Below are 144,179 nucleotides of genomic sequence, written 5' to 3'. Positions count from 1 at the left end.
CGCCGGAACCACCTGCCGGGTCCAGCGGAAGCACTTGCCGAGCGCGCCGGAGCCACCTGCTCGCCTCGCCGGAACCACCTGCCGGGCGCAGCGGAAGCAGCTGCCGGGCGCGCCGGAGCCACCTGTTCGGCTCGCCGGAATCACCTGCCGGGCCCTAACCCTAACCCTAACCCTAACCCTATCCCCAAACCCTAACCCTAACCCTAACCCCTAACCCTAAGCCTAACCCTAAACCCTAACCCAACCGTAACCCTAACCCGAACCCTACCCCTAACCCTAACCCCTAACCCCAAACCCTAAACCCTAACCCTAACCGTAACCCTAACCCTATCCCTAACCCTAACCTGACGGACAGGCTGGAACCAGCTGCTCAACTCGCCGGAACCACCTGCCAGACATGCCAGAACCACCTGCCGAGCACGCCGGAGCCACCTGCTGGACTCACCAGAACCACCTGCCTGACAGGCCAAAATCAACAGCTGGCTATGAGAGAACCACCTGGCAGACAATCCGCAATAACCTGCCAGGCATGCAGGAACCACCTCTCAGACGTAAGAGAACCACGTGCCGGACACGCTGGAACCACGTCCTGGACAGACTGGAACCACCTGCCGGACATGCCTGGACCACCTGCCGAGCACGCCGGAACCACCTGCTCGACTCGCAGGACCCATGTGCCAGACACACCAAAATGAACTGCCGGCTACACCAGAACCACTTACCGGACACTCCGGAATAACCTGCCCGGCATGCCAGAACCACCTCTCAGAAGTGCCAGAAGCACGTGCTGGACATGCCGGAACAACCTATCGGACAGAACGGAACAACCTGCCGGACACACCAAAATCACCTGCGGGCTACGCCAGAACCACTTGGAGGACTCTCCGGGAAAACCTGCCGGGCATGCTGGAACCACCTCTCAGACGTGCCTGAACCACGTGGCGGACACTCCGGAAACGCATGTCGGGCCGGCCGGAACCACATCTCAGACGTGCCAGAACCTCATGCCGGACACCCCAGAACCACCTGCTGGACAGACCGGAAACACCTGCCGGACACGCCGGAACCACATGTTCGACTCGCTGGAACCACATTCTGGACATGGCAAAATCACCTGCCGCCTATGCCAGAACCTCTTGGCGAACACTCCGGAATCACCTGTCAGGCATGCCGGAACCACCTCTCAGACATGCCAGAACCACATGCCAATGACACCGGAAGCACCTGCCGAGCATGCCGGAAGCACCTGCTCGACTCGCCAGAACCACCTGTCGGACACGCCAAAATCACCTGCCGGCTACGCCACAGCCAGTTGGTGAACACTCCGGAAACACCTGCCGGGCTGGCTGGAACCACCTGCCAGTCACGCCAACATCACCTGCCAGCTACGCCAGAACCACTTGCCGGAGACTCCAGAAACACCTGTTGGGCCAGCCGGAACCACCTCTCAGACGTGCCAGAACCATGTGCCTGAGATGCTGGAACCACACCCCGAACAGACCGAAACCACCTGCCAGACCCAACTGAACCACCTGCCGAGCACGCAGGAACAACCTGCTCGCCTCGCCGGAACCACCTGCCTGGAACGCCGGAGCCACCTGCTCGCCTCGCCGGAACCACCTGCCGGGCCCAGCGGAAGCACCTGCCGAGCGCGCCGGAGCCACCTGCTCGCCTCGCCGGAACCACCTGCCGCGCCCAGCGGAAGCACCTGCCGAGCGCGCCGGAGCCACCTGCTCGCCTCGCCGGAACCACCTGCCGGGCGCAGCGGAAGCAGCTGCCGGGCGCGCCGGAGCCACCTGCTCGGCTCGCCGGAATCACCTGCCGGGCCCTAACCCTAACCCTAACCCTAACCCTATCCCCAAACCCTAACCCTAACCCTAACCCCTAACCCTAAGCCTAACCCTAAACCCTAACCCAACCGTAACCCTAACCCTAACCCTACCCCTAACCCTAACCCCTAACCCCAAACCCTAAACCCTAACAATAACCGTAACCCTAACCCTATCCCTAACCCTAACCTGACGGACAGGCTGGAACCAGCTGCTCAACTCGCCGGAACCAACTGCCAGACATGCCAGAACCACCTGCCCAGCACGCCGGAGCCACCTGCTGGACTCACCAGAACCACCTGCCTGACAGGCCAAAATCAACAGCTGGCTATGAGAGAACCACCTGGCAGACAATCCGCAATAACCTGCCAGGCATGCAGGAACCACCTCTCAGACGTAAGAGAACCACGTGCCGGACACGCTGGAACCACGTCCTGGACAGACTGGAACCACCTGCCGGACATGCCTGGACCACCTGCCGAGCACGCCGGAACCACCTGCTCGACTCGCAGGACCCATGTGCCAGACACGCCAAAATGAACTGCCGGCTACACCAGAACCACTTACCGGACACTCCGGAATAACCTGCCCGGCATGCCAGAACCACCTCTCAGAAGTGCCAGAAGCACGTGCTGGACATGCCGGAACAACCTATCGGACAGAACGGAACAACCTGCCGGACACACCAAAATCACCTGCGGGCTACGCCAGAACCACTTGGAGGACTCTCCGGGAAAACCTGCCGGGCATGCTGGAACCACCTCTCAGACGTGCCTGAACCACGTGGCGGACACTCCGGAAACGCATGTCGGGCCGGCCGGAACCACCTCTCAGACGTGCCAGAACCTCATGCCGGACACCCCAGAACCACCTGCTGGACAGACCGGAAACACCTGCCGGACACGCCGGAACCACATGTTCGACTCGCTGGAACCACATTCTGGACATGGCAAAATCACCTGCCGCCTATGCCAGAACCGCTTGGCGAACACTCCGGAATCACCTGTCAGGCATGCCGGAACCACCTCTCAGACATGCCAGAACCACATGCCAATGAGACCGGAAGCACCTGCCGAGCATGCCGGAAGCACCTGCTCGACTCGCCAGAACCACCTGTCGGACACGCCAAAATCACCTGCCGGCTACGCCACAGCCAGTTGGTGAACACTCCGGAAACACCTGCCGGGCTGGCTGGAACCACCTGCCAGTCACGCCAACATCACCTGCCAGCTACGCCAGAACCACTTGGCGGAGACTCCAGAAACACCTGTTGGGCCAGCCGGAACCTCGTCTCAGACGTGCGAGAACCATGTGCCTGAGATGCTGGAACCACACCCCGAACAGACCGACACCACCTGCCAGACCCAACTGAACCACCTGCCGAGCACGCAGGAACAACCTGCTCGCCTCGCCGGAACCACCTGCCTGGCACGCCGGAGCCACCTGCTCGCCTCGCCGGAACCACATGCCGGGCCCAGCGGAAGCACCTGCCGAGCGCGCCGGAGCCACCTGCTCGCCTCGCCGGAACCATCTGCCGGGCCCAGCGGAAGCACTTGCCGAGCGCGCCGGAGCCACCTGCTCGCCTCGCCGGAACCACCTGTTGGGTCCAGCGGAAGCACTTGCCGAGCGCGCCGGAGCCACCTGATCGCCTCGCCGGAACCACCTGCCGGGCGCAGCGGAAGCAGCTGCCGGGCGCGCCGGAGCCACCTGCTCGGCTCGCCGAAATCACCTGCCGGGCCCTAACCCTAACCCTAACCCTAACCCTATCCCCAAACCCTAACCCTAACCCTAACCCCTAACCCTAAGCCTAACCCTAAACCCTAACCCAACCGTAACCCTAACCCTAACCCTACCCCTAACCCTAACCCCTAACCCCAAACCCTAAACCCTAACCCTAACCGTAACCCTAACCCTATCCCTAACCCTAACCTGACGGACAGGCTGGAACCAGCTGCTCAACTCGCCGGAACCACCTGCCAGACATGCCAGAACCACCTGCCGAGCACGCCGGAGCCACCTGCTGGACTCACCAGAACCACCTGCCTGACAGGCCAAAATCAACAGCTGGCTATGAGAGAACCACCTGGCAGACAATCCGCAATAACCTGCCAGGCATGCAGGAACCACCTCTCAGACGTAAGAGAACCACGTGCCGGACACGCTGGAACCACGTCCTGGACAGACTGGAACCACCTGCCGGACATGCCTGGACCACCTGCCGAGCACGCCGGAACCACCTGCTCGACTCGCAGGACCCATGTGCCAGACACGCCAAAATGAACTGCCGGCTACACCAGAACCACTTACCGGACACTCCGGAATAACCTGCCCGGCATGCCAGAACCACCTCTCAGAAGTGCCAGAAGCACGTGCTGGACATGCCGGAACAACCTATCGGACAGAACGGAACAACCTGCCGGACACACCAAAATCACCTGCGGGCTACGCCAGAACCACTTGGAGGACTCTCCGGGAAAACCTGCCGGGCATGCTGGAACCACCTCTCAGACGTGCCTGAACCACGTGGCGGACACTCCGGAAACGCATGTCGGGCCGGCCGGAACCACCTCTCAGACGTGCCAGAACCTCATGCCGGACACCCCAGAACCACCTGCTGGACAGACCGGAAACACCTGCCGGACACGCCGGAACCACATGTTTGACTCGCTGGAACCACATTCTGGACATGGCAAAATCACCTGCCGCCTATGCCAGAACCGCTTGGCGAACACTCCGGAATCACCTGTCAGGCATGCCGGAACCACCTCTCAGACATGCCAGAACCACATGCCAATGAGACCGGAAGCACCTGCCGAGCATGCCGGAAGCACCTGCTCGACTCGCCAGAACCACCTGTCTGACACGCCAAAATCACCTGCCGGCTACGGCACAGCCAGTTGGTGAACACTCCGGAAACACCTGCCGGGCTGGCTGGAACCACCTGCCAATCACGCCAACATCACCTGCCAGCTACGCCAGAACCACTTGGCGGAGACTCCAGAAACACCTGTTGGGCCAGCCGGAACCACCTCTCAGACGTGCCAGAACCATGTGCCTGAGATGCTGGAACCACACCCCGAACAGACCGAAACCACCTGCCAGACCCAACTGAACCACCTGCCAAGCACGCAGGAACAACCTGCTCGCCTCGTCGGAACCACCTGCCGGGCGCAGGGGAAGCACCTGCCGAGCGCGCCGGAGCCAGCTGCTCGCCTCGCCGGAACCACCTGCCCGGCGCGCCGGAGCCACCTGCTCGCCTCGCCGGAACCACCTGCCGGGCGCAGCGGAAGCACCTGCCGGGCGCGCCGGAGCCACCTGCTCGGCTCGCCGGAACCACCTGCCGGGCCCTAACCCTAACCCTAACCCTAACCCCTAACCCCAAACCCTAAACCCTAACCCTAACCGTAACCCTAACCCTATCCCTAACCCTAACCTGACGGACAGGCTGGAACCAGCTGCTCAACTCGCCGGAACCACCTGCCGGGCGCAGCGGAAGCAGCTGCCGGGCGCGCCGGAGCCACCTGCTCGGCTCGCCGGAATCACCTGCCGGGCCCTAACCCTAACCCTAACCCTAACCCTATCCCCAAACCCTAACCCTAACCCTAACCCCTAACCCTAAGCCTAACCCTAAGCCCTAACCCAACCGTAACCCTAACCCGAACCCTACCCCTAACCCTAACCCCTAACCCCAAACCCTAAACCCTAACCCTAACCGTAACCCTAACCCTATCCCTAACCCTAACCTGACGGACAGGCTGGAACCAGCTGCTCAACTCGCCGGAACCACCTGCCAGACATGCCAGAACCACCTGCCGAGCACGCCGGAGCCACCTGCTGGACTCACCAGAACCACCTGCCTGACAGGCCAAAATCAACAGCTGGCTATGAGAGAACCACCTGGCAGACAATCCGCAATAACCTGCCAGGCATGCAGGAACCACCTCTCAGACGTAAGAGAACCACGTGCCGGACACGCTGGAACCACGTCCTGGACAGACTGGAACCACCTGCCGGACATGCCTGGACCACCTGCCGAGCACGCCGGAACCACCTGCTCGACTCGCAGGACCCATGTGCCAGACACGCCAAAATGAACTGCCGGCTACACCAGAACCACTTACCGGACACTCCGGAATAACCTGCCCGGCATGCCAGAACCACCTCTCAGAAGTGCCAGAAGCACGTGCTGGACATGCCGGAACAACCTATCGGACAGAACGGAACAACCTGCCAGACACACCAAAATCACCTGCGGGCTACGCCAGAACCACTTGGAGGACTCTCCGGGAAAACCTGCCGGGCATGCTGGAACCACCTCTCAGACGTGCCTGAACCACGTGGCGGACACTCCGGAAACGCATGTCGGGCCGGCCGGAACCACCTCTCAGACGTGCCAGAACCTCATGCCGGACACCCCAGAACCACCTGCTGGACAGACCGGAAACACCTGCCGGACACGCCGGAACCACATGTTCGACTCGCTGGAACCACATTCTGGACATGGCAAAATCACCTGCCGCCTATGCCAGAACCGCTTGGCGAACACTCCGGAATCACCTGTCAGGCATGCCGGAACCACCTCTCAGACATGCCAGAACCACATGCCAATGAGACCGGAAGCACCTGCCGAGCATGCCGGAAGCACCTGCTCGACTCGCCAGAACCACCTGTCTGACACGCCAAAATCACCTGCCGGCTACGCCACAGTCAGTTGGTGAACACTCCGGAAACACCCGCCCGGCTGGCTGGAACCACCTGCCAGTCACGCCAACATCACCTGCCAGCTACGCCAGAACCACTTGGCGGAGACTCCAGAAACACCTGTTGGGCCAGCCGGAACCACGTCTCAGACGTGCCAGAACCATGTGCCTGAGATGCTGGAACCACACCCCGAACAGACCGAAACCACCTGACAGACCCAACTGAACCACCTGCCGAGCACGCAGGAACAACCTGCTCGCCTCGTCGGAACCACCTGCCCGGCGCGCCGGAGCCACCTGCTCGCCTCGCCGGAACCACCTGCCGGGCGCAGCGGAAGCACCTGCCGGGCGCGCCGGAGCCACCTGCTCGGCTCGCCGGAACCACCTGCCGGGCCCTAACCCTACCCCTAACCCTAACCCTAACCCCAAACCCTAAACCCTAACCCTAACCGTAACCCTAACCCTATCCCTAACCCTAACCTGACGGACAGGCTGGAACCAGCTGCTCAACTCGCCGGAACCACCTGCCGGGCGCAGCGGAAGCAGCTGCCGGGCGCGCCGGAGCCACCTGCTCGGTTCGCCGGAATCACCTGCCGGGCCCTAACCCTAACCCTAACCCTAACCCTATCCCCAAACCCTAACCCTAACCCTAACCCCTAACCCTAAGCCTAACCCTAAGCCCTAACCCAACCGTAACCCTAACCCGAACCCTACCCCTAACCCTAACCCCTAACCCCAAACCCTAAACCCTAACCCTAACCGTAACCCTAACCCTATCCCTAACCCTAACCTGACGGACAGGCTGGAACCAGCTGCTCAACTCGCCGGAACCACCTGCCAGACATGCCAGAACCACCTGCCGAGCACGCCGGAGCCACCTGCTGGACTCACCAGAACCACCTGCCTGACAGGCCAAAATCAACAGCTGGCTATGAGAGAACCACCTGGCAGACAATCCGCAATAACCTGCCAGGCATGCAGGAACCACCTCTCAGACGTAAGGGAACCACGTGCCGGACACGCTGGAACCACGTCCTGGACAGACTGGAACCACCTGCCGGACATGCCTGGACCACCTGCCGAGCACGCCGGAACCACCTGCTCGACTCGCAGGACCCATGTGCCAGACACGCCAAAATGAACTGCCGGCTACACCAGAACCACTTACCGGACACTCCGGAATAACCTGCCCGGCATGCCAGAACCACCTCTCAGAAGTGCCAGAAGCACGTGCTGGACATGCCGGAACAACCTATCGGACAGAACGGAACAACCTGCCGGACACACCAAAATCACCTGCGGGCTACGCCAGAACCACTTGGAGGACTCTCCGGGAAAACCTGCCGGGCATGCTGGAACCACCTCTCAGACGTGCCTGAACCACGTGGCGGACACTCCGGAAACGCATGTCGGGCCGGCCGGAACCACCTCTCAGACGTGCCAGAACCTCATGCCGGACACCCCAGAACCACCTGCTGGACAGACCGGAAACACCTGCCGGACACGCCGGAACCACATGTTCGACTCGCTGGAACCACATTCTGGACATGGCAAAATCACCTGCCGCCTATGCCAGAACCGCTTGGCGAACACTCCGGAATCACCTGTCAGGCATGCCGGAACCACCTCTCAGACATGCCAGAACCACATGCCAATGACACCGGAAGCACCTGCCGAGCATGCCGGAAGCACCTGCTCGACTCGCCAGAACCACCTGTCTGACACGCCAAAATCACCTGCCGGCTACGGCACAGCCAGTTGGTGAACACTCCGGAAACACCTGCCGGGCTGGCTGGAACCACCTGCCAGTCACGCCAACATCACCTGCCAGCTACGCCAGAACCACTTGGCGGAGACTCCAGAAACACCTGTTGGGCCAGCCGGAACCACCTCTCAGACGTGCCAGAACCATGTGCCTGAGATGCTGGAACCACACCCCGAACAGACCGAAACCACCTGCCAGACCCAACTGAACCACCTACCGAGCACGCAGGAACAACCTGCTCGCCTCGTCGGAACCACCTGCCGGGCGCAGCGGAAGCACCTGCCGAGCGCGCCGGAGCCAGCTGCTCGCCTCGCCGGAACCACCTGCCGGGCGCAGCGGAAGCACCTGCCGGGCGCGCCGGAGCCACCTGCTCGGCTCGCCGGAACCACCTGCCGGGCCCTAACCCTAACCCTAACCCTAACCCCTAACCCCAAACCCTAAACCCTAACCCTAACCGTAACCCTAACCCTATCCCTAACCCTAACCTGACGGACAGGCTGGAACCAGCTGCTCAACTCGCCGGAACCACATGCCGGGCGCAGCGGAAGCAGCTGCCGGGCGCGCCGGAGCCACCTGCTCGGCTCGCCGGAATCACCTGCCGGGCCCTAACCCTAACCCTAACCCTAACCCTATCCCCAAACCCTAACCCTAACCCTAACCCCTAACCCTAAGCCTAACCCTAAGCCCTAACCCAACCGTAACCCTAACCCGAACCCTACCCCTAACCCTAACCCCTAACCCCAAACCCTAAACCCTAACCCTAACCGTAACCCTAACCCTATCCCTAACCCTAACCTGACGGACAGGCTGGAACCAGCTGCTCAACTCGCCGGAACCACCTGCCAGACATGCCAGAACCACCTGCCGAGCACGCCGGAGCCACCTGCTGGACTCACCAGAACCACCTGCCTGACAGGCCAAAATCAACAGCTGGCTATGAGACAACCACCTGGCAGACAATCCGCAATAACCTGCCAGGCATGCAGGAACCACCTCTCAGACGTAAGAGAACCACGTGCCGGACACGCTGGAACCACGTCCTGGACAGACTGGAACCACCTGCCGGACATGCCTGGACCACCTGCCGAGCACGCCGGAACCACCTGCTCGACTCGCAGGACCCATGTGCCAGACACGCCAAAATGAACTGCCGGCTACACCAGAACCACTTACCGGACACTCCTGAATAACCTGCCCGGCATGCCAGAACCACCTCTCAGAAGTGCCAGAAGCACGTGCTGGACATGCCGGAACAACCTATTGGACAGAACGGAACAACCTGCCGGACACACCAAAATCACCTGCGGGCTACGCCAGAACCACTTGGAGGACTCTCCGGGAAAACCTGCCGGGCATGCTGGAACCACCTCTCAGACGTGCCTGAACCACGTGGCGGACACTCCGGAAACACATGTCGGGCCGGCCGGAACCACCTCTCAGACGTGCCAGAACCTCATGCCGGACACCCCAGAACCACCTGCTGGACAGACCGGAAACACCTGCCGGACACGCCGGAACCACATGTTCGACTCGCTGGAACCACATTCTGGACATGGCAAAATCACCTGCCGCCTATGCCAGAACCGCTTGGCGAACACTCCGGAATCACCTGTCAGGCATGCCGGAACCACCTCTCAGACATGCCAGAACCACATGCCAATGACACCGGAAGCACCTGCCGAGGATGCCGGAAGCACCTGCTTGACTCGCCAGAACCACCTGTCTGACACGCCAAAATCACCTGCCGGCTACGCCACAGTCAGTTGGTGAACACTCCGGAAACACCCGCCCGGCTGGCTGGAACCACCTGCCAGTCACGCCAACATCACCTGCCAGCTACGCCAGAACCACTTGGCGGAGACTCCAGAAACACCTGTTGGGCCAGCCAGAACCACCTCTCAGACGTGCCAGAACCATGTGCCTGAGATGCTGGAACCACACCCCGAACAGACCGAAACCACCTGACAGACCCAACTGAACCACCTGCCGAGCACGCAGGAACAACCTGCTCGCCTCGTCGGAACCACCTGCCGGGCGCAGCGGAAGCACCTGCCGAGCGCGCCGGAGCCACCTGCTCGCCTCGCCGGAACCACCAACCGGGCCCAGCGTAAGCACCTGCCGAGCGCGCCGGAGCCAGCTGCTCGCCTCGCCGGAACCACCTGCCCGGCGCGCCGGAGCCACCTGCTCGCCTCGCCGGAACCACCTGCCGGGCCCTAACCATAAACCTAACCCTAACCCCTAACCCCAAACCCTAAACCCTAACCCTAACCGTAACCCTAACCCTATCCCTAACCCTAACCTGACGGACAGGCTGGAACCAGCTGCTCAACTCGCCGGAACCACATGCCGGGCGCAGCGGAAGCAGCTGCCGGGCGCGCCGGAGCCACCTGCTCGGCTCGCCGGAATCACCTGCCGGGCCCTAACCCTAACCCTAACCCTAACCCTATCCCCAAACCCTAACCCTAACCCTAACCCCTAACCCTAAGCCTAACCCTAAGCCCTAACCCAACCGTAACCCTAACCCGAACCCTACCCCTAACCCTAACCCCTAACCCCAAACCCTAAACCCTAACAATAACCGTAACCCTAACCCTATCCCTAACCCTAACCTGACGGACAGGCTGGAACCAGCTGCTCAACTCGCCGGAACCACCTGCCAGACATGCCAGAACCACCTGCCGAGCACGCCGGAGCCACCTGCTGGACTCACCAGAACCACCTGCCTGACAGGCCAAAATCAACAGCTGGCTATGAGAGAACCACCTGGCAGACAATCCGCAATAACCTGCCAGGCATGCAGGAACCACCTCTCAGACGTAAGAGAACCACGTGCCGGACACGCTGGAACCACGTCCTGGACAGACTGGAACCACCTGCCGGACATGCCTGGACCACCTGCCGAGCACGCCGGAACCACCTGCTCGACTCGCAGGACCCATGTGCCAGACACGCCAAAATGAACTGCCGGCTACACCAGAACCACTTACCGGACACTCCGGAATAACCTGCCCGGCATGCCAGAACCACCTCTCAGAAGTGCCAGAAGCACGTGCTGGACATGCCGGAACAACCTATTGGACAGAACGGAACAACCTGCCGGACACACCAAAATCACCTGCGGGCTACGCCAGAACCACTTGGAGGACTCTCCGGGAAAACCTGCCGGGCATGCTGGAACCACCTCTCAGACGTGCCTGAACCACGTGGCGGACACTCCGGAAACGCATGTCGGGCCGGCCGGAACCACCTCTCAGACGTGCCAGAGCCTCATGCCGGACACCCCAGAACCACCTGCTGGACAGACCGGAAACACCTGCCGGACACGCCGGAACCACATGTTCGACTCGCTGGAACCACATTCTGGACATGGCAAAATCACCTGCCGCCTATGCCAGAACCGCTTGGCGAACACTCCGGAATCACCTGTCAGGCATGCCGGAACCACCTCTCAGAAATGCCAGAACCACATGCCAATGACACCGGAAGCACCTGCCGAGCATGCCGGAAGCACCTGCTCGACTCGCCAGAACCACCTGTCGGACACGCCAAAATCACCTGCCGGCTACGCCACAGCCAGTTGGTGAACACTCCGGAAACACCTGCCGGGCTGGCTGGAACCACCTGCCAGTCACGCCAACATCACCTGCCAGCTACGCCAGAACCACTTGGCGGAGACTCCAGAAACACCTGTTGGGCCAGCCGGAACCACCTCTCAGACGTGCCAGAACCATGTGCCTGAGATGCTGGAACCACACCCCGAACAGACCAAAACCACCTGCCAGACCCAACTGAACCACCTGCCGAGCACGCAGGAACAACCTGCTCGCCTCGCCGGAACCACCTGCCGGGCGCAGCGGAAGCACCTGCAGAGCGCGCCGGAGCCACCTGCTCGCCTCGCCGGAACCACCAGCCGGGCACAGCGGAAGCACCTGCCGAGCGCGCCGGAGCCACCTGCTCGCCTCGCCGGAACCACCTGCCCGGCGCGCCGGAGCCACCTGCTCGCCTCGCCGGAACCACCTGCCCGGCGCGCCGGAGCCACCTGCTCGCCTCGCCGGAACCACCAGCCGGGCCCAGCGGAAGCACCTGCCGAGCGCGCCGGAGCCACCTGCTCGCCTCGCCGGAACCACCTGCCCGGCGCGCCGGAGCCACCTGCTCGGCTCGCCGGAATCACCTGCCGGGCCCTAACCCTAACCCTAACCCTAACCCTATCCCCAAACCCTAACCCTAACCCTAACCCCTAACCCTAAGCCTAACCCTAAGCCCTAACCCAACCGTAACCCTAACCCGAACCCTACCCCTAACCCTAACCCCTAACCCCAAACCCTAAACCCTAACCCTAACCGTAACCCTAACCCTATCCCTAACCCTAACCTGACAGACAGGCTGGAACCAGCTGCTCAACTCGCCGGAACCACCTGCCAGACATGCCAGAACCACCTGCCGAGCACGCCGGAGCCACCTGCTGGACTCACCAGAACCACCTGCCTGACAGGCCAAAATCAACAGCTGGCTATGAGAGAACCACCTGGCAGACAATCCGCAATAACCTGCCAGGCATGCAGGAACCACCTCTCAGACGTAAGAGAACCACGTGCCGGACACGCTGGAACCACGTCCTGGACAGACTGGAACCACCTGCCGGACATGCCTGGACCACCTGCCGAGCACGCCGGAACCACCTGCTCGACTCGCAGGACCCATGTGCCAGACACGCCAAAATGAACTGCCGGCTACACCAGAACCACTTACCGGACACTCCGGAATAACCTGCCCGGCATGCCAGAACCACCTCTCAGAAGTGCCAGAAGCACGTGCTGGACATGCCGGAACAACCTATCGGACAGAACGGAACAACCTGCCGGACACACCAAAATCACCTGCGGGCTACGCCAGAACCACTTGGAGGACTCTCCGGGAAAACCTGCCGGGCATGCTGGAACCACCTCTCAGACGTGCCTGAACCACGTGGCGGACACTCCGGAAACGCATGTCGGGCCGGCCGGAACCACCTCTCAGACGTGCCAGAACCTCATGCCGGACACCCCAGAACCACCTGCTGGACAGACCGGAAACACCTGCCGGACACGCCGGAACCACATGTTCGACTCGCTGGAACCACATTCTGGACATGGCAAAATCACCTGCCGCCTATGCCAGAACCGCTTGGCGAACACTCCGGAATCACCTGTCAGGCATGCCGGAACCACCTCTCAGAAATGCCAGAATCACATGCCAATGACACCGGAAGCACCTGCCGAGCATGCCGGAAGCACCTGCTCGACTCGCCAGAACCACCTGTCGGACACGCCAAAATCACCTGCCGGCTATGCCACAGCCAGTTGGTGAACACTCCGGAAACACCTGCCGGGCTGGCTGGAACCACCTGCCAGTCACGCCAACATCACCTGCCAGCTACGCCAGAACCACTTGGCGGAGACTCCAGAAACACCTGTTGGGCCAGCCGGAACCACCTCTCAGACGTGCCAGAACCATGTGCCTGAGATGCTGGAACCACACCCCGAACAGACCAAAACCACCTGCCAGACCCAACTGAACCACCTGCCGAGCACGCAGGAACAACCTGCTCGCCTCGCCGGAACCACCTGCCGGGCGCAGCGGAAGCACCTGCAGAGCGCGCCGGAGCCACCTGCTCGCCTCGCCGGAACCACCAGCCGGGCACAGCGGAAGCACCTGCCGAGCGCGCCGGAGCCACCTGCTCGCCTCGCCGGAACCACCTGCCCGGCGCGCCGGAGCCACCTGCTCGCCTCGCCGGAACCACCTGCCCGGCGCGCCGGAGCCACCTGCTCGCCTCGCCGGAACCACCAGCCGGGCCCAGCGGAAGCACCTGCCGAGCGCGCCGGAGCCACCTGCTCGCCTCGCCGGAACCACCTGCCCGGCGCGCCGGAGCCACCTGCTCGGCTCGCCGGAATCACCTGCCGGGCCCTAACCCTAACCCTAACCCTAACCCTATCCCCAAACCCTAACCCTAACCCTAACCCCTAACCCTAAGCCTAACCCTAAACCCTAACCCAACCGTAACCCTAACCCTAACCCTACCCCTAACCCTAACCCCTAACCCCAAACCCTAAACCCTAACCCTAACCGTAACCCTAACCCTATCCCTAACCCTAACCTGACGGACAGGCTGGAACCAGCTGCTCAACTCGCCGGAACCACCTGCCAGACATGCCAGAACCACCTGCCGAGCACGCCGGAGCCACCTGCTGGACTCACCAGAACCACCTGCCTGACAGGCCAAAATCAACAGCTGGCTATGAGAGAACCACCTGGCAGACAATCCGCAATAACCTGCCAGGCATGCAGGAACCACCTCTCAGACGTAAGAGAACCACGTGCCGGACACGCTGGAACCACGTCCTGGACAGACTGGAACCACCTGCCGGACATGCCTGGACCACCTGCCGAGCACGCCGGAACCACCTGCTCGACTCGCAGGACCCATGTGCCAGACACGCCAAAATGAACTGCCGGCTACACCAGAACCACTTACCGGACACTCCGGAATAACCTGCCCGGCATGCCAGAACCACCTCTCAGAAGTGCCAGAAGCACGTGCTGGACATGCCGGAACAACCTATCGGACAGAACGGAACAACCTGCCGGACACACCAAAATCACCTGCGGGCTACGCCAGAACCACTTGGAGGACTCTCCGGGAAAACCTGCCGGGCATGCTGGAACCACCTCTCAGACGTGCCTGAACCACGTGGCGGACACTCCGGAAACGCATGTCGGGCCGGCCGGAACCACCTCTCAGACGTGCCAGAACCTCATGCCGGACACCCCAGAACCACCTGCTGGACAGACCGGAAACACCTGCCGGACACGCCGGAACCACATGTTCGACTCGCTGGAACCACATTCTGGACATGGCAAAATCACCTGCCGCCTATGCCAGAACCGCTTGGCGAACACTCCGGAATCACCTGTCAGGCATGCCGGAACCACCTCTCAGACCTGCCAGAACCACATGCCAATGACACCGGAAGCACCTGCCGAGCATGCCGGAAGCACCTGCTTGACTCGCCAGAACCACCTGTCTGACACGCCAAAATCACCTGCCGGTTACGCCACAGTCAGTTGGTGAACACTCCGGAAACACCCGCCCGGCTGGCTGGAACCACCTGCCAGTCACGCCAACATCACCTGCCAGCTACGCCAGAACCACTTGGCGGAGACTCCAGAAACACCTGTTGGGCCAGCCGGAACCACCTCTCAGACGTGCCAGAACCATGTGCCTGAGATGCTGGAACCACACCCCGAACAGACCGAAACCACCTGACAGACCCAACTGAACCACCTGCCGAGCACGCAGGAACAACCTGCTCGCCTCGTCGGAACCACCTGCCGGGCGCAGCGGAAGCACCGGCCGAGCGCGCCGGAGCCACCAGCTCGCCTCGCCGGAACCACCAACCGGGCCCAGCGTAAGCACCTGCCGAGCGCGCCGGAGCCAGCTGCTCGCCTCGCCGGAACCACCTGCCCGGCGCGCCGGAGCCACCTGCTCGCCTCGCCGGAACCACCTGCCGGGCGCAGCGGAAGCACCTGCCGGGCGCGCCGGAGCCACCTGCTCGTCTCGCCGGAACCAACTGCCGGGCCCTAACCCTAACCCTAACCCTAACCCTATCCCCAAACCCTAACCCTAACCCTATCCCCTAACCCTAAGCCTAACCCTAAACCCTAACCCAACCGTAACCCTAACCCTAACCCTACCCCTAACCCTAACCCCTAACCCCAAACCCTAAACCCTAACCCTAACCGTAACCCTAACCCTATCCCTAACCCTAACCTGACGGACAGGCTGGAACCAGCTGCTCAACTCGCCGGAACCACCTGCCAGACATGCCAGAACCACCTGCCGAGCACGCCGGAGCCACCTGCTGGACTCACCAGAACCACCTGCCTGACAGGCCAAAATCAAAAGCTGGCTATGAGAGAACCACCTGGCAGACAATCCGCAATAACCTGCCAGGCATGCAGGAACCACCTCTCAGACGTAAGGGAACCACGTGCCGGACACGCTGGAACCACGTCCTGGACAGACTGGAACCACCTGCCGGACATGCCTGGACCACCTGCCGAGCACGCCGGAACCACCTGCTCGACTCGCAGGACCCATGTGCCAGACACGCCAAAATGAACTGCCGGCTACACCAGAACCACTTACCGGACACTCCGGAATAACCTGCCCGGCATGCCAGAACCACCTCTCAGAAGTGCCAGAAGCACGTGCTGGACATGCCGGAACAACCTATCGGACAGAACGGAACAACCTGCCGGACACACCAAAATCACCTGCGGGCTACGCCAGAACCACTTGGAGGACTCTCTGGGAAAACCTGCCGGGCATGCTGGAACCACCTCTCAGACGTGCCTGAACCACGTGGCGGACACTCCGGAAACGCATGTCGGGCCGGCCGGAACCACCTCTCAGACGTGCCAGAACCTCATGCCGGACACCCCAGAACCACCTGCTGGACAGACCGGAAACACCTGCCGGACACGCCGGAACCACATGTTCGACTCGCTGGAACCACATTCTGGACATGGCAAAATCACCTGCCGCCTATGCCAGAACCGCTTGGCGAACACTCCGGAATCACCTGTCAGGCATGCCGGAACCACCTCTCAGACATGCCAGAACCACATGCCAATGACACCGGAAGCACCTGCCGAGCATGCCGGAAGCACCTGCTCGACTCGCCAGAACCACCTGTCGGACACGCCAAAATCACCTGCCGGCTACGCCACAGCCAGTTGGTGAACACTCCGGAAACACCTGCCGGGCTGGCTGGAACCACCTGCCAGTCACGCCAACATCACCTGCCAGCTACGCCAGAACCACTTGACGGAGACTCCAGAAACACCTGTTGGGCCAGCCGGAACCACCTCTCAGACGTGCCAGAACCATGTGCCTGAGATGCTGGAACCACACCCCGAACAGACCGAAACCACCTGCCAGACCCAACTGAACCACCTGCCGAGCACGCAGGAACAACCTGCTCGCCTCGCCGGAACCACCTGCCGGGCGCAGCGGAAGCACCTGCCGAGCGCGCCGGAGCCACCTGCTCGGCTCGCCGGAACCACCTGCCGGGCCCTAACCCTAACCCTAACCCTAACCCTATCCCCAAACCCTAACCGTAACCTTAACCCCTAACCCTAAGCCTAACCCTAAACCCTAACCCAACCGTAACCCTAACCCTAACCCTATCCCTAACCCTAACCTGACGGACAGGCTGGAACCAGCTGCTCAACTCGCCGGAACCACCTGCCAGACATGCCAGAACCACCTGCCGAGCACGCCGGAGCCACCTGCTGGACTCACCACAACCACCTGCCTGACAGGCCAAAATCAACAGCTGGCTATGAGAGAACCACCTGGCAGACAATCCGCAATAACCTGCCAGGCATGCAGGAACCACCTCTCAGACGTAAGAGAACCACATGCCGGACACGCTGGAACCACGTCCTGGACAGACTGGAACCACCTGCCGGACATGCCTGGACCACCTGCCTAGCATGCCGGAACCACCTGCTCGACTCGCAGGACCCATGTGCCAGACACGCCAAAATGAACTGCCGGCTACACCAGAACCACTTACCGGACACTCCGGAATAACCTGCCCGGCATGCCAGAACCACCTCTCAGAAGTGCCAGAAGCACGTGCTGGACATGCCGGAACAACCTATCGGACAGAACGGAACAACCTGCCGGACACACCAAAATCACCTGCGGGCTACGCCAGAACCACTTGGAGGACTCTCCGGGAAAACCTGCCGGGCATGCTGGAACCACCTCTCAGACGTGCCTGAACCACGTGGCGGACACTCCGGAAACGCATGTCGGGCCGGCCGGAACCACCTCTCAGACGTGCCAGAACCTCATGCCGGACACCCCAGAACCACCTGCTGGACAGACCGGAAACACCTGCCGGACACGCCGGAACCACATGTTCAACTCGCTGGAACCACATTCTGGACATGGCAAAATCACCTGCCACCTATGCCAGAACCGCTTGGCGAACACTCCGGAATCACCTGTCAGGCATGCCGGAACCACCTCTCAGACATGCCAGAACCACATGCCAATGACACCGGAAGCACCTGCCGAGCATGCCGGAAGCACCTGCTCGAATCGCCAGAACCACCTGTCGGACATGCCAAAATCACCTGCCGGCTACGCCACAGCCAGTTGGTGAACACTCCGGAGACACCTGCCGGGCTGGCTGGAACCACCTGCCAGTCACGCCAACATCACCTGCCAGCTACGCCAGAACCACTTGGCGGAGACTCCAGAAACACCTGTTGGGCCAGCCGGAACCACCTCTCAGACGTGCCAGAACCATGTGCCTGAGATGCTGGAACCACACCCCGAACAGACCGAAACCACCTGCCAGACCCAACTGAACCACCTGCCGAGCACGCAGGAACAACCTGCTCGCCTCGCTGGAACCGCCTGCCGGGCCCAGCGGAAGCACTTGCCGAGCGCGCCGGAGCCACCTGCTCGCCTAGCCGGAACCACCTGCCGGGCTCAGCGGAAGCACCTGCCGGGCGCGTCGGAGCCACCTGCTCGGCTCGCCGGAACCACCTGCCGGGCCCTAACCCTAACCCTAACCCTAACCCTATCCCCAAACCCTAACCCTAACCCTAACCCTAACCCCTAACCCTAAGCCTAACCCTAAACCCTAACCCAACCGTAACCCTAACCCTAACCCTACCCCTAACCCTAACCCCTAACCCCAAACCCTAAACCCTAACCCTAACCGTAACCCTAACCCTATCCCTAACCCTAACCTGACGGACAGGCTGGAACCAGCTGCTCAACTCGCCGGAACCACCTGCCAGACATGCCAGAACCACCTGCCGAGCACGCCGGAGCCACCTGCTGGACTCACCAGAACCACCTGCCTGACAGGCCAAAATCAACAGCTGGCTATGAGAGAACCACCTGGCAGACAATCCGAAATAACCTGCCAGGCATGCAGGCACCACCTCTCAGACGTAAGGGAACCACGTGCCGGACACGCTGGAACCACGTCCTGGACAGACTGGAACCACCTGCCGGACATGCCTGGACCACCTGCCGAGCACGCCGGAACCACCTGCTCGACTCGCAGGACCCATGTGCCAGACACGCCAAAATGAACTGCCGGCTACACCAGAACCACTTACCGGACACTCCGGAATAACCTGCCCGGCATGCCAGAACCACCTCTCAGAAGTGCCAGAAGCACGTGCTGGACATGCCGGAACAACCTATCGGACAGAACGGAACAACCTGCCGGACACACCAAAATCACCTGCGGGCTACGCCAGAACCACTTGGAGGACTCTCCGGGAAAACCTGCCGGGCATGCTGGAACCACCTCTCAGACGTGCCTGAACCACGTGGCGGACACTCCGGAAACGCATGTCGGGCCGGCCGGAACCACCTCTCAGACGTGCCAGAACCTCATGCCGGACACCCCAGAACCACCTGCTGGACAGACCGGAAACACCTGCCGGACACGCCGGAACCACATGTTCAACTCGCTGGAACCACATTCTGGACATGGCAAAATCACCTGCCACCTATGCCAGAACCGCTTGGCGAACACTCCGGAATCACCTGTCAGGCATGCCGGAACCACCTCTCAGACATGCCAGAACCACATGCCAATGACACCGGAAGCACCTGCCGAGCATGCCGGAAGCACCTGCTCGAATCGCCAGAACCACCTGTCGGACATGCCAAAATCACCTGCCGGCTACGCCACAGCCAGTTGGTGAACACTCCGGAGACACCTGCCGGGCTGGCTGGAACCACCTGCCAGTCACGCCAACATCACCTGCCAGCTACGCCAGAACCACTTGGCGGAGACTCCAGAAACACCTGTTGGGCCAGCCGGAACCACCTCTCAGACGTGCCAGAACCATGTGCCTGAGATGCTGGAACCACACCCCGAACAGACCGAAACCACCTGCCAGACCCAACTGAACCACCTGCCGAGCACGCAGGAACAACCTGCTCGCCTCGCTGGAACCGCCTGCCGGGCCCAGCGGAAGCACTTGCCGAGCGCGCCGGAGCCACCTGCTCGCCTAGCCGGAACCACCTGCCGGGCTCAGCGGAAGCACCTGCCGGGCGCGTCGGAGCCACCTGCTCGGCTCGCCGGAACCACCTGCCGGGCCCTAACCCTAACCCTAACCCTAACCCTATCCCCAAACCCTAACCCTAACCCTAACCCTAACCCCTAACCCTAAGCCTAACCCTAAACCCTAACCCAACCGTAACCCTAACCCTAACCCTACCCCTAACCCTAACCCCTAACCCCAAACCCTAAACCCTAACCCTAACCGTAACCCTAACCCTATCCCTAACCCTAACCTGACGGACAGGCTGGAACCAGCTGCTCAACTCGCCGGAACCACCTGCCAGACATGCCAGAACCACCTGCCGAGCACGCCGGAGCCACCTGCTGGACTCACCAGAACCACCTGCCTGACAGGCCAAAATCAACAGCTGGCTATGAGAGAACCACCTGGCAGACAATCCGAAATAACCTGCCAGGCATGCAGGCACCACCTCTCAGACGTAAGGGAACCACGTGCCGGACACGCTGGAACCACGTCCTGGACAGACTGGAACCACCTGCCGGACATGCCTGGACCACCTGCCGAGCACGCCGGAACCACCTGCTCGACTCGCAGGACCCATGTGCCAGACACGCCAAAATGAACTGCCGGCTACACCAGAACCACTTACCGGACACTCCGGAATAACCTGCCCGGCATGCCAGAACCACCTCTCAGAAGTGCCAGAAGCACGTGCTGGACATGCCGGAACAACCTATCGGACAGAACGGAACAACCTGCCGGACACACCAAAATCACCTGCGGGCTACGCCAGAACCACTTGGAGGACTCTCCGGGAAAACCTGCCGGGCATGCTGGAACCACCTCTCAGACGTGCCTGAACCACGTGGCGGACACTCCGGAAACGCATGTCGGGCCGGCCGGAACCACCTCTCAGACGTGCCAGAACCTCATGCCGGACACCCCAGAACCACCTGCTGGACAGACCGGAAACACCTGCCGGACACGCCGGAACCACATGTTCGACTCGCTGGAACCACATTCTGGACATGGCAAAATCACCTGCCGCCAATGCCAGAACCGCTTGGCGAACACTCCGGAATCACCTGTCAGGCATGCCGGAACCACCTCTCAGACATGCCAGAACCACATGCCAATGACACCGGAAGCACCTGCCGAGCATGCCGGAAGCACCTGCTCGACTCGCCAGAACCACCTGTCGGACATGCCAAAATCACCTGCCGGCTACGCCACAGCCAGTTGGTGAACACTCCGGAAACACCTGCCGGGCTGGCTGGAACCACCTGCCAGTCACGCCAACATCACCTGCCAGCTACGCCAGAACCACTTGGCGGAGACTCCAGAAACACCTGTTGGGCCAGCCGGAACCACCTCTCAGACGTGCCAGAACCATGTGCCTGAGATGCTGGAACCACACCCCGAACAGACCGAAACCACCTGCCAGACCCAACTGAACCACCTGCCGAGCACGCAGGAACAACCTGCTCGCCTCGCCGGAACCACCTGCCGGGCGCAGCGGAAGCACCTGCCGAGCGCGCCGGAGCCACCTGCTCGGCTCGCCGGAACCACCTGCCGGGCCCTAACCCTAACCCTAACCCTAACCCTATCCCCAAACCCTAACCGTAACCTTAACCCCTAACCCTAAGCCTAACCCTAAACCCTAACCCAACCGTAACCCTAACCCTAACCCTATCCCTAACCCTAACCTGACGGACAGGCTGGAACCAGCTGCTCAACTCGCCGGAACCACCTGCCAGACATGCCAGAACCACCTGCCGAGCACGCCGGAGCCACCTGCTGGACTCACCAGAACCACCTGCCTGACAGGCCAAAATCAACAGCTGGCTATGAGAGAACCACCTGGCAGACAATCCGCAATAACCTGCCAGGCATGCAGGAACCACCTCTCAGACGTAAGAGAACCACGTGCCGGACACGCTGGAACCACGTCCTGGACAGACTGGAACCACCTGCCGGACATGCCTGGACCACCTGCCGAGCACGCCGGAACCACCTGCTCGACTCGCAGGACCCATGTGCCAGACACGCCAAAATGAACTGCCGGCTACACCAGAACCACTTACCGGACACTCCGGAATAACCTGCCCGGCATGCCAGAACCACCTCTCAGAAGTGCCAGAAGCACGTGCTGGACATGCCGGAACAACCTATCGGACAGAACGGAACAACCTGCCGGACACACCAAAATCACCTGCGGGCTACGCCAGAACCACTTGGAGGACTCTCCGGGAAAACCTGCCGGGCATGCTGGAACCACCTCTCAGACGTGCCTGAACCACGTGGCGGACACTCCGGAAACGCATGTCGGGCCGGCCGGAACCACCTCTCAGACGTGCCAGAACCTCATGCCGGACACCCCAGAACCACCTGCTGGACAGACCGGAAACACCTGCCGGACACGCCGGAACCACATGTTCAACTCGCTGGAACCACATTCTGGACATGGCAAAATCACCTGCCACCTATGCCAGAACCGCTTGGCGAACACTCCGGAATCACCTGTCAGGCATGCCGGAACCACCTCTCAGACATGCCAGAACCACATGCCAATGACACCGGAAGCACCTGCCGAGCATGCCGGAAGCACCTGCTCGAATCGCCAGAACCACCTGTCGGACATGCCAAAATCACCTGCCGGCTACACCACAGCCAGTTGGTGAACACTCCGGAGACACCTGCCGGGCTGGCTGGAACCACCTGCCAGTCACGCCAACATCACCTGCCAGCTACGCCAGAACCACTTGGCGGAGACTCCAGAAACACCTGTTGGGCCAGCCGGAACCACCTCTCAGACGTGCCAGAACCATGTGCCTGAGATGCTGGAACCACACCCCGAACAGACCGAAACCACCTGCCAGACCCAACTGAACCACCTGCCGAGCACGCAGGAACAACCTGCTCGACTCGCAGGAACCACCTGCCGGGCGCAGCGGAAGCACCTGCCGAGCGCGCCGGAGCCACCTGCTCGCCTCGCTGGAACCACCTGCCGGGCCCAGCGGAAGCACCTGCCGAGCGCGCCGGAGCCACCTGCTCGCCTCGCCGGAACCACCTGCCGGGCGCAGCGGAAGCACCTGCCGGGCGCGCCGGAGCCACCTGCTCGCCTCGCCGGAACCGCCTGCCGGGCCCAGCGGAAGCAATTGCCGAGCGCGCCGGAGCCACCTGCTCGCCTCGCCGGAACCACCTGCCGGGCTCAGCGGAAGCACCTGCCGGGCGCGCCGGAGCCACCTGCTCGGCTCGCCGGAACCACCTGCCGGGCCCTAACCCTAACCCTAACCCTAACCCTATCCCCAAACCCTAACCCTAACCCTAACCCCTAACCCTAAGCCTAACCCTAAACCCTAACCCAACCGTAACCCTAACCCTAACCCTACCCCTAACCCTAACCCCTAACCCCAAACCCTAAACCCTAACCCTAACCGTAACCCTAACCCTATCCCTAACCCTAACCTGACGGACAGGCTGGAACCAGCTGCTCAACTCGCCGGAACCACCTGCCAGACATGCCATAACCACCTGCCGAGCACGCCGGAGCCACCTGCTGGACTCACCAGAACCACCTGCCTGACAGGCCAAAATCAACAGCTGGCTATGAGAGAACCACCTGGCAGACAATCCGAAATAACCTGCCAGGCATGCAGGCACCACCTCTCAGACGTAAGGGAACCACGTGCCGGACACGCTGGAACCACGTCCTGGACAGACTGGAACCACCTGCCGGACATGCCTGGACCACCTGCCGAGCACGCCGGAACCACCTGCTCGACTCGCAGGACCCATGTGCCAGACACGCCAAAATGAACTGCCGGCTACACCAGAACCACTTACCGGACACTCCGGAATAACCTGCCCGGCATGCCAGAACCACCTCTCAGAAGTGCCAGAAGCACGTGCTGGACATGCCGGAACAACCTATCGGACAGAACGGAACAACCTGCCGGACACACCAAAATCACCTGCGGGCTACGCCAGAACCACTTGGAGGACTCTCCGGGAAAACCTGCCGGGCATGCTGGAACCACCTCTCAGACGTGCCTGAACCACGTGGCGGACACTCCGGAAACGCATGTCGGGCCGGCCGGAACCACCTCTCAGACGTGCCAGAACCTCATGCCGGACACCCCAGAACCACCTGCTGGACAGACCGGAAACACCTGCCGGACACGCCGGAACCACATGTTCGACTCGCTGGAACCACATTCTGGACATGGCAAAATCACCTGCCGCCTATGCCAGAACCGCTTGGCGAACACTCCGGAATCACCTGTCAGGCATGCCGGAACCACCTCTCAGACATGCCAGAACCACATGCCAATGACACCGGAAGCACCTGCCGAGCATGCCGGAAGCACCTGCTCGACTCGCCAGAACCACCTGTCGGACACGCCAAAATCACCTGCCGTCTATGCCACAGCCAGTTGGTGAACACTCCGGAAACACCTGCCGGGCCGGCCGGAACCACCTCTCAGACGTGCCAGAACCATGTGCCTGAGATGCTGGAACCACACCCCGAACAGACCGAAACCACCTGACAGACCCAACTGAACCACCTGCCGAGCACGCAGGAACAACCTGCTCGCCTCGTCGGAACCACCTGCCGGGCGCAGCGGAAGCACCTGCCGAGCGCGCCAGAGCCACCTGCTCGCCTCGCCGGAACCACCTGCCAGGCCCAGCGGAAGCACCTGCCGGGCGCGCCGGAGCCACCTGCTCGCCTCACCGGAACCACCTGCTGGGCGCAGCGGAAGCACCTGCCGAGCGCGCCGGAGCCACCTGCTCGGCTCGCCGGAACCACCTGCCGGGCCCTAACCCTAACCCTAACCCCTAACCCCAAACCCTAAACCCTAACCCTAACCGTAACCCTAACCCTATCCCTATCCCTAACCTGACGGACAGGCTGGAACCAGCTGCTCAACTCGCCGGAACCACCTGCCAGACATGCCAGAACCACCTGCCGAGCACGCCGGAGCCACCTGCTGGACTCACCAGAACCACCTGCCTGACAGGCCAAAATCAACAGCTGGCTATGAGAGAACCACCTGGCAGACAATCCGCAATAACCTGCCAGGCATGCAGGAACCACCTCTCAGACGTAAGAGAACCACGTGCCGGACACGCTGGAACCACGTCCTGGACAGACTGGAACCACCTGCCGGACATGCCTGGACCACCTGCCGAGCACGCCGGAACCACCTGCTCGACTCGCAGGACCCATGTGCCAGACACGCCAAAATGAACTGCCGGCTACACCAGAACCACTTACCGGACACTCCGGAATAACCTGCCCGGCATGCCAGAACCACCTCTCAGAAGTGCCAGAAGCACGTGCTGGACATGCCGGAACAACCTATCGGACAGAACGGAACAACCTGCCGGACACACCAAAATCACCTGCGGGCTACGCCAGAACCACTTGGAGGACTCTCCGGGAAAACCTGCCGGGCATGCTGGAACCACCTCTCAGACGTGCCTGAACCACGTGGCGGACACTCCGGAAACGCATGTCGGGCCGGCCGGAACCACCTCTCAGACGTGCCAGAACCTCATGCCGGACACCCCAGAACCACCTGCTGGACAGACCGGAAACACCTGCCGGACACGCCGGAACCACATGTTCGACTCGCTGGAACCACATTCTGGACATGGCAAAATCACCTGCCGCCTATGCCAGAACCGCTTGGCGAACACTCCGGAATCACCTGTCAGGCATGCCGGAACCACCTCTCAGACATGCCAGAACCACATGCCAATGACACCGGAAGCACCTGCCGAGCATGAGGGAAGCACCTGCTCGACTCGCCAGAACCACCTGTCAGACACGCCAAAATCACCTGCCGGCTACGCCACAGCCAGTTGGTGAACACTCCGGAAACACCTGCCGGGCTGGCTGGAGCCACCTGCCAGTCACGCCAACATCACCTGCCAGCTACGCCAGAACCACTTGGCGGAGACTCCAGAAACACCTGTTGGGCCAGCCGGAACCACCTCTCAGACGTGCCAAAACCATGTGCCTGAGATGCTGGAACCACACCCCGAACAGACCGAAACCACCTGCCAGACCCAACTGAACCACCTGCCGAGCACGCAGGAACAACCTGCTCGACTCGCTGGAACAACCTGCCGGGCGCAGCGGAAGCACCTGCCGAGCGCGCCGGAGCCACCTGCTCGCCTCGCCGGAACCACCAGCCGGGCACAGCGGAAGCACCTGCCGAGCGCGCCGGAGCCACCTGCTCGCCTCGCCGGAACCACCTGCCCGGCGCACCGGAGCCACCTGCTCGCCTCGCCGGAACCACCTGCCCGGCGCGCCGGAGCCACCTGCTCGCCTCGCCGGAACCACCAGCCGGGCCCAGCGGAAGCACCTGCCGAGCGCGCCGGAGCCACCTGCTCGCCTCGCCGGAACCACCTGCCCGGCGCGCCGGAGCCACCTGCTCGGCTCGCCGGAATCACCTGCCGGGCCCTAACCCTAACCCTAACCCTAACCCTATCCCCAAACCCTAACCCTAACCCTAACCCCTAACCCTAAGCCTAACCCTAAGCCCTAACCCAACCGTAACCCTAACCCGAACCCTACCCCTAACCCTAACCCCTAACCCCAAACCCTAAACCCTAACCCTAACCGTAACCCTAACCCTATCCCTAACCCTAACCTGACGGACAGGCTGGAACCAGCTGCTCAACTCGCCGGAACCACCTGCCAGACATGCCAGAACCACCTGCCGAGCACGCCGGAGCCACCTGCTGGACTCACCAGAACCACCTGCCTGACAGGCCAAAATCAACAGCTGGCTATGAGAGAACCACCTGGCAGACAATCCGCAATAACCTGCCAGGCATGCAGGAACCACCTCTCAGACGTAAGAGAACCACGTGCCGGACACGCTGGAACCACGTCCTGGACAGACTGGAACCACCTGCCGGACATGCCTGGACCACCTGCCGAGCACGCCGGAACCACCTGCTCGACTCGCAGGACCCATGTGCCAGACACGCCAAAATGAACTGCCGGCTACACCAGAACCACTTACCGGACACTCCGGAATAACCTGCCCGGCATGCCAGAACCACCTCTCAGAAGTGCCAGAAGCACGTGCTGGACATGCCGGAACAACCTATCGGACAGAACGGAACAACCTGCCGGACACACCAAAATCACCTGCGGGCTACGCCAGAACCACTTGGAGGACTCTCCGGGAAAACCTGCCGGGCATGCTGGAACCACCTCTCAGACGTGCCTGAACCACGTGGCGGACACTCCGGAAACGCATGTCGGGCCGGCCGGAACCACCTCTCAGACGTGCCAGAACCTCATGCCGGACACCCCAGAACCACCTGCTGGACAGACCGGAAACACCTGCCGGACACGCCGGAACCACATGTTCGACTCGCTGGAACCACATTCTGGACATGGCAAAATCACCTGCCGCCTATGCCAGAACCGCTTGGCGAACACTCCGGAATCACCTGTCAGGCATGCCGGAACCACCTCTCAGACATGCCAGAACCACATGCCAATGACACCGGAAGCACCTGCCGAGCATGCCGGAAGCACCTGCTTGACTCGCCAGAACCACCTGTCTGACACGCCAAAATCACCTGCCGGCTACGCCACAGTCAGTTGGTGAACACTCCGGAAACACCCGCCCGGCTGGCTGGAACCACCTGCCAGTCACGCCAACATCACCTGCCAGCTACGCCAGAACCACTTGGCGGAGACTCCAGAAACACCTGTTGGGCCAGCCGGAACCACCTCTCAGACGTGCCAGAACCATGTGCCTGAGATGCTGGAACCACACCCCGAACAGACCGAAACCACCTGACAGACCCAACTGAACCACCTGCCGAGCACGCAGGAACAACCTGCTCGCCTCGTCGGAACCACCTGCCGGGCGCAGCGGAAGCACCTGCCGAGCGCGCCGGAGCCACCTGCTCGCCTCGCCGGAACCACCAACCGGGCCCAGCGTAAGCACCTGCCGAGCGCGCCGCAGCCAGCTGCTCGCCTCGCCGGAACCACCTGCCCGGCGCGCCGGAGCCACCTGCTCGCCTCGCCGGAACCACCTGCCGGGCGCAGCGGAAGCACCTGCCGGGCGCGCCGGAGCCACCTGCTCGGCTCGCCGGAACCACCTGCCGGGCCCTAACCATAACCCTAACCCTAACCCCTAACCCCAAACCCTAAACCCTAACCCTAACCGTAACCCTAACCCTATCCCTAACTCTAACCTGACGGACAGGCGGGAACCAGCTGCTCAACTCGCCGGAACCACCTGCCGGGCCCAGCGGAAGCAGCTGCCGGGCGCGCCGGAGCCACCTGCTCGGCTCGCCGGAATCACCTGCCGGGCCCTAACCCTAACCCTAACCCTAACCCTATCCCCAAACCCTAACCCTAACCCTAACCCCTAACCCTAAGCCTAACCCTAAGCCCTAACCCAACCGTAACCCTAACCCGAACCCTACCCCTAACCCTAACCCCTAACCCCAAACCCTAAACCCTAACCCTAACCGTAACCCTAACCCTATCCCTAACCCTAACCTGACGGACAGGCTGGAACCAGCTGCTCAACTCGCCGGAACCACCTGCCAGACATGCCAGAACCACCTGCCGAGCACGCCGGAGCCACCTGCTGGACTCACCAGAACCACCTGCCTGACAGTCCAAAATCAACAGCTGGCTATGAGAGAACCACCTGGCAGACAATCCGCAATAACCTGCCAGGCATGCAGGAACCACCTCTCAGACGTAAGAGAACCACGTGCCGGACACGCTGGAACCACGTCCTGGACAGACTGGAACCACCTGCCGGACATGCCTGGACCACCTGCCGAGCACGCCGGAACCACCTGCTCGACTCGCAGGACCCATGTGCCAGACACGCCAAAATGAACTGCCGGCTACACCAGAACCACTTACCGGACACTCCGGAATAACCTGCCCGGCATGCCAGAACCACCTCTCAGAAGTGCCAGAAGCACGTGCTGGACATGCCGGAACAACCTATCGGACAGAACGGAACAACCTGCCGGACACACCAAAATCACCTGCGGGCTACGCCAGAACCACTTGGAGGACTCTCCGGGAAAACCTGCCGGGCATGCTGGAACCACCTCTCAGACGTGCCTGAACCACGTGGCGGACACTCCGGAAACGCATGTCGGGCCGGCCGGAACCACCTCTCAGACGTGCCAGAACCTCATGCCGGACACCCCAGAACCACCTGCTGGACAGACCGGAAACACCTGCCGGACACGCCGGAACCACATGTTCGACTCGCTGGAACCACATTCTGGACATGGCAAAATCACCTGCCGCCTATGCCAGAACCGCTTGGCGAACACTCCGGAATCACCTGTCAGGCATGCCGGAACCACCTCTCAGACATGCCAGAACCACATGCCAATGACACCGGAAGCACCTGCCGAGCATGAGGGAAGCACCTGCTCGACTCGCCAGAACCACCTGTCGGACATGCCAAAATCACCTGCCGGCTACGCCACAGCCAGTTGGTGAACACTCCGGAAACACCTGCCGGGCTGGCTGGAGCCACCTGCCAGTCACGCCAACATCACCTGCCAGCTACGCCAGAACCACTTGGCGGAGACTCCAGAAACACCTGTTGGGCCAGCCGGAACCACCTCTCAGACGTGCCAAAACCATGTGCCTGAGATGCTGGAACCACACCCCGAACAGACCGAAACCACCTGCCAGACCCAACTGAACCACCTGCCGAGCACGCAGGAACAACCTGCTCGACTCGCTGGAACAACCTGCCGGGCGCAGCGGAAGCACCTGCCGAGCGCGCCGGAGCCACCTGCTCGCCTCGCCGGAACCACCAGACGGGCACAGCGGAAGCACCTGCCGAGCGCGCCGGAGCCACCTGCTCGCCTCGCCGGAACCACCTGCCCGGCGCACCGGAGCCACCTGCTCGCCTCGCCGGAACCACCTGCCCGGCGCGCCGGAGCCACCTGCTCGCCTCGCCGGAACCACCAGCCGGGCCCAGCGGAAGCACCAGCCGAGCGCGCCGGAGCCACCTGCTCGCCTCGCCGGAACCACCTGCCCGGCGCGCCGGAGCCACCTGCTCGGCTCGCCGGAATCACCTGCCGGGCCCTAACCCTAACCCTAACCCTAACCCTATCCCCAAACCCTAACCCTAACCCTAACCCCTAACCCTAAGCCTAACCCTAAGCCCTAACCCAACCGTAACCCTAACCCGAACCCTACCCCTAACCCTAACCCCTAACCCCAAACCCTAAACCCTAACCCTAACCGTAACCCTAACCCTATCCCTAACCCTAACCTGACGGACAGGCTGGAACCAGCTGCTCAACTCGCCGGAACCACCTGCCAGACATGCCAGAACCACCTGCCGAGCACGCCGGAGCCACCTGCTGGACTCACCAGAACCACCTGCCTGACAGGCCAAAATCAACAGCTGGCTATGAGAGAACCACCTGGCAGACAATCCGCAATAACCTGCCAGGCATGCAGGAACCACCTCTCAGACGTAAGAGAACCACGTGCCGGACACGCTGGAACCACGTCCTGGACAGACTGGAACCACCTGCCGGACATGCCTGGACCACCTGCCGAGCACGCCGGAACCACCTGCTCGACTCGCAGGACCCATGTGCCAGACACGCCAAAATGAACTGCCGGCTACACCAGAACCACTTACCGGACACTCCGGAATAACCTGCCCGGCATGCCAGAACCACCTCTCAGAAGTGCCAGAAGCACGTGCTGGACATGCCGGAACAACCTATCGGACAGAACGGAACAACCTGCCGGACACACCAAAATCACCTGCGGGCTACGCCAGAACCACTTGGAGGACTCTCCGGGAAAACCTGCCGGGCATGCTGGAACCACCTCTCAGACGTGCCTGAACCACGTGGCGGACACTCCGGAAACGCATGTCGGGCCGGCCGGAACCACCTCTCAGACGTGCCAGAACCTCATGCCGGACACCCCAGAACCACCTGCTGGACAGACCGGAAACACCTGCCGGACACGCCGGAACCACATGTTCGACTCGCTGGAACCACATTCTGGACATGGCAAAATCACCTGCCGCCTATGCCAGAACCGCTTGGCGAACACTCCGGAATCACCTGTCAGGCATGCCGGAACCACCTCTCAGACATGCCAGAACCACATGCCAATGACACCGGAAGCACCTGCCGAGCATGCCGGAAGCACCTGCTTGACTCGCCAGAACCACCTGTCTGACACGCCAAAATCACCTGCCGGCTACGCCACAGTCAGTTGGTGAACACTCCGGAAACACCCGCCCGGCTGGCTGGAACCACCTGCCAGTCACGCCAACATCACCTGCCAGCTACGCCAGAACCACTTGGCGGAGACTCCAGAAACACCTGTTGGGCCAGCCGGAACCACCTCTCAGACGTGCCAGAACCATGTGCCTGAGATGCTGGAACCACACCCCGAACAGACCGAAACCACCTGACAGACCCAACTGAACCACCTGCCGAGCACGCAGGAACAACCTGCTCGACTCGCTGGAACAACCTGCCGGGCGCAGCGGAAGCACCTGCCGAGCGCGCCGGAGCCACCTGCTCGCCTCGCCGGAACCACCAGCCGGGCACAGCGGAAGCACCTGCCGAGCGCGCCGGAGCCACCTGCTCGCCTCGCCGGAACCACCTGCCCGGCGCACCGGAGCCACCTGCTCGCCTCGCCGGAACCACCTGCCCGGCGCGCCGGAGCCACCTGCTCGCCTCGCCGGAACCACCAGCCGGGCCCAGCGGAAGCACCTGCCGAGCGCGCCGGAGCCACCTGCTCGCCTCGCCGGAACCACCTGCCCGGCGCGCCGGAGCCACCTGCTCGGCTCGCCGGAATCACCTGCCGGGCCCTAACCCTAACCCTAACCCTAACCCTATCCCCAAACCCTAACCCTAACCCTAACCCCTAACCCTAAGCCTAACCCTAAGCCCTAACCCAACCGTAACCCTAACCCGAACCCTACCCCTAACCCTAACCCCTAACCCCAAACCCTAAACCCTAACCCTAACCGTAACCCTAACCCTATCCCTAACCCTAACCTGACGGACAGGCTGGAACCAGCTGCTCAACTCGCCGGAACCACCTGCCAGACATGCCAGAACCACCTGCCGAGCACGCCGGAGCCACCTGCTGGACTCACCAGAACCACCTGCCTGACAGGCCAAAATCAACAGCTGGCTATGAGAGAACCACCTGGCAGACAATCCGCAATAACCTGCCAGGCATGCAGGAACCACCTCTCAGACGTAAGAGAACCACGTGCCGGACACGCTGGAACCACGTCCTGGACAGACTGGAACCACCTGCCGGACATGCCTGGACCACCTGCCGAGCACGCCGGAACCACCTGCTCGACTCGCAGGACCCATGTGCCAGACACGCCAAAATGAACTGCCGGCTACACCAGAACCACTTACCGGACACTCCGGAATAACCTGCCCGGCATGCCAGAACCACCTCTCAGAAGTGCCAGAAGCACGTGCTGGACATGCCGGAACAACCTATCGGACAGAACGGAACAACCTGCCGGACACACCAAAATCACCTGCGGGCTACGCCAGAACCACTTGGAGGACTCTCCGGGAAAACCTGCCGGGCATGCTGGAACCACCTCTCAGACGTGCCTGAACCACGTGGCGGACACTCCGGAAACGCATGTCGGGCCGGCCGGAACCACCTCTCAGACGTGCCAGAACCTCATGCCGGACACCCCAGAACCACCTGCTGGACAGACCGGAAACACCTGCCGGACACGCCGGAACCACATGTTCGACTCGCTGGAACCACATTCTGGACATGGCAAAATCACCTGCCGCCTATGCCAGAACCGCTTGGCGAACACTCCGGAATCACCTGTCAGGCATGCCGGAACCACCTCTCAGACATGCCAGAACCACATGCCAATGACACCGGAAGCACCTGCCGAGCATGCCGGAAGCACCTGCTTGACTCGCCAGAACCACCTGTCTGACACGCCAAAATCACCTGCCGGCTACGCCACAGTCAGTTGGTGAACACTCCGGAAACACCCGCCCGGCTGGCTGGAACCACCTGCCAGTCACGCCAACATCACCTGCCAGCTACGCCAGAACCACTTGGCGGAGACTCCAGAAACACCTGTTGGGCCAGCCGGAACCACCTCTCAGACGTGCCAGAACCATGTGCCTGAGATGCTGGAACCACACCCCGAACAGACCGAAACCACCTGACAGACCCAACTGAACCACCTGCCGAGCACGCAGGAACAACCTGCTCGCCTCGTCGGAACCACCTGCCGGGCGCAGCGGAAGCACCTGCCGAGCGCGCCGGAGCCACCTGCTCGCCTCGCCGGAACCACCAACCGGGCCCAGCGTAAGCACCTGCCGAGCGCGCCGCAGCCAGCTGCTCGCCTCGCCGGAACCACCTGCCCGGCGCGCCGGAGCCACCTGCTCGCCTCGCCGGAACCACCTGCCGGGCGCAGCGGAAGCACCTGCCGGGCGCGCCGGAGCCACCTGCTCGGCTCGCCGGAACCACCTGCCGGGCCCTAACCATAACCCTAACCCTAACCCCTAACCCCAAACCCTAAACCCTAACCCTAACCGTAACCCTAACCCTATCCCTAACTCTAACCTGACGGACAGGCGGGAACCAGCTGCTCAACTCGCCGGAACCACCTGCCGGGCCCAGCGGAAGCAGCTGCCGGGCGCGCCGGAGCCACCTGCTCGGCTCGCCGGAATCACCTGCCGGGCCCTAACCCTAACCCTAACCCTAACCCTATCCCCAAACCCTAACCCTAACCCTAACCCCTAACCCTAAGCCTAACCCTAAGCCCTAACCCAACCGTAACCCTAACCCGAACCCTACCCCTAACCCTAACCCCTAACCCCAAACCCTAAACCCTAACCCTAACCGTAACCCTAACCCTATCCCTAACCCTAACCTGACGGACAGGCTGGAACCAGCTGCTCAACTCGCCGGAACCACCTGCCAGACATGCCAGAACCACCTGCCGAGCACGCCGGAGCCACCTGCTGGACTCACCAGAACCACCTGCCTGACAGGCCAAAATCAACAGCTGGCTATGAGAGAACCACCTGGCAGACAATCCGCAATAACCTGCCAGGCATGCAGGAACCACCTCTCAGACGTAAGAGAACCACGTGCCGGACACGCTGGAACCACGTCCTGGACAGACTGGAACCACCTGCCGGACATGCCTGGACCACCTGCCGAGCACGCCGGAACCACCTGCTCGACTCGCAGGACCCATGTGCCAGACACGCCAAAATGAACTGCCGGCTACACCAGAACCACTTACCGGACACTCCGGAATAACCTGCCCGGCATGCCAGAACCACCTCTCAGAAGTGCCAGAAGCACGTGCTGGACATGCCGGAACAACCTATCGGACAGAACGGAACAACCTGCTGGACACACCAAAATCACCTGCGGGCTACGCCAGAACCACTTGGAGGACTCTCCGGGAAAACCTGCCGGGCATGCTGGAACCACCTCTCAGACGTGCCTGAACCACGTGGCGGACACTCCGGAAACGCATGTCGGGCCGGCTGGAACCACCTCTCAGACGTGCCAGAACCTCATGCCGGACACCCCAGAACCACCTGCTGGACAGACCGGAAACACCTGCCGGACACGCCGGAACCACATGTTCGACTCGCTGGAACCACATTCTGGACATGGCAAAATCACCTGCCGCCTATGCCAGAACCGCTTGGCGAACACTCCGGAATCACCTGTCAGGCATGCCGGAACCACCTCTCAGACATGCCAGAACCACATGCCAATGACACCGGAAGCACCTGCCGAGCATGCCGGAAGCACCTGCTCGACTCGCCAGAACCACCTGTCGGACATGCCAAAATCACCTGCCGGCTACGCCACAGCCAGTTGGTGAACACTCCGGAAACACCTGCCGGGCTGGCTGGAACCACCTGCCAGTCACGCCAACATCACCTGCCAGCTACGCCAGAACCACTTGGCGGAGACTCCAGAAACACCTGTTGGGCCAGCCGGAACCACCTCTCAGACGTGCCAGAACCATGTGCCTGAGATGCTGGAACCACACCCCGAACAGACCGAAACCACCTGCCAGACCCAACTGAATCACCTGCCGAGCACGCAGGAACAACCTGCTCGCCTCGCCGGAACCACCTGCCGGGCGCAGCGGAAGCACCTGCCGAGCGCGCCGGAGCCACCTGCTCGCCTCGCCGGAACCACCTGCCGGGCGCAGCGGAAGCACCTGCCGGGCGCGCCGGAGCCACCTGCTCGCCTCGCCGGAACCGCCTGCCGGGCCCAGCGGAAGCACTTGCCGAGCGCGCCGGAGCCACCTGCTCGCCTAGCCGGAACCACCTGCCGGGCTCAGCGGAAGCACCTGCCGGGCGCGCCGGAGCCACCTGCTCGGCTCGCCGGAACCACCTGCCGGGCCCTAACCCTAACCCTAACCCTAACCCTATCCCCAAACCCTAACCCTAACCCTAACCCCTAACCCTAAGCCTAACCCTAAACCCTAACCCAACCGTAACCCTAACCCTAACCCTACCCCTAACCCTAACCCCTAACCCCAAACCCTAAACCCTAACCCTAACCGTAACCCTAACCCTATCCCTAACCCTAACCTGACGGACAGGCTGGAACCAGCTGCTCAACTCGCCGGAACCACCTGCCAGACATGCCAGAACCACCTGCCGAGCACGCCGGAGCCACCTGCTGGACTCACCAGAACCACCTGCCTGACAGGCCAAAATCAACAGCTGGCTATGAGAGAACCACCTGGCAGACAATCCGAAATAACCTGCCAGGCATGCAGGCACCACCTCTCAGACGTAAGGGAACCACGTGCCGGACACGCTGGAACCACGTCCTGGACAGACTTGAACCACCTGCCGGACATGCCTGGACCACCTGCCGAGCACGCCGGAACCACCTGCTCGACTCGCAGGACCCATGTGCCAGACACGCCAAAATGAACTGCCGGCTACACCAGAACCACTTACCGGACACTCCGGAATAACCTGCCCGGCATGCCAGAACCACCTCTCAGAAGTGCCAGAAGCACGTGCTGGACATGCCGGAACAACCTATCGGACAGAACGGAACAACCTGCCGGACACACCAAAATCACCTGCGGGCTACGCCAGAACCACTTGGAGGACTCTCCGGGAAAACCTGCCGGGCATGCTGGAACCACCTCTCAGACGTGCCTGAACCACGTGGCGGACACTCCGGAAACGCATGTCGGGCCGGCCGGAACCACCTCTCAGACGTGCCAGAACCTCATGCCGGACACCCCAGAACCACCTGCTGGACAGACCGGAAACACCTGCCGGACACGCCGGAACCACATGTTCGACTCGCTGGAACCACATTCTGGACATGGCAAAATCACCTGCCGCCTATGCCAGAACCGCTTGGCAAACACTCCGGAATCACCTGTCAGGCATGCCGGAACCACCTCTCAGACATGCCAGAACCACATGCCAATGACACCGGAAGCACCTGCCGAGCATGCCGGAAGCACCTGCTCGACTCGCCAGAACCACCTGTCGGACACGCCAAAATCACCTGCCAGCTACGCCAGAACCACTTGGCGGAGACTCCAGAAACACCTGTTGGGCCAGCCGGAACCACCTCTCAGACGTGCCAGAACCATGTGCCTGAGATGCTGGAACCACACCCCGAACAGACCGAAACCACCTGACAGACCCAACTGAACCACCTGCCGAGCACGCAGGAACAACCTGCTCGCCTCGTCGGAACCACCTGCCGGGCGCAGCGGAAGCACCGGCCGAGCGCGCCGGAGCCACCTGTTCGCCTCGCCGGAACCACCAACCGGGCCCAGCGTAAGCACCTGCCGAGCGCGCCGGAGCCAGCTGCTCGCCTCGCCGGAACCACCTGCCCGGCGCGCCGGAGCCACCTGCTCGCCTCGCCGGAACCACCTGCCGGGCCCAGGGGAAGCACGTGCCGAGCGCGCCGGAGCCACCTGCTCGCCTCGCCGGAACCACCTGCCGGGCGCAGCGGAAGCACCTGCCGGGCGAGCCGGAGCCACCTGCTCGGCTCGCCGGAACCACCTGCCGGGCCCTAACCATAACCCTAACCCTAACCCCTAACCCCAAACCCTAAACCCTAACCCTAACCGTAACCCTAACCCTATCCCTAACCCTAACCTGACGGACAGGCTGGAACCAGCTGCTCAACTCGCCGGAACCACCTGCCGGGCGCAGCGGAAGCAGCTGCCGGGCGCGCCGGAGCCACCTGCTCGGCTCGCCGGAATCACCTGCCGGGCCCTAACCCTAACCCTAACCCTAACCCTAAGCCTAACCCTAAGCCCTAACCCAACCGTAACCCTAACCCGAACCCTACCCCTAACCCTAACCCCTAACCCCAAACCCTAAACCCTAACCCTAACCGTAACCCTAACCCTATCCCTAACCCTAACCTGACGGACAGGCTGGAACCAGCTGCTCAACTCGCCGGAACCACCTGCCAGACATGCCAGAACCACCTGCCGAGCACTCCGGAGCCACCTGCTGGACTCACCAGAACCACCTGCCTGACAGGCCAAAATCAACAGCTGGCTATGAGAGAACCACCTGGCAGACAATCCGCAATAACCTGCCAGGCATGCAGGAACCACCTCTCAGACGTAAGAGAACCACGTGCCGGACACGCTGGAACCACGTCCTGGACAGACTGGAACCACCTGCCGGACATGCCTGGACCACCTGCCTAGCATGCCGGAACCACCTGCTAGACTCGCAGGACCCATGTGCCAGACACGCCAAAATGAACTGCCGGCTACACCAGAACCACTTACCGGACACTCCGGAATAACCTGCCCGGCATGCCAGAACCACCTCTCAGAAGTGCCAGAAGCACGTGCTGGACATGCCGGAACAACCTATCGGACAGAACGGAACAACCTGCCGGACACACCAAAATCACCTGCGGGCTACGCCAGAACCACTTGGAGGACTCTCCGGGAAAACCTGCCGGGCATGCTGGAACCACCTCTCAGACGTGCCTGAACCACGTGGCGGACACTCCGGAAACGCATGTCGGGCCGGCCGGAACCACCTCTCAGACGTGCCAGAACCTCATGCCGGACACCCCAGAACCACCTGCTGGACAGACCGGAAACACCTGCCGGACACGCCGGAACCACATGTTCGACTCGCTGGAACCACATTCTGGACATGGCAAAATCACCTGCCACCTATGCCAGAACCGCTTGGCGAACACTCCGGAATCACCTGTCAGGCATGCCGGAACCACCTCTCAGACATGCCAGAACCACATGCCAATGACACCGGAAGCACCTGCCGAGCATGCCGGAAGCACCTGCTCGACTCGCCAGAACCACCTGTCGGACACGCCAAAATCACCTGCCGTCTATGCCACAGCCAGTTGGTGAACACTCCGGAAACACCTGCCGGGCTGGCTGGAACCACCTGCCAGTCACGCCAACATCACCTGCCAGCTACGCCAGAACCACTTGACGGAGACTCCAGAAACACCTGTTGGGCCAGCCGGAACCACCTCTCAGACGTGCCAGAACCATGTGCCTGAGATGCTGGAACCACACCCCGAACAGACCGAAACCACCTGCCAGACCCAACTGAACCACCTGCCGAGCACGCAGGAACAACCTGCTCGACTCGCCGGAACCACCTGCCGGGCGCAGCGGAAGCACCTGCCGAGCGCGCCGGAGCCACCTGCTCGACTCACTGGAACCACCTGCCGGGCCCAGCGGAAGCACCTGCCGAGCGCGCCGGAGCCACCTGCTCGACTCGCCGGAACCACCTGCCGGGCGCAGCGGAAGCAGCTGCTGGGAGCGCCGGAGCCACCTGCTCGCCTCACCGGAACCACCTGCCGGGCGCAGCGGAAGCAGCTGCCGGGAGCGCCGGAGCCACCTGCTCGCCTCGCCGGAACCACCTGCCGGGCGCAGCGGAAGCACCTGCCGGGCGCGCCGGAGCCACCTGCTCGGCTCGCCGGAACCACCTGCCGGGCCCTAACCCTAACCCTAACCCTAACCCTATCCCCAAACCCTAACCCTAACCCTAACTCCTAACCCTAAGCCTAACCCTAAACCCTAACCCAACCGTAACCCTAACCCTAACCCTACCCCTAACCGTAACCCCTAACCCCAAACCCTAAACCCTAACCCTAACCGTAACCCTAACCCTATCCCTAACCCTAACCTGACGGACAGGCTGGAACCAGCTGCTCAACTCTCCGGAACCACCTGCCAGACATGCCAGAACCACCTGCCGAGCACGCCGGAGCCACCTGCTGGACTCACCAGAACCACCTGCCTGACAGGCCAAAATCAACAGCTGGCTATGAGAGAACCACCTGGCAGACAATCCGCAATAACCTGCCAGGCATGCAGGAACCACCTCTCAGACGTAAGAGAACCACGTGCCGGACACGCTGGAACCACGTCCTGGACAGACTGGAACCACCTGCCGGACATGCCTGGACCACCTGCCGAGCACGCCGGAACCACCTGCTCGACTCGCAGGACCCATGTGCCAGACACGCCAAAATGAACTGCCGGCTACACCAGAACCACTTACCGGACACTCCGGAATAACCTGCCCGGCATGACAGAACCACCTCTCAGAAGTGCCAGAAGCACGTGCTGGACATGCCGGAACAACCTATCGGACAGAACGGAACAACCTGCCAGACACACCAAAATCACCTGCGGGCTACGCCAGAACCACTTGGAGGACTCTCCGGGAAAACCTGCCGGGCATGCTGGAACCACCTCTCAGACGTGCCTGAACCACGTGGCGGACACTCCGGAAACGCATGTCGGGCCGGCCGGAACCACCTCTCAGACGTGCCAGAACCTCATGCCGGACACCCCAGAACCACCTGCTGGACAGACCGGAAACACCTGCCGGACACGCCGGAACCACATGTTCGACTCGCTGGAACCACATTCTGGACATGGCAAAATCACCTGCCGCCTATGCCAGAACCGCTTGGCGAACACTCCGGAATCACCTGTCAGGCATGCCGGAACCACCTCTCAGACATGCCAGAACCACATGCCAATGACACCGGAAGCACCTGCCGAGCATGCCGGAAGCACCTGCTCGACTCGCCAGAACCACCTGTCGGACATGCCAAAATCACCTGCCGGCTACGCCACAGCCAGTTGGTGAACACTCCGGAAACACCTGCCGGGCTGGCTGGAACCACCTGCCAGTCACGCCAACATCACCTGCCAGCTACGCCAGAACCACTTGGCGGAGACTCCAGAAACACCTGTTGGGCCAGCCGGAACCACCTCTCAGACGTGCCAGAACCATGTGCCTGAGATGCTGGAACCACACCCCGAACAGACCGAAACCACCTGCCAGACCCAACAGAACCACCTGCCGAGCACGCAGGAACAACCTGCTCGCCTCGCCGGAACCACCTGCCGGGCGCAGCGGAAGCACCTGCCGAGCGCGCCGGAGCCACCTGCTCGGCTCGCCGGAACCACCTGCCGGGCCCTAACCCTAACCCTAACCCTAACCCTATCCCCAAACCCTAACCGTAACCTTAACCCCTAACCCTAAGCCTAACCCTAAACCCTAACCCAACCGTAACCCTAACCCTAACCCTATCCCTAACCCTAACCTGACGGACAGGCTGGAACCAGCTGCTCAACTCGCCGGAACCACCTGCCAGACATGCCAGAACCACCTGCCGAGCACGCCGGAGCCACCTGCTGGACTCACCAGAACCACCTGCCTGACAGGCCAAAATCAACAGCTGGCTATGAGAGAACCACCTGGCAGACAATCCGAAATAACCTGCCAGGCATGCAGGAACCACCTCTCAGACGTAAGAGAACCACGTGCCGGACACGCTGGAACCACGTCCTGGACAGACTGGAACCACCTGCCGGACATGCCTGGACCACCTGCCTAGCATGCCGGAACCACCTGCTCGACTCGCAGGACCCATGTGCCAGACACGCCAAAATGAACTGCCGGCTACACCAGAACCACTTACCGGACACTCCGGAATAACCTGCCCGGCATGACAGAACCACCTCTCAGAAGTGCCAGAAGCACGTGCTGGACATGCCGGAACAACCTATCGGACAGAACGGAACAACCTGCCAGACACACCAAAATCACCTGCGGGCTACGCCAGAACCACTTGGAGGACTCTCCGGGAAAACCTGCCGGGCATGCTGGAACCACCTCTCAGACGTGCCTGAACCACGTGGCGGACACTCCGGAAACGCATGTCGGGCCGGCCGGAACCACCTCTCAGACGTGCCAGAACCTCATGCCGGACACCCCAGAACCACCTGCTGGACAGACCGGAAACACCTGCCGGACACGCCGGAACCACATGTTCGACTCGCTGGAACCACATTCTGGACATGGCAAAATCACCTGCCGCCTATGCCAGAACCGCTTGGCGAACACTCCGGAATCACCTGTCAGGCATGCCGGAACCACCTCTCAGACATGCCAGAACCACATGCCAATGACACCGGAAGCACCTGCCGAGCATGCCGGAAGCACCTGCTCGACTCGCCAGAACCACCTGTCGGACACGCCAAAATCACCTGCCGGCTACGCCACAGCCAGTTGGTGAACACTCCGGAAACACCTGCCGGGCTGGCTGGAGCCAACTGCCAGTCACGCCAACATCACCTGCCAGCTACGCCAGAACCACTTGGCGGAGACTCCAGAAACACCTGTTGGGACAGCCGGAACCACCTCTCAGACGTGCCAAAACCATGTGCCTGAGATGCTGGAACCACACCCCGAACAGACCGAAACCACCTGCCAGACCCAACTGAACCACCTGCCGAGCACGCAGGAACAACCTGCTCGACTCTCCGGAACAACCTTCCGGGCGCAGCGGAAGCACCTGCCGAGTGCGCCGGAGCCACCTGCTCGGCTCGCCGGAACCACCTGCCGGGCCCTAACCCTAACCCTAACCCTAACCCTATCCCCAAACCCTAACCCTAACCCTAACCCCTAACCCTAAGCCTAACCCTAAACCCTAACCCAACCGTAACCCTAACCCTAACCCTACCCCTAACCCTAACCCCTAACCCCAAACCCTAAACCCTAACCCTAACCGTAACCCTAACCCTATCCCTAACCCTAACCTGACGGACAGGCTGGAACCAGCTGCTCAACTCGCCGGAACCACCTGCCAGACATGCCAGAACCACCTGCCGAGCACGCCGGAGCCACCTGCTGGACTCACCAGAACCACCTGCCTGACAGGCCAAAATCAACAGCTGGCTATGAGAGAACCACCTGGCAGACAATCCGCAATAACCTGCCAGGCATGCAGGAACCACCTCTCAGACGTAAGAGAACCACGTGCCGGACACGCTGGAACCACGTCCTGGACAGACTGGAACCACCTGCCGGACATGCCTGGACCACCTGCCGAGCACGCCGGAACCACCTGCTCGACTCGCAGGACCCATGTGCCAGACACGCCAAAATGAACTGCCGGCTACACCAGAACCACTTACCAGACACTCCGGAATAACCTGCCCGGCATGCCAGAACCACCTCTCAGAAGTGCCAGAAGCACGTGCTGGACATGCCGGAACAACCTATCGGACAGAACGGAACAACCTGCCGGACACACCAAAATCACCTGCGGGCTACGCCAGAACCACTTGGAGGACTCTCCGGGAAAACCTGCCGGGCATGCTGGAACCACCTCTCAGACGTGCCTGAACCACGTGGCGGACACTCCGGAAACGCATGTCGGGCCGGCCGGAACCACCTCTCAGACGGGCCAGAGCCTCATGCCGGACACCCCAGAACCACCTGCTGGACAGACCGGAAACACCTGCCGGACACGCCGGAACCACATGTTCGACTCGCTGGAACCACATTCTGGACATGGCAAAATCACCTGCCGCCTATGCCAGAACCGCTTGGCGAACACTCCGGAATCACCTGTCAGGCATGCCGGAACCACCTCTCAGACCTGCCAGAACCACATGCCAATGACACCGGAAGCACCTGCCGAGCATGCCGGAAGCACCTGCTCGACTCGCCAGAACCACCTGTCGGACACGCCAAAATCACCTGCCGGCTACGCCACAGCCAGTTGGTGAACACTCCGGAGACACCTGCCGGGCTGGCTGGAGCCACCTGCCAGTCACGCCAACATCACCTGCCAGCTACGCCAGAACCACTTGGCGGAGACTCCAGAAACACCTGTTGGGCCAGCCGGAACCACCTCTCAGACGTGCCAGAACCATGTGCCTGAGATGCTGGAACCACACCCCGAACAGACCGAAACCACCTGCCAGACCCAACTGAACCACCTGCCGAGCACGCAGGAACAACCTGCTCGACTCGCCGGAACAACCTTCCGGGCGCAGCAGAAGCACCTGCCGAGTGCGCCGGAGCCACCTGCTCGCCTCGCCGGAACCACCTGCCGGGCGCAGCGGAAGCACCTGCCTGGCGCGCCGGAGCCACCTGCTCGGCTCGCCGGAACCACCTGCCGGGCCCTAACCCTAACCCTAACCCTAACCCTATCCCCAAACCCTAACCCTAACCCTAACCCCTAACCCTAAGCCTAACCCTAAACCCTAACCCAACCGTAACCCTAACCCTAACCCTACCCCTAACCCTAACCCCTAACCCCAAACCCTAAACCCTAACCCTAACCGTAACCCTAACCCTATCCCTAACCCTAACCTGACGGACAGGCTGGAACCAGCTGCTCAACTCGCCGGAACCACCTGCCAGACATGCCAGAACCACCTGCTGAGCACGCCGGAGCCACCTGCTGGACTCACCAGAACCACCTGCCTGACAGGCCAAAATCAACAGCTGGCTATGAGAGAACCACCTGGCAGACAATCCGCAATAACCTGCCAGGCATGCAGGAACCACCTCTCAGACGTAAGAGAACCACGTGCCGGACACGCTGGAACCACGTCCTGGACAGACTGGAACCACCTGCCGGACATGCCTGGACCACCTGCCGAGCACGCCGGAACCACCTGCTCGACTCGCAGGACCCATGTGCCAGACACGCCAAAATGAACTGCCGGCTACACCAGAACCACTTACCGGACACTCCGGAATAACCTGCCCGGCATGCCAGAACCACCTCTCAGAAGTGCCAGAAGCACGTGCTGGACATGCCGGAACAACCTATCGGACAGAACGGAACAACCTGCCGGACACACCAAAATCACCTGCGGGCTACGCCAGAACCACTTGGAGGACTCTCCGGGAAAACCTGCCGGGCATGCTGGAACCACCTCTCAGACGTGCCTGAACCACGTGGCGGACACTCCGGAAACGCATGTCGGGCCGGCCGGAACCACCTCTCAGACGGGCCAGAGCCTCATGCCGGACACCCCAGAACCACCTGCTGGACAGACCGGAAACACCTGCCGGACACGCCGGAACCACATGTTCGACTCGCTGGAACCACATTCTGGACATGGCAAAATCACCTGCCGCCTATGCCAGAACCGCTTGGCGAACACTCCGGAATCACCTGTCAGGCATGCCGGAACCACCTCTCAGACCTGCCAGAACCACATGCCAATGACACCGGAAGCACCTGCCGAGCATGCCGGAAGCACCTGCTCGACTCGCCAGAACCACCTGTCGGACACGCCAAAATCACCTGCCGGCTACGCCACAGCCAGTTGGTGAACACTCCGGAGACACCTGCCGGGCTGGCTGGAGCCACCTGCCAGTCACGCCAACATCACCTGCCAGCTACGCCAGAACCACTTGGCGGAGACTCCAGAAACACCTGTTGGGCCAGCCGGAACCACCTCTCAGACGTGCCAGAACCATGTGCCTGAGATGCTGGAACCACACCCCGAACAGACCGAAACCACCTGCCAGACCCAACTGAACCACCTGCCGAGCACGCAGGAACAACCTGCTCGCCTCGCCGGAACCACCTGCCGGGCGCAGCGGAAGCACCTGCCGAGCGCGCCGGAGCCACCTGCTCGCCTCGCTGGAACCACCTGCCAGGCCCAGCGGAAGCACCTGCCGAGCGCGCCGGAGCCACCTGCTCGCCTCGCCGGAACCACCTGCCGGGCGCAGCGGAAGCACCTGCCGGGCGCGCCGGAGCCACCTGCTCGCCTCGCCGGAACCGCCTGCCGGGCCCAGCGGAAGCACTTGCCGAGCGCGCCGGAGCCACCTGCTCGGCTCGCCGGAACCACCTGCCGGGCCCTAACCCTAACCCTAACCCTAACCCTATCCCCAAACCCTAACCCTAACCCTAACCCCTAACCCTAAGCCTAACCCTAAACCCTAACCCAACCGTAACCCTAACCCTAACCCTACCCCTAACCCTAACCCCTAACCCCAAACCCTAAACCCTAACCCTAACCGTAACCCTAACCCTATCCCTAACCCTAACCTGACGGACAGGCTGGAACCAGCTGCTCAACTCGCCGGAACCACCTGCCAGACATGCCAGAACCACCTGCCGAGCACGCCGGAGCCACCTGCTGGACTCACCAGAACCACCTGCCTGACAGGCCAAAATCAACAGCTGGCTATGAGAGAACCACCTGGCAGACAATCCGAAATAACCTGCCAGGCATGCAGGCACCACCTCTCAGACGTAAGGGAACCACGTGCCGGACACGCTGGAACCACGTCCTGGACAGACTGGAACCACCTGCCGGACATGCCTGGACCACCTGCCGAGCACGCCGGAACCACCTGCTCGACTCGCAGGACCCATGTGCCAGACACGCCAAAATGAACTGCCGGCTACACCAGAACCACTTACCGGACACTCCGGAATAACCTGCCCGGCATGCCAGAACCACCTCTCAGAAGTGCCAGAAGCACGTGCTGGACATGCCGGAACAACCTATCGGACAGAACGGAACAACCTGCCGGACACACCAAAATCACCTGCGGGCTACGCCAGAACCACTTGGAGGACTCTCCGGGAAAACCTGCCGGGCATGCTGGAACCACCTCTCAGACGTGCCTGAACCACGTGGCGGACACTCCGGAAACGCATGTCGGGCCGGCCGGAACCACCTCTCAGACGTGCCAGAACCTCATGCCGGACACCCCAGAACCACCTGCTGGACAGACCGGAAACACCTGCCGGACACGCCGGAACCACATGTTCGACTCGCTGGAACCACATTCTGGACATGGCAAAATCACCTGCCGCCTATGCCAGAACCGCTTGGCGAACACTCCGGAATCACCTGTCAGGCATGCCGGAACCACCTCTCAGACCTGCCAGAACCACATGCCAATGACACCGGAAGCACCTGCCGAGCATGCCGGAAGCACCTGCTCGACTCGCCAGAACCACCTGTCGGACACGCCAAAATCACCTGCCGTCTATGCCACAGCCAGTTGGTGAACACTCCGGAAACACCTGCCGGGCTGGCTGGAACCACCTGCCAGTCACGCCAACATCACCTGCCAGCTACGCCAGAACCACTTGGCGGAGACTCCAGAAACACCTGTTGGGCCAGCCGGAACCACCTCTCAGACGTGCCAGAACCATGTGCCTGAGATGCTGGAACCACACCCCGAACAGACCGAAACCACCTGACAGACCCAACTGAACCACCTGCCGAGCACGCAGGAACAACCTGCTCGCCTCGTCGGAACAACCTGCCGGGCGCAGCGGAAGCACCTGCCGAGCGCGCCGGAGCCACCTGCTCGCCTCGCCGGAACCACCTGCCAGGCCCAGCGGAAGCACCTGCCGGGCGCGCCGGAGCCACCTGCTCGCCTCACCGGAACCACCTGCCGGGCGCAGCGGAAGCACCTGCCGAACGCGCCGGAGCCACCTGCTCGCCTCGCCGGAACCACCTGCCGGGCCCAGCGGAAGAACCTGCCGAGCGCACCGCAGCCACCTGCTCGCCTCTCCGGAACCACCAGCCGGGCGCAGCGGAAGCACCTACCGAGCACGCCGGAGCCACCTGCTCGCCTCGCCGGAACCACCTGCCGGGCGCAGCGGAAGCACCTGCCAAGCGCGCCGGAGCCACCTGCTCGCCTCGCCGGAACCACCTGCCGGGCGCAGCGGAAGCACCTGCCGGGCACGCCGGAGCCACCTGCTCGGCTCGCCGGAACCACGTGCCGGGCCCTAACCCTAACCCTAACCCTAACCCTATCCCCAAACCCTAACCCTAACCCTAACCCCTAACCCTAAGCCTAACCCTAAACCCTAACCCAACCGTAATCCTAACCCTAAGCCTACCCCTAACCCTAACCCCTAACCCCAAACCCTAAACCCTAACCCTAACCGTAACCCTAACCCTATCCCTAACCCTAACCTGACGGACAGGCTGGAACCAGCTGCTCAACTCGCCGGAACCACCTGCCAGACATGCCAGAACCACCTGCCGAGCACGCCGGAGCCACCTGCTGGACTCACCAGAACCACCTGCCTGACAGGCCAAAATCAACAGCTGGCTATGAGAGAACCACCTGGCAGACAATCCGAAATAACCTGCCAGGCATGCAGGCACCACCTCTCAGACGTAAGGGAACCACGTGCCGGACACGCTGGAACCACGTCCTGGACAGACTGGAACCACCTGCCGGACATGCCTGGACCACCTGCCGAGCACGCCGGAACCACCTGCTCGACTCGCAGGACCCATGTGCCAGACACGCCAAAATGAACTGCCGGCTACACCAGAACCACTTACCGGACACTCCGGAATAACCTGCCCGGCATGCCAGAACCACCTCTCAGAAGTGCCAGAAGCACGTGCTGGACATGCCGGAACAACCTATCGGACAGAACGGAACAACCTGCCGGACACACCAAAATCACCTGCGGGCTACGCCAGAACCACTTGGAGGACTCTCCGGGAAAACCTGCCGGGCATGCTGGAACCACCTCTCAGACGTGCCTGAACCACGTGGCGGACACTCCGGAAACGCATGTCGGGCCGGCCGGAACCACCTCTCAGACGGGCCAGAGCCTCATGCCGGACACCCCAGAACCACCTGCTGGACAGACCGGAAACACCTGCCGGACACGCCGGAACCACATGTTCGACTCGCTGGAACCACATTCTGGACATGGCAAAATCACCTGCCGCCTATGCCAGAACCGCTTGGCGAACACTCCGGAATCACCTGTCAGGCATGCCGGAACCACCTCTCAGACCTGCCAGAACCACATGCCAATGACACCGGAAGCACCTGCCGAGCATGCCGGAAGCACCTGCTCGACTCGCCAGAACCACCTGTCGGACACGCCAAAATCACCTGCCGGCTACGCCACAGCCAGTTGGTGAACACTCCGGAGACACCTGCCGGGCTGGCTGGAGCCACCTGCCAGTCACGCCAACATCACCAGCCAGCTACGCCAGAACCACTTGGCGGAGACTCCAGAAACACCTGTTGGGCCAGCCGGAACCACCTCTCAGACGTGCCAGAACCATGTGCCTGAGATGCTGGAACCACACCCCGAACAGACCGAAACCACCTGCCAGACCCAACTGAACCACCTGCCGAGCACGCAGGAACAACCTGCTCGCCTCGCCGGAACCACCTGCCGGGCGCAGCGGAAGCACCTGCCGAGCGCGCCGGAGCCACCTGCTCGCCTCGCTGGAACCACCTGCCAGGCCCAGCGGAAGCACCTGCCGAGCGCGCCGGAGCCACCTGCTCGCCTCGCCGGAACCACCTGCCGGGCGCAGCGGAAGCACCTGCCGGGCGCGCCGGAGCCACCTGCTCGCCTCGCCGGAACCGCCTGCCGGGCCCAGCGGAAGCACTTGCCGAGCGCGCCGGAGCCACCTGCTCGGCTCGCCGGAACCACCTGCCGGGCCCTAACCCTAACCCTAACCCTAACCCTATCCCCAAACCCTAACCCTAACCCTAACCCCTAACCCTAAGCCTAACCCTAAACCCTAACCCAACCGTAACCCTAACCCTAACCCTACCCCTAACCCTAACCCCTAACCCCAAACCCTAAACCCTAACCCTAACCGTAACCCTAACCCTATCCCTAACCCTAACCTGACGGACAGGCTGGAACCAGCTGCTCAACTCGCCGGAACCACCTGCCAGACATGCCAGAACCACCTGCCGAGCACGCCGGAGCCACCTGCTGGACTCACCAGAACCACCTGCCTGACAGGCCAAAATCAACAGCTGGCTATGAGAGAACCACCTGGCAGACAATCCGAAATAACCTGCCAGGCATGCAGGCACCACCTCTCAGACGTAAGGGAACCACGTGCCGGACACGCTGGAACCACGTCCTGGACAGACTGGAACCACCTGCCGGACATGCCTGGACCACCTGCCGAGCACGCCGGAACCACCTGCTCGACTCGCAGGACCCATGTGCCAGACACGCCAAAATGAACTGCCGGCTACACCAGAACCACTTACCGGACACTCCGGAATAACCTGCCCGGCATGCCAGAACCACCTCTCAGAAGTGCCAGAAGCACGTGCTGGACATGCCGGAACAACCTATCGGACAGAACGGAACAACCTGCCGGACACACCAAAATCACCTGCGGGCTACGCCAGAACCACTTGGAGGACTCTCCGGGAAAACCTGCCGGGCATGCTGGAACCACCTCTCAGACGTGCCTGAACCACGTGGCGGACACTCCGGAAACGCATGTCGGGCCGGCCGGAACCACCTCTCAGACGTGCCAGAACCTCATGCCGGACACCCCAGAACCACCTGCTGGACAGACCGGAAACACCTGCCGGACACGCCGGAACCACATGTTCGACTCGCTGGAACCACATTCTGGACATGGCAAAATCACCTGCCGCCTATGCCAGAACCGCTTGGCGAACACTCCGGAATCACCTGTCAGGCATGCCGGAACCACCTCTCAGACCTGCCAGAACCACATGCCAATGACACCGGAAGCACCTGCCGAGCATGCCGGAAGCACCTGCTCGACTCGCCAGAACCACCTGTCGGACACGCCAAAATCACCTGCCGTCTATGCCACAGCCAGTTGGTGAACACTCCGGAAACACCTGCCGGGCTGGCTGGAACCACCTGCCAGTCACGCCAACATCACCTGCCAGCTACGCCAGAACCACTTGGCGGAGACTCCAGAAACACCTGTTGGGCCAGCCGGAACCACCTCTCAGACGTGCCAGAACCATGTGCCTGAGATGCTGGAACCACACCCCGAACAGACCGAAACCACCTGACAGACCCAACTGAACCACCTGCCGAGCACGCAGGAACAACCTGCTCGCCTCGTCGGAACAACCTGCCGGGCGCAGCGGAAGCACCTGCCGAGCGCGCCGGAGCCACCTGCTCGCCTCGCCGGAACCACCTGCCAGGCCCAGCGGAAGCACCTGCCGGGCGCGCCGGAGCCACCTGCTCGCCTCACCGGAACCACCTGCCGGGCGCAGCGGAAGCACCTGCCGAACGCGCCGGAGCCACCTGCTCGCCTCGCCGGAACCACCTGCCGGGCCCAGCGGAAGAACCTGCCGAGCGCACCGCAGCCACCTGCTCGCCTCTCCGGAACCACCAGCCGGGCGCAGCGGAAGCACCTACCGAGCACGCCGGAGCCACCTGCTCGCCTCGCCGGAACCACCTGCCGGGCGCAGCGGAAGCACCTGCCAAGCGCGCCGGAGCCACCTGCTCGCCTCGCCGGAACCACCTGCCGGGCGCAGCGGAAGCACCTGCCGGGCACGCCGGAGCCACCTGCTCGGCTCGCCGGAACCACGTGCCGGGCCCTAACCCTAACCCTAACCCTAACCCTATCCCCAAACCCTAACCCTAACCCTAACCCCTAACCCTAAGCCTAACCCTAAACCCTAACCCAACCGTAATCCTAACCCTAAGCCTACCCCTAACCCTAACCCCTAACCCCAAACCCTAAACCCTAACCCTAACCGTAACCCTAACCCTATCCCTAACCCTAACCTGACGGACAGGCTGGAACCAGCTGCTCAACTCGCCGGAACCACCTGCCAGACATGCCAGAACCACCTGCCGAGCACGCCGGAGCCACCTGCTGGACTCACCAGAACCACCTGCCTGACAGGCCAAAATCAACAGCTGGCTATGAGAGAACCACCTGGCAGACAATCCGAAATAACCTGCCAGGCATGCAGGCACCACCTCTCAGACGTAAGGGAACCACGTGCCGGACACGCTGGAACCACGTCCTGGACAGACTGGAACCACCTGCCGGACATGCCTGGACCACCTGCCGAGCACGCCGGAACCACCTGCTCGACTCGCAGGACCCATGTGCCAGACACGCCAAAATGAACTGCCGGCTACACCAGAACCACTTACCGGACACTCCGGAATAACCTGCCCGGCATGCCAGAACCACCTCTCAGAAGTGCCAGAAGCACGTGCTGGACATGCCGGAACAACCTATCGGACAGAACGGAACAACCTGCCGGACACACCAAAATCACCTGCGGGCTACGCCAGAACCACTTGGAGGACTCTCCGGGAAAACCTGCCGGGCATGCTGGAACCACCTCTCAGACGTGCCTGAACCACGTGGCGGACACTCCGGAAACGCATGTCGGGCCGGCCGGAACCACCTCTCAGACGTGCCAGAACCTCATGCCGGACACCCCAGAACCACCTGCTGGACAGACCGGAAACACCTGCCGGACACGCCGGAACCACATGTTCGACTCGCTGGAACCACATTCTGGACATGGCAAAATCACCTGCCGCCTATGCCAGAACCGCTTGGCGAACACTCCGGAATCACCTGTCAGGCATGCCGGAACCACCTCTCAGACATGCCAGAACCACATGCCAATGACACCGGAAGCACCTGCCGAGCATGAGGGAAGCACCTGCTCGACTCGCCAGAACCACTTGTCGGACACGCCAAAATCACCTGCCGGCTACGCCACAGCCAGTTGGTGAACACTCCGGACACACCTGCCGGGCTGGCTGGAGCCACCTGCCAGTCACGCCAACATCACCTGCCAGCTACGCCAGAACCACTTGGCGGAGACTCCAGAAACAAGTGTTGGGCCAGCCGGAACCACCTCTCAGACGTGCCAAAACCATGTGCCTGAGATGCTGGAACCACACCCCGAACAGACCGAAACCACCTGCCAGACCCAACTGAACCACCTGCCGAGCACGCAGGAACAACCTGCTCGACTCGCCGGAACAACCTTCCGGGCGCAGCGGAAGCACCTGCCGAGTGCGCCGGAGCCACCTGCTCGCCTCGCCGGAACCACCTGCCGGGCGCAGCGGAAGCACCTGCCTGGCGCGCCGGAGCCACCTGCTCGGCTCGCCGGAACCACCTGCCGGGCCCTAACCCTAACCCTAACCCTAACCCTATCCCCAAACCCTAACCCTAACCCTAACCCCTAACCCTAAGCCTAACCCTAAACCCTAACCCAACCGTAACCCTAACCCTAACCCTACCCCTAACCCTAACCCCTAACCCCAAACCCTAAACCCTAACCCTAACCGTAACCCTAACCCTATCCCTAACCCTAACCTGACGGACAGGCTGGAACCAGCTGCTCAACTCGCCGGAACCACCTGCCAGACATGCCAGAACCACCTGCCGAGCACGCCGGAGCCACCTGCTGGACTCACCAGAACCACCTGCCTGACAGGCCAAAATCAACAGCTGGCTATGAGAGAACCACCTGGCAGACAATCCGCAATAACCTGCCAGGCATGCAGGAACCACCTCTCAGACGTAAGAGAACCACGTGCCGGACACGCTGGAACCACGTCCTGGACAGACTGGAACCACCTGCCGGACATGCCTGGACCACCTGCCGAGCACGCCGGAACCACCTGCTCGACTCGCAGGACCCATGTGCCAGACACGCCAAAATGAACTGCCGGCTACACCAGAACCACTTACCGGACACTCCGGAATAACCTGCCCGGCATGCCAGAACCACCTCTCAGAAGTGCCAGAAGCACGTGCTGGACATGCCGGAACAACCTATCGGACAGAACGGAACAACCTGCCGGACACACCAAAATCACCTGCGGGCTACGCCAGAACCACTTGGAGGACTCTCCGGGAAAACCTGCCGGGCATGCTGGAACCACCTCTCAGACGTGCCTGAACCACGTGGCGGACACTCCGGAAACACATGTCGGGCCGGCCGGAACCACCTCTCAGACGTGCCAGAACCTCATGCCGGACACCCCAGAACCACCTGCTGGACAGACCGGAAACACCTGCCGGACACGCCGGAACCACATGTTCGACTCGCTGGAACCACATTCTGGACATGGCAAAATCACCTGCCGCCTATGCCAGAACCGCTTGGCGAACACTCCGGAATCACCTGTCAGGCATGCCGGAACCACCTCTCAGACATGCCAGAACCACATGCCAATGACACCGGAAGCACCTGCCGAGCATGAGGGAAGCACCTGCTCGACTCGCCAGAACCACTTGTCGGACACGCCAAAATCACCTGCCGGCTACGCCACAGCCAGTTGGTGAACACTCCGGAAACACCTGCCGGGCTGGCTGGAGCCACCTGCCAGTCACGCCAACATCACCTGCCAGCTACGCCAGAACCACTTGGCGGAGACTCCAGAAACAAGTGTTGGGCCAGCCGGAACCACCTCTCAGACGTGCCAAAACCATGTGCCTGAGATGCTGGAACCACACCCCGAACAGACCGAAACCACCTGCCAGACCCAACTGAACCACCTGCCGAGCACGCAGGAACAACCTGCTCGACTCGCCGGAACAACCTTCCGGGCGCAGCGGAAGCACCTGCCGAGTGCGCCGGAGCCACCTGCTCGCCTCGCCGGAACCACCTGCCGGGCGCAGCGGAAGCACCTGCCTGGCGCGCCGGAGCCACCTGCTCGGCTCGCCGGAACCACCTGCCGGGCCCTAACCCTAACCCTAACCCTAACCCTATCCCCAAACCCTAACCCTAACCCTAACCCCTAACCCTAAGCCTAACCCTAAACCCTAACCCAACCGTAACCCTAACCCTAACCCTACCCCTAACCCTAACCCCTAACCCCAAACCCTAAACCCTAACCCTAACCGTAACCCTAACCCTATCCCTAACCCTAACCTGACGGACAGGCTGGAACCAGCTGCTCAACTCGCCGGAACCACCTGCCAGACATGCCAGAACCACCTGCCGAGCACGCCGGAGCCACCTGCTGGACTCACCAGAACCACCTGCCTGACAGGCCAAAATCAACAGCTGGCTATGAGAGAACCACCTGGCAGACAATCCGCAATAACCTGCCAGGCATGCAGGAACCACCTCTCAGACGTAAGAGAACCACGTGCCGGACACGCTGGAACCACGTCCTGGACAGACTGGAACCACCTGCCGGACATGCCTGGACCACCTGCCGAGCACGCCGGAACCACCTGCTCGACTCGCAGGACCCATGCGCCAGACACGCCAAAATGAACTGCCGGCTACACCAGAACCACTTACCGGACACTCCGGAATAACCTGCCCGGCATGCCAGAACCACCTCTCAGAAGTGCCAGAAGCACGTGCTGGACATGCCGGAACAACCTATCGGACAGAACGGAACAACCTGCCGGACACACCAAAATCACCTGCGGGCTACGCCAGAACCACTTGGAGGACTCTCCGGGAAAACCTGCCGGGCATGCTGGAACCACCTCTCAGACGTGCCTGAACCACGTGGCGGACACTCCGGAAACGCATGTCGGGCCGGCCGGAACCACCTCTCAGACGTGCCAGAACCTCATGCCGGACACCCCAGAACCACCTGCTGGACAGACCGGAAACACCTGCCGGACACGCCGGAACCACATGTTCGACTCGCTGGAACCACATTCTGGACATGGCAAAATCACCTGCCGCCTATGCCAGAACCGCTTGGCGAACACTCCGGAATCACCTGTCAGGCATGCCGGAACCACCTCTCAGACCTGCCAGAACCACATGCCAATGACACCGGAAGCACCTGCCGAGCATGCCGGAAGCACCTGCTCGACTCGCCAGAACCACCTGTCGGACACGCCAAAATCACCTGCCGTCTATGCCACAGCCAGTTGGTGAACACTCCGGAAACACCTGCCGGGCTGGCTGGAACCACCTGCCAGTCACGCCAACATCACCTGCCAGCTACGCCAGAACCACTTGGCGGAGACTCCAGAAACACCTGTTGGGCCAGCCGGAACCACCTCTCAGACGTGCCAGAACCATGTGCCTGAGATGCTGGAACCACACCCCGAACAGACCGAAACCACCTGACAGACCCAACTGAACCACCTGCCGAGCACGCAGGAACAACCTGCTCGCCTCGTCGGAACAACCTGCCGGGCGCAGCGGAAGCACCTGCCGAGCGCGCCGGAGCCACCTGCTCGCCTCGCCGGAACCACCTGCCAGGCCCAGCGGAAGCACCTGCCGGGCGCGCCGGAGCCACCTGCTCGCCTCACCGGAACCACCTGCCGGGCGCAGCGGAAGCACCTGCCGAACGCGCCGGAGCCACCTGCTCGCCTCGCCGGAACCACCTGCCGGGCCCAGCGGAAGAACCTGCCGAGCGCACCGCAGCCACCTGCTCGCCTCTCCGGAACCACCAGCCGGGCGCAGCGGAAGCACCTACCGAGCACGCCGGAGCCACCTGCTCGCCTCGCCGGAACCACCTGCCGGGCGCAGCGGAAGCACCTGCCAAGCGCGCCGGAGCCACCTGCTCGCCTCGCCGGAACCACCTGCCGGGCGCAGCGGAAGCACCTGCCGGGCACGCCGGAGCCACCTGCTCGGCTCGCCGGAACCACCTGCCGGGCCCTAACCCTAACCCTAACCCTAACCCTATCCCCAAACCCTAACCCTAACCCTAACCCCTAACCCTAAGCCTAACCCTAAACCCTAACCCAACCGTAATCCTAACCCTAAGCCTACCCCTAACCCTAAGCCCTAACCCCAAACCCTAAACCCTAACCCTAACCGTAACCCTAACCCTATCCCTAACCCTAACCTGACGGACAGGCTGGAACCAGCTGCTCAACTCGCCGGAACCACCTGCCAGACATGCCAGAACCACCTGCCGAGCACGCCGGAGCCACCTGCTGGACTCACCAGAACCACCTGCCTGACAGGCCAAAATCAACAGCTGGCTATGAGAGAACCACCTGGCAGACAATCCGAAATAACCTGCCAGGCATGCAGGCACCACCTCTCAGACGTAAGGGAACCACGTGCCGGACACGCTGGAACCACGTCCTGGACAGACTGGAACCACCTGCCGGACATGCCTGGACCACCTGCCGAGCACGCCGGAACCACCTGCTCGACTCGCAGGACCCATGTGCCAGACACGCCAAAATGAACTGCCGGCTACACCAGAACCACTTACCGGACACTCCGGAATAACCTGCCCGGCATGCCAGAACCACCTCTCAGAAGTGCCAGAAGCACGTGCTGGACATGCCGGAACAACCTATCGGACAGAACGGAACAACCTGCCGGACACACCAAAATCACCTGCGGGCTACGCCAGAACCACTTGGAGGACTCTCCGGGAAAACCTGCCGGGCATGCTGGAACCACCTCTCAGACGTGCCTGAACCACGTGGCGGACACTCCGGAAACGCATGTCGGGCCGGCCGGAACCACCTCTCAGACGTGCCAGAACCTCATGCCGGACACCCCAGAACCACCTGCTGGACAGACCGGAAACACCTTCCGGACACGCCGGAACCACATGTTCGACTCGCTGGAACCACATTCTGGACATGGCAAAATCACCTGCCGCCTATGCCAGAACCGCTTGGCGAACACTCCGGAATCACCTGTCAGGCATGCCGGAACCACCTCTCAGACCTGCCAGAACCACATGCCAATGACACCGGAAGCACCTGCCGAGCATGCCGGAAGCACCTGCTCGACTCGCCAGAACCACCTGTCGGACACGCCAAAATCACCTGCCGTCTATGCCACAGCCAGTTGGTGAACACTCCGGAAACACCTGCCGGGCTGGCTGGAACCACCTGCCAGTCACGCCAACATCACCTGCCAGCTACGCCAGAACCACTTGGCGGAGACTCCAGAAACACCTGTTGGGCCAGCCGGAACCACCTCTCAGACGTGCCAGAACCATGTGCCTGAGATGCTGGAACCACACCCCGAACAGACCGAAACCACCTGACAGACCCAACTGAACCACCTGCCGAGCACGCAGGAACAACCTGCTCGCCTCGTCGGAACAACCTGCCGGGCGCAGCGGAAGCACGTGCCGAGCGCGCCGGAGCCACCTGCTCGCCTCGCCGGAACCACCTGCCAGGCCCAGCGGAAGCACCTGCCGGGCGCGCCGGAGCCACCTGCTCGCCTCACCGGAACCACCTGCCGGGCGCAGCGGAAGCACCTGCCGAACGCGCCGGAGCCACATGCTCGCCTCGCCGGAACCACCTGCCGGGCCCAGCGGAAGAACCTGCCGAGCGCACCGCAGCCACCTGCTCGCCTCTCCGGAACCACCAGCCGGGCGCAGCGGAAGCACCTACCGAGCACGCCGGAGCCACCTGCTCGCCTCGCCGGAACCACCTGCCGGGCGCAGCGGAAGCACCTGCCAAGCGCGCCGGAGCCACCTGCTCGCCTCGCCGGAACCACCTGCCGGGCGCAGCGGAAGCACCTGCCGGGCACGCCGGAGCCACCTGCTCGGCTCGCCGGAACCACCTGCCGGGCCCTAACCCTAACCCTAACCCTAACCCTATCCCCTAACCCTAACCCTAACCCCTAACCCTAAGCCTAACCCTAAACCCTAACCCAACCGTAATCCTAACCCTAAGCCTACCCCTAACCCTAACCCCTAACCCCAAACCCTAAACCCTAACCCTAACCGTAACCCTAACCCTATCCCTAACCCTAACCTGACGGACAGGCTGGAACCAGCTGCTCAACTCGCCGGAACCACCTGCCAGACATGCCAGAACCACCTGCCGAGCACGCCGGAGCCACCTGCTGGACTCACCAGAAACACCTGCCTGACAGTCCAAAATCAACAGCTGGCTATGAGAGAACCACCTGGCAGACAATCCGCAATAACCTGCCAGGCATGCAGGAACCACCTCTCAGACGTAAGAGAACCACGTGCCGGACACGCTGGAACCACGTCCTGGACAGACTGGAACCACCTGCCGGACATGCCTGGACCACCTGCCGAGCACGCCGGAACCACCTGCTCGACTCGCAGGACCCATGTGCCAGACACGCCAAAATGAACTGCCGGCTACACCAGAACCACTTACCGGACACTCCGGAATAACCTGCCCGGCATGCCAGAACCACCTCTCAGAAGTGCCAGAAGCACGTGCTGGACATGCCGGAACAACCTATCGGACAGAACGGAACAACCTGCCGGACACACCAAAATCACCTGCGGGCTACGCCAGAACCACTTGGAGGACTCTCCGGGAAAACCTGCCGGGCATGCTGGAACCACCTCTCAGACGTGCCTGAACCACGTGGCGGACACTCCGGAAACGCATGTCGGGCCGGCCGGAACCACCTCTCAGACGTGCCAGAACCTCATGCCGGACACCCCAGAACCACCTGCTGGACAGACCGGAAACACCTGCCGGACACGCCGGAACCACATGTTCGACTCGCTGGAACCACATTCTGGACATGGCAAAATCACCTGCCGCCTATGCCAGAACCGCTTGGCGAACACTCCGGAATCACCTGTCAGGCATGCCGGAACCACCTCTCAGACATGCCAGAACCACATGCCAATGACACCGGAAGCACCTGCCGAGCATGCCGGAAGCACCTGCTCGACTCGCCAGAACCACCTGTCGGACACGCCAAAATCACCTGCCGGCTACGCCACAGCCAGTTGGTGAACACTCCGGAAACACCTGCCGGGCTGGCTGGAACCACCTGCCAGTCACGCCAACATCACCTGCCAGCTACGCCAGAACCACTTGGCGGAGACTCCAGAAACACCTGTTGGGCCAGCCGGAACCACCTCTCAGACGTGCCAAAACCATGTGCCTGAGATGCTGGAACCACACCCCGAACAGACCGAAACCACCTGCCAGACCCAACTGAACCACCTGCCGAGCACGCAGGAACAACCTGCTCGACTCGCCGGAACAACCTGCCGGGCGCAGCGGAAGCACCTGCCGAGCGCGCCGGAGCCACCTGCTCGCCTCGCCGGAACCACATGCCGGGCGCAGCGGAAGCACCTGCCGGGCGCGCCGGAGCCACCTGCTCGGCTCGCCGGAACCACCTGCCGGGCCCTAACCCTAACCCTAACCCTAACCCTATCCCCAAACCCTAACCCTAACCCTAACCCCTAACCCTAAGCCTAACCCTAAACCCTAACCCAACCGTAACCCTAACCCTAACCCTACCCCTAACCCTAACCCCTAACCCCAAACCCTAAACCCTAACCCTAACCGTAACCCTAACCCTATCCCTAACCCTAACCTGACGGACAGGCTGGAACCAGCTGCTCAACTCGCCGGAACCACCTGCCAGACATGCCAGAACCACCTGCCGAGCACGCCGGAGCCACCTGCTGGACTCACCAGAACCACCTGCCTGACAGGCCAAAATCAACAGCTGGCTATGAGAGAACCACCTGGCAGACAATCCGAAATAACCTGCCAGGCATGCAGGCACCACCTCTCAGACGTAAGGGAACCACGTGCCGGACACGCTGGAACCACGTCCTGGACAGACTGGAACCACCTGCCGGACATGCCTGGACCACCTGCCGAGCACGCCGGAACCACCTGCTCGACTCGCAGGACCCATGTGCCAGACACGCCAAAATGAACTGCCGGCTACACCAGAACCACTTACCGGACACTCCGGAATAACCTGCCCGGCATGCCAGAACCACCTCTCAGAAGTGCCAGAAGCACGTGCTGGACATGCCGGAACAACCTATCGGACAGAACGGAACAACCTGCCGGACACACCAAAATCACCTGCGGGCTACGCCAGAACCACTTGGAGGACTCTCCGGGAAAACCTGCCGGGCATGCTGGAACCACCTCTCAGACGTGCCTGAACCACGTGGCGGACACTCCGGAAACGCATGTCGGGCCGGCCGGAACCACCTCTCAGACGGGCCAGAGCCTCATGCCGGACACCCCAGAACCACCTGCTGCACAGACCGGAAACACCTGCCGGACACGCCGGAACCACATGTTCGACTCGCTGGAACCACATTCTGGACATGGCAAAATCACCTGCCGCCTATGCCAGAACCGCTTGGCGAACACTCCGGAATCACCTGTCAGGCATGCCGGAACCACCTCTCAGACCTGCCAGAACCACATGCCAATGACACCGGAAGCACCTGCCGAGCATGCCGGAAGCACCTGCTCGACTCGCCAGAACCACCTGTCGGACACGCCAAAATCACCTGCCGGCTACGCCACAGCCAGTTGGTGAACACTCCGGAAACACCTGCCGGGCTGGCTGGAGCCACCTGCCAGTCACGCCAACATCACCTGCCAGCTACGCCAGAACCACTTGGCGGAGACTCCAGAAACACCTGTTGGGCCAGCCGGAACCACCTCTCAGACGTGCCAGAACCATGTGCCTGAGATGCTGGAACCACACCCCGAACAGACCGAAACCACCTGCCAGACCCAACTGAACCACCTGCCGAGCACGCAGGAACAACCTGCTCGCCTCGCCGGAACCACCTGCCGGGCGCAGCGGAAACACCTGCCGAGCGCGCCGGAGCCACCTGCTCGCCTCGCCGGAACCACCTTCCGGGCGCAGCGGAAGCACCTGCCGGGCGCGCCAGAGCCACCTGCTCGGCTCGCCGGAACCACCTGCCGGGCCCTAACCCTAACCCTAACCCTAACCCTATCCCCAAACCCTAACCCTAACCCTAACCCCTAACCCTAAGCCTAACCCTAAACCCTAACCCAACCGTAACCCTAACCCTAACCCTAACCCTAACCCTAACCCTAACCCTAACCCTAAACCCTAACCCAACCGTAACCCTAACCCTGACCCTGACCCTGACCCTGACCCTGACCCTGACCCAACCCTAACCCTAACCCTAACCCTAACCCTAACCCTAACCCTAACCCTAAACCCTAACCCTAACCCTAACCCTAACCCTAACCCTAAACCCTAACCCTAACCCTAACCCTAACCCCTAACCCCTAACCCTAACCCCTAACCCCTAACCCCTAACCCCTAACCCCTAACCCCTAACCCTAACCCTAACCCTAAACCCTAAACCCTAAACCCTAACCCTAACCCTAACCCTAACCCCTAACCCCTAACCCTAACCCTAACCCCTAACCCCTAACCCTAACCCCTAACCCTAACCCTAACCCCTAACCCCTAACCCCTAACCCTAACCCTAACCCCTAACCCCTAACCCTAACCCTAACCCTAACCCCTAACCCCTAACCCTAACCCTAACCCTAACCCTAACCCTAACCCCTAACCCCTAACCCTAACCCTAACCCTAACCCCTAACCCTAACCCCTAACCCTAACCCTAACCCTAACCCTAACCCCTAACCCTAACCCCTAACCCTAACCCTAACCCTAACCCCTAACCCTAACCCCTAACCCTAACCCTAACCCTAACCCCTAACCCTAACCCTAACCCTAACCCTAACCCCTAACCCTAACCCCTAACCCCTAACCCTAACCCTAACCCTAACCCTAACCCCTAACCCCTAACCCTAACCCTAACCCTAACCCTAACCCCTAACCCTAACCCTAACCCTAACCCCTAACCCCTAACCCTGACCCTGACCCTGACCCTGACCCTGACCCCGACCCCGACCCCGACCCCGACCCCGACCCCGACCCCGACCCTGACCCCGACCCTGACCCTAGCCCTGACCCTGACCCTGACCCTGACCCTGACCCCGACCCTAACCCTAGCCCTGACCCTGACCCTGACCCTAACCCTGACCCTGACCCTCTAACCCTAACACTCTAACCCTAACCCTGACCCTGACCCTGACCCTGACCCTGACCCTAACCCTGACCCTAACCCTCTAACCCTAACCCTAACCCTAACCCTAACCCTAGAATACAGAAAGAACTCTCAAAAGTCAAGAGTAAGTAAAACAAATCATCCACTTAAAAAACAGGCAAAAGATGTGAACAGACAGTTCACTGAAGAGGTGGACAGATGGCAAGTCAACACAAGAACAGATGTCCCACATCATTGGCCACCAGGGAAATGCAAACTAAAACCACAGTGAGATATCACTACATACCTACATGAGAATGGCTAAAATTTTTTAAAGTGAGTGAAATAAGCCAGACAGAGAAAGATAAATACTGCATGGCATCACTTATACACGAAATCTTTGAAAAAGTCAGACTCATAGAAACAGAGAACAGAAAAGTGGTTGTCAAGGTCGGGCGCAGGGTGGGAATAGGGAGAGATCGGTTAAAGGGTACAAACTTTCAGCTATAAGATCAGCGAGGTCTAAGGATCTAATGTATAACATGGGGGCTAAATAACACTGTATTCTATCATGAAAATTTGCTAAGAGAGTAGAACTCAAGTGTTAAAAAAAAAAAAAGCAGTGACGAAACCAGATGCTGGTAAGGATGAGTGCAGTGACCAGAATGGAAGCGATGCAGCCTGGGCTGCAAAATGGAGCACTAGGGCAGTGAGTGGCCCATGTAAATGGAGGCTTGGTACCTTATTTACGTGGTATTCAGGAAAGGAATTCACTGCAACAAGAAGAAGATGGAAAGGCATCCAGAATGGGAGGCATAGAAGACTCAACACAAGAATCCATGCATATGCACAAAACCAAAGAGAACAACACGGGATTGCTGTCGATTCCCTCGTGCTTCCCTCGCACACACCTGCACACACACTACTCCAGAGCACACACTGCGGGCTCTGCTCAGGCACCAGGAACGCAACTGAATGAAAGATAATATAGCCATCCTCAAGGGCATCGCAGTCCGACAAGGGAGACGTTCAAGTAAATAAACATCTATAAAGCAGACGTGCAGGGAAAAAACACCCAACAGGACATCTGCCCAAATTTCAACAGCAGTTATCCCTGGCTGGTGAGATTCATGTGATTTTAACTTTCCTATTTATACATATCTGGATTTTCCAGATGTTATACAACGAACACATATGATTCACATTCAGGAAATAAATGTTACTTTTAAAAAATTATACAGAAGTCAAATTATAATGTACACCTGAAACTTATATAATGTTATAAACTAATGTTACCCCAACAAAAAAATGGTTTAAGTCAGTATAACAAGAGCTATATGGAGGAATGTGCTGAGGCCCAAGGGAGGTAGAGGGAGAGCGTGTCTAACTTCTGAAATTTGAGAGAAAGCTCACAAAAAATCTGAGTAGCATTTTGAAGAATGAATGAAAATTCATAGGTCAAACAAAGGTGAGGACAGAACACTCTGTGAGAAGGAAGACCACATCGAGAGATAGGGAGGCATGTGGAATCTGGGAACTGTGTGTTTAAACAGGGAGCAGAATATAAATAAGGAAAGGAGGACAAAAGGGCCTCTGAAGAGACAGGCATGGGTGATCACAAAGGCTCAGAAGTGTGGTAAGAAGTCCCTTGCCAACTCTACCCAAATCATGAAGACCAATGGAAGGATTTCAAGCAAGAGGGTAGCATGAAAATCATTTTGTTTTAGAAATATGACCCCTCAGACATGAAAAAATGAATCAATAAGAGAGCAGTGGTTCTGAAGATGGATAGACTAACTGGCCAGGAGTCCAGGGCAGGGTTTTTGACTCATTAAAAAGGATTCCATTCTGGCTGGTTGAAGCAGAAAGGGGATTGATTAAAAGATACTAGGAAGCTCACGGGATCTCTGGAGGACAGAGGGCCAGCCTCTGGGACTAGGCAGCCAGGAACACTGCCCAGCACACCAGGGGCTGTGCTCGAATGTGACACCACAGCTCCTGCTGCCTCCCACTGACAATGTCTAGAGTCCAGGACCCCCTCCAATGAGTACCAGGAACCAGGCAGCTCACCTCCTTGGCTGGCCAATGAGCAGCTTCCCTTGCTCAGTGACACCTACTCACATCATGCCCTCTGAGCCCAAGGCCTGTAGACACATCTGGTGGGCTGTACTGCCATGTGCCTGAGCTAGTGCCCAGGGAGTCTGGAAAGGGAGTCTGATCTCTAACTTGGAACGGGGGGGACTTACAGTGTGGAAAATTAGCACAGTGTAGGAAGGGTATCCATAGGTCGGGGGATGCCACAAGAAACAAACGTCCATCTAGTGCCAGGTGAAAAGTCACCAATGCCCTGAATGAAGGCCGTGCTGCTGAGGTTGGGGCTGAGGGAACAGAATGGAGGCTCCAAGCAGTGGAGTCACGGGGACTTGGCACCTCATGAGATGGCAGGAGCATGTAGGAAGGAGCAGCTAGGTGACTCCCGAATGAACAAATCAAGAGCACCACTCATATCTGGAAAGAGAAGCATGGGTAAAAGTTCCTGAACATGCTTCTGGAAGCAGATGGTTCTTGTCTGGATGAATGGCCTGGTGTGAATGCCCTGCTGACACTTACGTGCTCCCAAATATGGAGCTGGTTCAGGAAACACCAGCCACTGTAAACAGCACCTCCTCAGTCACCCAAGGTGGGGTTGGAGGCAAGTTTCTGAATAAATTTGTGCTCTTTGTGTTTTGATGGACATAAGTTTAAAATATACACACTTCTCTGCCTTGGTGATGAAAGTATTCCTATAAGTTGGATCTAATTTACTTTCGTCAATGAGTAGAGCTGATCCTTACAAACACCAGGGATTTTGCTGAGCTGTGACTGCTGGATTCTGGAAGGCTGGCTCACTCTCTTAAGGAGAGAATATTCGCCTTTCATTGTTCATGGTTCCACTGTGATTTTTTTTTTAAGATTTTATTTTCCTTTTTATCCCCAAAACCCCCTGGCACATAGCTGTACATTTTTAGTTGTGGGTCCTTCTAGTTGTGGCATATGGGATGCTGCCTCAGCGTGGCTTGATGAGTGGTGCCACGTCCGCGCCCAGGATCCGGACCAGTGAAACTCTGGGCCTCCAAAGCAGAGCGTGAACTTAACCACTTGGCCATGGGGCTGGCCCCCTATTCCATCATTCTTATTTGGGGAGCTCCATGACAACCATCAAGTTCACTGATTCACAAGGACTCACCAGACTCAGTTGCAGATTATACTCAGGAGGAAGGTCTGTTACAGCAAAGGGATGCAGAGCAGGGGCAGTGGGAAGAAGAGATGCATCCAGTAGAGTCCAGAGAGACCAGGCACAAACTTCTAAGCTCTTCCCTCTCCAGGGATACTCGAGACATGCTTTCTCTCTGACAACAAACTACAGAAACATATGTGAAGTACCCCTCTCCAAGGAAATCCATTTGAGTCTCAGGTCCATGGATTTTATGGAAGCCTGGTAGCGTAGGCACATCCTGCTACAACCAGCATGACAACCAAAACTCAGGATCCCAACAATGAAATCAAGTACACATCCTCAATCTTGATGTTTGTGCAAAGCATTCCTGACAAGCTGACGTGGCAAGGCCCACTGCTCCAGATACACGAAACAGAATCATCAACTGTTGTTTTTCCAAGTCCACATTCCCAGGAACTGAGCCAATTATGATTCCAGGCTCCCATGGAGACACGAAAGACTGAGCGACCAGACCTGCTGGGTTAACCCCTCCCTCACAATCTACAGCCAACCCCTGGCCAAGGCATTTCTACAACAAGGTGGTAATAATTATTTGGTCATTCTGATTTTCTTCCTTCCTTTTTTTTTTTTTTTTTTTTTTTTGGGTAATCTTCCTTTTCTCTCTGGAAATTCACAGAACTTTCTCCTTATCTTGGGTGCCATTGAATACCACCATATTATTCAAAATATTTTGTTCTTTTCTTACCTGCTGTTTGCCCCATCTGTGAAGATTTTTATTTGAAGGACGGTATTTTTATATCTGCTATTTCCACTTGGTTTTTCTTCACAACTTCTGTGTTTGTTTCACGTTACTGTTCCTTATCTCCTCACAGATGTGATGATGCTTAGAGTCGGAGCTGCCTGTGGCTTCACTGGCTTTCTCTACATGGTTTGGCCTCCAGGTATTCAGGCACTTTCCTCCCCAGCTGCTGGGGGAGTGGCGGCCTTGGCTGCTCTAGCTCATGACTCCATTGGTGAATGTCTTAATCTCCTCTGGCAGCCATAACAAAATACCACATATGGGGTGGCTTAAACAGCACACATTTATTTCCCACAGTTCTGGAGGCTGGAGGGCTGAGGTCAGGGTGCCAGAACAGTTGGGCTCTGGTGAGGGGTCTCTTCCTGGCTGGCACATGGCAGCCTTCTTGCTGTGTCCTCGCATGGCACTGGGTCGGGGAGGGCAAGCTCTCTGGTGTCTCAACTTATAATGGCACTACCGCCACCAAGGGCCCCACTCTCAAGTCTTCATCTAAACTTAATTGCTCCCTAAAGGACCCATCTCCAAATACCATCACGTGGGGGTTAGGGCTGCAGTAGAGCACAGAGTGCCTCTGGGCACAGCCTAGACTAGGCCTCTGTGAATCTCCCCTGAACCCTACTCCTTTCCACGAATCCTCAGTGTCTGTGGAGTGAGGAGGGAGACACGGGCCACCTATCCATCCACTTCATTTGTTACCCATATGTCACCTTCAGTGGCATCAGGAGCACTCTGCAAATGCCCACCTCCCATGGGCACTGGGTGGCTCTGCTGCCTCTCTGTGCTTGGCTCTGAAGGGCAAAGGCCATGGTCTGTGCAGTCGTGGGGGGCAGGAAAGGCCCACGGTTGGGGATCCTTCCAACCTAGGCAAGGACAGCCCCAGAACCTCTCTGCTCGGCACTGGCCAGTTGCCTCCTCTGGGCACAATCACCTGCTGCCCATGGCTCTCACGGTGTTCACGGTAGCTGTTCAGTCCAAACGCTTCTCACAGTGCTGCTCCCCCAGCCAGGCACCAAGGCCAGGACCTTCCTTCCACCCGTTTCTTCCAGAGGTTCCACCAGGAATGTGCCCATCGCAGGTCACGAGACAAAGACTCTCAAATTCTTCCAGAGAACTCTCCACTCAAACAAAGAAATCACACCAAACTTATTCAGAAAGAAGCCACATGGAATTTTACCACCCAGGGCAACTAACTCCTGAGCAAGATAACTCATTTTGCAAGATAAGACATTTCAGAAATCAACAATGACTTTCCTCAAGATCAAGCATAATCCCTAAATCTGAGTATCTTAGAAGATTCCTTTGTTACAGAAGATATTTCAGTGATAAGAGAAAATAGAATAGTTTATACACAGTTAAAAACTTCCACACAAGCATCTACACTGTGAAGAGAAAGACAAGTTTTCTCAGGAGCATCTCAGGTGCTGTCGTCAGGGGGGCCCTTGCTCTCTCCCTAAGGCTCAGGCTTTCGTCTGCCTGAGGGGAGGGGAGACTCCCTCGCCTCCCATTCCTGGGAGGGTCTGCCTCCGCAGTCTCAGCCCCGGGTTGCACATCATGGGGGTCCTGACATCTGTGTGAATTAAAAGTTCCCCCAGGTGATTCCGATGTGTAAACTGAAGACGAGATTCCCTGTGCTACATTCTTAAGGCTGAGTAAGAAATTCCACAGTTATTACCTGTTGAAAAGAACAGGTCTGATAAAATTAAAAAGAAAATTGTAACAAATGGAATGTGAGCTGCCGTGCTTTTCCCCTGGGGAGGGAGGCCTCTGCTGTTTCCATCTCATGCTCTCCTGAATTCCACAAAGGTCGCCAAACAGAGGTATGACCCCCGCCCAGTGTCGCTAAGGGGTACCCCACCCCCACCCTGGGCCCATGACTCTGCATTTCTGATCAGTCCCGGTTGATGTTGATGTTGCTGGTCTGCGGAATACACTTTGAGTAGCAAAGCGCTAGATGGCATCATAGCCCAGGAAACAAAGTGCTGGCAGTTCTGAAATGCCTCATAAACAACAATCCTCTGGGCAGGACCAGCCAGGGCAAGGTCATGATCCAGATAGGCTGCCATTGCTCCTTGAGTGCGTCCAGAGTTGGGTTTCCTGCTCCAGTGTTCCCAGGGGCCTGTTTTCCCCAAGTTCTAGAGAATTAACAGCACTAATGAGAATATCAGAGCATTAGCCCCATAACCACAGAATTTTGAAAACTCAGCCAAACTGCAATATGTTAATGTACTGAGCCACCAAGAAGCAATTCCCTGGGGGAATGTGGTGTTCCAGACTCTCTCTGTCTCTTTCTGTCTCTCTCTCTGTCTCTCTTTCTGTGTCTCTATCTCTCTGTGTCTCTGTCTCTCTAGTGTCTCTGTGTCTGTCTCTTTCTATCTCTCTCTGTCTCTCTCTCTCTATCTCTTTCTGTCTCTCATGTCTGTCTCTCCTCTCTGTCTCTCTTCTCTCATTCTTGGTTATTTCAGCATCCACAAAAATGGTCCTTCCGTCGCCCTGACCTTGAAAGTCTTGGACTTGCTCAGACCCAGTGATCCTGCCTCTGGCCCTTCTCAGACCCTGACCCATCAGGCATACTCTGGACCTTGCTTTGACCAGTGACTGCCCCACCATCATTTCATTTCAATCAAAGAACTCCAAGTCCCCGGGCATCTTGATTCCAACACTTCTGATCCCATCAGGCCTGGTGGACACCAGCAGCCCACCTCTTCCCTGTCACTCATCCCACCCTGACTTGGATTTGGGCCCATCACTGGAGGCATCCCCTTCTGTCAACACCCAACAAGCTGCAATGTCCCCAAAGCTGTTTCTGTCAAAGTCGCAGTGATCTACTCTTTGTCAATTCGGGCTGCTGAGCTCGCTGCTGTGGGTCCTCCTCCCTCAGCCCAAGCCACGAAGGGGCCCCTCACTCTCACAGGCTTCACAAACTTCTACTTAGGCCTTGCGCTGGGAAGTATTTGCAACTTCCCTTTACACAACCTGAACAGGCACATCCTCTCCACTCTCTTGGCCCCAAAGATCCACCGCCTCAGGGCAGCCCTCTGGCGCCTGTGAACCTAGTCAGCTGCCAGTGCCTGTGAGGTCTACCAGAGGCCCCCAAACACAGGAATGGCACCTCTGCAAGCCAGGTCAGTACCCTGATTCTCGGCCTCCAGGGGCTTCAACCTGGATCCCAGCTTTCGTGACCGGATGTGGGCATGTGAGATGTACGCACTACAGAGAGAGGCCAGAAGGTGGCAGCTCAACACTGGGCCCTCCCTCCCCCAGCCACCTCCCCTGAGGTGCTCAGAAGAATGTGTGCACCAGAGACACCGTCCTTCACACCCTGCCCTTCTTACCAACTCCCAGGTGTGTTCTCTCCTAAGGCAGGGTCTTAAGCACAGTGATGTCAATGCAAAGAGCTGGTTGTAAGCAACAGAAACTAATTCTGACTGTCAAAGCAAATGGGGATTCATGAAAGGATGAGGGCCACTCCTCACTATACTGAAGGGAGAGTTGGAGACCTGGGAAGACAGAGACCAGGTTGCTCAGGAGTTATGGGTGCCGCCTTCATGATCTGTCCTCACTGCCTTTGGTCCCCTCGTGTGTCTGCTCAAGATTTGAGTTCCAGGAAGACAGAAACTGGTCCAGGTTAGGTAGTGTGCCTATTCTTAACCCAGTGGCTGTGCCCAGTGGGCTGGCCCAAACCCTATGTCTACTGCTGAGAAAAGGATGGGGAATTCTTATAACTAACATTCTAGGCACTATCCTCAGGAAGGGTGCATGAGGAAAGTGGGGTTTGGAGAAGTTAAGTAAAATGCCCAAGGCCACACAACAAGAAAGTGGTGATGTATTTTTCTCTTTATGTGCTGCTGTATCAGATTTGCTAATATTTTGTTGAGCGGTTTTGTGTCAATGTTTAGGAGGGATACTGGTCTGTAATTTTCTTTCCTTATAATATTCTTATCTACTTGGGTTATCAGGGTTATGCTGGCTTCATAAAATGACTGGGGAAGTATTCCTTCTTCTATTTTCTACAAGGTTTTGTGTAATATTGACAAATTATTCCATAGGTTTTTGATAGAACTTATCAAGTGAATCCAGTCAGGCCTGGAGTTTTCTCAGTGGGAAAGTTATAAATTCAGGTTTTTTAGTAATTTTGACACAATCACAAACTTGGAGAAAATTTACATTTGTGGGAAAGTTGCTAACCTGATACCTCATCACCCTTGAATATTTTAGTGTGTATTTCCTGCAAACAAGTATTTTTTTTCCTATATAACCGTAATGCATCCATGAAAATCAGGAAGTTAACATTGATAAAGGACTGTCATTGATCTCCTGGCCCTATTCAAGTTTCACCACATGACACCCAGCAGTGTCATGTAGAGTGAAAGGAGCCCCTCCAGGACCCCATGGTGCCCTTAGTTGTCACGTCTCTCTAGTCCCCTCCAGTCAAGAATGGTTCCTCGGCACTTTCAAAGACAACAGGCCAGTTGTTTGTAGAGTGTAGTCTGGATCTGCCTGATGTGCACTCATGAGTAGATTAAGGTCGAACGTCTTTGGCAGAACATCACAAGGTGATACTGTGTCCTGCTGCGTCCTGTCAGGAGGCATACAGCTTGTCCTGTGCCACTGATGAGGATGCTCACTGTGATCTCTCCATGAATCTGGGTCTGCCTGGTGGGCAATCCAACACGATGATACTCTTTCCCTTTTGAGATTACTAAGTATTTTGTAGGGAGGTACTTTGAAACTATGTAAATATGCCCACAAATGCTTGCGACCACCATCCCCATTCAACATTGTACTGGAGATGCCATCAGGGAAATAAGGCAAGAAAGAAATGGATAAAAGGTCTGGAAAGGAACAAGTGAAACTGCTATTAGTCATTGATTACATGATGTGTGCATTTAAAAATCCAAAGAAATCTATAATTAACATTATGATTAATAATCAAAGTCACTGGATACAAGATGGTATACAAAAAGCAAGTGTGGGGCCGGCCCCATGGCTGAGTGGTTAAGTTCGTGTGCTCTGCTTTGGCGGCCCAGGGTTTCATGGGTTCGAATCCTGGGCACGGACATGGGACCACTCATCAAGCCATGCTGAGGTGACACCCCACATGCCACAACTAGAAGGACCCACAACTAAAAATATACAACTATGTGCTGGGGGGCTTTGGGAGGAAAAGGAAAAATAAAATCTTTAAAAAAAAAAAGCAAGTGTATTTCTAAATAATAACTACAAACAACTGGAAATTAATTTTTTAAATTACACCATTTACAATTCCTTCAAAAATATCAAATACTTAAGAATAAATCCAATGAAATATGTGAAAGAAACTGTAAAACATTATTGAGAATATTAAAGAAAATCCAAAGAGATATTCCTAGTTCATGGACTGGAAGGCTCTATATTGTAAAGTGTAAATTCTTCCCCAAAATAATTTATAGAATCTATGCAATCCCATTTAAAATCCCAGCAGATATTTTTGTGGAAATTGACATTTCTAAAATTTATCTGGAAATGCAAAAGGCTAAAATAGTCAACACAATCTCAAAGAAGCATAACAAAGTAAGAATATTTAGACCATCAGATATTAAGACATACTAAAAAGCTAAAGCAATTCAGACAGTATGATATGGGCATAACAATAAACCAATAGACCAATGGAACAGAACAGTGTTCGGTGAGTACAACCACTTTGGAAAATTATTCAGAAGAATCAGGTAAAAATGAATTTATGCAGAGTCTACCACCCTACAAGTCCTCCCCCTCCTAGGTGTGTAGCTATGGTAGGCAGAATAATGGCGCCCCAAAGATGGCCACATATTAATCCTCAGAATCTGTAAATATGTTAAGTTATGTGGCAAAAGGGAATTAAGGTTATGGGTAGAATTAAGGTTACCTAATCAGTTGACCTTAAAATAGGGAAATTATCTGGGATTATTCAAGTGGTGCCAATCTAATGAGATGAGTCCACAGAAAAGGAAAGCAGAAGAGTCTGTGAGAGGGACTTGACCCACCATTGCTGGCTTTGATGACAGAAGAATGGGCCACAAGACAAGGCATGTGGGTGGGCTCTCGTTGCTGGGAATGGCTCTCAACTTACAGCCAGCAAGAAAATGGAGACCCCAGTCCTACAACTACAAGGAACTGAATCTTGCCAACGACCTCTATGAGCAAGAAACAGACTGTCTCCAAAAGCCTTCAGAAAGAAATGCAGCCCTGCTGACGCCTTGACTTTTAACCTGGTGAGACCTGTGCTGCACTTGTCACCTATAGAACTGTAAGAAAATAAATTTGTGTTGTTTTAAGTCACGAAGTGTGCAGTAATTTGTTCCAGAGTAATTGAAAACTAATAGAGCAGAGTAAACGAAAAACATGACATTCCACTACAGTCCACCCCTTGGTCCCTGAGTATGCAGGCATGAGCACACACACGCACACGCATGCCTCGTCCATAACTGATAATTTTGAAAATTACTGCACTTATCATTATGCAACAACCCTTATTTCAATCATTAAAGTGCTCCTCTGCTTCCAGAGGCCCAGAATCAGATTCAAGTAGATCATTCTGCAACAAGTTGAGGATCTGAAGGTGCCATCTACTCATCCTAGAGGGTGCAAATGTTGAGTTTCATGATCTTGCAAACTCTAGGCTCCAGACAGATTTAACTGTTACCAAGTTACCTATCCTAATCAAGGAGGAAATAGAACAATCAGAATAAAAACTCTCTTTCAGAAAAGGGAGTACAAATACAGTTGCCAGAGTCTGAATAACACATCACATCCATCTGGGTAGAGAAGTGGGATCCTGGTCAGCTGGACCATTTGGCTGGCCTGGGTGCTGCCTGCATGGAGGTTATGGCTTCTGTTCTCTTTTGTCCTCTGTCACCCGGCCCGAGAGGGGTGCTGGGAAGGGTTATGACCTGGACAACATTCTGAGAATGGAGATAATGATCCTGGAGGTGGTCTTGGGGACTGAACAGTCAGAGGGTCTTGCTTGCCAGGCCAGGGCACTCTGCTGACAGCATCTTCTCAAAGGCTATTTGATGCCTGTCGATTTATTTCCTCTGAACCCTGCCGTGACTACTGACTGCCTCTATGCCTTTAGTCAGTGGCTTCTGGCCCAGCCTCCTCTCTGCCTCCCAGCATCAGAAACAAAGAACTGAGGTAGCCAGGCAGCCCCACGCACCCCCAGAAAGCTGCTCAGGCCCTAAGCCACAACCACATTGAGGTTCATGGTGGAGGTGGAGGGGCAGAGGAGCAGGTGAGAACTTCTTCAGGAACAGGCACAGCAAGAGAGGTTTGGGAAGGTCTGGGATTTTCTGGATCCTCCAGGCTACCATGTCCCAATTTCCAGAATCCCACAGTTTGATGGCCCCCTCCCTAACTCTGTCATGGGGCAAAGAATTCAAGTTTTACAGTTCAAGAAGGTAGATGATTGCCAGACTGGAAGTGGCCCTAGTCCCCTGGCCACAGGCAGTGGGTACATGTTTTAAATCTGAGGACACCTTTCCCGTTAATGGCCGTGTGCTCTCAGGTCAGCAGGGCTAAAACCAAATGTGCCTGTCTTGCATGTCTCAGTAAACAGCCAGCACATACTAACAATGGTGGCTCCCCACAAGAGTGCTTAGACCCCAAGATGCCACACCCTTGCTGAATAATGAGCACTGCACAGTTTTAGATAAACGGAAGGCTCAACAGCACACGTTAATCCGATCGTAGGATAAAACACGCATCCTGGTTCATTTAAGAGACCTACATCCCTTGTCCAGTTAATTATTACTAACAATTTTCCTTGTTAAAAATTCCAAATAAAGGGACTCAGTTTGATATTCAGGCGATCTTGGTTATCTGTTTCAAGAAATATGCAGAGAAATGACTCCGGGTGACACAGCAGACAGGTATATTATGAAATATCATTAGAACTCAAGTGGTTCTAAGAATGAAGACACTGCTGAATCAGGAAGCAGAATTTTTAAAGTACTTTTTGAGGAAAGATTGCAAAAGGGCTGAGAGGCCACTTTGTCAGCACCCTCACTGTAGAGACAAGGACGCTGAGGCCAAGGGAAGGGGTCCACCTGATCAGTGAAGTTTTCTGATCCCTGGACCCTCACTGTCCTTTGTTAAGGACAGACCGTGAAATGCCTTCCCAGATTCTGTTGAGATTTGACCTTCCATTCACCCAGGAAGAGAGGGAAGAAGGATTACAAAGAGAGAGGAGGACCTGGGAAGAGGGAGTGCCGGTCTCCGTGGGGTCACCGCGACTTTATTGCCTCCTTTGGGGGTCTCCCTCTGTGGCCATAAACAGGCTGTACGGAGGCTTCTCATCCTGGGGGCGTGATGTCCCTTTCCTGCCAAGCTCTGTCTCCTCAGCTGCCTCCCCAGACTCCTCTCCCTGCAGGTGAGAGTCTACTGACAAGGTTTCGGAAAGCACAGCCCTCCCTGTTTTGAGGTGACTCCAAAGTACTCTCCGGACACAGGTTCACCCGGCATCTTTCATGCCGATGTTTTTGTCCCCGCTTGTCCAACTGACTTCATAAAACTTAGCGGGAATCTGATGCTGATGTGAAAACACTTGCGCTTTCTGGAGAATCTAGAGTCACTAATATATTTTATTACTGGGTTTTTTTTTTTTAACTGTCGTTGATTATTGTCCATTTTACAAATACTAGGACGTTAATGAAAATAAAAGTACTTCTTGTCAAACTGAGCAGTTTCAGTCCTGAGTCAGGGGCCCTGGAATGACGTAAACACGACCTGACCTCGGAAAAGAGGGAAGCGCCACCCCAGGGTAATGGCATCCCACCTGTCACCCCCGGCGGCGGAAGGACCAGAGGCAATTCCATTCTTTATATAAGACTCCGCTCCGATAAGCGCGCAAGCATCTCACGCACCTACACGCATCCAGCACGTTTAAGCATAAATAAAGGCTCGTGGGCACAGAAATATGCACCCACAGGGGCCTTCGCTTTCTGGGCCGGGTCTTGGCCAGGATTCACCGTGACCTGAGCCAGACTATCCAGGCAGGTCCGCTGGAGGGGGCCCGCGTGTTGTGCGGCCGCGCGGGGCGGGTCCCCGCACCCACCCACGTTCCAGGGGCTCCTTGTCCCCGCGTTTGCGCTCCGCCGACGCGTCTCCCCCGACGCCAAGGGGACTGGGACCTCCCTTCCCCGGGAGCACAGTTCATGGTGGACGCTGCGTGAGGAGGGAGTCGGCTTGGGTCCTGGATTTTTATTGAGGGAAGGACACACGGAGGGGAGGGGCCGCGCGTGGGGACAAGGGCTTCTCCCAACTCCGGCTGGGGTTCGTCCGTCGTCCTCGGAGGCGCGCGCTTTCCAAATTAGCCTGGTGTTGCTCTGACTCGCCACTTGCGAGTGCCGCACACGTCTACTGAGGAGCACACCTGCATCTGTCTGGACAGAGACCGCCTCCCCCCGCCGGACAGTCTGCGCCGCTGGTCCTCATACCGAGGGCGAGGCCGGCAAACGCGCGTCCCCTCGCCCCCGGCGCCCGCGCTTTCCGGCTCCAGAGGGAGTCAGCGCAGACCCTCCCAGGTGTCCCGGCCTGCACGGCCACGGCCAGGACCTCGGGGCTGGCGACCCCCCGGGAGTGGACCGGCCCACCCTCCCCGGTGCCGGGCGGCGACGCCCCGGGCCCGCGCCCCTTTGTGCGGCCGCCCGCGGGCACCATGCTGTCCGCCGGGGGCAAGTACGCGGTGAAGAAGAGAAGAAAGCCGATGCGCAAGAGGTACCCGGGCGGCGGGCCAGGGGCGACGAGGGGGTGACGAGGGGCGGGGGGCCGGGGTCCTGGGCGGCCCGGCCCAAGGTGTTTTGGGGGGAGGAGTGTGGCGTCCGCCCGCCACCCGGAGGCCCCCCACTCCGCGTCCGTGGCGGGAGTCAGGGGTCGGCGAGTCCCGAGGTCTCCGCGGCGCTGACCGCCGGGGTATCCAGCGCGGAGAGTCGGCCGGGAGGACGGGTTTCGTTTTAAAGACTCCCCCTCCCGCCCCCGACGCCTGCTGTCAGTTTTTAACCTTCAGGCCTGAGGTCCGGCTGACGACGTTTGTTTTCTGGGAGGGTCGCGCCGGGGTCTCCGGGGTCTGCGCTCTGCGCCCTCCGGCCCGCGCCCAGGACTAGGGCTGGGGTTACCGGGAGCGCACCCCGCAGGGGCAGGGCGTCCCGAGTCTCAGCCTGGGAATGAGAAGGGAGAGGTCTTGCGGGTATGGGCAACCCCCACCTCATTTAGGGAGAGGATGCCCGAGGCCCCGCCCGGACCCTGGGCTCAGCGCGGGCAGGCCCCCTCCACGGCTCCTCAGGTCTGGCCTGAGAGATCTGTGTGGAGATGGCGAGGGTGGCCCCTGGGGTTGGGCAGATGTTCCTGAGGACAATCAATGGGAAGTCTGTGGAGGGGACACTCCTTGGGCAGAGTCCTTGGGCCGGAAATCTGCGGGTCTTCTCGCAGTCGGTCTTCAGAGCGCCTCCCGCCGACGCGGTGACGGCGGCGGGGAGCATTCCGCAGCACAGCCCCCAGGGCGCAAGGTTCTCAGCGCCCGAAAGCGGGTCTGTGTCTGAGGAATTTCCAAAAGAGCTCGAAATGTCAATTCTAATTCCATTTAATTTTAAAGTATATAGAATGCCAAGAAAGAAACCAGATACAAAAGGGCAAATATCCCAAGATTCCATATATAAGAAATGTCCAGAATAGATAAATCCTGAGACTGAAGGTAGATTGGTGGTTTCCAAGGGATGGGAGTGGGGAGGGGTTTCCTTTGGTGATAAAAACTTCTGGAACAAGATGGTGTTGACGGTTACACAACATGGTGAGTGTACTTAGTGCCACTGAGTGATACACTTAAAATGGTTAAAATAGCAAAATTTATGTTATGTGTATTTTACCACAATTTTAAAAATAACCTGAAACTTCTCAGTAGGAGCATAAGCATAAGTATCTGAGAACTAAGCTCGTCAGAAGTTCGGGTTTTTCCCAGGCAGTGGAACCAGTAATCCTTGGTTAATTGGAAAAGATGTTTAAAATGGGGGTGGGGGTTGCTCCCTAAGAGTGTTGCAAATACCTTACTTATCTTTTTTTTCGCTGAGGAAGATTAGCCCTGAACTAACATCTGTGCCAGTCTTCCTCCACTTTATATGTGGGTCACTGCCACTTTATATGTAGGTCTGCACCCAGGCTCTGAACCCAGGCCGCCAAAGCAGAGCATACAGAACTTAACCAGTACTCCAGGGGTGGCCCCTACCTTACATATTTTAAGAGAAAACATCAGCTTATATCAGTTTGCCAATCTGGTGATGCTGGTGAGGTCCTCTTCTATCTTAGTACACAAGTCACTCCCACAGTGCACCATCTACAATTCAAAAAGCTTGTGCCACAATCTAGATCTGAAACAGTTTTCGCCCATGTCTTGCACTAACACCTAATTCAACGCTTACTTTTCTTTTCAATCAGGTTTCATTGACTCTTTCCAAAGCATCCAGCGGAGTTTTCTTGGACACTGTGCCCTCATTTGACTAATGATTATAACAAGAAGACCTGACATAAAATGTCTGGGGACTTTGGGCAATGATTATTGGTTAGTGCACAGCTCACCTGGTGGGAGCAAAGGGCCCGGCTTGGGGGAGCCCCTGAGCTGCAGACCTCACGTGTTGGGAGTTTGCAGGGTGTGGGACGGCACAGTGGTTGTCGGCTAACTGAGTCATCTAGTGAAATAATGTCTTTCTCATTTCTCTTGTTTTTAGAATCATTCCAAATGTGCTGTTGTACTTGATCCTCAGGCAACCTGGGATGTAGGGACCTCTATCATCATTGCCCTCTGATAGCTGAGGCACCCACGCTAGGTGTGAGGGGACTTACCCGGCTGCCTTGCTTAGACCCAGCCTTCCTCCATGGCCCCTCTCTTTGGCTTATTGAAGAGGCTGGGATCCTGCTGGCAGGCCGGGGCAGGCCTCCTGGGACAGGGCTGCCTGGCAAGCAGGCTCGAGGAGCTGGAGGGGAGGTTGAACTACTGAGCTCCCTCCCCACCCCTTTGGCCGGCTGGTCCTCCCCCGAAACTGGGTCACAGCTGATGGGAGAGTCCGTGTGGCACCTGCTCAAGCCGCCTTCCCCTATGTCTGGCGGTCTCCTGCCGTTACATGCTGACTCCACAAGGTAGAAACTTGTGCCAGCTTTGTGTGGTTTGCCAACAATTTTAGTCTGTGTTTTCTGTCACTGTGTTATGTAGAAATGGGGATGATTTTGTTTTACATTTGAAAGAATTAGGGTGCTGGAAGACGTAACTAACTGAAAGGACTTTGGGTGGATTCATCTGTTAAATCTGCATAAACTGCTTTGAAACAGAGCCCTGGGGAGGTTTGTAGAACAGGAAGCAGCTGCCAGCACCTGTTCCCAATAGTCTTTTCAAGATGCTCTGGAGACTTCTGCTGCCCCATTTTGTCAACCTGGAGGTGTTGCTGACAGCACTGCAATCTCCTCCTCGGTATGCCGTTTAAATCTATGAGATTTGGCTGGCCCCTGGGACTGAGCACTAGAGCCCCCGCCCCCGCCCCCGGAGACACATGGCCCTCACATGGGAAGTGCTGGGTTGCCTCAGCTCAGGAGCTGCTGATTTTAATTCAATGTCACCAGAGCACACAGGTGCTGGTCTTTCCTCCGGCTCCCAGGCAGGTGGACTGGCAGCGAGGAGTGTGGTCTGGGCAGGAGGAGCCCTGTTAGTAGGCTCCCTGGAAGGGTGCAGCCTGGGGTGTACTCCTTGATGTAGAAGGCCCACTGCCTCTGAAGTGCATCTGCCACGCTGAGAACTACTGAGAACTTCAGGGCCTTGAAAACTGGTTCTGACTCCAGCCCGCCCCTCCCCCGGGCTCTTGTCCAGCAGCTCCCAGAGGGCCAGCCTACGTGCCTTCTTCTTCCCGACTGGGCCACCCTCTGCTGACCCATGTCCTGAGAGGCGACATCCCAGCTTTTCTTCACTGAAGGGATCCCCGAGGCCTCCACCACTCACAGAGAGGCCCCTCTTTTCCTTGCATTGTGAAGGAACAGGACTCACCTTCCCACAGGCACAGAGCCTCAGCCCCTGTCCTGGCCACCTCCTTAGGTGGTGGGCCTCTTCCAGCCCTACTGCTCCTTGTCCTGACCCACCATCTCCCTTCCTGCCACATGACCCTGCTCCACCTGTGCACTCCTTCCCCTGACCTTTGCTTCCTACTGTTTGTGCCGTGCCCTCTGCCCACCAGGATGGCCTCGCTCAGTTGGTCTCCCTCCCTCCTTTCCTGCTTTCCCACATCCCACCTTTCTTACCCTCACTGGTCTCCTTGCCCCAGTCTCTCCTCCCCAGCCCAGCCTGGCTCTGAAGTGCCTGTATGCGCCCCAAAAGACCCCCCATTGGACTCACCCTTGAGGAGACCAGGCTCTGGGAGGGTGGACACCACTCTCCAGGACCCAGCCCTGATCCTCTGCCTCCCATGTTGCCGGGCTCCTGCCCACCACCGACTGGGACACCCCTTCTCTGCTCAGCTCAGCACCTCCACACAGAGCATCATGAGCGTCTGGGGCCAGGACCACGTCTCTTTCATCTCTCTTCTGTGCTGCTGCCCTGTGCTCTATTCCATTTGCTGAATTTAGCAGGAGTTTGAAATCTCTGGACAACTAACAAATCCCCCTCAGTTACAGCAACCATTATGGGGAAGTGGTGCCAGTTGAATTTGGGATCACTGAGAGTTTAAACACTTTCAGGCCCCTGCATTGATGGTGTCTATGAGTGTGGTTGCAAGTCAGCCTCAGTCTAAAGTCACAAATCTGTGCAAAGTCAAGTCCTGGTGTCCTGTACCACCAACTTCCTTACAGGAACTGACTACATCATTAGAGACTCCTCCTGGCTGAGTTCCTGCGTGGTCAGAGCTGTGGCTTGTGAGCTGCACCATTAGGGCCAAGCACACTTGTTTTCACTCATCCATCAGACATTTTCTCTGCATGAAATACCCTTTTTTTGGCTATGATTCCATGATTCTCTTCTCTAACTTTCACATATGCTTCCAGTTTTCCTGTTAAATAGATATGTTTCTTTTGTAATTGAGTATCTGTGCAGCAACTTCTCTTTGGGATTAAAACAACTTTGTTTTTCATAGCATGTGAGGGACGCATTCTTAGACCATATTTTCTCATCAAACTCTCAGAATTTGTACAAATACCAACAGGAGCTGGATTTGCTCATCAGAGCAGCCTGAGGTCTCCTTCCAGGAAAGGAGAAGTGTGAAGGCTGCTGACAGAGGAGGGCCCATCCATGGGGGAGGGTCTGACGTGGGGTCCAGAGGGTGGCAGAAGTCAGGGACTGGCATGCAGCCCCCTGTCCTCACAGGTTTTGTCTTCCTTTGTGAAGTAGAGGTGAGAGCCGGTTAATGGGAAGGATCAGGGGCTGTGGGGTCGCCCAGGCAGGGGGAGGAACGATGGGCACTCTACTCTTTCACTTCACACTTCTTTTGGTGAATTTAGAAATCTCTTTGAGCTGAGCTTTCCAGTTTGACAGGCTTCTTTAGTCACGGCACGCAGAGGACAAGCTGCAGCTAGTGTGACTTGCAGGAAAGTCTCTGTCTCAACCAGCACTCGGCCCTCAGTGAAGGGGTGAGGATCTCAGCCATCAAACAGGGCTGCCACAGGGGCGGACACTGCGGCAGGGTGCCAGTCTCCGCCTCCCTCTCCCCAGGGTCAGATCTCCATCAGGTTTGGGCAGCAGAGTGGTCAGCCCAGGCCATGGACTGGGACAGTCACAGCCTGTCATGGCAACACTGTCTCCCCGTTTCCTGGGCTCCCTTGCTGCTGAGGGTAGACATGTGACCTTGTCTGGCCAATGAGACCGAAGTGGAAATCTGCTGTGAATTCTGGGAAAGCATCTACTGTCCTGATCCAAAGGGACAGGCGTGGCCAAGTGGCCCTCTTCTTCCATCTGGGATGCAGATGCAATGCCAGAGCTGCAGCCACATGGCAGCCATGAGGCAGGGAAATAAGGGCTACTATGTTAGGAACAGTAGAGTACAAGGAAAGGGGAGGAGATAGAAACTTTACTCACCCACTCGTTTGACAGATTCTTTCTGAGCACTGACTCTGCCAGACCCTGTTCTGGACATGGGTAATCCAGCATAAAACAAAACAGAAACCTGCCCTCGGGTGGCTTATACCCTAGAGGAGAGATAAACAAATAAGCAAAACGAACACATGACAAGGCATGATACAGGCCATGTGGGAGAGGAACTCTCCAGGCAGAGGGAAGGTGAGTGCAAAGGCCCTGGGTCTGGCCTGGGGTGAGGCTGGAGCTAAGTGCACATGGAAGCAGGGAGATGAGGGCTTGAGAAGTAGGAGTCAGTGGAGGTTCTGGGCAAGGGAATGGTGACATTGAATCTCTCTAGCTGCTTTAGGGAGTGGGACGGGGGTGAGGGGGAAGCCAGGAGGGCAGCAAGGGGCTCCTTGGGGCTCTGAAGAGGCCCCAGTGGCATGGGCCAGGGGAATCCATGGAGGGTGAAGAATGGCCAGGCTCTGTCTGCACATCTCCTGAAGGAAATGCAGACAGGTTTGCTGACTAATTGGACATGAGGTGTGATGCATAGGAATCCAGGAGGTTACCAAGGTCCTTGGCCTGAGCAAACATGCTGACATCTGCCCTCAGATGTCTCACAGGAGCTCAAATGTGGCATGTCCAAACTTAAGCAGGGCTCTTCCTTACCTCCCTCCCCTCCCCAGCCTGCCCAACCGTAACAATGGCGAAGCCTGCAGATTCTGCCACTAAGACACATCCAGTCTGCCTGTCTTGCCACGGCCGTGGCCTCCGCCCTACCTCCCTGGACTTTTTCAGGAGCTTCTGCACAGCCCTCCGTCTTCTACTTTAACCTCCTCTGGTTTGTTCTGCACATTGTGGCCTGATGAGTCTTTTGGTTTTTAATTCAGGTAAAATACATGTAAAATTTACCATTTTAGCCATCAGTTCAGTGGCATTTAGTACATTCACAATGTTGTGCGACCACCGTCACTGTCTAAATCCAGAACATTTTCATCACCCCAAAAGGAAACCCTGTACCCATTAAGCAGCCACTCTCCATTCCACCTAGAAATGAACCTGAAGCTGCTGACCGTCGCTGCCTTCACCCTCCCACAGCCTCCCCCTGCTTCCCTTCCCCCTCTCCGTCCCCTCAGGAAGGCAGGCAGAGCACTTCTCGCTGCAAGTCCTCCCTCCACACCCAGCACTATCTTCGAGCCCACCCTCAGCTACAGGTCTCTTCTCAAGAAGACCGTTCTCTGCCCCAACCTGTCAGCATCACCTGCATCTCCTTTCTCTGTTTCCTCCTCCATGACCTCCAGCTCCCCCCACAGACTCTGCGCCAGGCCTCTGGTAGATGCTCAGCAAAGAGGGATATATTCACAGAGGATGACCTCAGTCTTATTAACAGTACTCATCTGTGTGTGTTTACATGGGACAAAGTTTGGGAGGGCACTGAAACATGAGCAGTTGTCATCTCCAGTGAGGAGCTTTTGAATGATTGTACTAGAATTTCAAATTTTTCTTACAATGGTCAGGTGATAGACAACTTTTAAAAAGAAAGAAAAACATCAAAATGGAGATAATATTAATACATAAACACTGTCAACAGAATTAAGATGCAAATGAAATTTACAACATGTATGATAAAGGATTAATATCCTTAAAGGAAAATAGCTCCTACAAAATGATGAGAAAATAATGAAGGAGAATGAGCAAATTGTTACCGTATGCAAAACACAGTGAATTTCTCAGACAAAATGTTGGGCAAAAGGAGCCAAACACCAACAAGTTCGCAATGGGCAATTTCCTCTCTGCAGCTTCACACACAGGCAAAAACATTCATGGTTAGAAGTCAGGATGGAGGGGCCCTGGGGGGTGGGGGAGTATCTAGGATCCTGGAACATGAATGTTTTAACATTGTGAACCTTTATATTTTGTGCATTTTTAAATAATTTTGAAAGTGATAACACCTGACTTTTTTATGCCAGAGAGAAGTCAGCACCTTCTCATCGCTGGGAGTTCAGTGATGGGCAGACTGAGGGGCACCGAGGCCTCAGACAGCTCTTCCTAACCACCAAAGCACTCCGCTGTTACGTCTTCTCGTGGTTGTGGCTTGTCTTTTAAACCTCTTCATAGTATTTCTGATGATCAGAAGTTCTTATTTTAAATCCATTAGAACATATCAGTCTGTTCCTTTGCAGTTAGAACTTTTTTGTCTTGCTTAAACTACCCTTCCCTACCACAACGTCTGAAGTCTCCTATGCCGTTAGCTGAAATTTCCGTTTGGCTGTTCACACGTCAAGCCCATGGTCCACATTGACATATTCTTGTCATGGTGTGTAAGAGTCCCTGCCCTTACCATTCCCATCCTGTCTTGCGTTGGGGCTCCTCTAGGCACTGGGTGTCCCCGCGCACTGTCAGTCTGCTCCTCCCCAAGGCCAGACTGCGACCAAGGCTCTAGCTTCGCTCTGAGTCCTCATGTTCTGCACGTGCTTCTTTGCCTTCAGGAATATCTCTGCTTATCCACATCAACTTGAGAATCATCTTGTCAGGTTCCACAAGCGCACACAAAACACAAAACAGAAACAAAAGTGAAGCCTCTGGGGATTTTTCATGAAACTGCATCGAATCTGCAAACTTCTGGGGAAACTCAGCATCTTTACCTCGATGATGCCCCCTGTTAATGGGCATGGTCTCTCTCTCCATGTAGTCAGGTGTTTTTAAACAACTTTCTTTGAATTTTATAAATTTCTCTGTACAGGTCTTGCATATCTTATGATATATTGACTCCTAAACATTTTTTACTTTTTTTTTTTAAAGATTGGCACTTGAGCTAACAACTGTTGCCAATCTATTTTTTTTTCTTTCTGCTTTTTCTCCCCAAATCCCCCCAGTACACAGTTGTATATTTTAGTTGTGGGTCCTTCCAGTTGTGGCACGTGGGACACCACCTCAGCGTGGCCTGATGAGTGGTGCCGTGTCCACGCCCAGGATCCGAACCAGTGAAAGCCTGGGCTGCCGCAACAGAGCGTGTTAACTTAACCACTCGGCCACATGGCTGGCCCCCATTTTTTACTTTTATGGTAATTTAAAGGGTATATTTTTCGAAATTCATTTTCCAATTGATTGTTGCTGACATATAAGAATGTGTTTCTTTTGTGAGTATTGATTTTTTTATCCAGCAGCTTTATTAAACTCTATTATTAATTCTAAGACTATATCTAAGTATTATTTTGCTGGGGCTATCGTAAGAAGGCAGCACAAAGTGGGCGGCTTGAACAACAGTTTATTCTCTCTCAGTTCTGGAGGCTGGACGCCCAAGATCCAGGTGTCAGCAGGGCTGGTTCCTCCTGAGGCCTCTCTCCTTGGCATGCAGACGGCCGTCTTCCTGCTGTGCCCTCACGTGGTCTTTCCTCTGCACAAGCACACGCCTGGTGTCTTTTTGTGTCTCCAGATTTTCTCTTCTAAGGACACCAGTCAGATTGGATTAGGGCCCAGGTAACCACTTTCTAAATCCTCTCCAGACACAGTCACATTCTGAGGTGCTAGGGCTAGGGATTCAGTATGTGAACTTGGGGGACGCAGATCAGCCCCTGACAACCTGCACATCTTCCTTAGAGCAGAGGTGCTCAGGTGTGGTTCCAGGCAGCCACAGAAGGTCACCTGGGAGCTTGTTAGAAACGCACCTTGTCCAGTGCCCCAAGACCTCCTGAGAGTCGTCCATGTTACTGCATATATTGGTGATTTGTTCCTTTTCATGGCCAAGTAGTTCATTTTATTAATAGACTGCGGGTTTTTTAATCCATTCCTCTATAGGTGGACATCTGGGCTGATTCCAGTTTTTGGTCATTATGAATAAAGTGCTATAATAAAGTGCTTATTCTTGTATAAGGCTTTTTGTGGACATATATTTTCATTTCATTCCAATAAGTACCTAGGAGTGGAATTGCTAGGTCATGGTTAACAGTTTAAGAAACTGTGAAAGTTTTCCCACGAACAAGAGTTCCAGTTGCTCCAAATCTCTTCTGACACTTGATGTTGTCAGTCTTTTAATTTTAGCCATTCTAGTGTTTGCGTACAGATAACTTATTATTTTCATTTTAATTTCTCTGATGAATTATGATGTTACCTATGATGTCATATGCTTTTTCAGCATTAGTATATCTTCTTTAGTGAAGTGTCTATTCAAAGTATTTGCCCATTTCTAACTGGTTAGTAAAAGTCCTTTATCTATTCTAGATACAATTCCTTTTTTCAGCTATGTATATTGTACATATTTTCTCCTAGTCTGTGTCTTGCCTTTTCAGTTTCTCACTTTTTTTGAGGTCCAGTTTATCCATCTTTTTCTGTTATTTTTAGTGTTTTTTATGACCCATTCAAGAAATCTTTGCATGTTGTAAGGTCGTGAAGATCTTCTCCTTTTAATGCCTGTAGGTTCTACAGTTATTTCCTCTCTTTCATTTCTACTGGTAATTTGCATTTTCTCTTTTGGGGGATTGATTACTCTAGCTAGATGATTATCAATTTTACTGACACTTTCCAAGATTTTGATTTCATTGATTTCTTCCATTTTCTGTTTCACTGTTCTGCTTTTATCTTTATTATTTCCCTCCTTCTACATACTTTGGGCGTAGTTTGATCAGGTTTTTCTAGCTTCTTAAGGTGGAAGCTTGGATCATCAATTGTAAAACTTTCTCCTTTACTTGTACAAGTAAGACTATAATTTTGCCTCTACATATTGCTCTCAATGAGCCCCAGAAATTTTGGCATGTCCATTTAGGTATTTTCTTATTTCCCTTTTGATTTCTTCTTTGGTTTATGAGTTATTTAAAAGTGTGTTAATTTTCAAATATTTGAGGATTTTTTTCAGATATCTTTTGTTACTTATTTCTAAATAGTGTTGTGGTATTGAGAACATACTCTGTCTGATTTCAGTCCATTTAAATGTACTGAGACTTGTTTTACAGCCCAGTGTATGGTCTACCGTGGTGAATCTCCATGTGTGCATGAAAAGAATCTATATTCTGCAGTTGTTGGGTATCATGTTCTATAAATGTCAATCATATTAAGTTGGAGGATAGGGTAGTTCGTGTCTTGTGTATCTTAATAACTTTTTAACAATTTGTTCTGTCAGTTACTGAGAGAACAGTGTTGAAGTCCCCAACTCTAATTATGGGTTTGTCTGTTTCCCCTGGCAGTTATGTCATTTGTTCCTTCACATATTTTGAAACTCCATTATTATATGCATATACATATTTAGGATAGTTATGACCTTTTAATATTATGAAAATATCCCTCTTTATCTCTGGTAAGTGTTCTTTGTCTGACAATATAGCCGCTCCAACTTTCTTATTATCAATGTGTACATGTTATGTCTTTTTCAATCCTTTTACTTTGAACCTGTGTCTTTACATTTAAATTGCTTTTCTTCCGGACACCACGATATTCAGTTCTGTCTTTTCAGCCAGTCTGATATTCTCTACTTGTTTACATTTTTGCAGTTACCAGTAGATTGACCTTAAGTCGACCATGTCATTATTTGTTTTCTGTTTGTTCCATCTGTTCTTTGTTTTTATTTTTCCTCTTTTCCTTCCTTCCTTTGAATTGAATATTTTTAGTATCTCATGTATCTCCATTTTAGTGGGTTTTTACCTGTACTTCCCTGTTTTGTCTTTTCAGCGGTTGCCATAAAGGTTGCAAAATAAATGTTAACTTATTACCACTTGTCTTCAGATAGCCTTATCCTGCTTTGTGGATAATGTAGACGCCTCCCAGCAATATGCGTCCGTTTCCCTTCCCATCTCTCATGCTGCTGTTTTCATACATTTTACTTCTACGTATGTTATAGATCCCACAGTACAATGCTGTTATTTCCCTTCCCATCTCTCATGCTGCTGTTTTCATACATTTTACTTCTACGTATGTTATAGATCCCACAGTACAATGCTGTTATTTCCCTTCCCATCTCTCATGCTGCTGCTTTCATGCATTTTACTTCTACGTATGTTATAGATCCCACAGTACAATGCTGTTATTTCCCTTCCCATCTCTCATGCTGCTGCTTTCATGCGTTTTACTTCGTGTGTTATAGATCCCACAGTACAATGCTATTTCTACTTTAAGTAGTCAGTTATCTTTTAAATAAATTAAAATCATTAAATTTTAAGTATTTATCCTCATTTTTGTCATCTCTGGTATTATTCATCCTTTCATGTAGATTCACATTTCTACCTAGTATCGTTTTCATTCAGCTTGAAGAGCCTGCTGAAATATTCGTTGTAGCTCAGATCTTCCAGAGACACAGTCTCTAAACTGTTGTTTGTCTAAAAATGGCTTTATTTTGCCCTCATTTTTGAAGGATCTTTTCTCCAGATGTGGAATTCTGAGTTAACAGTTTCCTCTTTTCAGTACATTAAATATGTCATCCCCTTGTCTTTTGGCTTGCATTCTGTCTGATGAGAAGTTAGCATTCATTCTGTCCTCATTCATCTGTCTATAAGGTGTCTTTTTTCTCTGGCTGCTTTTAAGATCTTCCTCTCCATCACTGGCTTTCAGTAATTTGATTATGATGTACCCGTGTGTGTCTGTGTGCACACACGCGTGCACACACGCCTGCATGCTTATCTTGCTGGGTTTCATTGAGTTTCTTAGATGTCTGTTTTTGCCATTTTTGTCAAATCTGGAGATTCTTCAGTGATTATAGCCTCAAATATTTTTTAGCCCACCCTTCTAGAGACTTCACCTGCAAGGATTTTAGACTACTTGATCTTCTCCTCAGCTCTGCTAATTTTTTCAGCCTTTTTTCTCTCTGTGCTTCAGTTCAGATGATTTCCATTGCTATGTCTCCAAGTTCACTCATGTTTCCTTCTACAGAGTCTTACCTATTAAACCCATCCCATGAATTTTTCATTTCCAATATTGCGCTTTTTCATCTCCAGAAGTTTCATCTGTTTTTTCTATAACTTCCATCTCTCTCCTCATTATGTTCATGCCTTGCTTTAAATCCTTGAACATAGTTAAATAGATGTTTCAAAGTCTTTATCTATTGCTTTATACCTGTCGTTTCTGAGTTTGATTTTACAGACTGACTTTTCCTCATTGTGATTCACATTTTCAGGCTTCTTTTCATATCTAGTACTTTTTAATTGGATGGTGGACACTGGGAATGTTACAGTGTCTAGATTTTTTACCTTCTTTTAATGAGCATTTGACTTTTTCACGCAGGCAGTTAAATTGCTTGTAGATTAGTAACTGGAAATGTTTGAGCCTCATTTTACGCATTTCTGTGGAGGTCTAGAGTAGGCTTTACTCTAGGGATAATTGAACCCTATTACGAAGGTGGGGCCCTTCTGAGGTCACCACTGAGTGTCCTGGGCCTTCACCCAGTATCTGCACACTGGCTGGTAAGAACTTGAATGTCACCCAGGTTTGGGTGAACTCTGAATTTTTCATCTTAGAGCCTGCAGTATTTATTCTTTACAAGGCAGTTATCATTTACCCCACCTCGTGGAATCTCACCATAGTTATGTGCAGCTTAGTACACAATCAAACATTCAGGGAACCAGTTTTGATTTCCAGAGCACCCTTTCCACATAGCTCTTTGCTCTCCACAACTCTGCCCTGAAAACTTCAGCTGGCACAGCCTCCCTAAAGAGGATTGATATTTCTGACACAGAATGTTGAAAGTGCAAGCTTAAGTATTTAAGTTTTTTTTATTGAGGTCATAATAGTTTATAACATTGGGAAATTTCAGTTGTACATTATTATTTGTCAGTCACCATTTATATGTGCCCCTTTATCCCTTATGCCCAACCCACAGCCCCTTTCCCCTCTGGTAACCACTAAGCTGTTCTCTTTCTCTATGTGTTTGCATGAAATCATATGCTGTTTGTCTTTCTGTGTCTGGCTTATTTTGCTTAACATAATACCTCAAGGTCCATCCATGTTGTTGCAAATTTTGTCCTTTTTTATGGCTGAGTAGTATTCCATTGTGTATATATACCACATCATCTTTATCCATTCATCAGTCAGTGGGCACTTGGGTTGCTTCCATGTCTTAGCTATTGTGAATAATGCTGCAGTGAACATAGGGGTGCATAAGTCTCTTTGAATTGTTAATTTCAGGTTCTTTGGATAAACACCCAGTAGTGGGATATCTAGGTGGTATGGTATTTCTATTTTTAATTTTTTGAGAAATCTCCATACTGTTTTCCATAGTGGCTATATCAGTCTGCATTCCCACCAGCAGTGTATGAGGATTCCTTTTTCTCCATATCCTCTCCAACATTTGTTATTTTTTGTCTTGGTAATTACAGCCATTCTAAAGGGTTTAAGGTGCTATCTCATTGTAGTTTTGGTTTTCATTTTCCTAGTGATTAGTCATGTTGAACATCTTCTCATGTGCCTCTTGGTCATCTGTATAACTTCTTTGGAAGAATGTTCATGTCCTCTGTCCATTTTTTGATCAGGTTGTTTGGTTTTTTGTTGTTGAGTTGTGTGAGTTCTTTATATATTGGAGATTAACCCCTTGTCAAATAAACGATTTGCAAATATTTTCTCCCAGTTGTTGGGTTGTCTTTTCATTTTGTTCCTGGTTTCCTTTTTCTTGAGGAAGCTCTTTAGTCTGATAACGTCCCATTTGTTTATTTTTTTCATTTGGTTCCCTTGTCCAAGTAGACAGGGTATTCAAAAAGATCCTTCTAAGAGCAGTGTCAAAGAGTGTACTGCCTATATTTTCTTCTAGGAGTTTTATTGTTTCACTTTCAAGTCTTTCATCCATTTTGAGTTAATTTTTGTGTATGGCATAAGATAATGATCTACTTTCATTCTGTTGCATGTAGCTGTCCAGTTTTCCCAACACCATTTATTGAAGAGACTTTCCTTTCTACACTGTATGTTCTTAGCTGCTTTGTCAAATACTTGCTGTCCATGGATGTGTGTTTTTACTTCTGGGCTTTCAATTCTGTTCCATGATCTATGTGTCTGTTTTTGTACCAGTACTATGCTGTTTTGATTACTATAGCTTTGTAGTATATTTTGAAGTCAGGATTGTGATACCTCAAGCTTTGTTCTTTTATCTCAGGATTGCCTTAGTTATTCGGGGTCTTTTGTTGCCTCATATGAATTTTAGGATTCTTTGGTCTATTTCCATGAAGAATGTCATTGGGATTCTGATAGGATTTCATTGAATCTGTAGATTGCTTCAGGTAGTATGGACATCTCAACTGTTTATTCTTCCAATCCATGTGCATGGAGTATCTTTCCATGTCTTTATGTCAACATTGATTTCTTTCAATAATGTCTTGTAGTTTTCATTGTATAGGTCTTTCAACTCATTGGTTAAATTTATTCCTAGATATTTTATTCTTTTTTTGCAATTGTAAATGAGATTGTATTCCTGAGTTCTCTTTCTGTTAGTTCATTATTAGAGTACAGAAATGCAACTGATTTTTGTAAGTTGATTTTGTACCTTGCTAGTTTGCTGTAGTTGTTGATTATTTCTAATAGTTTTCTGATGGATTCTTTACAGTTTTCTATATATAGAATCATGTCCTCTGCAAACAGCAAGAGTTTCACTTCTTCATTACCAATTTGGATACCTTTTATTTCTTTTTCTTGCCTAATTGCCCTATCCAAAGCCTCCAGTTCTATGTTGAATAAGAGTGGTGAGAGTGGGCACCCTTGTCTCATTCCTGTTCTCAGAGGGATGGCTTTCAGTTTTGCCCCATTAAGTATGATGTTGGCTATGAGATTGTCGAGAGTTTTATCATAAATAGATGTTGGATCTTGTCAAATGCTTTCTCTGCATCTATTGAGATGATCATGCGGTTTTTATTCTTCATTTTGTTATTGTGATGTATCACATTGATTGATTTGCAGATGTCAAACCATCCCTGCATCCTGCATTAAATCTCATTTGATCATAGCGTATGATCCTTTTAATGTATTGCTGTATTTTGTTTGCCAATATTTTGTTAAGGATTTTTGTATCTATGTTCATCAGCAATATTGGCCTATAATTTTCCTTTTTTGTTTTCCTTGTCTAGCTTTGGGATCAGGGTGATGCTGGCCTTGTAGAATGTGTTAGGAAGTGTTCTGTCTTCTTCAATTTTTTGGAATAGTTTGAGAAGAATAGGTATTAAATCTTCTTTGAATGTTTGGTAGAATTCTCCAGAGAAGCCATCTGGTCCTGGACTTTTATTTTGGGGGGCGGGGGGGGGGGGGCGTTGATTACTGTTTCAATTTCTTCACTTGTGATTGGTCTATTCAGATTCTCTATTTTTTCTTGATTCAGTTTTGGGAGATTGTATGAGTCTAAGAATTTGTCCATTTCTTCTAGATTGTCCAATTTGTTGGCATATAGTTTTTCATAGTATTCTCTTATAATCCTTTGTATCTCTGTGGTATGCATTGTAATTTCTCCTCTTTCATTTCTAATTGTATTTATTTGAGGCTTTTATCTTTCTTTTTTAGAGTTTGGCTAAGGGTTTGTCAATTTTGTTTAGGTTCTCAAAGAACCAGCTCTTAGTTTCATTGATTTTTCTACTGTTTCAATTTCATTTGTTTCTGTTCTAATTTTTATTATTTCTCTCCTTCTGCTGACTTTGGGCTTTTTTTGTTCTTCTTTTTCCTGTTTTGTTAGGTGTAGCTTAAGATTGCTTATTTGACATTAGGATCACTTTTGCTGCATCCCATATGAGTTGGTATGGTGTATTTTCATTTTCATTTATCTCCACATACTTTTTGATTTCTCCTTTAATTTCCTCAGTGATCCATTGGTTGTTCAGCAACATGTTGTTTAATCTCCACCTGTCACTTACCCAGCTTTTTTATTGTAGTTGATTTCTATTTTCATAGCATTATGGTCGGAAAAGATGCTTCATATGATTTTAGTCTTCTTAAGTTTATTAAGACCTTGTTTCCCAACATATAGTCTATCTTTGAGAATGTTCCATGTGCACTTGAGAAGAATGTGTATTCTGCTGTTTTGGGATGAAGTGTTCCATCTATCTATCTATCTATCTATCTATCTATCTATCTATCTATATACACACACACACACACACACACGTAATGTCCATCTGGTCTATTTTTTTGTTTATTCCACTATTTCCTTGTTGACTTCTGTCTGGATGATCTATCCATTGGTGTAAGTGAGGTGTTAAGGTCCCCTACTATTCTTGTGTTGTTGTTAATATCTCCTTTCAAGTCTGTGAATAGCTTTATGTACTTTGGTGCACCTGTGTTAGGTGCATATATGTATTTATAATCATTATGTCCTCTTGGTGGAGTGTTCCTTTTATCATCATATACTGCCCCTCTTTGTCTCTCATTGCCTTTTTTTCTTGAAGTCTACTTTGTCTGATATAAGTGTGGAAACACCTGCTTTCTTTCTTTTTTTGTTTACCATTAGCTTGGAGTACCATCTTCCATCTCTTCACTCTGAGCCTGTGTTTGTCTTTAGAGCTATTATGTGTTTCCTGGAGGCAGCATATTGTTGGGTCTTGTTTTGTAATCCAGCCAGCCACTCTGTGTCTTTTGATTGGAGAATTCAATCCATTTACATTTAGAGTGGTTATTGACATATGAAGGCTTAATACTGCCATTTTATCACTTGTTTTCTGGTTGTTCTGTATTTTCCTTGTTTCTCATCCCATGTATTTCCGACTGCCAATTCAGTTTGTTGGTTCTCTATGATGGTTTTCTCAGTTTTCTCTTTATTTATCATTTGTTCTGATTTTTTGTTTAGTGGTTACTATGAGGTTTGTTTAAAAGATCTCATAAATGAGATTGTCCATTTTCTGATAGCCTCTTATTTCCTTACTCTAAGCAATTTCCATCCCTTTCTTCTTCCCTGTGTAAGTTATTGTTGTCACAACTTATTCTGTTTTGTGTTGTGAGTTTGTGATTAAAATGAAGTGATTTTAGTTATTTTTGATGTTTTTCATCTTTGTCTTTAATGTTATAATTAAGTGTTTGCTAACCTGTTCTGATAGAGAGCTGCAATTTTCATTTTGTCTGCCTATTTATCTCCTTACTCAGGGCTTTGTAATCCATTTCTTTTTTTTTTTTTTTTTTTTTTTCTGGATATGAGAGCCTTCTTGGTCATTTCTTGTAGGTGGAGTCTTGTGGCTATGAAGTCCCTCGGCTTTTGTTTATCTGAGAAAGCTTTTATTTATCTATCATATCTGAAGGATATTTTCACTAGATACAGTATTCTTGGCTGAAAGCTTTAGTCTTTCAGAATTTTGAATATTTCATTCCACTCTCTCCTACCCTGTAAGGTTTCTTTCTGAGAAATCTGCTGAAAGCCTGATGGGGGTTCCTTTGTAGGTTATTTTCTTCTGTTTTGCTACCCTTAATGTTTTTCTTTGTCATTTAGTTTTGCCAGTTTTACTACTGTATGCCTTGGAGAAGGTCTTTTTACATTGATGTAATTAGGAGTTCTGTTGGCTTCATTTACTTATAATTCCAGCTCCTTCCTCAGGTTTGAGAAGTTCTCAGTTATTATTTCTTTGAACAAGCTCTCTGCTCCTTTCTCCCTCTCATCTCCCTCTGTAATACCTATAATGCTTAGGTTGCATTTCCTAGTTGAGTCTGATATTTCTCAGAGAATTTCTTCATTTCTTTTTAGTCTTAGTTCTCTCTCCTCCTCCATCTGAAGCATTTCTATATTTCTCTCCTCTAAATTGCTAATTCTGTCCTTCATAATATCAGCTCTGTTATGTAAGGACTCTATATTTTTATTTATCTCATTCATTGTGTTTTTCATCTCCAACTTTTCTGATTTTTTTTATAGTTTCAATCTCATTTGTGAAGAATTCCCTCTGTTCATTAATTTTATTCCTGATTTCACTGAATTGTCTTTCTGAGTTTTCTTGTAACTCTCATTGAGTTGTTTTATGATAGCCATTTTGAATTCTTTGTCATCTAGATTGTAAACTTCTGTGCCTTCAGGATTGATTTCTGGGTGCTTGTCATTTTCCTTCTGGTCTGGAGTGTTAATATACCTCCTAATACTATTTAATTAAGTTTTGAATTAAGAATATTATAAGTACAATTGCTGGTAGCTCTGAAACTGCTAGGACTTGAGGAAGAGAGAATGTATCACCAACACACCAGGTTGATCCACCTTGGGTGATGTGATCAACTTGTCTCCCAGTGGCTTTTCAGAATGTTCACAGAGACACTGCCCTCTGGTCCTGGGTTAAAACAGGGCAGGTTCCAGGATGCTTCCTGCTCACTCTTGTGTAATAAAGAGACAGACCCCAGGTTGTCATTAGTGGCAAAGTCTTGTTTAGGAATTAGAAAGCTGGCTTCCCCAGAGCAATTAAAACTCTTACCTTCACTAAGGCCCCACCCCCCCCTTGGGGCTGGCCACTTACTTGCAGGGGGGAGGGGGTGGACAATGCCTGTCTCACACACATGCACACACACAAGTGCACATGCACATGCACAGATACACATGCACACACACACACGCTGGGCCCCAGGAGAGGAGGAGGGTGCTTCTTCCTTATCACAAGAATGCTGGGTGTCTCCTCACCTTTCCCGAGTGTTCCTGAGCAGGACTTGGGACAGCTCTGGGGGTCCTCTCTCCTGCTTGGTCCACTGTGACCTCAGGCTCCTTAGTCTCTCCAGCTCCATTTGGGGAGCAGTGAGAGGGGTGGGGATCATAGTGCAACCCTCTTCCAGGGAAATTTCTCTTCCTGGCCCTTTTATATCCCCTGAGTGTGGGGCCAGGAGTTGTGAAACTAGTTCTTGAGACTCCTTTTGTTATGCTTACGCCCTGGAGTGTTGTCAGCTCAGCTGGAATCCCTGGGAAGCTGCAGTTTTAATATCCTATCACAAAAAGGTGCGCCTGCATTGAGCACCTGCTGTGTACTGGCCCAAGATGGATGTTTCCTGCTCAGCAGCCCTGAGAGGTGGGAACCATCACCTTCTTTTATAAATGAGGTAGAAATAGCTTCATTCATTTTTGCCTCTAGAAAGAATAAGTTAAGTAGAGCATTTTTCTTCTAAATGTTTGGCTTTTAAAAAGGTGTATCTTTTGCTTATCAGTGTTTCAAACTTGCCACTGCTCTCTAGAGGGTGATACTCTTGTACTTTGGAGGTGAGCTGATGGAAGTAGCTTTAGCCTTGCTACTTTGGAGAACTAACTCCTCATGAGGGTCTCTGAAATAATAACCGGCCCACCCCCACCCAGTGGGTCAGTGCTGAGCCCTGAGGGGTAACCATGGGACACAAGAATGCAGTGCCCAGGGGGGAGTGTCCAGCAGCTATTCTTTCAAAGCTACACTTGAAACCTTTTATTACATCTGAAGGGAATTATTTCCTGCATTTTGGTGATGGGAGATTAGATAGAGAAAGAGTATATGTATATGTGTGTGTGTGTGTGTGTGTACATGTATACATATATATATATGCTTTTAATTTATGTGTATGGAGAGAGATCGTGTGTATGTGTGATACATGTATATTTATAATACAGACACAGAGAGAGGAAAAGAGAGAGAGAGAAGAGAGCATACATCTGTATATGTATTGAGTATATCTTTATGTGTGTGCATAGGCTCAATTCTTAATAAACTATAGCTTCCTAAATGGAGTTTCAGTCTTTTCAGTGTTAATAGTTGTGTAGAGATTTCCTAATTTAAAAATTGCATATGGATGCAAATGTGTCAGGCCCAAGGAAAGTGGGAAGGGATGGCCAGTCCCTGGGCCCCTGCTGCTTTGAGGGCCACCAGGGCTATCACACATGCAGGGTGCAGCAGCCTCGTCCACGCCCAGGGCCCCCAGGCCAGGAGGGCAGTGAATGCAGAGCTGCAATGGGACTTTAAGGACAGGCAGAATCTGAAACCATAGAACAAGGGTTTCTGTCTCAGAACACCAGGCACTTGGGCCACATAATGCCTGGCGTGGTGTTGGGGCCCCGTGGGTGACACGAGTGAAACTACAGAGTAGGTGAGATAATGATCACTTTTCTCCTTCCCCCAAGTCCTGAGTCACAGCCTCCAGAGGGAGCTAAGTCCAACCCTTCTAAACGGCACCAGGACCGCCTCAATCAAGAGCTGAGCAAACTCACCAACTTGCTGCCCTTCCCTGAGGATGTGCAGGTCCGGCTCGACACGCTCTCCATCCTCAGGCTGATTGTGGGCTACCTGAAGATGAAGAGCTACTTCACAGGTAAGTGGCAGCTGTGGTTCCAAAACAAGGTGTGAGAGGATGCCATAGGCACAAGCACTTGGAGTGAACCTTCAGACAAAAGCTATACCATTGCCTTTGGATCTCAGGCAGAGGTGGAAGGCACCATGCTCAACACAGGTGTAGTCAGTGAACCAGAACACAGCTGGGACAGGTGAACCAGAACACAGGTGGGACAGGTGAACGAGAACACAGGTATGGCAGGTGAACTAGAACACAGATTCTGCAGTGCATGCCCAGCCTGATGTGCAAATCCTGGGATCCACATTGTCTCTCAGGCTCTCCATGGAAGGACACAGGTCCCCTGCCTGGCCCTGTTCTGCACCAGGCTCTCCACAGAACGGCATGTGCAGAAGCCCTTAGCTGACCACCCGACTTCTTTCCTTCCTTTGCTTTGTTGTTTCTTTTGAGAATCCAATGGTTCTGCCACCTTGAAGAACTTTGGCTCAGAACAAAGGGCCCATTTATCTGAAACCAGGATATGAACTAGGATATTTCTTCTCATCTTCTGGAAAACTGTTCTAAAATTCTCTATCAATAGGCACAGTCTACTCTTCCTAGTCCTACTTGCCAATTCACTGTTGTTGCTGAAAGATAGATAGTTTTAACCCATTCCCGCAGATGCAACTTGTATCCCTTGAGTTGGGTAGTGCAGCTGAGCACAGGTGAGTTTGTTGCCTCCTGTGTCCCCTGGGGGAGGAGAACATGTGCCCTTCGTGACTAGAGGGCCATGCTCTGCAGGGATGAACAGAGAAAGACTCTGGCCTGACAACATTACATATTGTTATAGCTGCTCAAAAAAGAAACTCAAAAACTAATTGGATCCAGTTGACCTTCATAATGTACTGAGAATTATAAAACTTTGCCCAAAATGCAGTGATAACTGCAGGAAAGTAGGAGCTATTTCATCATGTGCTACAAGGATGTAGAATGCCTGCACAATGATCAAGCACATTTGAGGTGTTGGCCAGGGGCAGGGGCAGGGTTTGGGGAGTGACTGCTGAGCAAATACGGGTTGTCTTGGGGGGATGCTGACAGTATGTTGGAGCTAAATAGAGGTGGTGATTGCACAACATTTGAATGTGCTAAATGCCACTGGAATGCTTTGTTTAAAATGGTTGATTTCACGTTATGTGAGTTCCACAGGGGCTGAAATCCTTTGAGGGGAGGGAGGCGCAGGGCCCCTCAAAGTCCTCTCAGTGCACAAAGGCCCCCAGTGGCCTGCCCTGCCTCCTCTGCTCGGCCTCTGTCCATCTCCGGGCTGCCTGCCCTGGGCTGCTCAAGGGCTGTGTCCACCTCCATATGTCACTGGATGGGGCCAATGAGCATAGGGGCCTGCCTCACCCGCTCAGCTCTGCTGCAGGCATCTGACAGCAGTGAGGACCCCAGACCCTCTGCTCTGGGTCTGATTTCCCCTCAGGACAGCTTGAAGGAAACAGGCACATGTGTGCCCGTGGACTGCCCTGGATAGCCGCTTTCTTTACGGTGTTGTGAACTGCTTTGATGTGGAAACACCCTGATCTTTACCCCAGTCCAAGTTCTGGTCTGTTCAGAGGTGTGGGTCTGGGCCCTGTGTCTCCCACTAACTGTACAGATTCCTCTGCTGGGTCTCTCCTCTGAATGGCAGAGGGATGGGTGATCTCCAAGTCCATTTCTCATCCGGGCAAGAGTCGGGAGAGACTGGGAGAGAGGCCTGGCCATTTCAGGAGCCAGCTTGGGAAAGCTGTCCCCATTCCTGGTTGGACCCTCAAGCCCATGGGGAGGGCTGAACCCAGGGTCCACACCCACAGGGGCTCTGACAAGGACATGTGCCACTGTCTGCCAGGGTCCTGGCCTCCCTGAGCCACGGAATCCCCTGGGCTGCCACGCCAAGGGCCCAGTTTCCTTTTGCCATGGCCTGAGACTGGGGTCTCAAACCTTCCTTCGTGCTCTGGATGGACTGCTGTTAAAGCCTGTGTTCTAGGCTTGGCTCAGCCTTCCTCCCCCTACCCCCAAAGCCAGACCTCTCATGGCCCTGCCCTCACATCTCTGTCCTCTGCCTCACCCTCACCTTGTCCCCTGCCCTCCCCTCCCATGTCCCCTCCTCACCCCCCAGCATGTCTCCCCCGTGTCGCCTCCCCATCACATCCTCTCCTCTCCCTCACCCCATGTTCCCTGTCACTCTCTCTTCTCCCTGCCCCACCCCCCAGCCCCTCATGACACCCTTGGTAGCTCTGGCTGTGCAGCCTCAAAGTCTCTGTGACTCTGACTCTCCTTGTTTTCCTTCCAAGTTGCCTAAAAGGGCAGGTACCAGTTTGTCTTTATCATTTAGCATCCAGTAAATGGAGGAGGGAGGCCAGACCCTGGGGAGTTGGCACCCATTTTAGCCCCATCTGCCAGAGGGGGGCCCAGAGACTGTGCCAGATGAGGCAGGGAGTCCACCCCTGGGTAACAAGACAAAGGCTGCTGGGGTGGGCACAGGTCCTCGCCCAAAGGCCAGCTACTGACAGCCACCCTGGGATACACTGAGTCACTGGGTTGGTCCAGGGCAGGCAGGCTCCTTGCAGGGCCCTTGGGCGACTGGCACCCTGGAGGTGAGACTAGGTCAGGGCAGCTGCATCCACTCGTGTGAGCCCACCACACCCAGCAGACCTAAGGGGAGAGGCCACCTGCACACCCAGCCAGGTGGGAACTGCTCTGACTCACCTGCTCCATCCCTGGGAGAGGGCAGTGCCCATAGGGGTCCAACCCCCAGGCTCCAGTCAGCTAAGTGAACCTGGCACCTGACCAGAGGGCTGTGGTCAACTTTGTTATGTAAAGTCACAGCACAACTCAGCACAGGAAAAGCCAGGACCTCACTCAGTGTGGGGAGGGGAGTGGGCAGCATCAAGGGCTCTGACCGAAGATGAGGATGACAGTGTCAGCGACAGAAGAATGTGCTGTCATCTCAAAAGACTGCGGGCATTTTAGTGCTTGGAGGACCAGTCTCCACCCTTTCTCCAGAATTCATCATGTTCTAAACAAGGACATACTTTTTTTAATGATTGGCTAAAGTTAGAATTAAAGATTAAAATAGAAATCCACTTTCTTCTTCAGGAAATGCTTCTTAAATTCGGTAAGAGTATGATCTTGTCAAGCTCAGGGCTGTGAGATGAACCTGTCCAGTCTGTCTCTTTAAATTTTACCACCTGTCTTGGTCAGGTCCAGCCCCAGCTGTGTCACCACAGTCCCCTAGACAAGACAATGCTGTTTTACAGGTAGCATTGTCTGGCACTAAATCTGAGCTCACAGGTGCCAGGGCCAGGTCTGCAAGTTACTGGCCTATGCCTCTCAGTCACCAGATGGCTTCATGGCTCCTGCCATCAGGCTCGTGTTCCAGGCAGGAGAAAGGAAAAAAGAAACAAGTGACGGTGCCCACCTCCACTATCCCTGGGCAACTTCAGCTTATATCTTCGTGTCATGGGGGCACCTAGCGCCAAGGAAGGCTGGGAAATGTAATTTTTCTGATCTTGGTATTAAAAACAGCTTTAAAGATAGTATTTTCCTGTTGATGGATTTGAAGTTTTGTTGCAACAGTGCAGCAGCAGGAATGTCATCCAGGTTGGGTGTCCTCTCTTCCACTGAGCTGGCCCAGACCCACTGAGCTAGCTTCTCAGTAAGTGGAGATGAGGCCAGACCTTTGGATCTGTTTCTCCCCAGTACAGCACAGCTGGGAGTTGCAAGGACTAGAAAGAAACCCATCTCATCTTAAGAAACAACTTAAAACATAAGAAAAGTGCATTATCCCCCAGGGAGGCAGAAGGCCCAGGTGACATGGAGGTCCCAAGTCCTCTCCCCTGTCTGCTGTGCCAGCTTCAGCGTATTGGCTCTGTCCCCTTGTGTGTCTCCAAGACCACTGCCTCTGTTAGGAGCAGACGCCAGCTGGCCAGAGGAGGCGGCCCCCATGCTTGTGTCTCCTTTTACGAGGAAGGGTTTCCCTGAGACTCCCAGGGACTCCCTTCACATGTCCCTTTGAGGCAGTCATCCACAAGGGGATGGGCATGAGCCGCCTAGCACAGCGGGGGCCTGGGCAGAAGAGATGCAGCCCCATCACAGCCAGGGCTCTGCTGGAAAGGACAGAAGGAACAGTTCAGCAACACCTGAACCAGGAACAGCTTTCTTTTTTCCTTAGCATGGAGCTCCTTTGTTTACAGAGCAATGCACGTTTAATGCTGAAATCTCGGAATGCACAAAAAAGAAACCATAAAACAATAAAAACCGACCTATAACCCAATCGCCCAGAGATAATCATGATAATTGATGTCGCTGGCCTCCGACTGTATACACGCATGCTTTTTACAAAAACATGCGGGGAGTAAATCTCAGTGGTTGGAACCTCGGAGGTGGAAATACAGGCCAAAGTTGCCCCAGGAAGCCCGAGGCCACTGCCAGGCAGCTCACAGCAGCTTCTCCACACCAAAGTCCACTGGCTGTTGGGAGAAACTGACTTGCATGGGCTTCTAAAATGAGGAAGAAGGAAGACCACGTTGCCTCAGACGGTGGTGTCACTAAGCCCCTGTCTGTGATGTTGGTGGCTCCCTCGGAGCATCTCAGTGGAACAGTCTTAAATGGACTTTCAAGGCTGAACTATGGCAAGGCTGAGGTGTCAAGATTTCTTAAAAAGACTAAACTGGGACACAACTGATGTGATCTCTGAGAATTTTGCTTTTTCCTAACTCTTGATAGTTTACAGATTTTCTTCAGTCATCAAGAAAGAAGTTGAAAATTGTGATTAGGCCTATTTTGCAAATCATGCTGAAATGCTGCAAGAGGACAGGAAGAAATGCTTTGCTTAGCCAGATGTAATCAAGAGTATTCTAGGAACCCACGTATCCCTGACCCCTGGCCTGAAATGTTCAACCTCCCAGCTTTTAGCCTAATGTGCTGGCCATTGACATCTGATGGAGTGCTGGAAACAGTCTGCAGAAGGAAGGCGGCCCACACTTCCTGGGTACCTATTTAGGTTGAGTATCTAATTCTACCTGATAGGGCCACCAGAATGTGCTGCCGTACCTAATGTCTCAAATTTTCTAGAGTAAATAAAGAGTAAGAAAAAATGCTTAACTGGATAATTGTCACTGTGGTGAAAGTTTGCAAACCACATCATGCATTTCATTTTTATAAAGTTATCATTAAATTGAAGTCACATTTAATTTGCATTACTTTAAATTGTAATAAATGTTTGGTACACAGCCGCTGAAAGTGTAGATGCTAGTCTAGGCAGGGAGTTCCTCAAAGGCAGGGACGTGGCTGGTTCATCTTGGAAACCCAGTTCAGTGCCTGGAACATGGAAAGCATTCAGTAACATTGGAAGAATTGAGGTGTATTCATTTCTAAATTTTATTCTGACCTTCTCAGAGATTCAAGGGAGGGAAGAGGTGAAGTTTCACCCAGAGGTCTGCTGTTAGACCTGCCATACCTCCTCCCTCCTTTGGGTGGTTTCTCAGCTGACCTGCAGGAAGCCCATAATCAAAGACCTACCACTCCAAGGCTGTTAATATCGGCGAGAACAGCTGTGTAGGGTGTGGTGAGGTGCAATTGCGTGTGTATTCATGACCACATATTAGAAAAATGCAAGATCTCTATAATAGTAGCAAAAGGAGGTGACTGGGAGCCACCCGTGGTGCCATGACTGCCGTCCCATCACAGAGGAAGAGCATCTGTGAGTATAACCCATAGCATGTGTCCGGAGATGGGTGATATCTGCTGTCCAGGGCTTCTCCCCATTCATTCTGCAGTCCCTGTGTGTTCAGCCCAGAGACGGGCTGAAGCAGGATCCTGTGGTGTGCTGGGGCTGGCTTGTACCAGTTCACGAGAGCCAATGTTAAATTTTCAGGAATTTTGCTATTGATGGTTAAACAAAGCCATTATTAAAAATTAAATTACATAGACTTACAGTTAAATATAAATGAGTGTCTGCACATGGCATTTCTAGAAACTCCCATTGACTGCCTCAAGAGCATGGCTGGAGAGAAGGCACCTGGAGGCATGGCCCAGTTACAGTCTCTCCAGGGACAAGGACACATCTGGGCTCCGTGCTCCCCTCCTCCTGCATCAACATTAAAGAGCCCTGAGAACACGGAGGCCCCTGCCAACCTGGATCCCTCAGTTGGGGCAAAGTCAGGAGGGCCCCGCCTCAAAGCCCCTGCCCCGTCTACCCCACGGGAAGACCCCAAACCCCTCGCTGTAGGCATCAGTGGGCCCTAGCATGCTCCTTCCCTCCCACACTCACAGCTTCCCTGCTCATCACCTGCCTTGTTGCTGTCCCGGACCCCCATCATCCTCACCCTGACTGTCTCCACACACTCTCAGGCTCTCGGCATCCCCGTGACCGATCCCTCTCCCAGCGCTACCCCCACCCCAACTCCCGACTCAGGACCCATCATCAGCAAATCGCCCCCCCCCCACCTTTCCACAGCGAACCGGGCTCACCCCTCAGCACCAACTCTTCTGCGAGCCTCCCAGGTTTCTCTCCCACAAGCCTCATCCTTGCACCCTCCCCCTAAAATCCCTGGCTCTGAACCTCATAGGTCTCGTTGGTCCTTTCAATCCATTTTTTATGCTTTTATCAGTAAGTATGTTTCATTTAGAACCCTTTGGGCTGCCACTAGCAGAAACCCTGACTCAAGCTGCTACCATGTAGTAACTCACCTCAGGATCTCCCCAGGGAGAGTGGCTCAGGGACAGTGCTGGCCCCAAGGCCCAGGTTCTCTCAGTCTCTCTGCTGCACCATCCTCAGCAACTTCACCCACAGGCTGGGATCAGCTGAAGCCAACTTGTGTCCACTTGTGGGAGCAATGAGGAGAACGCAGGGTGAGAGGATGCTTCCCTTGATTTGCTTACAGGCCACATGTACAGCCTGCAGCCTCTTCATGGAGCATCTGCCTGTCAAAACCTGCCAGGGACATAAGCTGTGGGCAAAGAAAAGGGGAGTCCCAGAGAGCTCATCTCCCTCGACACCAAAGGCGCTTGCTCTTCAAACAATGTCCACTGTCAGAAGTGAGAAGCTTACCTTGCCCTGGGAGAGCAGCAATGCTGGCAGCACAAGCAGAGGAGCAGGCCTGGCCAAGGCCACACCAGCACATTCTGAACTTCATCTTGCATGTACCTGTGGGCCACACTAAATGCAGATCCTGAGTCACTGTGTCTGGGCGTTGCCTGCAAACCTGTATCTCTAGGCTCCCAGGAGATGCTCCCAGTCCCAGACTACACCTTGAGCAGCGAGGGTCCACACCATGCTCTACTCTGGCCACCTGGAAAGCACAGCAACAACAAAAACAAAGAGGGGCCTCCAGGCCTGCAGTTAGAAGAGGCACTGGTGCCCCCAGGGGCTGCAGTGATGCCGGGAGTGGCTCTACAGAGGCCAGGGGGCTGTAGAGCAGCGATTTGTTCTGACCCGGTAAGGGTGAGATTTCTCTCCACCCACTACCCCCACCGCTCGGGACACTGCCCATTGGTCACCCCTCCTACTGCCGCCTGCCCCAAAGTTCCTGGGAGCGGGACTTGTGGACAGAGCCTCCGGGGAGCAGGGTGTGTGAACAGAGCCTCATCCACATTCCTGTAGTGCCCTCTCCCCAGCACAAGGGAGCTCCCCTCACCTGCACATTTGCTGCTTCTGATCTGCTGTAACGCAATCACTGAACCAAAAGAGGTGCAGTTGACCTAAATGGGCTTTGAATCAAGAGCTGCATGACTCGGGGAATATTCTCTGGTACATTCTGATTTTGTTTGTTCGGACCACGTTGTGTCCATCATGATCCTTCTCTCCTCTCCTCAATGCCACCTCCCCTCACGCCATTTCCCTATCCAGGCACCAGAGTGTCGGTAAATGAGGTAGATACATCCAGCCGCTTCTGGGGAGCAGTTCCCTGCCCCCACCCATTTCCACAGCAGACAGAAGCTTCCTACATCATGTGTCAACAGTTTCATAACTAAATTGTTAACCCATGTTCATCTGATGTATGCTCACCAAGTCCAGCTATCCAGTTTCTTCCTCTTTCTCAGTGACTCAGTATTATATAATTTTCATATTATTTAATTTATTCTCAGTGAGAAAGAATTAGTGTCCATTGAGCATGCTCTATGGCCAGGCTTTTCGTTTAGGTATTTTATCTGACTCTCTAAAGCACTGTCATTGTCCCCTAGTACAGATGAAGACAGTGAGGCTGAGAGAGCTCAGGGACTCTCCAAAGGTGGCACAGCAGCAAGAGACAGAGCCAGGGCTGAAGCTGCTTCCACTGCACCGGGTAGAGCCTCTTTCACCATGTGGGATGAGGCAGTTTGAAGCCAGGAACTCAAGTTAGAGGAGACTGAATAGCCCATCACTTGGGTCTCAGACTGGCTGGGGCTCACTGTCCTATAGAGAAAGCAGATAAGGAGATTCTGCTGGAAAGATGGGGGGAAAGTGCATTGCCACATCTCCCTAAAGAGAGAGACCACTGGCTGAAGAGGAACCCACCACCCACACTCCTCTGGGAACTCGGGACAGCATGACTAGGGATGCTCTGCTCACTGAAGGAGCACATGAGCCCTCAGCATGGAGGGAGGCTCAGGAGCCTGAGGAGAGTTGGAGCATCTCTGTGGGATGGTGCAGAACTGGAAGTGTGCAGGCATTCTGAATCCCTGTCAGCCTGAGGCCTGGCCCAAATGTCTCATTCTGAAGAGAGGAACTTCCCATTTCTCTGGATATCTCAGTGTGAGGCTGCTCTTTGGTTGAATTCCTTCCCCAGCACCACCCTCCCCCTCCTACACCTTTATCCTCCCCAGACAACCAACCACATCTCCAGCAGCATCTGACCCAGGGCCACTCCAGTGGTTCTGGCCCAGGGCACAGAGGCAGGAATGCCCCTGGTTTCCACAGGGCTCTGTGATGACAGAGAAGGGTGTTTGTTTAAGTTAGTAAAGTGACTCACAGACCTCTCTATACAAATTGCTCTCCTCTGATTTCAAGCCAGCCTCAGCTGTTGCTCATAGCTGCTCCATCTTTGATGTTGGCTTCAACAAGCAGGAGCAGCTCCAACAGCCTGTGGATTTCTTTCCAAGAATCAGAGCCAGATCACTTAATGGGTATTTTTGTGGCTGTAAAATACTTTTCTTAAACAAAAGCTGTGCCAATGAGATTATTAAACATTTGTTTTGCTTATTTCACTTTAACCCTTGGATCTTGTTTCTTCTCGAAGATTTATGGAGAGTTGTCCGTTACAGATACAAGGTTGAGTGATCCATTCCTTGAAAAAAGAAGAGAGGCTTGGAGCATCATGCAGAGGAGTTAGGGCTGGGGGGACTTCAGCCCCTCAGGCAGCTCTGGACTCCTGGGGAGCAGGAAACTCTGGCCCGCTCTGACTCAGCAGCATCCACAGAACCTCATGCAGTCAGTGTGTGTTCTGAGGAGGCTGAGTCGCATCTTGTGTGTTTCTGTGACCCAAAGACCTTATAGTCTCCTCAGCAAATGTGGCCTGCTTCCTCCTCTGGCTGACTGTGGCATCCAGTCCAGTTCCTCCACCCTTCCATTATTTCTTGGCCAGGACACACTTTCTCTTTTTCTGAATGTCCTGAAAGAGACTGTTTACCATGCAGCTGCTCAGCTGACTCCTCAGGACTGGGTTTGCTGCTAATATCAGTCCCCACCAATACCACCACCTCCTCTAATGTTGTCAGTGGTTCCCTCTATGAGTGATTTGGGCCACTAACCTGGAATCCTCAGCCTGGAGCTTAGGGCTTTGGGATAAATACTTCCCTCCTGAGCCACCCCAGTGAAAGATGATTTGTGCACCACTGTCGACAGCCCATCACCCCCTCTTATTTGATACTGAGAGGAAAATGTTGACAAAATGCTGAATCATCAGATTTCTCTGTGGCTTTTGGGTTTTTATCTTATAAAACTTTCCTATCTTGTTTCCATATGTCCTGAAATCCAAAAAGCATTAAATGTAAGGTATCCCAGAAATGTGTGTCTTCAAGGCCTCCTACTACCTTTTTGGGTTTATACTCATCTTTCATTTACTTGATATGAGTGCAGGGAACAAGCTGGATCTGCTTGTGGGAAGGAATAGTGGCACTTTGTGCTGAGATGTGTGACTTGACTGGAGACAAAAGCATGAAAACCTGAAGCAGCTTTTCATCCCATTCAGGGTATGTGTGGTGGCAGAGCTCAGAGTTCAGTGTGACTCAAAGATTAAGAAATGGAAGGAAGGTTCTGGGCAGCATGACAAGGACCAGGACCCTGGGCACACATTCATGTGCATGAATCAAGGTGCACACAAGCCATACATTTTTTGACTAGATAGTCTATGGGAGTGTGAGAGAGACCCGTCATGGGAAAGATGTTCAGGAATGAGGTTCTGAAGGAAAGCACTGCCAGCTGGAATCTTGCCTGTCCTTCAGAGTCTGTTTCACCTGCCACTTCTCCCATGAAGGCATCCCAGACCTCATTCCCTCCAACTTGGTTGCAGTGCCTCCTACAGACAGGTCAGAGTGCACCTCGGGTCACAGCTCTCCACATGGTCCAAGTGGCATTTCAGGGAGATGTGTATTTCTACGCACCACTTCCAACTCCAAGGTTGTATCTCTTAGCATCCCAACAGTTCTTCACAGAGCCTTAAGCACAGCCCTTCTTTAGTAAACATTTGAGAGGAAAATATGAGGAATGTGAGGAAATATTTGGGGGCCAAAGTGAAATAACAGCTGAATGGAAAGCCAGAAATCTGAACAGTTTATCATTGCCAAATTTCAGGTGCTTTTCCTTCAAGAGGTTTGAGAAGGAAAAAAATTCATTTGACAAAGCATCAAGTTTGTAGACAAAGAGGAACTTGTCTATTCTTTGGAAGAGAATAAAATAGAGTAACAGGGGAAAAAGCAGGGTAGATAGGGGCTTATCCTATGGGGGCCAGTTTTTTCCCTCCTTTGGGAAGCTTGTGTCCCTAAAGGGTAATATATACTGTGTATAAAATAATACAGTGATACCTGGATTAATGGGTATTTTGAACCTAAATCACTTGATTACAAAAATCATCTTCACTATTCACCCAGTCCCCTTGGTCCTGCCTTTGGCAAGGAGAACGCTGCCTGATGTTCAGAAGCTGCCGTGCTTGGCACTTTGTTGCCAAATCCACATAATAAAAGGAAAGACTCTCTTTTCAATGATTGTTAACAAGCTTACCAGTGCATCTTTGCGGCCAACTTTCCCTTAAGACATCAGCAATTCAGTTATGATGGTATTTTCTGTATAAACTAAAGGTGGTCTTGACTAAGAGGAAAATGTAGGGCATGTGTACTTGTTTTTAATGTTGAACACCTATCACAAAATCATGCACATTCTAGTTAAACGGGGTTTTTTAGATGAGGACTTCTTTCTTCTTTTTAATCTTTAACTTAGAAGAAAACACATCCACCAATATCACTGATGATTCCGGAGCTGAGAACCAGGGTCACCTGGGTTCTCCTCTCTATGCCTGGGGGACAGAACATATTCATAATGGCACCTTTTCTCTTTCTCAGCCACCCTAAAGGACAGCAATGCAGACAGCTCAGCTGACCCACTCATGAACCCACGAGGAAGTCAGTGTACCTCTCCACAGGTCAATGTAGAACTGTTTTCTGAGGGGGACTTGCTTCTTCAGGTATTGTATGATATTGTCCATCTCTATTCCCTGTCAATGGTTATGGTTACAACAGAATCAGACCTCAGAGCCTTCCAGAAAACATTTTGTTTCAATTCTTGTTGAATTTATCTTTAATTATTATGTCAAATTTCTGACTGAATAGAGTATTATATATCTAATTTCCCATTTGGGGACAATACTATAATCATAGTGCCATGTGGGTGGGAGTCACACATGAGGTAGGAAGAGTCAGAAACCCTGGATGTCAATCCATGATGATCACTTGCTAGTCAAGTAGCAGTTACCTCTCTATTCAAGGATGATTCTTCATCTTCTCTGCCTGCCTCAGGGGATATGAGACTCAGATGGAGGGGTGGATGTGAAAATTGTACTGTAAGCCATCAAATCCCAAGTAATGAAACAAATGTAGCAAGGAAAAATATATTTTATGTAGATGGAAATGTTGCCATACTATATTTTATTTTTACTACTATTGAGCATTTAAGAAATTTCTTTCCCTGTAATTTCCTATCTAAATATAATATATTGCTGGTACCTTAGCAAGGAATCCAGGTTCTGGGTGTCACAAATCTGGCAGATCTTCATCTCACAAACCAGAAATACAAAACCTCAGCAGACGATCCAGCAAGAATATGCATAATCACTGGGTGATTGGCCCTAGAAGCACGTGGGTCTCTTCTTCAGGAAAGAGGAGGTGGCGTAAAGGATAACTGCATCATTGTTTATCTGTTGAGAAAAATCATTAGGCTTTTCTCTGGCTGAAGATTCAGTCTCAGCACAGTTACCATGTCTTAAAAGTCTGTAGTTTCCTCTCCCCACCCACAAGCTGAAGGAATTATATTTTTAATGCTTCAGGTATTTTTTTAAATTTAAAAAGAGACCTGCTACAAAGACTTTGTGACAGTGTTAGCATATGTTAAATCTGGATATATGACTTTTGGTTATACTGTTTACTTTTTAGTGAATTTGAAATGTTTTATATTTATACCTTTAAAATAGAAATTTCAACACAAAAACATCTTCTGAAATGCGATCCTAAAGAATAACTTAAAATTAGTTTGTTTAGTTTCAAATTACCAAAATTCTGTATTAGTCATGGTTCTCCAGAGAAACAGAACCAATAGAATGTGTGTGTGGGTGTGTGTAGAAAGAGATTTTAAGGAAGTGGTTCATGTGATGTGGGGCCTGGCAAAACTGAAATCTGCAGAACAGGCTGGCAGCCTGTCGACCCAGGGAAGAGTTGATTTTGCAATCTTGAGTCCGAAGGCTATCTGAAGGCAAAATTTCTTCTTCCTCCGGGGACTTCAGTCTTAAGTCCTTCTACTGATCGGCTCACCCACATTATGGAAGGTAATCTGCTTTACTAAGTGTCTACTAATTTAAATATTATTCACATCTAAATAAAAGAAATACCTTCACAGCAACATCTAGACTAGTATTTGACCAAACATTTGGACACCATAGCCTAGCCAAGTTGGCAGGTAAAATTAACCATCACAGCTTCATATTTAGTTGCATTTTAAATGGCTGAGAATTAGTTTCAGTTGCTAAAAATAATAATAAACTTATTTCAGTTGATAAAGAAATATTTGACTTCATTTTGTGGGATCACATTCAGATGTTTGGCATTTAAGACCAAACTAAATTTAAATCATTCTATTTTTATAAAAACACTCTAGACACAGAAATGATGAACTAAGACCAGACATAAAATATAAATCTGAATGGTTTGCTAACTAAATAGAATAATCTATTGATGTTCTGTTTGTTTTGTTGCTTGTGATAATAATGATGTAGAGGCGTGGGACTGAATTTAACAGAGGGGAAGCTGAATTTAACAGGTTGATAATTTACCCAGTTGAGCTCAATGAGTCAAGAGAGGAACATAGAATTTGAAACTGTACACAAAGGAATTATTACAATGATTGAAATAATTATATAGTAAAACCACAATAGGAAAGGAGAATGTAATGTTCTTCCACAGGATTATTCTTACTGTTGTAATACTGTTGTATGTTAGCACAATTAAAAAAAAATGAAGCAAAGGTAATCTCTTGGGCACTTCTCAGCTTCTGGGCAGGCGTTGCTCTTGCAGGGGAGTTTGAACTGGTTCACGGCAGTTGGTGATTGCATTTCTTAACATAAGTAAAAAAAAAGCAATTTTGAAAAACAGGTAAGTGCTTCCAAAATTGCTTTGAGCTGCTCAGGGCAGTTAGTTGGTGGCAATAATACAGGCTTGAATGAACAGGACAACCTCCACTTTCATCACACTGCCTAGGGGCAGGGAATGAGGGCTCAGGGCCCCCACACGGTTATTGTTTGCTTGTAAATGTATAATAGTTAATCTGCTCTGCTCCAGAAACCTCATGTGTGCATTCAGGATTGTGGAAATAAATGAAGACCAACCAAATGAGAAAAGCAAAGGCTACTTATTCAGAGCTTGCTAGAGCAAGGGAGTCAGCCGCTGTCACTTGAGTTTTGGCAGAGACTCATGACAAATAGAAATGGGAAGCAATGGGATATATTGGAGTATATGAGGAAGCCATTTGGTGTAAACCTAATTTGGCCTGACTTTGTTTTTTCCAAAAGGGCCTGACCGTGGCCATTGAGCACAGCAGGGTCGCAGGTCTGTTGTCTTGAGCTGGGTGGTCACAGGTGAGCACAGCAATCAATTTCTAGCCTAGGGAGAGATGCTTATCCTTAAGGAAATGCCAATGTCAGGGGAAGTTGCATTTTTACTTGTCAGTTATAGAAAAACAGAGGGAGCTATGGCTCTTGCACACTTCAGTTTGTGAGATGGTCACACTCTTCTGATAATAATGACGATGGTAGCAGCAGCAACAACAACATGCACATGCAAAAGAATGAAACTAGACTGTTATCTTATATCATACACAAAAATCAACTCAAAATGGATTAGAACTGAATGTAAGACCTGAAACCATGGTACTTCTATAAGAAAACATAGGCAGTATGCTCTTCTACATCGGTCTTAGCAACATTTTCTCAAGTACCATGTCTGACTGGGCAAAGGAAACAACAGAAAAATAAACAAATGAGATTACATCAAACTAAAAAGCTTTCGCACAGCAAAGGAAACGGTCAACAAGACAAAAAGACAACCTAACAATTGGGAGGATGTATTTGCAAACCATATATCTGATAAGGGGTCAATATCCAAAATATATAAAGAACTCATACATCTCAACAACAAAAATACTAACCACCCAATTAAAAAATGGGCAAAAGATCTGAACAGACATTTCTCCAAAGAAGATCTACAGATGGCCAACAGGCACGTGAAAGGATGTTCAACATCATTAACTACCAGGGAAATGCAAATCAAAATTACAATGAGATATCACCTCACTCTCATCAGAATGGCTATAATTAACAAGACAGGAAACAACAAGTGTTGCAGAGGATGTGGAGAGAAGGGAACTCTCATAGACTGTTGGTGGGAGTGCAAACTGGTGCAGCCACTATGAAAAACAGTACAGAGATTCCTCAAAAAATTAAGAATAGATCTACCATACGATCCAGCTATTCCACTGCTAGGTATTTATCCAAAGAACTTGAAAACACGAATGCATAAAGATACATTCCCCCCTTTGTTCATTGCACCATTATTCACAATAGCCAAAATTTGGAAGCAACCTAGGTGCCCATCAAGGGATGAACGGATAAAGCAAATGTGGTATATATACACAATGGAATACTACTCAGCCAAAAGAAATGATGAATTTTGGCCATTTGTGACAAGGATGGGCCTTCAGGGTATTATGCTAAGCAAAATAGGTCAGAGGGAGAAAGTCAAATACCGTATGATCTCACTCATAAGTAGAAGATAAAAACAACAACAAACAATCACATAGTGACAGAGATTGGATTGGTGGTTACCAGAGGGTATTGGGGAGGGAGGAAGGTGAAAGGGGTGATCAGGCAAATGTGTGTGGTGATGGATGGTAATTAGTCTTTGGATGGTGAACATGATGTAATCTACACAGGAAGTGAAATATAATGATGTACATCTGAAATTTATATAATGTTATAAACCAACTATTGTATGTTCTCGGCTCCCTTGTCAAAAACTAGCTGTCTGTAGATGTGTGGGTTTATTTCTGGGCTCTCGATTCTGTTCCATTTATCTGTGCATCTGTTTTTGTGGCAGTACCATGCTGTTTTGGTTACTATAGTTTTGTAATATATTTTAAAGTCAGGGATGTGATACCTCCAGCTTTGTTCTTTTTTTCTCAGGATTCCTTTGGCTATTTGGGGTCTTCTGTTGCTCCATATAAATTTTAGGATTCTCTCTTCTATTTCTTTGGAAAATGTCATTGGATCTTTGATATGGATTGCATTGAATCTGTTAACACCTACAAACATAGATTCCCTACCCACCACACAGGAGGAGCCAAATAAAAACTGGAACACCAGGCTTATGGCAAGAAAGAGTTTTTATTTCGAATGATATCAGCCAGGAGATGAGAGTGAGCCCTCAAATTTGTCTCATTTCATCTCATCTCCCCGAAAGATGGGAGGCCAGGGGTTTTAATGGTTTGTGAGGAATGTGGCTGCTTGTAGATAGGGAGTGGGGGAGTCAGTGGCCTCGCTGGTTGGAGCTTTCCCACCAGCCTACATTCGGCCTTGGGAGGCTGCTCATAGGAAGGAGGATGATAAAGGACCTTGTAGGTGGGCAACCTTGGCTGTTTGTCTCCATGGTGGATAGTGGATTCTGGAGCCCAGGGAGTATGCAGGGAAAGAGTGCTTTAGTTTTAACCCCATATATGCTGGATTTAATGTAGGGGAACTGATATCAGGGCCAGAATCAAATCTGTAGATTGATTTAGGAAGTATGGACATTTTAACTATGATGTTAATTCTTCCAATCCAAGAGCCAGAATATCTTTCCGTTTCTTTGTGTCTTCTTTAATTTCTTTCAACAATGTTTTATAGTTTTCATTGTACAGATCTTTCACCTCTTTAAAGTTTATTCCTAGCTATTTTATTCTTTTTGTTGTGATTATAAATGGGATTGTATTCTTAATCTCTCTTTCTGCTATTTTGTTGTTAATGCATAGAAAAATCATACACTTTTGTATGTTGATTTTGTGTCCTGCAACTTGACTGTATTCACTTATTATTTCTAAAAGTTTTTATTGGATTCTTTAGGGGTTTCTATTTATAAAATCATGTAGTCTGAAAATAGTGACAGTTTCACTTCTTCCTTTCCAATTTGGATCCCTTTTATTTCTTTTTCTTGCCCGATTGCTCTGGCTAGGACTTCCAATACTATGTTAAATAAGAGTGGTGAAAGTGGGCATCCTTGTCTGGTTCCTGTTCTTAGAGGGGTAGCTATCAGTTTTTCTCCATTGAGAGTGATATTAGCTGTGGGTTTGTCATATATGGCCTTTATTATGTTGAGGTACTTTCCTTATATACCCATTTTATTTAGAGTTTTTATCATAAATGGATGCTGTATCTTGTCAAATGCTTTCTCTGCATCTATTGAGAAGTGCCCAAGAGATTACCTTTGCTTCATTTTAGTGTCTCCACCCCAGGAGGAGCTTAGGCCTTATTACCATGACATGTGATGTATATGGAAGCATGTTTTCCAACTGAACCTGTGCAAGCGAGTACCCACCTCTCTCTTTTGAATGTTCATTACCCATCTGAAATAAAAGGCCCCTGCTTTCCCTTGCTCAGGGAGCCACAGGTTTGGAAATAACTCCCCATGGGCTCCTTATTTGCTGTGTGTTTGTGTGACAACCACTTCTAGTGCGGGCTTTGATTTCAGCTCACCAAGAAGCAGACCCACTTTGGATTGGTCACATTATGGGCAAGGAAAGCAAAAATATGACTCTTGGGCACTTATATACTTGCAATTTCCCTCCCCTCCTGAAAGGAAGGAGAAAAACCTTGGCAAGGATCCTGAACTATGACTCCAACCATTTGGAATGTAAATGAATCTTTCTAGGGGAATGATGAGACCATTGTCTACAGCTTTACAACCAGGGATGACTCCGTGTTCCCAGGTCTGTAAGCACATACCTCCAGAGTCAGAAAAACCTCTCTGGAGTCCTCACTGTCTATGAAGCAGTAATTAACTTCCAAGGCTCGCTCTTTTAGCCTACTTCCCAAGTCTCAGTAAGATTTTCTCAGAACCCCTAGTTGCAGAAACTAAAAATATTTTCTCTAAAGCCCCTCAAACCTATTTGGGGTTTCTGTCATCCCCCATGAGGGGAGGACAGCCCTCATGCCCCACCATCCCAGCTTCTCAGGGACATCTGAGCATGTAAGCTTCCTTCACTTCTCCTTGAGTCTATACTCCCATAGCCTGGAGAACCTCTTTAAGTCTCAGGGCAGGAAACTCTGCTGATGGCGTGTCACCTAGCATTGTCCAAGCTGATGTCTTGACTAGATCCATGAATTCTTTCCCTTTTTTCTGCCTAAAGACTTGGCCTTTGAAACACAAATATCAGGAAGACTCCTCTTTCTTTTTGCTGGTTGTCTTTCCTAAAACATGTGGGGCTCCCAGAGTCCCCACCCTGGGGGGACCAAAGGTTAAAAGGAGCTACTTGGACGTGGAATGTTTTGAAATCCTGCCTAATCCCACATGCCTTATTTTAAAAAAAAATAGTAAACCTGTTCATAGTTGAAAAGTTATCCAGATAGTCAAAAATCACACCACCAGAAGTAACTCCTGTGAACGTTTTGGTACTTATCCTTTTATACCTTTTTCTATGCTTAGTGCATGGAAGTCACTCAGCACCTCAGAACTGGCACACACATCCTGCTCCCACCCCCAGGAGCACCCTTTTCCTTCAAGCTAAACCACCTGCAGGCCCTAGCCCAGGCTTTGGCTCCTCGCTGAGCCTCTCAGCCCACCTTGCCCATGAACTCTGGGCCCCGGCTGCCCTGGCCTCTCACTGCAAAACCCACAGCCAACTGCATTGTGTTGGTGCTTCACTGTACTGCCACTGAGCCTATCTCCCATGTAAATCCTATTCTCCTGGAAGCCAAAAATTGTTTTACACGTTGTTTGTCTCAGGCTAAGATTTGGGAACTTGTGCTTTCAATAAATACTCCCTGAATAAATACGTCTTTCCTAATTAGCATTTGTTTGTAATTTTTACCTGGAAATCTTGGGAGGTGGCTTTAAACCTTAGGTACATGTCTCCCTGACATGAGTATAGAAAAAAGGTTTCTGACTGAAAGCTTAAAATTAAAACTCATCTCAACTATCACCAAAATACATTTTTTGTCCTAAGGCTGGATGCCTCCCCAGGATCTCCTGGAAAAATGGTTAAAAATTTATACTCCTGGTGTAGGGGCTGGCCCCGTGGCCGAGTGGTTAAGCTCGCACGCTCCGCTGCAGGCGGCCCAGTGTTTCGTTGGTTCGAATCCTGGGCGCGGACATGGCACTGCTCATCAAACCACGCTGAGGCAGCATCCCACATGCCACAACTAGAAGGACCCACAACGAAGAATATATAACTATGTACTGGGGGGCTTTGGGGAGAAAAAGGAAAAATAAAATCTTTAAAAAAAAAAAATTTATACTCCTGGTGTTTCTAATACAGTGGCTCCCAGGAGGGGTGAAAGGATGAACGAGCACTATTTTTAGCTGCCCTGCCCAGGTGAACCCAACGTGTAGCCTCAGCCAGTGGAGAATATTGAACTGTTTTGTCCATCTCCTACAGTGAGAGGCCACAAATGGATTAGTTTAGCCAAGGGATGGGCCACACTACAGAGATGCAGAGAGGAAAACAAAAAAATGTGTGTGTGCATTTGTTTAATTGTTGTTCAGTTTGCAGTATTCTCAATAGACTGAAGCTGATATTTGGCTCTACTTTGCTGCCTCAGACACATACACACACACAAACACACTCACCTTTCCTCAGGAGCTGGTGTGAATGAGCAATAGTTGAGCTGAGCTTTTTGTCTCTGTAAATAATTCATAATCAATCTACAAATCAAAATTGGGATGAGTTTATTATATGAGCCAGGTCTGGGGACTATAGCCCAGGGGGCTTCCTTCCCCAAGGAAGGATGCACAGTGTGGTTATATACCATGTTGGAAAAAAGAGCATACATCACATATGATAGGAATGTCCCTTTTATAATAGTCATGAGATTGCTTTGCTGGTATGGCAAGTGGTCACGAGGTGAGCATAGCAGGTAGGTAATAAATCCTTAATTCTCAGGAAGAGATGCTTGTCCTTAAAGAACTACTGATTTGGGGGTAAGCTACATCCCTATGTTGAAGGGCGTCATTCTTGGTTTTGGGACATTGTGAATGTTTAAAGCAGGTGTATAGGGCTTGCTCAATAGGCCACGTCATACTTTTTTGGAAAAACAAAGTCAGGCTGAATTAGTTTTAAACTAAATGGCTTCCTAATATACTCCAATATATCCTATTGCTTTTCATTTATTCATCATTTTTGAGAAGCCAGACTGGCTGGCCATCCTGGGACCTGCTTTAGGAAGTGACAAGTCAGGATTTGGGCAGCACTCCACACCAAAAGGAAGCTCAGCAGAAACACCTCATGACGTGGGCCCAGGCCCTTAGGAGCTCTGTAGCCTCAAAACTTATGAGAAAACAAGGAATAAACCTGAACTGACTCTTCTCTGCCTCTCCCCAGGCCCTGGACGGCTTCCTCATGGCTGTTACAGAAGATGGCTGTGTTTTCTACATCTCTCCCACTGTCCAGGACTACTTGGGATTTCATCAAGTGAGTGATTTTATTTTCCATTGAAGAGTTTGGGTGAGTCTGGGGAGTGGGGCGGGCTGGTGTGGTGCTCATCTCTGGGGAGGTATGATGGGAGTCAGAAGACTAGGTCTCCATCTCAAAGCCTCGCACACACACTGTGTCACAGGGAGGAGTGGGGCGGGCTGGTGTGGTGCTCATCTCTGGGGAGGTATGATGGGAGTCAGAAGACTAGGTCTCCATCTCAAAGCCTCGCACACACACACTGTGTCACAGGGAGGAGTGGCCACCTGGGGCCTTTGCCTCTGTCCTCAGCTCTCCCACATGAGAACTGGGTGGGGCTCCACCAGTTAGAGGCAGAGAGCACTCCTCCAGGCAGTCTTTTCTATTTTGCCTGGTGGTCCCTCTGAAGCCTGCCTCCCTTGGCCTCAGCCACCCATGCTGCAGTCCCTCAAGATCCGTTGCTGTTTTCCTGAACCCTTCTTGCTCTGTTACTTCCCCTCAGACTTTCCTTATAAAATGGGGTCTTCATTCCACCTACCCTCACCTCCTTCCATCCTGGAGGCCCATTGTCAAGCCCTTCAATGTCTTTGTCTTTTCATAGATTAGATGCCAGACCTTGTCAATATTTATCACCATACCATGTAGTGGTTTTCCCTGAGTTTAGTGGCAGATAATGGTTATATACAACAGGGTCCTGAAGATCATGCTGTGTGTGGGGAGGGGGATAAGGGGAAGAGTGAAGAAGAATATAACTTATTTGGACAGCATTTGGTCCAGTAGAATTTTTATTGCTGACAGAAAACTTTCAACTGCACTTAATTCCTTGTCAGAAGGTCAAGAAGAATCCCAAACTATACTCAAATAGAACACAACTTAAATTATTAACTATAAGTGAGGGTGAAGAGACTCCTTATATTTTAATTAAACCTGTCTGATTTACAAGGAACACACTAACACTCCTCAAGGCAAACTAGTTGGAAGACTATTTAACATTCTCATTATGTCCAAATATGCAAAATCTGTATGAGGACAGGATACCTTAATTCTTTTTTGTGTTCAAGTCACTACATAGCTAAACCCATTTGTTTTGAGATTACGTTAGCATTTATATTCCCTCATCTCCTTCAACAAATGACAGAACAAACTTGGATCTCCCTGGAAATGAGATTTTTGTTCTGATTCAGTTTGATTTTGTTATCCAGATTGCTAATGACTGACTTCCAGGAAAACTCAACATTCTCCTTCCATAGAGCTTCAAGCCAACTGGAGAGGCTATTTCAGTAACTTCCTATGGGTGTTCGCCATCTCCAGCATCTCCCTGCTACTGATTTGTGACTTATCTCCTAGGCAGTCACTCTTTCCTTCCCACTTTCCCCAAGAACTGCCACCCTTTTCAAGGCACAATACAGGCATGGCTTCCAACACCATGGCGGTGCCCACCTCATGTGAAGTTTTCTGGGTCAGGGGACAGCAGCAGCCTGGGAAGATGGGCTGTGCAAGACCAGAGGAGGGAAACAGGAGCAGAGTGCACCAGCCAGCCCCCAGGTTAGGGAGGGACAAGGACAGGACAGTCTAAGCTGCCTGGAAGGTGTCAGAAGAGCTGGACATCATGGTTCAGAAACATCTGAGGTAAACAAGTCATACCTGTGTAGGGGAAGAAGACATTTCCTCTACCCACTCTGGGTCCTTCTGGCCGGATAATGAATTAAATTCCCATGAGACAGAATAACAGGAGAAAATTAAACAAAGCTTTATAACTTGTATACATGGGACAGACCCAGAAAAACTGAGTAACTCACCAAAATGGCAGAATCTCTCACCTTAAATACCATCCTCAGCTAAAGACAAAGGAGGATGTTGGGGGTGGGGAGAATTGGTTATGGGAGGTTATCAGAAAAGCACAGTAAACAAAAGTAAGGTAATTATGCAGATTTAAGTCCTTGCCTTCCACACTGATAAGAGTTTCTGGAGATAAAGTCATCCCCCCTTCTTCCTGGTACAAACAGGGAGGCACATTTACAGCTGGAGATTTCCTTTACAAATGTAAATGTCTCTTAACAAAGGGTAACTTCTACTTTTCAGAGTTTCTCTCATGTCTGCAGTTTTTAAAAATAACCAGCCCAAAATAATCCTCATGCCAAAGAGACATATCTTGGGGTGGCCAATTCAAGTCCCCCACACCTGGCTCAGGAAGGCAGGCAGCTGCCCCAGGAGTGTGACACTGCCCTTGGTCTTTGCAGTCAGATGTCATCTATCAGAATGTGTTTGAGCTGATCCACAAGGAGGACAGAGCCATGTTCCAGAGCCAGTTATGCTGGTCTCCAGACACAGCACCTGTCAGCAGAGAGGAGGAGCAGGACACCCACTGTAAGTCCCGAAGGCTCGGAGGGAAAAGGGCTGTAATGCAAAGTCAACCCTGCACTTGTGTTTCAACCTTTGCAGTCCATAAGTAAGAAATCAGACCAGGAAGTTACACTCTCTCAGCTGGAACGTCTATTGCATTAAGCACTGATCGAGCACTCACTAGGTCCCAGGTACAAGAGGGGAAGAAACGAAGGGGAGCTGCCTCAGGAATCAGCTCATGGGCATTGGCACAGGACTCTGCATCTTTCAGATCCCTCTCACATCTGTGACCTCATCTGATCCTCCTGGTAACTGGAAAACATCCATGTGGAGTGAGATTCTGTTGTTTTTACTACGAGTAGGATGCAAGAAAGGATTGTGACTGTCTTGTTCACTGGTGTATTCTCAGTACCTAGAACAGTGCCTGAGACAAAGTGAATTCACTGAGCACTCAGTGAATATTAGTTGTGGGAACAAATGAATGTACAATGAGGAGATTGAGGCTTGCCCAGATGGATCCAACTGGTGGGTGATAGGACTCAGGCTGAAGGAAATATTCTCCCTTCCCAGGTAGGTGAGTCCCCTGAACCATGTTCAGGCTGGCAGGGGACTCAAATCTGTGTATTTTATGAGTATACAGGATGGGTGGCCATTAGGCCCTGAGCATTTGTTACTCTGCTGACCTGTGGGAAACCATAGGCAAAAGGCAAAATTGTCATTTACAAGTAAATGCCATTTTCTAAGTCAGATACAGGTCCCCTCTCCAAGGATTTAGAGTGCATTTAATGCATCCACACAGGATGCGAGGACAGGCTCTTCCCTGTTTTGTTGTGAAGGATGGTCAGAAAAGAATGAAATACTAAAAAACAGACGTTTCACTTAGAAAAAATTAAAGCCATTTGCCAGTGTTTGCACACTAATAATGATATCCTTTTTGTGGTAAACAGCCTAAAATACTAAAAAAGAATAAACTTACAAGACTGATTATAAGGTATTGTTGTATAACTTTGTAAGACCCAGCTGTAGTTCACTTCAGCTATGGCTGCTGTGGTGATCTTAGTCCTTCTCTCTCCAAAGCCTGCTCCCACTTCAGACACTCCACACAAGACTTTGTCTCCATCAGCCCTAAGTCCAGCAGGGTAAATTTACTTATCATGAAACACGTCTTTACTTTCTTTTCTCTTTCCCATCAGATTATCAGCTCCTTGAAGGGAGGAAACTTGTCCTCAGCATTGAGTTTTGTGTCTCCTTTGATGGGGTCTTTCTGTGCCTCCACCCCTGTCCATATTGACTAGCCAGGGTCGAGGGAAAGGAACAGAGATCTGAGGTTCAGCGTGGGCTGTGGAGTTTAGTAGGCATCTACTCCAGCCCCTCTGTTTCAAAGCTCTGGAAGCACAGCCTCAGAGTGGAGTGAGGACCTTCCTAAAGCCACTGAGGTAGTCAGTAGTCTAAGGCCAAGACACAATACCAACAACCCAGTGCCCTCAGCTCTCTAGTTCCTGCACCACGACTGCCTCTGACCTAGTGGTTCCTTATATTTCTTTCACTTCTTCCTCAATGAAAGTAATGACTTCCTGTTCCAACTGTATTTTCATACATAAATCTAAAATATTTGAGAATACTTAAAAAATTGTCAATAAGAATCCAACAGATTTTTTGTTTAATAAATTGAATAGCTATGAGAAAATAGTTCTTGGCACTTTTTCAAGACAGTGAGGTCAAAAATACTCCAAATTTTCTTACTTCATTTATAGCACTTTGGAGTCAAATACATACAAATAAAGTCATTCAAAAAGAATTTTTAGTGTGTTTCCATCGCTTTTTATTTATGTCTTATATGTAAGGTATGAATAACATACTTTGAGGTAGCAAACCATGTGGTGAATTTACAATATACCATTATAATTCTTGTTTCCACTTCCTTGGAATTTTCCATTCTTTTTCCCAACCCCCAAATAAAATATTGATTGGAATTTTCATGTCCACTTAGGAAGAGTGTTATATGTTATTTCCTTCATTTGGCAGTTTAGGAAATGAAATTTAAATCTAGTAAATCCTGTAGCATCTTTAAATAGACAAATTCTGAAATGCAAGATTATCCATTTTTATCAGCACAAATTCTATGGTTAGAGAGGCCTGGGTTAATTTTAAACCATAGTCAGAATGTATTTGTAAATCCCACAGTGAGCAGTAGACTTTTGTACACTTGCTGACACTGGCAAGTTTGAATTATGTCCTTCACAATGGATACTCTGAAATTTTGCATATAATTTCATGTTTTTAAATTCCTTTTATACTCTTACATCCCTGCAGTGGCAGAAACCCTACAGCAGTCTATCTATATGTTTATAAATGTATGCATGACAATATTCTTCAAAATACAAGTAAAACTTCAATAATAGTGCTATAAATATGCCAGAAAAATATCTAAAAACCACCCACCTAAACCAAATTCAAGTTAATGCAGACTTTCTAACACTTACTGAGGGTGCGCCATGTGCCAGATATGGTGCTAGGGGCTTTATTACATGAGATTAAGAAAGAACAGCAATAAAATTTATCAGATCATACTCTGACTAAGTCCTTCCCTTCATTCCTCCCATTAAAACATTCAGGGTTGCTAAGCTATTGTAAGCCTGTTCTCATTTTATTCTTCTGCAGAACTTAAGTCTAAATAAATCAAATTTTCACGTGACACAGGGAAAACCATCAGTGTAAATATAAATATAATCTGACCTGTCAGGTTGAGAATTACAGCAAAATAGAATAGATCTGGTTTTTCATCCCTGACTTTCTAATGAAGTTTAGATGGTCCTTTTATTTTTAATCCCAAGAGTTTGGTTTTTCTCTTGTTACCCTTTGAGAAGACTTTCTTACAAACTCCTGGGCTGAGAGAGAGAGGAAGCTGAACCAGCACTCCAAAAAAGGTGAAAGCAGCATCCTCCACAGAAGTACTTTTTCTTGTTAGGGAGGCTATTCTGTCACTTTTCTGTGCATAGCATTTTCTTTTCCTTACAAAGGAGCAATAACTGACATCCATCGTAGACAACAAGGCTGAGAAAAATCACCATTTCTACCATATTTGGTTCAGTCCTTCAGTTCACAAATGTTTACCGAGTGCCTGTCACGTGCCAGGCTGTGTTCTCGGCATTAGGGATAGAGCAGTGAGCAAAACACACCAAGTCCCTATTCTTTTTTTTTTTTTTTTAAAGATTGGCACCTGAGCTAACAACTGTTGCCAATCTTCTTTTTTTGTTTGGTTGGTTTTTTTGTTTTGTTTGCTGAGGAAGACTGGCCCTGAGCTAACATCCGTGCCCATCTGCCTCTACTTTTCCTATGTGGGAAGCCTGCCACAGCATGGCTTGCCAAGTGGTGCATAGGTCCGCACCCAGGATCCAAACCAGCGAACCCCGGGCTGCCAAAGCAGAACATGTGAACTTAACCGCTGTGCCACTGGGCCGGCCCCCAAGTCCCTATTCTGATGGAGCTTAAAGTTTAATGGGGGAAGGGGGTAAAAAAAATTAACAAATGAATAAACACATACCATATCTGGTGGGGTATAGTGCTAAGAAGAAACCAAGGTAGTAAGGAGAGAGAAAAGTTATGTGGTGGGCTTGTTGCCATTTACAGAAGTGTGGATAAATGGAGGAGAGCAGTGCAAGAGGAAGGAAGAGCATAGGTGCAAGGGCCCTGAGGCAGAAATGCACTTGGCACAGCTGAGGAATGAGAAGGAGGGCACAGAGAGAGTTAAGGGGGAGACTGGTAGGTAATTCCTGGGGGGGTAGGGGGAATCAGGTAGGCCACGCAGGCCACTATAGACTTTGAGGTAGGAAGTCACTGGAGAATTCCGAGCAGAGAAGTGACATGACCTGACTTGTATTTTAATGTTATTCTGGATGCTGAGTGGAGGACAGACTGTAGGGGTAAAGGGCGGAAGCAGGGACACCAGTTAGAACGCTATGGCAAAGTTAAAGCAAGAAAAAAAAATGAGAATAACAACCAATTTATATAGAGGTTACAATGTGCCAGGTACTCTTCCAACTGCTTTATGTATATAAATTTGTTTAATTCTCATAATAACCTTATGAAGTCAGATAAGAAAACTGAGGCCCATAAAGAGGTTAAATAACTTATCCAGGGTCACACAACAGGTGAAGTTCCAGTCTGGGTCCAGGGTCCATGCTCTTAACCACCAAGATGTTCTGCCCAGCTGATAATATGGAAACTGGCCAGCACAGTAGAGGTAGAAGTGATGAGAAGTGGTTGGTTCCAAGGTATATTCCACAACAGAGCCAACAGGGTTGCTGGATATATGTTATATGCATCATTTCATTTTTATCTTGATCCTCAGGACACCATAGGGCAAGTAAGCAGGCAGGACTGCTAGCATCATTTGACAAATGAGAAAGTCAGCCTGAGTGGCTGATCAAGGTCATCTTATTGGTGAAGGCCAAAGTTCACTTGGCCACAGTGCTTGTGACCCCACAGTCTCTCCACCCACCAGTTTCTTCCAGAACTATAGATTTTTGAGCTCTGTGGTGATGAAGTGTTCTGGTGGAGCCTCATTTGTCTCTCTGTCCTCCCAGCTCTGCCTGGGGAGAAGATCCCCCCACTTAGTGGAGCCTCCACTGACAGCCTACAGCATCTGCCCTTGGAGGACCCCTCCTATCTGGAGAGAAGCTTTGTCTGTCGGTTCCGCTGCCTGCTGGACAATTCCTCCGGGTTTCTGGTAATCACACTGTTCTTACAGGGTCAAGAACTTCCTAAACTGGTGCATGGCTCTACTCAGATGGAACACTGCCCAAGAGTTGGGCCAGGCTTCCTTACCATCCCAAGAAGGGCCCTCTGGCCTTCAGCTCACAGCCATTTCAGAGCGTTAGACTGTTAAAGATCAAGTTGTCTTTTGAACCTTCTTCTGCCTGGTTAAGACTTGGGATATGTTTCCTTGGGATTTAGTTATACCTGTTACCTCTGGTACAGCCCTAAGTGGAGGGTCCTTGGTGAACTCAGGATGTGAACATCCACCTTCTTCACTATCACCAAAATCAGCTAACAGTGCCTACCAATTCCTGGACTTGTATATCCTCTCACAGCTCAATTAACAGTACACTCTGAAGCTCTGTGGGGTGTGGGTTAGGGCCCCCAGGGAGGACTGAGGAGCCATGAAAAGTGATCAGGGCCTCATGGGCAGGGTAGAAGAATGAGAAACCTCCAGGCCTGTGCACACCTATGCTCTAGGGGTGAGAGGGGAAGTCCTGCCTGTTCGACTCCAAGGAGGATAGTGTACCCTCTGAGTCCCATAATGGAGAAGTTATGTTCACTGTTTTAGCTACTTAACATCCTCTTCTCTTTTCTCTGCTTATTACATTTGGCGTCTGCTTTTTCTAGGAGTTGAACTTCCATGGCCATCTTAGACTCCTCCCTGGAAAGAACAATAGGTCAGAAGATGGCATCCTCATGTCTCCTCAACTCACCCTGTTTGCTATTGCAACACCTTGCCAGCCACTCACCATCCTGGACCTCCAAAACAAAACATTTCTTTTCCAAACAAAACACGAATTGGATTTCACACCAATAGCCTGTGATTCCAGGTATATCCCTCTGAACAGAAGTTCATGACTCCAAGGGACTCAAGAGTGCTCCAAGATTGGCTATGGCCCAAATCCTGAGTCTAAGACCAAAGGCAAGGCAAGAACAATTGTCCAAATGAGTTGTGTAATGTCAGACAGCAGGAAATGATGCGGGGTTGGTGAGCCAAGGGGTCGAAAGAAAGATTTCTTGGACTCTCAAGGTCTGGCAGTAGTGCTCTTTTATTTAGAGAATAGTGTGAAATAGCATGGGGACAGGACCCATGGGCAGTCAGAGCTGCTGCGTGGGGACAGGACCCAAGGGCAGGAGGAGCTGCTGCTGCTGCTGCATGTGGACAGGACCCATGGGCAGTCAGAGCTGCTGCTGTGAACATGGGTTGAGAGTATGGCTAAATTTAAGGCATAGGTATGTGAGTTATCTCTTTACATGACAAAGGAAAGAATATGTAAAAAAGTTGTTAAAATGATAGTGCAGGTGGGGTCTGGTTATTGGGTGGTCTTATAACTTTTAGATAAGAATCAAACCAGATTAAGTAAATGCCAGAATCCACCACCTTAAATATTATCTTCAGCTAAAGACAAAGGAGGATTGTTGGTGGTGGGGGGAGTCAGCTACATGAGGTTACCAGACAAGCACAATAAACAAGACTTAAGTCCTTGCCGTCCCCATTAAGAGTTTCTAGAGATAAGGTCATCCCCCCTTCCTCCTGGTGCAGAGAGGGAGACACCACCCACAGATGGAGACTTCCTTCACAAATGCAAATGTCTCTCATCAAAGGGCAAGCAAATTCCACTCCTCAGAGCCTCCTACTCATCTGCAGTTTTTAAAAGTAACCAGCCTAAAATAATCCTCATCAACTCTTTGTTCCTTTTGGCATCACTGTGAGGCTGTAAGATAAGGGTGTGTGTGTCTCCTCTACACAGAGGCAAGGTGGTCCTGGGTTACACCGAGAGCGAACTCTGCAGGAGGGGATCGGGCTACCAGTTCATCCACGTGGCCGACATGATGTACTGTGTGGAGAACCATGTGCGGAGTGAGTTCGGGAAGACCCTGGGGCCCAACCCTGCACCCATGGGAGGTGGGGGAAATCCTCGCACACATCTCTGGGGCTCTGGACCCGCCCCCTGCCTCCTGGAGGGCTGGTTCCAGAGGGTTGGAGGGAGCACAGGTGTGATGGGAGCACCCTCTCGCTCTGCAGTGATGAGGACGGGCGAGAGCGGGCTCACGGTGTTCCGGCTGCTCACCAAGCCGGCCGGCTGGCTGTGGGTGCAGTCCAACGCCCGCCTGGTGTTCTGCAGCGGCCAGCCCGACTGCATCGTCGCCCAACAGCGAGCCCTAACGTAAGTAAGGGTCCTGTGTACGTGAGTAATCGTGAAACAAGGCGTAAATACAGCCCCCGCTGTACGTAAGGGCCCGACGCAAATGAGGATGGGCCGTGTGGGAGCAACGTAAATAAGGGCGGGCAGTGAGGGTGGGACAGAAGTAAGAGCCGGAAGTGAGGGCCCGACACAAATAGGGGCCGGAAGGTAGCCGCCTGTGGTCCCGGCGCCATCTTTCTCCCACCGTGAGCCGTCCGCTTTGGGAGTTCGACTGCGTTCTCTGAGGCTGAGCCTTGGTGGCAGCTCGTCCCCAGCTGTTTGACCTTCGGGAGGGGCCTAATCCCCATGGGCCTCAGTTTCTCCAACTGTACAGTAGGGAGACTCCTTTGGGGGTCGTTGTGAGGGATGAGTGTGCACAGGAACCAGCCGGGTTAAGTCGGCCTTGTCCGAGTGTGGAAGGCAGAGTCCAGCGGAGGAACCCACAAGAACCCACGCCTGGCTTTGGGTGTTGTAATGAGCCCTCCCCACCTCTCAGCTGAGCCGTTATCCAAGCGTGAACACAGCCCCTTGTCTTCCTCAGAGGATCCCCAAGGCAGCCTTCATGGGCTTCCGCTCCCCCAGATGGGCTTTCTTGTCATGCTCCTGGTTCACAGATTTTCATCCTCACGCCTCCTCAGGCCTGTGCCAGAATGGCTGCTGGTGTTGAGGCCCTGAAAACTAGCAGAGAATTCCCAGACTCCATTTGCCCAGAATTTGAATTCTGTATATAGAGTCTTCCATCAACTATACAACGGAAATGACTGTCCTCCCTTGCACTTTGCAGAGATCTATGTGCCTCTCAGAAGCGCCATTCCTTCAGCCCGCCTTCCCCACTTCTTGCTTACTTGCCTCTGCTGTGGCTCTATGCCCTTTTGGGGCAACAAGAATCAAAGCCATCACTCTAGGCTCTTCTCAGTGGGGCAGGCTGGTTACTCTCCCATGACACTTCCTGGGTAACAGAGAGTCTGCACTCACTTGCATAAGACCAAGGTTTCATGTTTAAACCTTCAGGTCCACTTTCTTGTCAGTCTACAACTTTGTAAACTGTAATGTGCATACAAACAAGAAGAGTCTAATTATTGTTAGTTATTTTTACATTACCAGCATGTAAAACCACCAAACGTTCTCTTCTATCCTGCGGCCCTGAATGGCCAGAGCTCATTTGGGTCTGCAGCATGTGTGTGTGTGTAAGATGGATGGTCAGGATTGTGGATGCAGGGAATGATGAATGAGCTCAGATAAGTTATCTGGCCCAGGCCTCATTAGTGCCCTATTCTGAAGAGTGACCACAGATCCAGTAATGCCAAAATATGCACATAACAAACATAACAAACTTCCCTGCCTTTTCAGCCTGCAACCTTCTGAGTATACTTAGATGATGGGGAAGTTATAAAGCTGTGTCAAACAACTTGGATTCTCAGCTTGATTCCACCCTGGCCTCAGAAAAGCACCTCATAAATATACCTGTTTGCTACCTTATAAAAATAAAAGGGCTTTTTGTGCCTTTTCTTTGGCTCTTATCAGCTGTCTTATTCTGTCCGTTCACTAAGCAAGACATTTAGGAACCAGTGGTTTTGTTGGTTAATGTTTGTTTCATTGAGGGCAAGAGTAATACCTGCCCATTGTGGAAAACTTAGAAAATGAAAAACATTGCAAAAGTGAAGTAAAAATCAGCTGTTCTTTCTACCACTCAGAGAAAATTATTGTCAATATACTGATGTATTTCTGTCAGATATGTTTTGACACATATTTAAGTTTTATACTTCAAATCATATCCTACATATACTTTTATATTCTAGTTTTTCCACATAAAAATAAATTGAAAGCAATTTATGTCAAAGTATCCATAAATTTTTTATGACTGTATATACTCCTGTATGAATACATCATAGCCTTACATTAAATATTAAAATTTGGGAGATTTTTTTTATTATGAAGACATTGTGATGAATATTTTTGTATCTAAATATCTGGCCTCTATTCTTATTTCCTTAGAAGGATTCTCAAGAGTGAAATTTTTAAGTCAAAGGGTTAAAACATTTCAAAGGCCCTTCATACTGTTGTCAAATTGCTTACCAGAAAGGTCATACCAGGGGCCAGCCTGGTTGCGCAGTGGTTAAGTGCGCACGTTCCACTTCGGTGGCCCAGGGTTCACCAGTTTGGATCCCAGGTGTGGACATGGCACCGCTTGGCAAGCCATGCTGTGGCAGGCGTCCCACATATAAAGTAGAGGAAGATAGGCACTGATGTTAGCTCAGGACCAATCTTCCTCAAAAAGAAACAAAAAAGTCTTACCAAATTATTCTCCGGCCAGGCTTAATGCAACACTGACTTTGGGACAGAGTTGTCCTAGCATCAGATAGACAGAGCAATGACTAGGTAGGCTGTCAAGAAACAGATCTAGGTGAGCATATGGAAAATTTATTGTTCAATTAAAGAGGCATTTCAAATCCATGAGGACAAGACAAACCAGTAAGTGAGGTTATGGCAACAGATTAGGCATTGGGAGGATGGGGAGCTTGGGAGAGTACCTCATAACTTTTACTATGAAAATTTATCCAGATTTGATTCTCATTGTGTTAAATTTTCCTGAAACTGTTACCAGTTCTGCTGCTGGTAATGGTGAAGTTGCTCTTTTTGCATCAACTCTCCCATTAAGTAACACTATGAAAACAATAAGTAAAACTTCTGGACAAAATATTAAAAAACTAACCAGAGTCACTGGAAAATAAACGCTTAAAAGAAGGGAATGGCATTGGGTGAGTTTCCTGGGTTTTACTGCTTTTAGTCTGAGGGAAGACTGCACTTGGTTCTGGGCAGCTAAATACTCAGAAAACTCGTGGTCTTAATGACACAAGAACAGAGATTGGAGTAATTGCAGCAGCTGCAAGATTAAGAAATGAAAACTATTTTTTTACTTCTCTCTTCTAGAGAGAGAGCCAGAGAGAAGGAGCCCTCAAACTCTACGAGTAAACTCAATCCAAATCTCTGCTGACCCCTGAACCATGCAGGTGTGGGATGTAATCCAAGCAGCCAACCTAAGGCCAGATGAGCTAAACAGAGGTTTTAGCTGTCATTCCTCACAAGGGAAATAGAATTTGCATTTTCAGTCCAGTCAAGTTAAACAAAACAAAACATCAGTGACCTTTGGAGAAACATGATAGAATCCAAATCTACAATGTATCATCACAATCTCCAGGGTAAAATCCAAAATTACTTGTCATTTGGTCAAAGATTCAAAAATATCCAAAATTACTTGATATATAAAGAGACAAGATGCACAACCAGAGGCGCTCACAACTAGAATATACAACGATATACCTGGGGGCTTTGGAGAGAAGAGGAAGAAGAAAAAAACCAACAAGAAAGTCTCAAAAGTAAAGGCAATCAATGGAAACCAGCCCTAAGATGACCCAGATATTGGATAAGAATTTTATAATTACACACATGGACATTAAAGAAAATATGCTTATGATGGGTGAAAAGATAAGAACTCTCAGTAGAAAAATAGAAACTATAAAAAACAGAAAATTTGGAACAGTATCTAAAATAAAAAATTCACTGGGTGGATTTAACAACAGATTGGAGATGACAGGAGAGTTTGTGAAGTTGAAGCGAGATAATAGAGTTATTCAATCTGAAAAACAAACAGAAGAAAAAGATTGAAAAAAGAAAGAAACAGCCTCAGAGATCTGTGGAACTGACATACAGGTAAATGAAATCCCAGAAAGAGAACAGAGAGAGTGGGTAGAAAAAAAAAAAAAAAAAAAATATATATATATATATATATATATCAAGAAATAATAACCAGAAAGTTTCCCAATTTGCTGAAAGTTATAACTCCAAGAACCTCAGCAAATTCCGAACAGAATAAATACAAAAAGAAACCACACCAAGGCGTATTTTGGTCAGACTGTTGAACACCAAAGATAAAGAGAAAACTTTGAAAGCAATCTAAGAGAAAAAGTGTTTACATATAGGGAACAGTGATTCAAATTATTGTGGACTTCTTGTCAGAAACAATGGAGATCAGAAGACATTAGAATAATATCTTTAAAGTGCTTTTAAAAATTTTCAACTCTGGGGCCTGGCCCCGTGGCCAAGTGGTTAAGTCTGCGTCCTCCGCTGCAGGCAGCCCAGTGTTTCGTTGGTTCGAATCCTGGGCACGGACATGGCACTGCTCATCAAACCACGCTGAGGCAGCGTCCCACATGCCACAACTAGAAGGACCCACAAAGAAGAATATACAACTATGTGCCAGGGGGCTTTGGGGAGAAAAAGGAAAAAAAATAAAATCTTTAAAAAAAAAATTTTCAACTCTGAAGTCTGTGGACAGTAAACATATCCTTCAAAAATGATAGCAAATAAAGACATTTTCACTTTTAAAAGGCTAAGAATTTGTTGCCATTAGGCCTGCACTACAAGAAATGCTAAAAGAAATTTGTTAAGGTAAAGGCAATGATATCCACTAAAACCTTGAACCTTGAAAAAGGAATGGAGAGGGTGGGAGATGGTAAACATGTGGATAAATATAAAAGGTTATATTTCTCCCTTTTTACAAAATACATGTAACTGCTTAAAGCCAAAAATATCACATAGTGTGAGATTTATAACATGGATGTGATATATATGACAACTCTAGTATAAAGGATGGTTATTGGGAGTACATAGTCTATACAGTTGCAAGGTGCTTATGTTTTATGTAAGAGTGGCACAGTACTAATTGTAAGTAGACGTTGAAATGTTAAGAGTGTATATTGTAATTCCTAGAGCAACCATTAAAAAAATGCAAAAGATACAGCAAAAAATCCAGTATGTAAATTAAAATAAATTTCTTTAAAAAATGCATGTATCTAGGCAAGAAAGGGATGAACAGAGAAACAGAAAAACAGAGGGGACAAACAGAAAGTGAATAGTAATATAGAAGACCCAAATCCAGCCATATCAATAATTCCATTAAATGTTAATGAATAAAATGCTCCAATTAAAAGATACAGATTGTCAGAATGGATAAGAAAGCAGCAGTCAACAATATGCCTTCTACAAGAGATACATTTTAAAATAATGACACAAACAGGTTGAAAGTAATCTGATGTAAAAAAGATATATAATACAAACAGTAAGCATAAGAAAGCCAGAGTGGCTGTATTAATATCAAAATAGTCTTAAAGACAAAGGGTATGACCAGAGATCTTTGGGTGAGATACCAACTTCTCTAAAGGTCCCTCTAGTGATAGGGTTTCCTGTGCCCACACCGTCCTGGTCAGCTTCTGCCAAAGACACTCTATTTTGGTTCAGTCAGTTTTCCTTTGTGGGGCTCCAAACCAAATGTGGGATTCCAAGTGAAGTCAGGCCAGAGACGGAAGGTTATCCCCTTGCTGAGCCTGGTCTCACGTGACTGTGGCAGCAGCCCTACAGCAGCCATGTCCCATATGTCTTTTGGAAGGGAAGAAGAGGAGGATGGAAGGGAGAAATTGTCTTCCCCAGTGAAAAGTGGTTGCATATGTCATATTTGTGTAATGATTTTTTCTTTTCGAAATAAACTTGAAGTTTAGGGAATTTCTCCATGGATTTTTGGAATACTCATCCCACAAATAAGCAGTTTCCTCTGAGACTATTACAGAATCCAAGATAGAAAGCATTGACCAAGATTTCATTCTCCAAAAGATACAAGAAGCAAATTCAATCTTATGGCTTGTTCTTCCTTGGATGGAAAAACCAGAACAGATGATGTCCTGCCCCCTTGCTCACTTGTTCGGTAACTTGGCCACTACTGTCCGCTGGCCAGGAGACCCCTTTCTTGTTCATATCCCCATGGTCACATTTGGTCTTGTGTTTCCTTAACCTCAGGAATGCGGAGGGGGAGGAGCACCTGCACAAGCGGGCCCGCAGCTGCCATTCACCTTCACCACAGGGGAGGCCATCCTGGATGAGAGCAGCCCCTCAGGCCCCCTGACCACCCTCCCAGCCAGGAATAGGACCAAGGCAAGGAATGGCCCTGCCACTGGCCAGGGCCCTGTGTACCAGGGCTCTCTCCTTGGAGCCACGATGCAGCAAGATGAACCCATGTACTTGTCCTGCATCACTCCCACCCCTCAAGGCTCACCCTTGGAGAGGTGGGGGTCTCATGACAGATGTGAGGACAAGGAGGAGAAAGAGCAAGAGGAAGACAGCTCCCTCTTGACCCTCATCGAGACCCTGCTGGAGAAGGACATGGAAGAACAGCCCGATCTCTGCTCCACTCTCCAGCACCTGGGGGTCGCCGACCTTGACCAGCATCTGTGGGAAGAGGACCTTCTCAGGGCTGACTCAGACTCTGCAGGGCCTCAGAACTGCTGCCTGCTGCCTCCCAGCCAGAGAAGGGGCCCCCATAGCAAGAAGGAGGCATTTTTTCTTGGCAGAGGGGATGTGGGCTTGCCCTCACTCGCCGGCACAACTGCTCCACAGACCCTGAGGCCACAGTCTTCTCTGGGCCGAGCGCAGCCAGCCAGGGAAGTAACTTCCCCTCAGGACACAAGCACAGTGCCCAGCTACCTTCAAGCACATCCTCACCATTTTCCCATCTCTGGCCCCACACTCCAGAGCCCCCCACAGAGGCAGCTTCAGCACAGCCAGGCAGCACCTGTGGATTTGGAGATATGCCAGAATCCAGCAATATTTTACCTCGGCCCACTGCCTAAGGCCTCGAGTCCCAGCCAGCCTGCTCAGGTGTTTCCGCCAAACCACACACCTTCACTCTCTTTGGAAGAAAATGTCCCTGGACACCTGGCTCAGCCAGGCCCTGGTGTTCTAGATTTTTGCAAAGAATCCATGCCCTGGACACTCAGACACGGCGGTCAGTGTCAGAGGCCTTTGATCACCTCAGACCCCACCTCCTGTGTCAACCCATGTGGCACTCGTCACTTTGTCAGCATTTGGGATTCCCCCATCCAGGGCCAGCCAATAGTGGTCCCCATGGAGTGGGGGTCAGGGCAGGGAGCAGGGCAGACCCAGCCTGACTCCTTCAGCCACCCGTGTTCAACTGTGGCTGACCCCTGTCTTTCATGGGAAGGGCCAGCCCGTGACCTTCCTCCCAGTTTGTGCAGGGGTCGGGCCCCATCTGTGCAAGGGGCACCGGGTACACCAGAGGACACACCTGGGAGTCGAGAGCACCCACCCCACTCCCTGAGGGGAAGCCAGCTCACAGGGAGCCCTGCCTGTCCTCCCCGGGCGCTTCTACAGGAACCCTTGGTTATACCGGGCTCTTATGGTGCAGACCCCAGCCCAGCTGCCAAGCAAGAGCGGTGGGTACCGATGGGGCTGCAGACCCAGGAAACTTACAGGTGGGTGAGAGGACGGGCGCCAAGTGTCCAGCACCCAGGTGGCCGCCTAAGAGACGCCATTCCAGAGGCCCCACAGCTTAGCCCCTTTCCCACCCCTGACTCCAAGGACAGCTCTCCAGGCACTGGCAGCAGCCACAGCGACAGCCCAGCTGAGCCCACAAGGCAGAGCAAGGACAGACTGGCTATCCCAGCCCCAAGTGCTGTGAGCAGACTGCAGGGGCAACCCAGCACCACCCTGCCTCACTGCCCTCCTGACCCTGCCTGGCCATCTGCATCCATGCAGAGCAGCCATGACCTCCAGCTCCAGGTAGGTGTTGGCAAGTGGGGCCACGGGCACCTGGGGGCAGCAGGGAGGGGCACTCCACCTCACTGATCAAGTGCAGAGCTGCCGGCAAATCTTGATGGGATAGGGCTTCAGCCCAGCTGGCCAGCGTAGGAGGGGATCAGCGGCCAAGCCAGGCCTGGGCACAGAGTTGTTGTGGGGACACATGGAGGGATTCTGCAAAGGTAGCAGGTCGCTGTCAGTGTTGGTCAAGTGAGGCCAGTGGTGATGGCAGGAATGGCCTTACCCCTGGGAGGACCCTGGTTATAACCTGTGGGCCCTCCAGCTGCCATCTGTTCCCCCTTGGTCTCCTGGACCGTCACTGAACCACCTGGACACCTGCATGTAATTAGCCTTGGACGCCCAGAGCTTGAATTGGTCATAGGTGTTTTTAACTTGGCGCCCTCTGCTGCTCTGCTCTGATCCCCATGTGCTCTCCCCTCCTGGCACCACTTCGTGGCCCATGTGCAGGTTACTGCACAAGCACTGCTCATTTGCCAGGTGTTGTGGGGGGACAAGGACCTCCAGGCATGTGGATTCTTCAGATAACCATAACTTCCTTCCTTAAATGCAGATTCCAATGGAAGTCACCCCCGCAGGACTGTGACCCACCGAGGAGCAGATGCGCCTCAGCAGTGTCTGCTGATACAGGTCCTCACGTGGCAGGGATGCCTCAGGGCTCAGCGGGAATGCAGAGCAGTTTCCCTGAACCCAGCTGCCCCATGGAGCTGCATCTGAAGCCCCCCACACACACAAAGCTTCTTCTGGGTTTTCCACCCCTTTCTCATTGTGACACTGTCAACCCTCACTTCTGGGCTCTCAGCCTCCCTTCTCTGGGGGCCCTGAGCTCACATCCCTTTCCAATTTTTTGTTCTCCATCTGTTATAGGTTAGAAAATCAGAAGATCAAATTTGTTAGACTTATATCTGAAACCAAAGTAAATAGATTCCTGATTCAAGCCTTGAACTTCCACCTTCTATAAACAAGTATCAATTTCAGAGTCCTTGGACTAACCCCGTCTTCTATAATTTTGTTCAAACCCAATGTTTCCCCTTTTCCTGACAGCAGTGTTACCAAACCACAGTTCCCAGCACCATGGCACCCAGGACTCCATGCCCAAAAGGAAGCACGTTTTCCTCCAAATTCTGACTTAGAAAAGCAGTGTCACACTTTGCACCCCATGTGTGCCGAGGTGATCTGGGGCCTTAACTACTGACATTTTCCCTGGAATTGAAGGATCTTAAACTTTCATATTGCTTGGTTTTAACTTTTTTCTATGTGTATGAACTCACATATCTGAAAGCTTATTCTCTGGATCCCAAAGATGTTTTTTGCCTTTATTTCGTTCTGTGCCCTTTATACTCAAGAAGCATACAGAATTCTCTTTGCTTAAAAAGTAACTTCTGAGTCACAAAACCATTAAGAGGAAAGGGACACCATGAGCATACAATCCCCTGGACGTCCCGAAATTTGCCTGGAAGGGGCCTCAGAGCCCTGTGGTTTGGCAACCACATTTCCAAGCTCAGGGCTGAGGATCAGTGTCAAACAATCTGTTTGAGATCAGGGCCATCCAGACGCACGGTTCTCACAGCACAGGGACATGCTGACATGGAGAAGGGATATGTGGCCCTTCATTCTGGACCCCTGAAAGAGGCTCAGCCTGTACCCAGTGTCTTAGGTACAGGATAAGTGGGTCCTCTGCGGAGACTATGTGCAGGAGAAAAGGTATCCTGTCTGAGAGGAAGGCGTGAGGATGCCATGGATGGAAGATCCAGAGAGAGGTACAGCCTTGAGACACAGGGTGCCTGGGGCCTCAGTCTCACAGCAGAGCCAAAGGAGAGAGGTTTGCGAGTCTCAGGGGCTGCTGCTTCTCCTTCCCTACAGGATTCAGAACGGTCGAGGCTTAGGCAGTAGTTCCACTTACTCCTGTAGCTTTGAACACAGAACTCATTGTTTAGGAGCTGAAATGGACTTCAGATGTCATCAAGTATGCCTCCACCATCTGACCTGCTCACCACTGTCACCCAGAACCAGGCACACAGTAAGTGCTTAATGAATGTCTATTGTATGTATGAACAAGTGAATGAGCAGATGAAGAAACCACAGAACTAAGGCGCAGAAGGGCCAGGGGGCCTGCCAGTGCAGAGCCCTATGGGAGGACCCTTCTGACACCACCTTTTCTACCACCACCACTTACCAGAAACTGTGTGACCTGCGCATACAGGGAGTAGGAGGGAAGCCATCATGCTCACTTCACACAGCATCAGATCCGTTAGTTGTTGATGGTGTCGTTTGTGCGTGACCCTTGGACCCAAAACACTGAGACATCACCGAAGGCCCTGCAGCCTGACAAATGGGAGAAAACAAACACAAAAATATTCACCAACACTCAATAAACCAGAAAAGACAGCCTCCCATTGTGAGGTAAGATGAAATCCTCTGACCTCATGTAGAAGCTGTGCGTGGTCAGCGTCATGTCCCAGTAGACAATGGTCTGCTTGGAGCACTCGTTATGTTTTCTCTGTCCAAAGGAAACACTTTAATCACAAAACAGTGCATGCACTTGAACGCTGAGGCCAGCCTTGACGTGCAGAGCTGTCCTTCTATGGTACTTTCAGCTGTGTCACGAGCTTTATAAAACTACTCAAAACTTCCAAGTGAAGTGCGGGGCCATGCCACATGTGTAACAATTAACAAGCACATCCTGTTTCTCCATGTTGTTTGGTTACCCCTATGGACTCTAATGAAACAGCAACAGTCAATACACAACTCACACCGATATGTCTGCTCTTTCAGTAGTATGGCTGAGTAACAAATCACCCCAAAACTTAGTGGATTAAAATAACAATCATCTGTTTGCTCGTGATTCTGCGATATGGGTGGTTCTTCTGCTGGGGTTGCCTGTGTCGTTCATGTGGCTGTGGTCATCTGGCAGCTCAGCTGGGGCTTGTGGGTCTGAAATGGCCTCACTCACATGTGTGCTAGTTGTCAACCAGGGCTCCTTGGTTCTCTCCTGTGTACTCTGCAGTAAGAGACCAGGATTCTCTGGCTACAGCATGCTCCAAGACGACAAATCCCTCTGCTAAGGAAACTGATCAAGCGAAGTCATATGGCGGAGCCGAGAATCAAAGTGGAGGGTGCTCAGGGACATAACGCTGGGAGGGAGGGTTCACTGGAACCCACTAACAGCCATCCCCACCCGCAACACTGCTAGGAGCAGTAATCTCCAGGTAACAGGTGAGTGGGGTCCATCACATCCATCTGAACATGGATTGTTCAGAACGTGCCCCAGAAAATGTTTTATAGGGACCAGTGCACAAAAATCTATTTAACACGTGATGATGCTGGGCTGGTCTTTGGGGCCAGGAGCCCATGGATTGGGAGGGTGGAGAGGGAGAGAGCCTCTGTCCTACCTCCAGGCATGGGGTGATCCTCAGGAGAAACTTCAGTCATGCTAAGCTTGGGCATGGGGCCCTCTGTACCTGCTCCCTGTGGCCTCTCCCTTTTCCTTTGTCTGGAGCCCTTCTTCCCTCCTGCTGCCCCAATCACTGCCATGCCCCTCACCGCCTCCCCTCACATCTCACATCTGGGTGAGAAATCAAAATGAGAGGAGGTGCTAGGTGAGCACCTAACTGAATGGAATCCACAAAGATGGGAAAGGCTGATGGGCCCTCACTCCTCCCTGAAGCACTTACATTTTTAAGAAAGTGTTTGTTGACTCATTGATGTCTCCTTGGCAGACGTTCCAAAATACAACAGTCTTGAGAAGCAGAAGACACTGACCCTAACCCAGCTTCCCTAAACAGTCCTGCCTTTCCCAGAGACTCGTGCTCACATAAAGTAAGGATGATGAGGAGGCAGATGGATATGTGCATTTCAACCACTTGGAGGTCAGCAAGCTCCAGTGAGCTAGGTTCTTTGGGCAGCTGGCCTTCCAGGGGACATGGAGGGCAGGGAAGATGGGAGTGCAGAGGTGCTAGGCAACACCCAGGCTAGGAAGCCAGGCTCACAATGTCTCACTGCACCAGTCACACCCTGTCCCAGTCTGTATCCAAACAAGTCAAAAATAACCACAAGCATATAAACTTATTTAAAAAGTATGCAACCCCAATTGCTTTTCAAGAATGAGGCTCCTGGCTAATATTGTGAACAGCCAGCTGTGTGACTGCCCAGGGTGACGTCCAAGTTGTGGATTTGTCCTTTGCCTCCGCAGAATGTGCTCATATTGCTCAAAAGCCTTCCGTCTCCTATGAATTGCACTCTTGTCCCACAAGTTACAGGATTCCCAGTAGGTGAAGCACAAAGCCGTCATCAATACCTTCTATGCAGTTAAATTGTGCCGGAGTGATTAATCATTCAAAGGAACAAAATCAGTCTTCCTAATAATTGGGGTGTACAGTATAATAAAGACTACACTCGGCTTAATTAACATCTTGGAAATAATAACATTTAGTCAAATATAACCCAGGCCCTCAGCAAAATATTATTATTCTTTATTCAGAAACAGAAAATGTGTGTTACATGTCCAATAACATAACCTCTTACTGACGTGATTCATGATTCAGCATGTTAAAGCAGATAGCAAATGTGTGTACGTGTGTGTTTACAGTTACAGGTCTAACTCATCTTTGGTGAGTGCAGCCTCTCTGATTTCTTTGTATCTGTGGTCTGTGCCAAGCATGAGTTGAGGCAAATGTGTATGTGAAAACTAACCTGACTTGTGGGATCAGATGACTAAACTGTGTTCTTCCTTCTACTGAGTCTGATTGGAAAATAATTTGATGATTGTCCTTCAGGACACCAGAGAGAGCTCCTGGAACATTTTTTTACAACTACCATAATTCAGACTGTGCCTGTGCTGTGAGAGTGCTGCTGTTGACTGATGAAGAGGACTGAAGGGCCACCTGATGACCCAGGCACACGCTGGGGAGGCTAAGTGCTTGATTGCCCAGGGCTGGGATGTGGGGCAGAGTGAAAGGGGAGAGACTGAGCAGGCTTGTGAGGTCATAAACAGTAGTCATGGGTGCTGGAGAGACTGTGCTGTACTTGTTCACCCTTTTCTGGGGTGTGGCACACACCACCCCCTAAGGTACCAGGCTCAGGCCAGCTAGAGAAATGGAAGGATCTTCTTGTAGCAGAACTCAAAGGAAAGCCCAAAGACTGTGGCATAAAAACAACCTCCATTGCGGCAAGATTTGTACATATTGACCTGGGAGAGGCTGCATTCAGTTCCCCTCCAGGACTTTTATGAATTGGAAATATGCCCCCGGCTTAGCCAAGGTCATGGGCACCACTCCTTGAGCTTGGGGTCTTCCACCAGGTACATGGGCTGAGAGTGGGGTAGGGGGTTTCTCAGAGGGAATTTGGGGTTCTCTTTTGGGGATTGTCAGAGGGGGTACTGTCAGATGGCATGAACAGAAAACCTGACTCTGTCTGGCAAACCACTAGGGCAGGGGCCCACTAAGTAGAAGCCCAGTGAGTCGAGGAGGCTGTGGGGTAACCCAGTGTTGCTGGAGCTTGTTTGATCCTTGGTGCTGCCCTTTTCAGTGTGTTCGCTTCACTCCAGACAGGTGGCAGTTCCAGAGGCCATACCACAGCTTCAACATGCAGCACAGGAGAGACTGTCCTTCTTTCCTTTGCCTCTCTCTGAAGAGCAAGTAAAATTCCCCCTAGAAGTTCCCAGCAGTTACCTTCCTCTGACCCAAGATGGGTCATGTGCTTGTGCCTGAGCTAATCATGGGTGAGGAACACAGGGAGGATGGGGTTGCCTGGGATTGTCTAGAATTTCCAAGGTAGATTTGGAAGACTCAGCAGTGGAGCTGGGTCCATCTCTCATTCTCAATAATGGCTGCTCAATATAGAAGAGGTGACTGGACCACAGATGGAGATGCCTTGGGCACCCAGGCACCCATGAATCCTCTGAAGGACTTTCCATCTTTGCCATTTGATGAGCTCTGATTCCTGCAGCTGTGCTAGGCCCACAGGTTGCTGCAGGAAACCCAGTGATATAGGAGCTGGAGTCTAAGACTCAGCTCTGAACACGAGGCCTGTGAAAGTCCAGGACAGCTCTCACTCCAGCTCTGATTGCAAAACTCAGTATTATAAAGTATCAGTATTTCCTAGCTGACCTAAGGATTCAGTGCAATTCCAGTCAAAATTGCAAGTTTCTCATAGAACTTGAAAAGTTGCTTCAAAAATGTATAAGGCAGGTGAAGGGCCAAGATTAGCCAAGATATCTAATCATAAAGAAGAACAAGGGGCCATGCTTGCCATATTGGCTATCAAGCCTTCCATAAAGCATAACAATAAGGAGGTTGTGGTGTTGGTGCAGAGGCAGTCACATAGGCCAAAGGAACAGAGCAGGATCCCAGAAACAGACTATGGCATCTATGGAAACGTGATAAAGGGGATTAGAACTGTCAGGAAAAGATAGGTCGTTCAATAACTGGGGCTAAAATGATTGGTTATCTATATGGAAGACAATAAAACTGGGTATCCAGGAGCTGGCCTGGTGGCATAGTGGTTAAGTTCACGCTACACTTTGGTGGCCTGGGCTTCATGGGTTCGGCTCCTGGACGTGGACCTACACACTGCTCATCAAGCCATGCTGTGGCAGTGACCCACATACAAAGTGGAGGAAGATTGGCATGGCTGTTAGCTCAGGGCCAATCTTCCTCACACACACACAAAAAATGGGTCTCCGTCTTATCATACACTAAAATAAATTCCAAATGGAGTAGATAATTAAGAAAGGGAAACTTTTGGAGTTTTAGAAGAAAATATAGGAGGACATTTTTATGACCTCAGGATAGGGAAGAATTTCTTAACAAGACATAAAGAGCAAAAGCAATAAAAGAATTGTTAAAGTCAATTACATTAAAAATTAGTAAACTTTATGCATAAAATATGTTGTAAATACAATGGAAAGACATGCCAATGTGAGAAAACACACTTGTGATACACCTAGCCAAGAAAAGCTAAATATACAAAATGTGGAAGGAATTCATACAAATTAATAAGAAGAACATCTCATGGAAAAAGATACTCCAGGGGCTGACCCTATGGCTGAGTGGTTAAGTTCATGCACTCTGCTTCAGCGGCCCAGGATTTCACCAGTTTGGATCCTGAGCGTGGACCTAGCAATGCTCATCAAGCCATGCTGAGGCAGCATCCCACATAGCATAGCCAGAAGGACACACAACTATATACTGGGGGGCTTTGGGGAGAAGAAGAAAAAAAGAAGAAGAAAATTGGAAACAGATGTTAGCTCAGGTGCCAATCTTTAAAAGAAAAAGATATTCCATGCAAATAGCAAAGAAAAGAAAGCTGGGGTAGTAATATTTATATCAGACAAAATTAACTTTAAAACAAAAACTAACAAGAGACAAAGAAGAGCACTACTAAATGATAAAGGGAGCAATCCAACAAGAGGATATAAGACTTGTAAATATCATGCACCCACCATAGGAGCACCTAAATATATAAAGCAATTATTAACAGATGTAAAAGGAGAAATAGACAATAACACAATAATAGTAGGGGACTTTAACGCTCCACTTACGCCAATGAATAGATCATCCAAACAGAAGATCAATAAGGAAACATTGACCTTAAATAACATATTAGACCAGATGGACTTAGTAGATATATAGAGAACATTTCATCCAAAAACTGCAGAATACACATTTTTTTCAAATACACATGGAACATTCTCCAGGATCACATATTAGGCCACAAAACAAGTCTCAATAAATTTAAGAATGAAATAATACCAAACATCTTTTCTGACCACAAAGGTATGAAATTAGAAATCAACCACAAAAAGAAAATCAGAAAAGCCAAAAATATGTGGAGATTAAACAAAATGTTACTGAACAATGATTGGATCAATGAAGAAATCAAAGGAGAAATCAAAAAATACCTGGAGAAAAATGAAAATGAAAATACAATGTGCCAAAATCTATGTGATACAGCAAAAATTGTTCTAAGCGGGAAGTTTATAGCAATACAGGCCCACCTCAACAAACAAGAAAAATCCCAAATAAACAATCTAACAGTACTCCTAAAGGAACTGGAAAAAGAAGAACAAACAAAGCCCAAAATCAGTAGAAAGAAGAACATAATAAAAATCAGAGCATAAATAAATGAAATAGAGACAAAAAAAAATAATAGAAAAAAATCATGAACCAAGAGCTGGTTCTTTGAAACAATAAACAAAATCGACAAACCTTTACCTAGATTCACCAAGAACAAAAGAGAGAAGGCTCAAATAAATAAAATCAGAAATGAAAGAGGACAAGTGCCGGTGTCGCAATCCAATGTACACATCAGGATAGATGCGGAGAGGGCTGATGGCCACTCTGAGTTTATTATAACCAGCGTTTCAATATATACATAGCTTACAGCTGTTAAACATACACAGGTGTTCTGGATGAAGTAATTAGCAAATGCGAAGAATTCTTAGTGATTTCTCAAGGAGCCCTCCCTTGGCCTCTGTTTTGATATTATCATGTTGTTGCTGTGCTCCTATATTTTGATCTCAGAGCAGGCAAGGTCTCTTAGGCAATGGTCCCTCTTGCTGCTGATATCGATATCGTTTCTCCATCTGTGCCCCCGGGCGGCCGGCCACCGCCTGGCTTAGGTTGCCCCCCCAGGGGGTCTTACCCGTCATTGGCTAACCGGCCTTCTCACCTCCAGGTCACAGTTTGTTGGCAAGCTTTTTTCAGTGATTATTAACCCTTCCTGTGTCAGGGGCGGCTAGAGAGAAGTTACAACAGACACCTCAGAAGTACAAAAGACTATAATAGAATACTATGAAAAGCTATATGCCGACAAACTGAGTAATCTAGAAGAAATAGATAAATTCTTAGAATCATACAACCTTCCAAAACTAAATAAAGAAGAAATAGAGTATTGAATAGACCAATCACCAGTAAGGAGATCAAAACAGTAATCAAAAACCTCCCAAGAAATAAAAGTCCAGGACCAGACAGCTTCCCTGGTGAATTCTACCAAACATTCAAAAAAGACAATACCTATCCTTTTCAAACTCTTCCAAACAATTGAAGAGGATGGCAAGCCTCCAAACTCATTCTACAAAGCCAACATTATCCTGATACCAAAACCGGACAAGGAGAACACAAAAAAAGAAAATTACAGGCCAATATCACTGACGAACATCAATGCAAAAATCCTCAACAAAATACTAGCAAATCAAATACAACAATACATTAAAAATATCATACACCGTGATCAAGTGGGATTTATTTGAGGGATGCAGGGATGGTTCAACATCCACACATCAATCAATGTGACACACCACATAAACAAAATGAAGAATAAAAATCACATGATCATCTCAATAGATGCAGAGAAAGCATTCACCAAGATATATCATCTATTTGTGATAAAAACTCTGAATGAAATTGATATAGAAGGAAAATACCTCAAGATAATAAAGGCCATATATGACAAACTCACAGCTAATATCATTCTCAATGGAGAAAAACTGAAAGCTACCCCTCTAAAAACAGGAACAAGACAAGGATGCCCACTTTCACCACTCTTATTATATAGTATTGGAAGCCCCAACCAGAGCAATAAGGCAAGAAAAGGAAATAATAGGGGTCCTAATTGGAAAGAAAGAAGTGAAACTGTCACTATTTGCAGATTATATGATTTTATATAAAGAAAACACTAGAGAATCCACTAAAAAACTTTTAGAAATAATAAATGAATATGGTCAAGTTGCAGGATACAAAATCAACATTAAAAAATCAGTTGCATTTCTATACATTAACAGCAAAGTAGCAGAAAGAGAAATTAAGAATACAATCCCATTTACAATCACAACAAAACGAATAAATACCTACGAATAAACTTAACCAAAGAGGTGAAAGATCTGTACACTGAAACCTATAAAACATTATTGAAAGAAACTGAAGAAGACACAAAGAAATGGAAAGATGTTCATGCTCTTGGATTGGAAGAATTAGCCTAGTTAAAAAGTCCATACTTCCTAAAGCAATCTACAGATTCAATGCAATCCCTATCAAAGTTCCAACAACATTTTTCACAAAAATAGAACAAAGGATCCTAAAATTTACATGGACAACAAAAGACTCTGAATAGCCAAAGGAATCCTGAGAAAAAAGAACAAAGCTGGAGGTATCACACTCCCTGATTTCAAAATATACTACAAAGCTCTAGTAACCAAAACAGCGTGGTACTGGCACAGAAACAGACGCACAGATCAATGAAACAGAATCGAGAGCCCAGAAATAAACCCACACTTCTATGGATAGCTAATTTTGAACAAGGGAGCCAAGAACATACCATAGGGAAAGGAAAGTCTCTGCAATAAATGGTGTTGGGAAAACTGGACAGCCACATGCAAAAGAA

The 144,179-nt window shown here is 52.4% G+C and overlaps 1 protein-coding gene across 4 annotated transcripts; it reads left to right on the top strand.

The window, feature by feature from the left end:
* Window positions 1-75,461: 75,461 nt before the first annotated feature.
* LOC106826243 (aryl hydrocarbon receptor-like) lies at window positions 75,462-141,698 on the top strand. Of its 4 annotated transcripts, XM_070489136.1 has the most exons (12): window positions 75,464-76,003; window positions 96,286-96,473; window positions 108,006-108,127; window positions 116,776-116,865; window positions 119,085-119,211; window positions 123,774-123,916; window positions 124,576-124,778; window positions 125,700-125,809; window positions 125,975-126,116; window positions 131,985-133,763; window positions 134,353-135,819; window positions 136,807-141,698. In XM_070489136.1, the coding sequence occupies exons 1-10, from the start codon at window positions 75,945-75,947 to the stop codon at window positions 132,088-132,090; spliced, it is 1,290 nt and encodes a 429-aa protein (XP_070345237.1). In that variant the 5' UTR covers window positions 75,464-75,944; the 3' UTR covers window positions 132,091-133,763; window positions 134,353-135,819; window positions 136,807-141,698. The 4 variants fall into 4 exon arrangements, with proteins under 4 accessions (XP_070345238.1, XP_070345239.1, XP_070345235.1 ...); XM_070489137.1 differs by lacking the exons at window positions 131,985-133,763; window positions 134,353-135,819; window positions 136,807-141,698 and adding an exon at window positions 129,066-131,972 and having other exon boundaries at window positions 75,462-76,003; XM_070489138.1 differs by lacking the exons at window positions 131,985-133,763; window positions 134,353-135,819; window positions 136,807-141,698 and adding an exon at window positions 127,485-129,047 and having other exon boundaries at window positions 75,462-76,003.
* The last annotated feature ends 2,481 nt before the right edge of the window (window positions 141,699-144,179 follow it).

Source organism: Equus asinus, chromosome 18 (assembly GCF_041296235.1).
Source record: "Equus asinus isolate D_3611 breed Donkey chromosome 18, EquAss-T2T_v2, whole genome shotgun sequence".
NCBI classification, from domain to species: domain Eukaryota; kingdom Metazoa; phylum Chordata; class Mammalia; order Perissodactyla; family Equidae; genus Equus; species Equus asinus.
The sequence above is the reverse complement of the archived record's forward strand: the minus strand, read 5'-3'. Positions and strand labels throughout refer to the sequence as shown.

Excerpts from the sequence above, each read along its gene's own strand:
- LOC106826243 (XM_070489134.1), top strand. The coding sequence starts at position 75,945 with ATGCTGTCCGCCGGGGGCAAGTACGCGGTGAAGAAGAGAAGAAAGCCG. Across the intron at positions 96,474-108,005 it reads GATGAAGAGCTACTTCACAG|CCACCCTAAAGGACAGCAAT; the intron begins GTAAGTGGCAGC and ends TCTCTTTCTCAG. Across the intron at positions 119,212-123,773 it reads GGAGGAGCAGGACACCCACT|CTCTGCCTGGGGAGAAGATC; the intron begins GTAAGTCCCGAA and ends CTGTCCTCCCAG.